Below are 144,179 nucleotides of genomic sequence, written 5' to 3' on the forward strand. Positions count from 1 at the left end.
CAGCGCCAGGGATTGGAGTGTGGGCAGACACAGAGGGGTTGGGGTGGGGGGAAGAGGAGCAGATCGCGCCCTCTCTACTCTTCCATCTGTGTGTTTGGGGGGGTTGTTAGTGCTGGTTTTGGACAGTGTGAAAGAGTGTAACAGACACTCTCAGCTTAGACAACTGCAGCCAGCGACCCTGCTGGGAAGCCATCGTCCAGTCTGAATAATGTGTCCGGGTTTCAGGCAGTTTGAAACCCGGACTCATGATTCCAAACCCAAACTGTCCGGGTGAATCCTGGACAGAGGGGAGTGATGTCACGCGACTCCAGCCAGTCACAGAGCCGGAGTCCACGGCCCCGGAAGGAAGAGGCGTGAAGAATGACGCGGCCACCAGCGGGGACATCGCAGGCTTCTTTGGAATGCGATGCATAGTAGCCCATTATGCTTTTACTTTGCAAGGGAAAAAACAGGAAGTAAAACCCATCAAGGTTTACTTTCTCTTTAACCACTTAAATACTGGGCACTTTCTGGGCACTTTCCCTTCCTTCCTTCCTTCCTTCCTTCCCTCCTTCCTTCCTTCCTTCCAGCGTTCTTGCAATTTTAATAAGAATTGCACGGTCATGCAACACTGTACCCAAATGAAATTTTTACCATTTTGTTCACACAAATAGAGCTTTCTTTTGGTGGTATTTTTTCACAAATCAATGTTTTATTTTTTGCGATATAAGTGAAAAAAAAGCGGAAATTTTGAAAAAAAAAATCTTTTCTATTTTCTGTTTTAAAAGAAATCCAATAAAATCTAATTTTGTCATAAATTTAAGCCAAAATGTATTCTGCTACATGTCTTTGGTAAAAAAAAAAAATCCTGTTAAGTGTATAATAATTTGTTTGATCACGGACATATGTACGCAGATGATCATGTACAGATGTACGCAGATGATCATGTACAGATGTGCGCAGATGATCATGTACAGATGTGCGCAGATGATCACTGACAGACGTACGCAGATGATCACGGACAGATGTGCGCAGATGATCACGGACATATGTGTGCAGATGATCATTGGGACATATGATTTTAGTGTTACATATGTGGGGGACAGGTGTTTTTCCTGTGTGGAGACAGTGTTTTGGGGACACTATTTTGGGGACATTGTGTGTTTACATGTGTGGGGACACTGTGCCGGTGATCACTGTGTAAAAAGTGGTAAAAAACAGCTCATACTCACTGATCACCAGCTGGCTGCAGCGATCTGCTCTCCTCTCCTCACTTACAACTTCCGTGTGAGGAGAGGAGAGCCGATCGCCTAGCAACCAGCTCTCTGTTTACATCACATGACGGCTCTGATTGGACACAGTCGTCATGTGATCAGGAGGGCCAATCACAGAGCCCTCCTGCTGATCGGAGATGCGGCGTGTCCGGGTGACACGAGCACATCGGGATCGCGCCGCTGCATGCGCGATCCCCCTCCTCCTGAGGGACGTTCCTGAACTCCTTTTTAGTGGTATTTGAGCACCTCTGGGCTTTTTATTTTTTGTGCTGTAAATGAAAAATACTGAATATTTTTGGAAAGAAAAAAAACAATATTTTTTACTCTCTGCTAAAAAGCATATCCAATAAAAAAAATCTAATTTCTTCATAAATTTAGACCTATGTATTCTGCTACACAGTGGATGTTATAGTGCCTAGAAATTATGGTATATATACTGGAGTTTTTTTTTTACTAGTAATGGCGACTTATAGCGTGACTATGGCGGGCAGTCTGACACTGCCCTGTTTCCCCGAAAATAAGACCTAGCGTGATTGTCGGTGATGGCTGCAATATAAGCCCTACCCCCCAAATAAGCCCTAGTTAAAGTCCTTGTAGGTCTTATTTTCAGGTTAGGGCTTACTTTTGGGGAAACAGGGTAGGGCTTATTTGGGGGGTAGGACTTATATTGCAGCCATCACCAACAATCACGCTAGGTCCTATTTTCGGGGAAACAGGGTAGCTGACACTTTGTGGGAACCAGTGACACTGATACAGTGATCAGTGCTAATAATATACACTGTCACTGTACTAATGACACTGGCAGGAAAGGGGTCAACATCAGGGGGCGATCAAAGGGTTGAAATGTGTGCCTAACCAGTGTTTATGCATGTGTGTACTCTGAGCTGCTTTTACTAAGGGATGTGCTGGTTTTTATTCTCTGCTTAGCAGGGACACAAAAATCGGCACTTCCCCGCTGTATTGTTTACATTCACAGAGCTCTGTCCTGCCTTCCTGCTGGCGAGTGCCGGCGCTCATCCATTGGCTGGCACCCACTGATCGGCTTGTGCTGTGACTAATCACAGCACAGCTGGCGCACCCCCTACCCGAAAAAACAGAATCATGTGTGTATATATAGGTGATTCTGCACAGCCAGCCCGCACTATAGCAGTAGAGCTACAGTGCACGATCAGCAAGTGGATAAGCAGCAGTACAGTGCCCAGGTGGGAATCTCTTATTGAATATTGTTGCAGTTCGTGAAACACGTGGCAAATCGTTGAGGTGTGAATTGGGGGTAAAATTTCCCTTTGGGGCTAATTTAGACTAGTGTTAGCCTTCTGCAGAGCAATCCACAGTGGGTTGTTCTTCAGAGGGTGTCTGACAGACCCCATTTACAGTGTGTCCTGTGTGTGTCCTGTGTGTGTGCTGTGTGTGTGCTGTGTGTTCTGTGTGTGTGTTGTGTGTTCTGTGTGTGTGCTGTGTGTGCTGTGTGTGCTGTGTGTGCTGTGTGTGTGCTGTGTGTGTGCTGTGTGTCCTGTGTGTGTCCTGTGTGTGTGTGTCCTGTGTGTGCCCTGTGTGTGTGTGTTCTGTGTGTGTGCTGTGTGTCCTGTGTGTCCTGTGTGTGTGTGTTCTGTGTGTGTGCTGTGTGTCCTGTGTGTGTCCTGTGTGTCCTGTGTGTGTGTGTTCTGTGTGTGTGCTATGTGTGTGTGTTCTGTGTGTGTGTCCTGTGTGTGTTCTGTGTGTGTGCTATGTGTGTGTGTTCTGTGTGTGTGTCCTGTGTGTGTCCTGTGTGTGCTGTGTGTTCTGTGTGTGTGCTATGTGTCCTGTGTGTGTTCTGTGTGTGTGTTGTGTGTGCTGTGTGTGTCCTGTGTGTGTTCTGTGTGTGTGCTGTGTGTCCTGTGTGTGTGCCCTGTGTGTGTGCTGTGTGTTCTGTGTGTGTGTTGTGTATGCTGTGTGTGTCCTGTGTGTGTGCTATGTGTCCTGTGTGTGTGCCCTGTGTGTGTGCTATGTGTTCTGTGTGTGTGCTGTGTGTCCTGTGTGTGTGTTGTGTATGCTGTGTGTGTCCTGTGTGTGTGCTGTGTGTCCTGTGTGTGTTCTGTGTGCGCCTACAATATCACATACATGGACCGATGTACAGGTACGTCGGTTTGCGCAGCCGAGCCACCTTGTTGCAGTATATATACGGAAGGCGGTCGGCAAGTGGTTAATACCGGATCGCACCCTTCCCCCCCCTATGTGAGTGAGTATGGAGTACATAATATTCACCAAAAAAAGTGTAGTGTAAAAAAAGACAGTAGGCAGTTTTGACAAGTCCTTTATTTAACAAACGCCCACTTATAGGTGTGCACACAGGGTGTGCCAGATGTGCCCGGGCACATCCTAATCACTCTGTGCAGCACAGATTCCCTTTCTCTGTCCTCAGTCCCTCCCTTTCTCTGTCTCAAAAATCAGACATAAGGAGTCTGTTTAGACCCAACAGGGCTTCTAAAAAAATAAAAAATAAAATATTTTAAAAAATTGTAAAAAATAAAATAAAAATAAAAAACTAGTGATACCGCCCACTGCTGTACTGAGGCCCTCCACTGCTCTACTGACATGTCCATGCTTTAATACATTTTAAAATATTTATTATATTTATTTAGAAGTGTGTGAATGTATGTACATTATATATATATATATATATATATATACACACACACACATGTGTTGAGTTTTGAAGCACACACCCTAATGCTTTAGGCTGCACACACCTATGTCTCCACTGGTAACTAAAATGTAACTTTTGGGTGGAATGACACTTTAATAAAGCTACAATTCGCCACGACCCCGTAATATTTTTTTGGCACTTTTAGTAATGCAATCTTCTCATTTTTTTTATTATTGGATGAAAGCAGAGCCCAAAATCCTTCATGAATGGAATATATAAACACACCCTGAGCTATTATAATAATAAAACATCAAAGCAGGCAGAGTGATGAAATCAAAGCGGAAGGACGAACGATGTCGCTGCATTGTATGCCGGGACCTGAGCACAGATACTGATGAAACACCAACATGAAATTTCATGAGACCAGTCCAGGCTGGCTGCAAGTTGGAAATCTGTCACCTCTCCTCTCATTGGCTGGTGTCTCAAAGGGAATTCCATTCACCCCGCCTACCTTAGTTACTGTTACTACGGAAGGAAGCTTTGTGGGTTCTGCAGAAGAACACGGCTTCCTGATTGGTCACCTGTACAGAACATGATCCCTGAATTCTGCTCACACTGTAACAATGTAATCATTGGTTTGGTTATTTTTTTATCTGTCTAAATATTGTTAATAAAAATAATTTAAAGAAAAGAAACATAATAACAGTTGCTCTTCCAGGAATTATAAATGTATCTAAATTGTATTCTGTGCTCCTTTATTTTAGAAATATTTGCAAAGTTCTTCCTGGTGAGTGTCAGTTCATTTCAAGGAACATATTCTATTCCAGTTTGTATTCTTAAAGTGTTACTAAACCCAGGACTCTGCATTCACTATATCAGATCTCCCACAGTACACAGAACATGGAAATGTAATTATTTTAGAAAATATAAACTGCTAAATACTTTTTCTCACCAGCAGTGTATAGCAGTCTTGTGACTTCTATCAGTGTCTGGTTAAAGCTTATAGGAGAAGTTTTCATTCTCCCCTGACTGTCCTATGATTCTGCAGAACCCCTGACCCTCTGTCTGGACAGTGCTGATTGGCCCTGTGCTGATCACATGCACTCTCCCAAGAAAAAAAAAAACTCTCCAGCAATACACACCAAACTGAGCATGTGCAGAGTGACTTCAACGGTTCTGTATATCACGAGATGGATTGAGGACTGTGGGAGAAGGGGAGGATCAGAGAAGCCAGGATTAAACAGCCTTTTTACACAATGCAGAGGATTAACCCCTTAGGTTCCACAGTGAGTATAACAAGCATGCTTTACTGCAACTAGAGACTGATTTTACTGTTGTGGGTTTAGTAACATTTTAAAGGAGTTGTAAAGGTAGAAGTTTTTTCTGTAATCTTAATGTAATCTATGCATTAAGATAAAAACTTTTTGTGTGTAGCAGCCCCCCCAGCACCCCCCTAATTACATACCTGAGCCCCATCTTTCTCCAGCGATGTCCACAAATGTCTAAGTCATCCAGGACACTCCTCCTGATTGGCTGAGACACAGCAGTGGAGCCATTGGCTCCCACGGCTGTCAATCAAAGTCAGTCAGCCAATCAGGGGAGAGAGGGGTCGGGGCTCCGTGTCTGAATCGACACACGGCGCTGTGACTCGGCTCCAGTGCCCCCATAAGAAGTTGCTTGCTGTGGGGGAACTTGATAGGAGGGAGGGGCCAGGAGCAGCAAAGAGGGACCCTAGAAGAGGAGGATCCGGGCTGCTCTGTGCAAAACCACTGCACAGAGCAGGTAAGTACAACATGCTTATTTTATTTTATTTTTTAAACAAGACTTTACAATCACTTTAAGGTTAGGTTCACACCTATGCGTTTTGCAGTCCATTTGCAGATTTGCAGAAATGCACTACAGTCCATTTAACATTAGTTTCTATGGCTCATGTTCATATCTATGCAGTTTCCACCAATGCATTTTTTGGAAAGGTGCAGGGACTTTTGTAAACGCAGCAGGTGTGTTTTTGACTCCAATGCAATTGCATCAAAAACGCTTAAAAAACACATATACATGCATTTTTGGTGCGTTTTCCTGCATGACAACAGATACCTCCTACTAACAACCATGTTTATTTCACATAAATGGGCTACCTCATCACATACGTAGCCCATTTTTGGGAAAGCATTTTTACTTGTACTGCCGCATGCAGATTTTTTATACTTTTTGCCCACTTTACACTTATTTTTGTGTTGAATATATTGCAAGTGTTGCAACACTTGCTATTATGTTTTTAATAAATACATTTTATGGAATTCACTATGGGCATACATCTTTTATCTCCTAACATATCCTTTATGCTGATGGAGCAATCCTGATTGGAGACGTGCCTGGTGCCTGGATCACCCTGCTCAAAAGGATTTAACAAGCGCTGCTGACCATTTATTGTAAAGCCTCAAGGTTTTATGCATTCTGTGCTGCAGCTCCCCTGAGCCCCCCTTTTTCTTACCTGCTGAGCCCCATCCGATCCAGTGATGTGCACGAGCCCAGCGGCTCCTGCCGCTGTCCCTCTCCTCATTGGACAGATTGATAGCTACAGGAGTCATTGGCTCCCACTGCTGTCAATCAAATCCACTGCATGGGTGCCCCCCAGGGAAAGCGTCTTTACGTGGGGGGCACCCGATGAAGAGGAGGGGCCTGGTGCACCGGTGGGGGGACCCCAGAAGAAGAGGATCGGGCCTGCTCTGTGCAAAACCATTGCACAGAGCAGGTAAGTATCACAAGGGTTTACAACCCCTTTAATGGTCCATTGGATCTGGTAAGAGGCTCATTGATGTGGTGTCACTCGGTGGCGGATGCACAGAAATTTGAAGTGTGGGGGACACCTATATGATATACAGATTGTGGATCCATTTTATTGGACTTTGCTATTTAAAACACTTTTTTGGTGCCTTTGCGAATTGGCCTTAATGGACTGAATCATTTTTTCTATTTCACATAGTTTATTATTTTTTTCACTTTATTTTTTGGACTTTGCACTTGTATTTATTTAATTATTTAGTCACTTGTTTGTTTTTGATTCTGAGCCATTTTTTTTGGAATTCTCATTTTTTGCTGTTAGTCTAACAATTGCTTAAAGTGGTAAACCCTTTTGTGTGACATCTACCTATAGGTAAGCCTAGGATAAGGCTTACCTATAGGTAGTGGAAATATCTCCTAAACGTGTGCCGTTTAGGAGATATTTCACTTGTAGTGCGCCGATGTCGTCATCGGCGATTTGCGCTGGACCACCATGCCGTTTCTTCCCCCAGCGTGTGCCGTGGCTGACGCGGGAGTGACGTCATGCTGCTCCGGCCAGTCACAGAGCCGGAGTCCGCGGCCCCCGGAAGGAAGAGGGGCGAAGATGGACGCGGCCTGCACAGGGGCCAGCGCGGGCTTCATTTGCAGGCAAGTGTCATATAATGGGCTAGTATGCAATGCACACTAGCCCATTATGCTTTTAATTTGCAGGCCTTGCGGGGAGCAAAAGAGGAAGTAAATCCCATTGGGGTTTACTTCCTCTTTAAGTGAATGCTTTATCATTTATTAGGTTTACACGCTTAAACACTTTTTTTTTAATATTTGATATAAATAGGATACGACCGAGGTAAGAAAAGACAATATGGTATAGCGCTTGCAATTCCTCTACACAACGAAGTAGATACATTTATTATTAGATTATTAACTTTTTATTACATTATTTAAATATTTAGTTTATTGTATAGAGGAACTGCAAGCGCCACACCATATTGTCTTTTCTTATCTCTGCTGTATCCCATATATAGGATATAAGCATGGTGGGGGGAGCTGCACTTGGTAATAGACACATAGTGATGAGTATTGAATGGATTGATTTACAGATGTGAATCTAGCCTAAGGGCCAGTTCACACCAGATGCAGTCCAGTGCATTTTTTTTCTGCATCAAAAACGCATGGACTGTAGGTTATTTGGGTTCCAAAGGCTTAGTTCACACCAGTGCAGTGCATCTCAGTGCAGTCAAAAAAAATTAGAACGTTCTGCACTGAACTGCACTGGAATGTGGCAAATTGCATAAATAATGCACCAGAATGCATTTATATGCACAAAAAACACAAATGTATAACAGAAAAAAAAGAAAAAAGGGAAACCTTGGAGGAAAAAAAAAGAGGGGAAAAAGAAACACTGGAACGCATTGAAAATGCAGCAAAAACGCGCATGCAGGAAGGCATCCAGTTTTTGTGGTGTGCACTGTAAGCCAAACCGCATCTGGAACACATCTGGAGTGTGTTTTTGTGGTGTGAACCGGCCCTTAGGCTGGGTTTACACTGTTGCTGGATGCGGCTCACAGCAGGGGGTCCAGTTCGTCCCTGTTCTCTGTTTTAGGGACAAATCAGGGCCAAGTTTTTCCCTAAATTCAGCCTTGAAACGGAGCCAAAGATGCCCAGGACTCCTGTGCAAGCCGCTCCGCAGCCGCCATGGAGATTCGTGAACCGGCTCCATACAGAGCCAGTCACAATCGCCTGTCATGCGAATTGGATGCGAAGAAAAAACACATCCAGTTCGCACTAGTGTGACCCCAGCCTAACACAGAAAAGTCCCTTCTATTGCTGCTCTTAGCCTCCTCCTATTTTTTTATTTTTTTGCTGCTGTGATTGATTTAACCTCCTGTTAGAGGGAGGCTATGCTTGTTCTCCATGATACCGCTGTATGTAGGAAAGTAATCATCCTCTCTACCTCACTCCTGAGATGGACTATGAACTATGGAATGAGTAGTGTGCATGGAGCCGTGTATGTGAGCGCTAATGTACACGGCTCCTTCCAAATGAAATGAGGGAGAAAATTCGAGGTTCAGGAGCTCAAGGAGGCAGAAAAACACAGTAAGAAATGTATTTCAAGCCCATTAGGTATTGGATGAATATGGATTATTTTTGAAGAATAAATATAATATTTAGTGTCTTTTTAACGCTACTGCTTCCACAATAATCCCTCCAAGTGAATACTCCTCTTATTTACACCTAGTGAAGTGGGAACCGACATGTTTTTGTACAGCATGCATATGGTGGCCCATTTTCCCTGATGTTTTCTATGTAGCTGTCAGATGGAAACGGACCGTCTGTCCGTTTCCACCCGAGATCCGACTGTTATCTGCAGGGCCGCCATCAGGGGGGTACAGCCATCACAACTGTAAGGGACCCGCCCGGGCCAAAAGAAGGCAGGACGGGTGAAGGGGAGCCATGCTGTGCATTACAGAAACGATCTCACAGTGTGTGCTCTCTGTGTCATTGAGCTCAGACATCGAGCTCTTTACTGCCACCTCTGGCTACTATGTGTATGTGCACCCCTCATGTGATCTGTACTCTCAGCAACATGTCAGCTTTGTGAAAACGAGCTGGGACTTGGTAAGAAGACTTTCTTTAGACCCCTTTCACACTTGGGCGGAGGCGGCATCGGTGGTAAAACGCCGCTATTTTTAGCGGCGCTTTACTGCCAATTTCACGGCGCTAATCGGCCGTTAGCGGGGCGCTTCCCCCCCCCCCGCTAGCGGTCAAGAAAAGATTAAAACCACCACAAAGCACTGCTGCAGCAGCGCTATTCCGGCGGTATAGCCGCGCTGCCCCATTGATTTAGCGCCCTGCCAGCGCACCGCTCGGTGCTTTCACATTGGAGACACAGCATCGGCTCTTTCAAGGCGCTTTGCAGGCGCTATTTTTAGTGTTGTAGCACCTGCAAAGCGCCCCAGTGTGAAAGGGGTCTTACAAGTATGGGCTGTGAAGGAAAGGGAGGGGGGCTGTTTGTGTACAGGGAGGGGGCAGAGCCTTGTGTGTTAACAGATTTGTGTATGTGAGGGGCTGGCATATGTACAGATGTACAGGTGTGTGTGTGGGGGGACTGGCATATATACAGGTGTGAGGGGGCTGATATATACAGGTGTGTGAGGGGGCTGATATATACTGATGTGTGGGGGGGGCGCTGACATATATACAGGTGTGTGTGGGGGAGCTGACATATATACAGGTGTGTGTGGGGGAGCTGACATATATACAGGTGTGTGTGTGGGGGGGCTGACATATATACAGGTGTGTGAGGGGGGCTGACATATATACAGGTGTGTAAAGGGGGCGCTGACATATATACAGGTGTGTGAGGGGGCGCTGACATATATACAGGTGTGTGAGGGGGCGCTGACATATATACAGGTGTGTGAGGGGGCGCTGACATATATACAGGTGTGTGAGGGGGCGCTGACATATATACAGGTGTGTGGGGGGGGGGCGCTGACATATATACATGTGTGAGGGGGCGCTGATATATTTACAGGTGTGTGTGGGGGGGCTGACATATATACGGGTGTAAAATTTGAAACAAATGAATCAATGAACAAAAGATGAAAAAAGTGAAAAAAAAAATCATGAAAAAGAAAATAAATGATTAATGAAAGAATAAATACATGAATAAAAAAAGTAAAGAACTGAAAAAGCAAGTACCATTGTGCATATATATACAAATGCATATTAAAAACATGAGTTTATGGAAATAAAATAAAATAAAACACATGGAAACAGATGGTCTTTTGTTTTTTCTGTGTTTGTTCTATATAGCATAGAGTAACCGGAAAGAAAAGAAATGAAATATAATCAATATATATATATATATATTTATCAAAAATATTGTAATGCAAATATATCGTGGGATGGTATTTTTACCGAGAACACTTACAATTACGCAGATAGGAATATAATATTCATCGGTGAACAAGTATTAAGGCATACGGCATCGACCATCAGTTATCAAGATAGTGTTTAGGGTGATAACTAGTTATATTAATACGCAGTAAACATGAATAACGGATAACCTGCAGGAAATAATTTAACATTTAGACCAGGTTCACACCAGTCTGGTGCAAATTCCAGCTACATTTTCTCTGCGAAGAGAAAAAGCAGCTGTTCAGCGGTGCCTCTCTGTTCTATCTGCGGATCAGCTGAGCAGGGAGATGGGGGGAGGTGTAGTGAGGAGGGGGAGAGAATGCTTGTTCACAACGGAAAGCATCTGCGAATCAGATGCCTTCCCATAGAAGATAACGTGCTTGTAAATCGCACCGCAATGCCCAGAAAATGCACATGTTTTTTGGGCATTGCGGAGTGCAAATGCACTTTTGCGACTAATTGTCATCACATGATCCTAGGTGTTTATTTTATTGTTCAGTCACAATCATTATCAGATGCTGTTTTTTTTTCAAATTTAGTTTCTGTATCTGTCTTAATGGTATATTTTGCTTTATTCTATGTCAATTTAAGTGGATTTATTCACCTTCATTTTGGATTTAAATTTTGTTAGTTCATTTATTATCACATTTTCTTACAACATTTTCTTTTTAGCTGTGAGTGCACCTGTTCAATATTTAGTAGCAATAACTCTCGATGGAGCTTCTGGTTTAAAGCAGGCTGTTACCTTCACTCTCCTTCCCTCTGTTTCACCGGCACCGGGTCTAGGGTTCCGTTGAGTTTACCTCCGGACGATACAAGCACCAACACTTGAGTACGTTTTCAATGCTTTATTGAACAATTAACAAAGGAAGTAGCAGGAGAGAGGCAGAAGGGAAACTGCAGGGAAAGCTCAAATACCTTTCTGTAGGATTCTTGACAAATGTCCTTTAGAGTTGAATATTACAATAGAATGCGCTCCCCTCCTGGGACACAATCTTTGCTCGCCTGGATAGGCCTCTCTCACTTGCCTAGCAGCCAGTACGTAGCACGAACAAAGTCTCTGCCACAGACTTGCTTGGGATGAACCCGTACGATCCTCTGCCACAGGATGTATTGGTTTTGTGGTGAATGTCAGTCACAGTGCTTGAACCTTTAAGCCAAACCCGGCGACACTATGCTGTGAAGTTATTTTAGGATACGTCCTCCAACCGAGTCACCAGTCCCCTCTCCAGACCAGCACGCTGCGTGATCCTTCCATGACGGGTCCTCCCCTGGGATCTTCTCGGTTGTCCAGTTTCTTCCCTTCTGGATAGACAGTTCAGGACCATTCCTCAGCTGCTGTGGTAGGCCCCAGACAAGCTTCTGGGCCCACCCATGTGCTGCAGCGACGCGGGCCCCCGGAACGGAGGACCACCAGGTAGCACTCTAAAGCATACCTGTCGGCCAGGAGGGCCGGCAGGTGGCTGTAAAACGACCCAAAATATGGCGTCTGTCCCATAAATACCCTCTCCCAGAATGCAACTCGGAGGACCACCTCCACCGAGTTGTCTCCGGGAAAGAGGAGCACCCATATGCTTTAACACGTTGCCTCTCCAACACTAGCCAGTGGTAACAGCGACACCCACAGCTCAGTATGGAAACACACATAACGTCAGCCAAGCTGGAACAGAGGCAAATCTAACTTCCCTAACGAACAAATTACTGAATTTACCTATCAGATGGTAGATCGCAAATCTACCAGCGCTACATACTCCCCCCACTACAGTAGACGTTGTCCCCAACTTCTGTCCAAAAACAATGACAGTAACTCCCAAGCCTGGGAGTAGGTATTTGAGCTTTTAAATAACTGGGATAGTCAGAGAAGAAAGAAAGACAGTGGAAAGACATCATAAGACTTACATCGTCAAAACATTATGTTCACGTCCGTAAACAAAACCATCCTATGACTGTACATAACCTCACTATCTATCTAGCTGAAAAGCCTCCCAGCCTTATAGGAGATCCAATAGTTCCTGAAAAGGAAAACTTATTAAACACACACATATACTGTACAATTTTAGGAGCAAAGCCTCACTTTTTTTTTTTTTTTTTTTTAAATGAGCCTCTCTTCCCATCATCTAGTATCAAAAAGAATCTTAACGAGTCCACGAGACCTGTATAAAAATGTTTTTTTTCAAATGAAAGAAATCCGGCTAGCAAAAAAGAAGTCCTTGGATTTGAAACACTGAACAGAATATGCAGATCTTGACCACGAAGATCTCTTTATACTGACACTAACTAACTATCTAACTTCAAAGTTCTTTTGTCCATAGTTACCAAAAAAACCGGGGATCTGGCAAGGTCAGTGTCTTTCCTGTTTTATCCACTGTGGTAATAAAAAAGACAACGTCATCTTTTCCGGGCCTGCAGATGACCACTTTGTCAGCATAGATGTGCCGACCAAAGTTCCAGTGCATGAAACAACCACTAAAACGTTCATCCATTTTAACAGAACATCCAGTCTTTCGGAAAGGCTTAGGCACAGAGAAGTAGTCCCAAACAGTTTCACTGTACCAAAGTTCCCGGTTAAGTTCAATGTCCTGGGGCACATAGGGAAACTCCAAGCCATACTCCGCAGCCACACGCTTGTTTAACATTCTCTGCAAACGTGCAAGTTTGGGCAAAGATCTGTCCTTCCTTATACCAGGAGGCACACATGAATCCAATGATTTTCTCACCATAGACCCAGCCGGCGTCAGTCTGAGGTCCAGAGCGTTCTGGAGAAGGTTTTCATCAAGGATGTCTCTGTACATTGCTGCATTCCTCTTACCCTCAATCCTGACTAGTCTCCCAGTTCCTGCTGCTGCAAAACATCCCCACAACATGATGCTGCCACCACCATGCTTCACTGTAGGGATGGTATTGGTCAGGTAATGAGCGGTGCCTCCAGAAATGATGCTTGCCATTCAGGCCAAAGAATTCAATCTTTGTTTCATCAGACCAGAGAATTTTGTTTCTCATGGTCTGAGAGTCCTTCAGGTGCCGTTTGGCAAACTCCGGGTGGGCTGTCATGTGCCTTTTACTGAGGAGTGGCTTCCATCTGGCCCCCCAACATACAGGCCTGATTGGTGGAGTGCTGCAGAGATGGTTGTTCTTCAGGAAAGTTCTCCTCTCCACAGAGAAATGCTGGAGCTCTTTCAAAGTGACCATCGGGTTCTTGGTCACCTCTCTGACTAAGGCCCTTCTCCCCCCCGATCGCTCAGTTTGGCCAGACGGCATAGGACACACCTCCTGCCATGCCCCCTTGAAGGAAAATTATTTTTAAAAAAAAGATTATTTCAAACCACAAGTTTTTTTTATTTTTTAACACTACTATTCCTTTATATTGGCTTTCGAAATGTACAAATGCAGCAATTTGGAAATTGGATGAAAGGTTTAGCGCTGGGAAACCCTTTCTGATCGATAAGTAGTGCATATATACATCAGAGTAAAATATGGGACAAATGAAGAGGGACAGAGGGACTTCACTCAGGGAAAGTCCCTCCAAATCTGGGAGCTATGCAAAGACCTGTGAAGAACCAACCCAGTAGAGTACAGTGCTGGATCCCTGGACAGGTAAGTGTCCTTTTATTAAAAGTCGGCAGCTTTTTTTTTTTACTTGAACAAAAAAGAGCTGCATGGTTGAGCTGCCAGTAGGAAGCCTTTACTGTACCAGTGCCACAAAAAAGCCAATGAGGCATGTCAAGGTGTTGTTGGACATATTGTAACCGGGCTTTTTTGTGGAACTTGTACAGTAAAGGCTTCTTTCTGGCAACTTGACCACACAGCTCTTTTTTGTTCAAGTATCATCGTATTGTGCTCCTGAAAAACAACCACACAATCTTTTTCCAGAGCAGCCTGTATTTCTCCTGAGGTTACCTGTGGGGTTTTTCTTTGTATCCCGAACAGTTCCTGTGGCAGTTGTGGCTGAAATCTTTCTTGATCTACCTGACCTTGGCTTGGTATCAAGAGATCCCCAAATGTTCCACTTCTTATTAAGTGATTAAACAGTACTGACTGGCATATTCAAGGCTTTAGATATATTTTTATATCCTTTTCCATCTTTGTAAAGTTTTATTACCTTGTTACACAGGTCTTTTGATTGTTCTTTTCTACCTCCTCGTGGCTTAGTGTCTAGCCTGCTTAGTGCAGCCATGTGAGAGCTAACAAACTCATTGACTATTTATACACAGACACTAATTGTGATTTAAAAAGCCACAAATGTGGGAAATTAACCTTTAATTGCCATTTTAACCTGTGTGTGACACCTTCTGTGTCTGTACCAAGGCCAAACATTCCAGGGTATGTAAACTTTTTATCAGGGCCATTTGGGTGATTTCTGTTATCGTTATGATTTAAAAAGGATCCAAAAAACGATGTGATAATAAATGGCTTCGTGTGATTGCTATCCTTACATAAAAGACTTTTTTTTGGCATGATCAGTCATATTTTCAATATAATGCCAAAATTTCACAATTTCTGCCAGGGTATGCAAACTTTTGAGCACAACTGTATTCAATGAAAATTGAAAAGGTATGTAATATAACTTACCCGTATAACACAAAAATGATCGTGAAGTTGCCAATACCTTGTTGGATGCATAACACAAAGGATTACTTTATTCTGTATGATAATATATACTGTTATATGAGTGTGTCACATTATGAATAGATACGTTTTTGGTTAAGTGTAATATGTTTTGTATTTTTTTCTTATGAATTGTTTATTGTTTAACCTAGATTGATGCATATACTCCTGAAGAAGCTGTATAAAAAACTTGGCGAAACATGTCGAGATGGATGCATCAATTTTTAACATGAAACATGTAAAATGTGTCTGTTAAATTTATCAGTTTTACTAAATTAATATTATTGATCTAAAATAAATAATAATTTTTAAATATATCTGTGTCGATGTGCACCTTTAGGCTGAGCGTAATGTCTTTGAGTGTTTTTCCGGCGTTTTTTTCGCGTGTTTCTATGCACGACTTTGCACGTTTGTATGTAGTGTTTTAGGGCTTTGGCATTTTTTTATTAGCCAATAGAGAAAACTGTTATCTGTTGCATCATTTTTTTCTAGGTATTTCAGATTTTTTAGCTTTTCTATTAGCTTTTATTTCTTCTTTTATTATTATTCATTTATTATAATGTTTTTTTTTATTAGGGTAAGGGGTAGGAGTTCAGTTTAGGTTAGAGTTAGGATTAGGATTTGGGGTTAGGGTTATTTATTATTATTTTATTTATTTTTTATTTTATTTTATTTATTGTTATACAAATAATAATAAAGGAATAAATAAATGTAAAATAAATACACAAATAAATAAAAATCATAAATAATAATAATAAATTCAATAAATGAATGATAAGTAACAACAAATAAAAAATTAACCCTTAACTTTAACCCTTTCCCCTTAAAAAAATAAAATTCTACACCCATCCTCTGATGGGCTTGCCATTATTCTTTAATCTTCCCCTGGACCTTTTGTATTATACTCGATAGTTATAAGTAATTATAAGGTTGATACTGACATCTTTATTACTTTCGCACATGCGGTTTTTGATAAGGTCATGCTTTTCAGTTAAATCCACATTGTCTAGCTCGCATCTAATGGTAGGCGAAACATTGGATTAGATGCTAGTCCTTTAATTAGTCAGTGTTATCGTATTGCCGCATGAATGTTCCCTAATATTTTGCATAACACATTTACAATTTTCTGCATCTATAATCCTTGAGTACAGTCTGTATTTTATTTCGCTATGATTTGTTTTGTTTTTTTTCATCAGCATTGCTGTACTATGGAAAACCTGAATAAAATTTCAGGAAAATAAATAAATAAATAAATAAATAAATAACTAAACACCCTAACCCTAACACAAAATAAATTGTTATTATTATTATTTTTATTATTAATAATGTATTTGTTTGTTCGAGCCTGGGTGTTTATTATTAATAATATTATTAATAATAATAATAATAATGTATTTCATATTTTATAAGGTTAGAGATTAATTAATATTTATGAATGTATTATTACATTATATTCATTTATTTTACTTATTTATGATGATTTTTAGTTATTTGTGTATTTATTTTACATTTATTTATTCATATATTATTCCTATTTCATTTTTTACCCGAGTCTGGGTGTTTATTATTATTATTATTATTAATAATAATGAAAATGTATTTCATATTTTATAAGGTTAGAGGTTAATTCTTATTTATTAATGTATTATTACATTATATGCATTTATTTTACTTATTTATGATGATTTTTAGTTATTTGTGTATTTATTTTACATTTATTTATTCATATATTATTACTATTTCATTTTTTACCCGAGTCTGGGTGTTTATTATTATTATTAATAAAAATGTATTTCACATTTTTAAGGTTAGAGGTTAATTTTTCTTTGTTAATGTATTATTACATTATATTCATTTATTTTACTTATTTATGATGATTTTTAGTTATTTGTGTATTTATTTTACATTTATTTATTCATATGTTATTACTATTTCATTTTTTACTTTTTTTACATTTAAGCAGAAAATTGCGAGCTTCAAGCTACAAAACGCTCAGGTGTGAATGCCGCCCTTAAAGTCCCCATTTCTCTTGTGTTTTCTGTATCTAAATCTTGTGGGATGCGGTGCTAAAATATTTCTGATCCCTTTTCTCTCAGTAGTAGTAGTAATGACATAAGACAGTTGGATGGGTGCCGAGCTCAGGGAACACTGAGCACTCATGCAGAGAAGTGAAAGTCTCTAAACAAAAAGCCAGTAAGGACGGGAGATTCCTGCGTCCAATCAGCAGCTTTGTCAGCCACTCAATGGGAGAGACGCTTACAATGCTCAGCCAGAATATTTGCATAGCGTACCCCGCAGGCTCTCTGGGTGCCAGTCCTGACGGCAACGTGCAGCTGCCTGGTCGCCGGTAAAGACAACACAGTCCTGGTAATCCAACAATCCTATTGTATATTTTAAAATTTTTTTAAATTTGCTTTTCTGATGTATTTGCTCACTCTGTAGTATTGTACATTGCCTGTCATTGTGTGCTGCTGGGATTTAGACAGAAGTAACATATGTCAGTGATTGCGAAACCGTCTCCAATGCTAGATGTTGCCCGCCGCATACCAAACCCGTAATTGTAGTTCCGCAACTGGAGCGTTAACCTGGCTATACACTATACAATCTGATTGTACAATCTCCATTAGATTCACCAAAATGATGTAACAGGAGGACAGACCTGAACAACTCAATCAATTTGTATCATATCAGGAAGGCCCTTGCTCTACATAGTTCACAGTAGATCTAAAGGACATTGTACAATCAGATTGTATAGTGTATGGTCACCTTTACAGGTTACTGGGAGGTAGATCACGCTGTTTGTAGAGCATTATTTAAGATGACTGCTGGAAGACACGTTTTTTTTTTTTGTTTTTTTTTTAGAATTTGACAAATCTGGAAAATAACTGCAAAGACTTAACTGCCTCCTGTATAGACAAATGACGGCGGACGGGATCCCCTCTAGTTCTGGCCTGACATCATATGGCGTCGCCCAGTCTCACTGCGATCGCGTGGGGCGCGCTGTGCGGCGATCGCAGGGACACGCCGCGGCCCCGATCTCGGTAAAGAGCCGATGATGCGACTCATTACGCATGGGTTTGGCTGTGTCCAATCACAGCCGGTCACATGTAAACATGGAAGTGCCGGTAATCGGCTCTCCTCGCCTCACACTGACAGAGTGTGAGGAGAGGAGAGCCGATCAGCGGCATTTCTTCACAAGGGAGAGCTGTACAGATTATCAGTGCAGCCCCAACAGTGATGCCAGTCTGTGCCCATCAGTGATGCAAGTCAGTGCTGCCTGTCAGTGCCCATCAGTGCCTGCTCATCAGCGCCCATTGGTGCCGTCTATCCATGTAACCTATCGTTGCCCATAAGTGCTGCCTATCAGTGCCCATCAGTGCCACCTATTAGTGCTCATCAGTGCATACCTCCCATCTTTTTGAGATGGGAATGAGGGACACCTATTAGCAAAAGTATGTAGAAGTAGGACACACCCCCTGCCACACCCCTTAAAGGTGAATTATACAAAAAAAATATTAGTTAAACCCACAAGTGCTTTTTTTTACCACTACAGTAAAACCTTGGTTTGAGAGTAACTTGGTTTGAGAGCGTTTTGCAAGACAAACAAAATGTTTTAATAAATTTTGCCTTGATATACAAGCGATGTCTTGATGTCTTGAGTGTAGCGTCATGTCACAACTGAGTATAAATGAGAAGACAGGAGCCTCTAAGAGTCGGTTCACACAGGGGCGGCACGACTTGACATCCACGGCGACTTGCAAAACGACTTCTGTATAGAAGTCTATGCAAGTCGCCTCAAGTCGCCCCAAAAGAAGTACAGGAACTTTTTTCTAAGTCGCTCCTATTAGAACGGTTCCATTGTACAGAACGGGAGGCGACTTGTCAGGCGACTAGGTTGCCTGACAAGTCGCCCCTGTGTGAACCGGTGTCTTGCCGAGAATGTTCCCTCGGCGGATAAGTTCCCCCTGTACTGCGCAGCGCCTGCGCAGTACGGACTACTGTCAGCCGCCGGATATAGCCGAAGCTCAAACGCTTCAATCAGCTGTACACGGCGCCTGCGCTCTGGGTCCAGGTTCCTTCCCCACCATCCAAGTGGACCTAGAGGGGGAATCTAAAAGAGCCGAGCGAAGCGAGGGGCCCGACTGCAGGCGCCGTGTACAGCTGATTTTCACCTTCGGCTATTTCCGCTGGATCCGCCTGCGCAGTAGAGGGGGGAACTTAGCCGCCGAGCGGAACTTTCTCGGCAGAACACCGGCACTAAGTGTAGCAATATGGTTACATTTAATGAAGGTACAACATTTAGCAACATATTGCTACACTTAGAGGTGCCTCTCTTCTCTTTTAGCCTCGGTTCACACTGGGACGACTTGTCAGGCGACCTAGGTCGCCTGACAAGTAGCGTCCCGTTCAGTACAATGGAACCGTTCTAATCGGAGCGACGCAAGTCGCTCCGACTTAGAAAAAGGTTCCTGTACGACTTTGGGGGCGACTTGGGGCGACGTGCATAGACTTCTATACAGAAGTCGTTTTGCAAGTTGCCCCGGCAGTCGTGTGCAGGTCGCCTCGGTGAGGCGACCTGCAAGTCGTGCCGCCTCTGGTGTGAACCGAGGCTTATACCCTGTAAAAAAAAATGCTTTGATATACAAGTGCTTTGGATTACAAGCATGTCTCTGGAATGAATTATGCTCGCAATCCAAGGTTTTACTGTACTATTCTTTTATCCTGACTTTTAACATTGGCAAATGCAGCAATTTAGAAATCAGATGAAAGGTTTAGCGCTGGAAAACACTTTTTGAAAGATAAAAAGTGCATTTTATATACAACTATATAGATCAGACCAAAATGAGGGACAAATGAGGAGGAATGAGGGACAGAGGGACATTGCTCCAAATGAGGGACAGTCCCTCGAAATCAGGGACAGTTGGGAGCTATGTCAGTGCCACCTATCAGTGCTCATCAGTGTTGCATATCAGGGCCGCATATTAGTGCCACCTCATCAGTGCTGCCTTATCAGTGCACATTAGTGCCGCCTCATCAACGCACATCAGTGAAGGAGAAAAATGACTTATTTACAAATTTCAAGGAGAGTGGATTGAGTGACTCTACAATATTATACACCACATCCCGGGTATTGAAAATAAATGGGAATAGGAGGATGGGATTATAGAGGCGCTCAAATAATCAAATGTACAAATACATGTATAAATACCACGAAAAGCAAGCTTTATTTGTGTGAAAAAATGCTAAAAATGTCATATGTGTACAGTGTTGTATGACTGCACAATTGTCATTCAAAGTGTGAGAACGCTGAAAGCTGAAAATTGTCCTGGGCAGGAAGGGGGTGAAAGTGCCCGGTAGGCAAGCGGTTAAAGTGGTTCTAAAAGCAGAAGGTTTTTTTTACCCTAATGTATTCCTTGCATTACAGTCAAAAAAGTTTAGGTGTTGGCATCACCCTCACCCCCCCCCCCCCTTTTTTTTACTTACCTGAGCCCCTCATTTGATCCATCGCCGTGCATGTCTGCAGCAGGGCCATCTTAATAGCATCATAGGCCCCTGGGCAATGTAATGCTCTGGGGCCCCTACAATGGAGACAGGGCAGGTAAACAGACATCAAGTAGGTAGGGGCAGACAAGCGGAGTTTCCCCTTTTGGGTGGAGCTCCACATTAACTACATGAACAATCATTCTGTACAGCAAAGAAACAGTGGAAACATACTACATACATAAAGTAACAAAGCTGTCCTGTGCATATAATATATCTGCTAGGCACTATCCAGCCTGACAGCCCCCCCCCCCCCCACACACACACCAGGTTTCCCCCTACCATTGTTATCCTGTTACCACCTCCACACCCCTGGATTCTCAACCCCAATTAAATAACTCCCCAGCACTGGGACCCCTTTACACCCAATATATCCCCCCAGCACTCTGACCCCTCTACACCCCAGATATCCCCCCAGCACTCTGACCTCTCTACACCCCAGATATCCCCCCAGCACTGTGACTCCTCTACACCCCAGATATCCCCCCAGCACTCTGACCCCTCTACATCCCAGATATCCCCCCAGCACTGTGACTCCTCTACACCCCAGATATCCCCCCAGCACTCTGATCCCTCTACATCCCAGATATCCCCCCCAGCACTGTGACCTCTCTACACCCCAGATATCCCCCCAGCACTCTGACCTCTCTACACCCCAGATATCCCCCCAGCACTGTGACCCCTCTACACCCCAGATATCCCCCCAGCACTCTGACCTCTCTACACCCAGATATCTCCCCAGCACTGTGACCCCTCTACACCCCAGATATCCCCCCAGCACTCTGACCTCTCTACACCCAGATATCCCCCCAGCACTCTGACCCCTCTACATCCCAGATATCCCCCCCAGCACTGTGACCCCTCTACACCCCAGATATCCCCCCAGCACTCTTACCCCTCTACACCCCAGATATCCCCCCAGCACTCTGACCTCTCTACACCCAGATATCCCCCCAGCACTCTGACCTCTCTACACCCCAGATATCCCCCCCAGCACTGTGACCCCTCTACACCCCAGATATCCCCCCAGCACTCTTACCCCTCTACACCCAGATATCCCCCCAGCACTGTGACCCCTCTACACCCCAGATATCCCCCCCAGCACTGTGACCCCTCTACATCCCAGATATCCCCCCAGCACTCTGACCCCTCTACATCCAGATACCCCCCCAGCACTGTGACCTCTCTACACCCAGATATCCCCCAGCACTCTTACCCCTCTACACCCAGATATCCCCCCAGCACTGTGACCCCTCTACACCCCAGATATCCCCCCCCAGCACTGTGACCCCTCTACATCCCAGATATCCCCCCAGCACTCTGACCCCTCTACATCCAGATACCTCCCCAGCACTGTGACCCCTCTACACTCAGATATCCCCGAAGCACTGTGACCCCTCTATATATCCCTGGGAATTACAGACCAGTTAGCCTAACATCAATAGTATGCAAGCTCTTGGAGGGGATGATAAGGGACTATATACAAGATTTTAGTAATGAAAACGGTATCATGAGCAGTAATCAGCATGGATTCATGCAGAATCGTTCTTGCCAAACCAATCTACTAACCTTCTATGAGGAGGTGAGTTGCCATCTAGATAAAGGAAGGCCCGTAGATGTGGTGTATCTGGATTTTGCAAAAGCATTTGACACAGTTCCCCATAAATTTTTACTGTACAAAGTAAGGTCCGTTGGCATGGACCATAGGGTGAGTGCATGGATTGAAAACTGGCTACAAGGGCGAGTTCAGAGGGTGGTGATAAATGGGGAGTACTCGGAATGGTCAGGGGTGGATAGTGGGGTCCCCCAGGGTTCTGTGCTGGGACCAATCCTATTTACAGTAATTTGTTCATAAATTACCTGGAGGATGGGGTAAGCAGTTCAATCTCTGTATTTGCGGATGATACTAAGCTAAGCCAGGCAATAACTTCTCCGCAGGATGTGGAAAGCTAGCAAGAAGATCTGAACAAATTAATGGAGTGGGCAACTACTTGGCAAATGAGGTTCAATGTGGAAAAATGTAAAATAATGCATTTGGGTGACAAAAATATGAATGCAATTTGTACACTGGGGGGAGAACCTCTGGGGGAATCTAGGATGGAAAAGGACCTGGGGGTCCTAGTAGCTGATAGGCTCAGCAATGGCATGCAATGCCAAGCTGCTGCTGCTAATAAAGCAAACAGAATATTGGCATGCATTAAAAAGGGGATCAACTCCAGAGATAAAATGATAATTCTCCCGCTCTACAAGACTCTGGTCCAGCTGCACCTAGAGTATGCTTTCCAGTTCTGGGCACCAGTCCTTAGGAAGGATGTGCTGGAAATGGAGCGAGTACAGAGAAGGGCAACTAGGCTAATAAAGGGTCTGGAGGATATTAGTTATGAGGAAAGGTTGCGAGCACTGAACTTATTCTCTGTGGAGAAGAGACGCTTGAGAGGGGATATGATTTCAATATACAAATACTGTACTGGTGACCTCACAATAGGGATAAAACTTTTTTGCAGAAGGGAGTTTAACAAGACTCGTGGCCACTCATTAAAATTAGAAGAAAAGAGGTTTAACCTTAAACTACATAGAGGGTTCTTTATTGTAAGAGCGGCAAGGATGTGGAATTCCCTTCCACATGCGGTGGTCTCAGCGGGGGCATTCATAGTTTCAAAAAACTATTAGAGAAGCACCTGAACGACCACAACATACAGAGATATACAATGTAATACTGACATATATTCACACACATAGGTTGGACTTGTGTCTTATTTCAACCTCACCTACTATGTAACTATGTCTGTTGGAAATTGCTCCCATTCAGCCAAAAAGGCATTTGTGTTTTCAGGTACTGATGTTGGAAAAGACGATCTGGCTGGCAACCAGCATTCCAATTCCAATTCAAGCCAATGATGTAGAGCCTACCAATGTTTGTCAATGGATATTGCGCGGCCATGTACTTGATTTTCTGCACTTGTTAACATTAAGTGTGAATGAAACAACAGAACTCAGTCATGTGAAGGGCTGTCCATATGCATTTGGCCATACACCATACTATAAACGTAGTGATTTTTTATGTCTTATGTAACTGGATTAGATTAGAATTCAGCTTTAAATTCAATTACTTCTGTACTACTGGCTGCTCATTGTCTGCTTCACATCGCTGCCAATCGTCTGCGTCCTGCCAAGTGCTCCCAGACATCGAGTGAAATGACAAAATAAACTTGGGCAACACCAACTAAGCCACATCTGACCTGGCAGATTTGTTCATTTTTAGGTTTGGAGCAATGAGGCAGTTTGCAGAGCTTATTTTTATATTATACCATTTTCTTTAACATGCCAAGTTGTTCAGCAAACGCTGCAACCACCTTATAACTGATTTAACGCAGATCTCTCTTCAGAGGGTGACACGTCTAACTCCCATGAGGACTCCTGACAAGAACCCCCTTGAGGTCATCTTCCCATGAGGACCCCCTTTAATCCCCCTTCCCCTGAGGACCCCCTTAATGCCACCTTCCCACAAGGACCCCCTTGAGGCCCCCTTCCCCTGAGGACCCCCTTAATGCCTTCTTCCCACAAGGACCCCCTTGAAGCCCCCCTCCCATGAGGCCTCCCTTGAACCCTCCATCCCCTGAGGACCTCCTTAATGCCTTCTTCCCACAAGGACCCCCCTGAAGCCCCCTTCTAATGAGGACCCCCTTGAATCCCCCATCCTCTGAGGACCCCCTAATGTCCTCTTCCCACATGGACCCCCTTGAAGCCCCCTTCCCATGTGGACCCCCTTGAATCCTCCTTCCCCTGAGGACCCCTTTAATGCCTTCTTCCAAAAAGGACCCCCTTGAAGCCCCGTTCCCATGAGGACACTCTTAAATCCCCCTTCCCCTGAGGACCCCCTTAATGCCTTCTTCCCACAAGGACCCCCTTGAGGCCCCCTTCCCCTGAGGACCTCCTTGAGGCCCCCTTCCCCCTGAGGACCTGCTTGAGGCCCCCTTCCCCCGAGGACCTCCTTGAGGCCCCCTTCCCACGAGGACCCCCTTGAATCCACCATCCCCTGAGGACTCTCTTAATGCCCCCTTCCCACAAGGACCCCCTTAAGGCCCCCTTCCCAAGGACCATGTTGAGGGCCCCCCCAATCAAAATCCCCTTACAGCCCCCTTCCCCTGAGGATCACCTTGATGCCCCCTTCTCACATGGACCCTCTCGGTGCCCCCTTTCCCTCAAAGACCCCCTTGAGGTCCCCTCCCCATGAGGCCCCACTTTGAGGCCCCCCTTGATGCCCCCTTCCTACAAGGACCCCTTGAAACCTTCTTCCCCCAAAGCCCCTGTTGAGGCCACCTTCCTCCAAGGTCACCATTGAAGCTATCTTCCTCCAAGGACCCCCTTCAGCCGTCCTTCCCTTGAGGACCCCTTGAGGCTCTCTTCAACAGTATGATATCCTTTTTATTTTTTAACTTACCTTTTTCTGATGTCATCTGGTGATGGTCAAGCTAAGTTCAGGGTTTCTCTTCCTTTTCAGTCTTCTCCCTGCGGTGGGTGACTTTCAATGATGCAAAGAGCAGCACTGAGCTTATGATGGAGCACGGCTCTCTGCATCAGTACATTGTGGGTGGGACCATGACACCCTGCACTTCCCCCAGTCTTCCAGGTTAAAGTGGTTGTAAACCTCTACATATATCCAGTGAAGTGACTGGCCACAGGTGATACACAGAGATGAAACACATCCTTCTACATAAGTTGTACCTGTTTATCTGCAGTCTTCTCTTCTCTACAGATGTTCAAAGTTCATAAGGTATAACACTTGTCTGAGCTTTCAGAAAGCAGGGGGCGGAGAGCTGAAGTTTACACTCTGCAGCTATCAGTCAGGAAAGCTCTGAAAGCTGATTGGAGGTAAGGGACACACCCCTTTTAAACAGCACACATGAACAGAGCAGAGGCTGTCAAACACAGGCTGTGTGCTGGAGCTCTCTCCCCTGTCACCTTTTTTCTCTTGGTGTCAGGAAAACCTGTCAGAAGTTATTCATGCTGATAGCAGAGGAAGGAGGCAGGAGGCAGAAATAACACTATAGAAGGATATGCTTTGTTCATATTTTATGTCTGAGGTTTACAACCACTTTAAAGTGGGAGTAAACTCCCTTGTATGATTTTAACCTATAGGTGAGTAAATAAGGCTTACCTATAGGTACAGTAAATATCTCCTAAACATGCACCGTTTAGGGGATAATTACTTTAGATGCAGCCGGTGACGTCAATGGCGCATGCGCCCTGAAGGAACGGCATACCGATGCCATTCCTTTAGAGCTGTGCTGTAAACAGTGACTCCCGCACGCTGGCTTGGCCATTCATAACTCCGAAAGCTCGCTAACTTAGAAGGAAGACCGGGTGAAGCGCCTTCAGCTGTGACAGCGCACCGTTGGAGGGCTTCGTTCTCAGGTAAGTCTGCCATAATGTGCTAGTATATGATGCATACTAGCGCATTTTGACTTAAACTGCCCGGTGCCTATATATATATTTTTTTAAAGGTTTGCTTGACTTTAGGTGACACTGGGGCGGGGGGGGGGGGGATATTTACTAAAACTGGAGTATTTAGAATCTGGTACAGCTGTACATGGTAGCCAGTCAGCTTCTAACTTCAGCTTGTTCAATTAAGCTTTGACAAAAAAAACTGGAAGCTGATTGTTTACTATTCAGAGCTTCTCCAGATTTTACACTCTCCAGTTTTAGTAAATCTCCCACGTTGTGTCTTTCAATCAAGAGGACTCAGGACATCTGGTGGCGAAGAAGAGGTATTGCAGCAGACAGCTTCATATTGAAGGTGAGTATTGCTGCCATAGGTGCCTTGTTTTTTTATACACCCGGGAGTGATCGTGGGGGGCAACAATTAAAAAAAAAATAGCTTGGAGTTAGGCTTTGAAAGCAAGTCTACAATGGCAGCTCACAAATGTCAGGCTACCTCAAAATAAGCTTTTCACAACTTCACGCCCGTCCGATAGCAAAATGATGGCTGGGTGGTGGCTCTCCCATTCTGACTGGATGTCATATGACGTCCAGCAGAACCAACCACTTGTGCGTGCCGCCCCAGGGGCGTGCAGCATGGCGATCGGTATCAGTGCTCATAAATGCCACCTACCAGTGCCGCCTATCAGTGCCCTTCAGTGCCGCCTCGTCAGTGCAGCCTCATCAGTGCCCATCAGTAAAGGAGAAAACTTACTTATTTACAAAATTTTATAACAGAAACGAAGAAAAAAACTTTTTTTTTTTTTAACTTTCAGTTTTTCTTTATTTAGCAAAAAAAAAAAAAAAAAAACCCCAGTGGTGATGAAATACCACCAAAAGAAATCTCCATTTGCGAGAAAAAGAAAATGATAAAAATGTCATTTGGGTACAGTGTTCCATGACTGCGCAATTGCCATTCAAAGTATGACAGCGCTAAAAGCTGAAAATTCGCCTGGACAAGAAGGGGGTTAAAGTGCCCGGTATTGAAGGGGTTAAAAAAAAAAAATCTGACCCTCTTCTGAAAGTGAAGACAGGGCATACTGTAAATCCATTGTGTTCTGCTTTATGGTACTCAGGATCTGTTCATATTGTGAAGATGGAGACACAAGTACTGGTAATGCTCTGCAGACAAAGTTAATAATAGATTATCGTTATATCATCTTTTATATATCAGCTGGATTGAATGGCAGAGCACAGTGGGATAGATGGCATTGGCCTTCATATGACAATATGGTGCAAAGGCCAGGAAGGTACCGATGTCTCCAATAAGTGATCCCATTCGGTCTCTTTGAGAAGCGGGTAAAATGTATCACTGAGTGCCATTGGCTGAGTAACATGGCAGGTGGCACATTTCAGAAGGACGGGTAGATGTCTGCCCTCCATCTACACTCTTATCATCCCATCCATGGATTGGTAATATGGATATCTGTCTCTGATAGCAGAGGTGCCTGAACCGACCATGACCCATCACTGATGGTGACCGTAGGGTATGTGTGTTCCTGGTAGCCCAGAGCTCACTGATTGAGGTGCTCATTATCAATGGAGGAGCAATGACCCAATAATTGCAAAAAAACGCTTGAAATCAATATCATTGCTTGCTTTTAATGAGCCGATTCTAGCCAGAATAAAGTGGTTGTAAACCTCAGACATGAAATATGAAAAAGGCACATCCCTCTGTAGTGTGTCTCCATCCAGAGCACTATAGGCATAGCTCCCAACTGTCCCTGATTTCGAGGGACTGTCCCTGATTTGGAGCAATGTCCCTCTGTCCCTCTTTCCTCCTCATTTGTCCCTCATTTTGGTCTGATCTATATAGTTGTATATAAAATGCACTTTTTATCTTTCAAAAAGTGTTTCCCAGTGCTAAACCTTTCATCCAATTTCTAAATTGCTGAATTTGTAAATTTTAAAGGGGTTGTAAAGGTATACATTTTTTCACCTTAATGCATTCTATGCATTAAGGTGAAAAAACTTTTGATAATACCGCCGCCCCCAGCCCCCCCGTTTTACTTACCTGACACCTCAAAAACTCGCCTGCGCGTTCCCGACCTCCATTCAGCCGATCAGCCTGGTCGCTGATTGGCTATAGTGGATGGATTGAAAGCAGCGCAGCCATTGGCTCGCGCTGCTGTCAATCACATCCAATGACGCGGCGCGCCGGGGGGCGGGGCCGAGTGATACAGCGAGCGGCTATAGCCGCCGGCTGTATCACGGGAGCGCGCCCGCAATAACTATCCACCATGCGAGGGAGCTCGCATTAAGGTGGCTAGTTATTGCGGGGAGGAGCCGAGACAGCCGCCGAGGGACCCCAGAAAAGTAGGTTCGGGGCCACTCTGTGCAGAACGAGCTGCACAGTGAAGGTAAGTATAACAAGTTTGTTATTTTTAAAGAAAAAAAAAATACCTTTACAACCCCTTTAAAGCCAATATAATGGAATAGTAGTGGTAAAAAAAAAAAAAAAAAAAAGCCCCTGTGGATTTAATTTAACCTTTTTTGGTTAATTCTCCTTTAAGGGGGCGTGGCAGGGGGCGTGTCCCATGGCTACATACATTTCCTAGTAGGTGTCCCTCATTCCCAGCTCAAAATGTTGGCAGGTATGCTATAGGGTTGATTTACTAAAGGCAAATAGACTGTGCACTTTGCCAAGGGCAGTTGCTCCAGAGCTTAGTAAATGAGATGACGGTTCACTTTGCAAAGAATACCCAATCACGTAAAATAAAAGTTAAAAAAAAAAATGCATTTTTGCTTGGACGTGATTGGATGATGGAAGTCAGCAGAGCTTCTGTTCATTAAGGCCCCTTTCACACTGGGGCGGTGGGGGCGTCGGCGGTACAACAGCGCTATTTTTAGCGCTGCTGTACCGTCGTTCTTGTAGCTGTATTCGGCCGCTAGCGGTGCGGTTTTAACCCCCGCTGGCGGCCGAAAAAGGGTTAAAATCCCTCGTACAGCGCGGCTATAGCCGCGGTATTGCCGCGGTATAGCCGCGCTGTCCCATTGATTTCAATGGGCAGGAGCGGTGAAGGAGCGGTGAATACACCGCTCCTTCACCGCTCCAAAAAAGCGGTTTGCAGGACTTTTTCCACCGCCCTGCCTGCGCACCGCTTCAGTGTGAAAGCCCTCGGGCTTTCACACTGAACAAACAGCGGAGGCTGTTTAGGGGCGGTTTGCAGGCGGTATTTTTAGCGCAATACCGCCTGCAAACCGCCCCAGTGTGAAAGGGATCTAACCGCTTCCCGACCGCCTCACGCAAATATACTGCGGCAGAAGGGCATGTACAGGCAGAATCACGTACCTGTACGTTGCCCATCAAGAGGCGGCTTGCGGGCGCGCACGCACCGCTGGTGGCGCGCACGCCGGGAGCTCCGTGAGTGTGACTCGATGTCCGCAGGGATACCCGCGATCCTCTCACGGAGAGGAAGAACGGGGAGATGCTAATGTAAACAAGCATTTCCCCGTTCTGCCACTGACGCTGATCTCTGCTCCCTGTAATCGGGAGCGGTGATCAGTGACGTGTCACACACAGCCCCTCCCCCCCACAGTTAGAATCACTCCCTAGGACACACTTAACCCCTACAGCGCCACCTAGTGGTTAACCCCTTCACTGCCAGTCACATTTACACAGTAATCAATGCATTTTTAATTGCACTGATCGCTGTATAAATGTGAATGGTCTCAAAATTGTGCCTAAAGTGTCCGATGTGTCCGCCATAATGTCGCAGTCACGATAAAAATCATTGATCACCGCCATTAGTAATAAAAAAAACATTATTAATAAAAATGCCATAAAACTATCCCCTATTTTGTAAACGCTATAACTTTTGCGCAAACCAATCAATAAACGCTTATTGCATTTTTTTTAACCAAAAATATGTAGAAGAATACATATCGGCCTAAACTGAGGAAAAAAAAAGTTTTTTTATATATTTTTGGGGGATATTTATTATAGCAAAAAGTAAAAAATAATGCGTTTTTTTCAAAATTGTCGCTATTTTTATGTTTATAGCGCAAAAAATAAAAAATGCAGAGGTGATCAAATACCACCAAAAGAAAGCTCTATTTGTGGGGGGAAAAAGGACATCAATTTTGTTTGGGAGCCACGTCACACGACCGCGCAATTGTCAGTTAAAGCGATGTAGTGCCGTATCGAAAAAAGTGCTCTGGTCTTTGGCCAGCCAAACGGTCCTGGGCTGAAGTGGTTAAAGAGGGACTGCGGTCTTCTCACATCATTAGTAATAAAAACATCTTTGCCATTCTGAAGCTTCCCTCCAGCCACTTTGCATATTTTTTTATATATACTGTGATTCTGTACTTGCCAAATATACTGCAGAAATCTCCCTCCCTCCCTCTGGCTGCAGCCATTTTAACTGTGGGCAGCTGAAGCTGCTACCTGTTCACTTCCTGGATTTACACAGAGGCACACCTTCAGCTCTGCAGCTCTCATTGGCCCTCCAATGACTCACCCTCCTCCCTTCCTGGCAAACTCTCAGCAGAGTGAGAGAGAGAGCTGTGCATGATGTCATAAGCCTAGGCTTTTTACCAGACAAGAAACAGGAAGTATAAGGAAGCTGTATAAGGAATTTAATGGCAGAAAAAAAATGTTCTACTGTCCAAAGTTAAAACAACAACAAGGGCAGAAGATTTAATAGCTGGAAAAATGATCGAAGTTCCACTTTAACTAAGCTCTGGTGCAAGTGCACAGGCTATTTGCATAGTTGCCAACTGTCCCGGATTTCCTGGGACTTGGACGCCATTCCCGAATTTCCGGTGTCCCGGGAAATGTCCAGAGAAATCCGGTTCTTAACGATTCACCGCCGCCGCCGCTAGAGGTCAGCGGCCGGCGAAGACAGTGTCTCCGCCGGCTGCCATTTTGATGTAGTTCAGGAAGACGGCTGGGGGGGGCTAGACGGAGCTCCTGCGTCGCCGAAGGGCGTGGAGTCTGTGGAGGCGTATTCTGGGATGGTGACCGCTCTGGGTGAGGAAAGTCACATAGGGGGCTTTACTGGGCTCACTGCATGGAGAAGGAGCTACTAATGGCGTCTACTGCCTCCTTACTAAGGCGGTGTTGGGGTGTCACAGAGGACAGGCTGTATGTGTTCTCTTATAGTATAAGATCCTGATGTGACACCTGATGTGAGGGGGGGCTCCGCTGGGGACTCCTGGTGTGAGTGGGGGCTCCGCTGGGGACATCTGATGTAAGGGGGGGGGCTCCGCTGGGGGCACCTGATGCAAGGACGGACTCTGCTGGGGGCACCTGATGCAAGGACGGATGGCTGGTGGCAGGCGACGTGGCTGGTGACACGCTCAGGGATCCCAATGATTCTGCATTATGGTGAGTTGAATTATTTCATTTTATATTACAATGTAATAATAGAAATAATGCACTTCAATCATCCTGACACCATAACAACCATGGTGTCGGGATGATTGAAGTGCTAACACCAGGTGTTTGGAGTATCTTTATCTGCTGATTGTTAAACTTTCTAGAATACACATATTTTTATCGTGTAGGATCTGGGACTGCTGTCCCGTCATTTCCCTCTCCCCCTCTCTCCCTCTAATCCCTCTCCCCCTCTAATCCCTCTCCCCCTCTAATCCCTCTCCCCCTCTCCCCCTCTAATCCCTCTCCCCCTCTCTCCCTCTCCATCCCTCATTCATCTCAGACTCTAACCACACCCTCTTGAGCCATGCCCATTGAAGCCACGCCCACCATGTCACATAAACCACGCCCATTTTTGCTGCGACGCGCTTCGCATGCCACACTTGTATATTTTTCTAAGCCACGCCTACAAACAAATGCCCCGCCCCCTAATTATTGTACGGCTCCGCCTACAGCCACAAAAGTGTCCCACATTTTTTTTTTTTTTACAATGTTGGCAACTATGCTATTTGCCTTTAGTAAATCAACCCCAGAGTGTCATCTCTATCTGCTGCCTCCTTCCTCTGCTATCTGTATGAGTCACTTCTGACACCAAGAGAAAAAAGGTGACAGGGGAGGGAGCTCCAGCACAAAGCCTGTGATTGACAGCCTTAGCTCTGTTCCTGTGCGCTGTGTAAAGGAGGGGGTGCCCCCTTTCCTCCAATCAGCTCTCTCACTGAGCTCTGCAGTGTGTACCTTCAGCCCCCTGTTTTCTGACAGCTCACACAAGCTGTATAAATTCTGCACTTTGAATTGCTGAAGAGATGAGATTATTACAGGTGAACCGGTACAATCTTTGTAGGAGGATTTGTTTCATCTCTGTATATCACTTGAAGCCAGCCCCTTCACTGGGTATCTGTAAGGGATAACAACCACTCTGAAGTTGATCCTTCGGTAACTTTACAACGCTGCCTTAATAAATACAATGATTGTCACACAATATCCGACGACCGTATCATTTTTCAAAAAGCTGGAAGCTCCAGTCCGGCAACATTCTCTAAGCTAAGATGATGTCTTCAACCTGCTGGAGGCACATGAAAGCATTTCCACAGTCTCACTTCCCCGGAGTTTAGTCTGCAACATTGTAACTGTGTACCGAGTCGCAAGATGAGAAGCTGCAGCAAGGGGCTGATCTGTGTCAAACAATTGTAAACACAGGCAAGAACTGAAGGGGCAGTTATATGCCACGATTACACATTACGTGCATGTACTTAAATAATATATCTGATGCTAGATCCACTTTTGACTTGCCAAAGATGAATTTCCTTGGCAGCTGGAAAGCTATCTGCTGTTGTCTGAATGAGTGCAGAACTGGTCGTGAGCTTAGCTTAAAGGATAGCCATACTCACATAGATTTCCTGCGGGCTGAATTAGTGAAATCAATTTATTAATTTCCACGTTGTATTACAATTATTTCTAACCTACTCCTATTAATCTGAACAATCTTGAAGTTTGTAAACTTACTTTATGAAGATCCCTGCAGATTTACTTCCCTGAATTCTGTGACAGATAGGGGCTGATTTACTAAAACTGGAGAGTGCAAAATCTGGTGCAGGTCTGCATTGTAACTTCTCATTCAGCTTCTAATTCCAGCTTGTTCAGTTAACCTCCCTGACGGTATTCCCGAGTGTTGCTCGGGGTTAAATTTCAGTCCCATTAGCGGTAACCCCGAGCCACACTTGGGATTACATCGCAGGATCCTGTTAAGGCGTTACTTACCTTGTCCCCAGGATCCTGCGATGTCCCCCGCAGTGTCTCCTCCGAAGCCTCTCCGTGCCAGGCTCTGTTCCCTGCGAGCGGCGCGACGCACGGGGGCGGAGCCTGGCGGCAAATTCAAAAAAATGTACAAATCATAACACATACATTACTGTATGAAATTATTTCACATCCCTTTTGTCTCCAGTGCTTTGTCCAGTGCCCTGCATGCAGTTTTATATTACCGTATTTATCGGCGTATAACACGCACTTTTTTCCCCTTAAAACCAGGGGAAAATCGCAGGTGCGTGTTATACGCTGATCCCCTGCGATCCCGACCTGTCACATTTTCAAAATCGCCGACCGCGATTTGAAAATGGCGCCGCCGGCGCCGAAATACACAGAGCCGGTCCTCGGCTCTTTCCGGCGGCTCTCGTTCATTTTCGGCTCCACTCGTAGTCCCGAGCAGAGCTATCCGAACCTACTCGGCTAGGTTCGGATAGCCCCGCTCGGGACTACGAGTGGAGCCGAAAGTGAACGACAGCCGCCGGAAAGAGCCGAGGACCGGCTCTGTGTATTTCGGCGCCGGCGGCGCCATTTTCAAATCGTGGTCGGCGATTTTGAAGCCCAGAATGGCTGGGATCACTGGGGAAGGCTGCACTGGGGAAGTCTGCACTGGGGAAGTCTGCACTGGGGAAAGCTGCACTGGGGAAGGCTGCACTGACAAGGCTGCACTGGGGAAGGCTGCACTGACAAGGCTGCACTGGGGAAGTCTGCACTGACAAGGCTGCACTGGGGAAGTCTGCACCGGGGAAGTCTGCACTGACAAGGCTGCACTGGGGAAGGCTGCACTGACAAGGCTGCACTGGGGAAGTCTGCACCGGGGAAGTCTGCACTGGGGAAGTCTGCACTGACAAGGCTGCACTGGGGAAGGCTGCACTGGGGAAGGCTGCACTGACATGGCTGCACTGACATGGCTGCACTGACAAGGCTGCACTGACAAGGCTGCACTGGGGAAGTCTGCACTGACAAGGCTGCACTGGGGAAGTCTGCACTGGGGAAGGCTGCACTGGGGAAGGCTGCACTGACATGGCTGCACTGACAAGGCTGCACTGACAAGGCTGCACTGACATGGCTGCACTGATAAGGCTGCACTGGGGAAGTCTGCACTGACAAGGCTGCACTGGGGAAGTCTGCACTGACAAGGCTGCACTGGGGAAGGCTGCACTGGGGAAGGCTGCACTGACATGGCTGCACTGACATGGCTGCACTGACAAGGCTGCACTGACAAGGCTGCACTGGAGAAGTCTGCACTGACAAGGCTGCACTGGGGAAGTCTGCACTGACAAGGCTGCACTGGGGAAGTCTGCACTGGGGAAGGCTGCACTGGGGAAGGCTGCACTGACATGGCTGCACTGACAAGGCTGCACTGACAAGGCTGCACTGACATGGCTGCACTGAGAAGGCTGCAATGATGGGCGTTTAAATGTAAGTTTTTTTTCCCTTCAACTTCCCTCCTAAAAGTTTTTTTTTCCTTAAAATTCCCTCCTAAATTGGGGTGCGTGTTATACGCCGGTGCATGTTATATGCCGATAAATACGGTATATATACTGTTCTTTCTGCCTGGAAACTGGAGATTGTCCATAGCAACCAAAAAGTGTCCCTTTATGTCAAAAGTGGCTTTAGACCAGCTAGAAAACAGCGATAGTAAATTAGAACACTTGCAGAATTGAGCGATAGTGAATCGTGGGGAAATGTATTTTATTATTATATTATTATTTTTTTTAATTATTTATATTTATTTATTAAATTTTAATTTATGATTTTGTGTTTCAAGCTTCATCATACCCGGGATGTCTACTAGACTCTTGGTGGACAGATATAAGTGTGTTATTGCTGAGAATTACAGGCCTACAATATAAAACGCCAAATTTCCATGCAAAATAATTGTACCGCTTTCAGCACCTAAAATCCGAAATAATCATACCGCCAGGGAGGTTAAGGTTGGGCGAAAATAAACCTGGAAGCTGATTGGTTTCTCTGCAGAGCTGCACCAGATTTTGCATCTTCCAGTTTCAGTAAATCACCCCCAATAATCACTATGCCCTGTGAGTAGGAACCGCTGTGTCACATTTCACAGAGCCTGCCTACTGATCTACAGAGGTGCTGAGAGGAGGAGTCTCAGGAGGTGGAGCCAGTACAGGAATCACTGACAAACTTGCCACCCACCCCCCCACACACGCACGCGCGCGCGACGGATGGCGGTAATCAGTGGCCTTACCTTAGGAGGCCAATGCTCCAGCTTCCAGTTGCAGGCTCCAGGGAAGAGGCTGATCCTGCTCCTTACAGGTTGCAGGCTCCAGGGTAGAGGCCGATGTGGCTCCTTGCAGGCTCCAGGGAAGAGGCCAATGTTGCTCCTTACAGGTTTCAGGCTCCAGGGGAGAGGCCGATGTGGCTCCTTGCAGGCTCCAGGGAAGAGGCCAATGTTGCTCCTTGCAGGTTTCAGGCTCCAGGGGAGAGGCCGATGTTGCTCCTTGCAGGTTTCAGGCTCCAGGGAAGGGGCCGATGTTGCTCCTTGCAGGTTTCAGGCTCCAGGGGAGAGGCCGATGCTGCTCCTTGCAGGTTTCAGGCTCCAGGGGAGAGGCCGATGCTGCTCCTTGCAGGTTTCAGGCTCCAGGGAAGAGGCCGATGTTGCTCCTTGCAGGTTGCAGGCTCCAGGGGAGAGGCCGAAGTTGCTCCTTGCAGGTTGCAGGCTCCAGGGAAGAGGCCAATGCGGCTCCTTGCAGGCTCCAGGGGAGAGGCCGATGTTGCTCCTTACAGGTTGCAGGCTCCAGGGAAGAGGCCGATTGCTGCTCCTTTCAGGTTGCAGGCTCCAGGGAAGAGGCCGATGCTGCTCCTTTCAGGTTGCAGGCTCCAGGGAAGAGGCCGATGCTGCTCCTTTCAGGTTGCAGGCTCCAGAGAATAGGCCGATGTTGCTCCTTGCAGGTTGCAGGCTCCAGGGTAGAGGCCAATGTTGCTCCTTGCAGGTTGCAGGCTCCAGGGAAGAGGCCGATGTTGCTCCTTGCAGGTTTCAGGCTCCAGGGAAGACGACAATGCTGCTCTTTACAGGTTGCAGGCTTCAGGGAAGAGGCCGATGCTACTCCATACAGGTTGCAGGCTCCAGGGAAGAGGCTGATGTGGCTCCTTGCAATCTCCATGGGACAGGGTGATGCTGCTTCTTACAGGTTGCAGGCTCCAGGGAAGAGGCCGATGCGGCTCCTTACAGGTTGCAAGCTCCAGGGGAGAGGCCGATGTTGCTCCTTACAGGTTGCAGGCTCCAGGGAAGAGGCTGATGCGGCTCTTTACAGGTTGCAGGCTCCAGGGAAGAGCCTGATGCTGCTCCTTATAGGTTGCAAGCTCCAGGGAAGAGGCCGATGTTGCTCCTTACAGGTTGCAGGCTCCAGGGAAGAGGATGATGTTGTTCCAGGCTCCAGGGAAAAGGCAGGCTGTTGCTCTTGCTCCTGGCCAAACAGGAAATGGCTCCTAAGACTCCCTGGCCAATCAGGTCTCAGGATCAGCTTCCTGATTGGCCGGGAGGTCAATCAGTAAGATAATAGTGAATATTCGCTATTGTCACACAACTGGGTGGGCTCAGGGCGCAGTGCTCTGCACAACGAGCCCACCCTTTTTTTGAAGCCAATTAGAGCCTCTGGCTCTAATCACATGCTTTAAAAAAAAAAAAACCCTTTGAAATCCATGTGTCCGGCACCCTGCATGTAGATTAGGGGGCTGGACGCATGGATTATGGGGGCGGCGCCCGTGCTTCCCTAGTGGGCGGGCTGCCACTGATATGTAATTCTTAGAAATTAAGGGGAAGCTGTGAAGCATGCAGGGAATCCAGGAAGTTGTGGAAAGAGGGGACCAGCAGACAGGCAGCACTCCCAACAGAAGCATTTAATCTACTAATCTTATATCAGATTGTCAAAAAAAATATGGTTTGTATTGTTATTACAATGCTGATTTAAAAAAAAAATGAAAGTGTATGCTGTGGTTGAAGATTTCTTTTAATTATATAGGGTCCATTCTTCTCTATGTGTTTTAATGCATGTCAGCACATGTACACAGGATACCCTTTCTAAATTTTGCTAGTTCAATGCATTGATGTGCGTGTAAGCGGGGGAATTAGCGTGGCTCTATTATAGAGGGAAACACACTGCGTGGCATTGTAAATGAAGTAACTTTAATTGCCAGGTAAGCAACAGTGAAAAATGATATTTACAAAAATGGAGTAAACAGTTCTCTTGTTAGCATATAAGGCACAGATTCACAGTCTATTCACCAAAGATACAGAATGCAGCTCGGTAAACTGGCATGTAGTTATTATTCCTCTCTTCAGGCACATCAGTGGTATACAAGGCACATTTTGATTACTTGTCATAGGCTGCTGTCCATAAGCAGGTTTCACAGATGCAGCAGAGATGATTTAACAGGAAAAAACACCATCTTAGATGAGCTTCTATCACAAGCACAGCTGCAACGCTGATAGGCAGGACTCCTGAGGATCCCTGTACTGTCCCTACAGGCTGGAACATTCTCCCTGAGTAAGGCCTAGCTTTCCCTCACAGGCAGTGTACCTTTCCCTCACTCATTCCACACACATATCTCCTCAAAATGGTGGCTGGGCCCTCTTTTTTATATGGAAGCTAACAGAAAATGGTGGACAAAATCTCGAGATAACTTGGTACCAAGAACATGAGGCTTCTCCAAGATGGCTGCTAGAGACAAATTCAGAGAAGTTGCAGCCTCAACAGGATTTCCCAAAACAGCAGGTGTTCTGTCAGATTAGGCGACCCATCAGAATTGGTAACGGAAGTGACCACCTTCCGTCGCCGCCATCTTGCTACACCCCGCACTCCTCCACAGTAACGATACACCGAGAAGGGGGCAAGCGGACATCTTGTTACACCCACCGGAATTTTGCATTTCACAGTTATTTTTAACAGTAAACAGAGCATATATGTTGAAAGTATTTGGAAATCCATCGGACTATTTACACATACCTCCCAACTTTTTGAGATGGGAATGAGGGACGCCTATCGGCAAAAGTATGCAGGCATAGGACACACCCCCTGCCACGCCCACTTAAAGGAGAATTGTACAAAAAAAACAAGATTTGTTAAAACCACAAGTGCTTTTTTTACCACAACTATTACTTTGTACTGCCTTTTGGAATTTACAAATGCAGTAATTTAGAAATCAGATGAAAGCTTTAGCACTGGGAAACACTATTTGAAAACATGCATGGAAAGGTGTGAATCCGGCCTTAGTGCTCGCCGTAAACATGCCACATTTCCTTTTGTCACCCGCTGACAGACGCTCACATCCTCTGGCCTTCATCCAGTGCTGATTTATTTTCAGAGAACTTGTCTTTCAAACATTTACCCTCCAGGTTCGATTAAAGTTGGCAATGCAATGATGCCTGGCAGGAACATATCTTGAGATTGTCGCTTCCTAGTACAAGTTTTGCTATACCTAGATCAGGGGGTGAGACAAAAACACCCAAGCTGAAGATGCCAAAGTGCCCTGCCCAGGGTGGGACAAATCCTTCTGCCATTCAAGGTGAAGATGCCAAAGTGTTCCCCCCATAAGCTCTTTAAATAACACAAATTGAAAATATTTAAATACAAACCGTAAAAAAAAAAAAAAAAAAAAAAAAAAAGGGACGTGAGTGAAGGAGTTATAAAATAATTAGGGTTAAAGCCAAAAACAGTATTAACCGAAAAGCAGGCATTTATTATATCGCAGTTTATCAATTCTTAGATCTGATTGCTGCATTAATTCCCATTTTTTTTAGGTTTTCTTTCTTCTATTTTCTTCTGGTGATCCTCGCTAGCAAGCCTGTTGTTTTTCAAAAGCTCAAGCTCTCCAGCAGAATGCATCAGTTTACATGGATAAGACAAACCATTTACTGAGTACTTAAAATGATGAGCTTTTATTTCTTTATAAAAAAGCTTTATCCCAAAAGGAACAAAAAAAACAAAAACAAATCAGTTTGCTGTAACTGATTATAAAGTGTTATGGAGTGCCAGAGTTTGGCTTCAATTTATTGGGGTGGCACAGTGGTGTAGTGGATAGCACTTTCACCTGGCAGTAAGAAGGGTTGCTGGTTTGAATCCCATCCACAACACTACCTGCCTGGAGTTTGCATGTTCTCCCTGTGCCTGCGTGGGTTTCCTCCGGGTACTCCGGTTTCCTCCCACACTCCAAAAACATGCTGGTAGGTTCATTGGATCCTGTCTAAATTGTCCCTAGTATGTGTGATTGTGTGTTAGGGACCTTAGATTGTAAGCTCCTTGAGGGTAGGGACTGATGTGAATGTACAATATATATGTAAAGCGCTGTGTAAATTGACAGCGCTATATAAGTACCCAAAATAAAATAAATAAATGCTGTATTTAAATTTTCTAGTACAAAAGGAAAAAGAGTGCACAAACACTTCACATTCATATCACCTCCATGGTCCACCCTGCCCCCAGAGAAGAGGTATATGTCTATTTTATATATATATTGGTTTTTACCATATCTTAATAAATTGCATACACATACTGAAAAATACATCATAGAAACACAACTTGTTGGGAGGCACAGGCATCATTTTTAGCACAGGCTTCACTAGGGAGTAGTAAGGAGCGAAACAGAGTATTGGTTCCTCCCAAAATTTTGGCAAAAATTTGAGAAACGCATTGGAGTGAATAGTGAAATTAAAGTGTATCCATAGCCAAAACTTCTTTTGTATGCTTTAAGGTGGTTTTTATTGGCTTTAAATGGCACTTTTTTATAGAAAGAAAACAGATAGTGAAAAAACAAGAATCAAAAAAGAACAAAAAAAAAGACACAATGATAAATAAAACCTCAGACATGAAACAGGTTTTCTACTTAATGTTTTTTTTTGCTCCCTATTTCTCCGTCCACATATGCCTTACGGTCTTCCATGCTGGTCATATATATGAACACATCATGCTGACTTTTGACAGCCTTTAAACTGTCAGGAAATAAAAATGATGAGAATGACGTTCATCATTGGTATGTTGATGGGTAGGCTATGACAACATATTTTATTCTGTCTAAACTTCTGTTTTTTGGTGTGTTTGTGATTTATCAGCAGAAGTGAAGAATCCAGGATGTGTGGGATTTGGGCTCTATTTGGCAGTGATGAGTGCCTGTCTGTACAGTGCCTTAGTGCCATGAAAATTGCACACAGGGGACCAGACGCGTTTCGTTTTGAAAATGTGAACGGTTTCACCAACTGCTGTTTTGGCTTCCACCGACTGGCTATCGTGGATCAGCTGTATGGCATGCAGCCTCTCCGTGTGAAGAAGTTTCCTTATCTGTGGCTCTGTTACAATGGGGAGATATACAACTACAAAGAGGTATGGCTTTTATGTGGATGGTAAGAAACTAAGGCTAAAATGGCCGGATACCAACTACAGCAGATGAGTCCAACCAAATATATATTTAGCTTAGCTTGATATACAAATGGTGGGTTAAACTTACCCATGTGCCTCCAAACCCTGAGTGTTGTCTATCTATCTATCTATCTATCTATCTATCTATCTATCTATCTATCTATCTATCGGTCCCCAACCCTCGGGCCATGGACCGGTACCAGTCTACGGCCTGTTAAAAGGCTGGGCCACGCAGTGGGAGATAAGTGGTGACCGCGGTCCCAAAAAGGACAGACCACAGCTTCTGCTCATCTCCTGCTGTACGGCTGTGTCACTGAGCCCGTGTGTTCTCTCCCAGGGTGGGAGGAGCTGGAGATTCGCTCTGGAGAGCGGGAGTCTTTCATATTAACAAGCGGTTAACATGATACGTTTTGGCAGCTCCCGCCCTCCCTCCCGATCTGCAGCTCCTCCCGCCCCCCTGCCCTGCTTACAGGTTGATATCGGTGGCGGGGGGTGACCCAGCAGAAGACACACGGCTGAAAACTTCCTCTACCCTGCCACAGGCAGGACTGTGCTGGGAAGGCAGAGACTGAAATCGGGCACTGTGATGGGGCAGTGAGAGAGGAAAGGGGGGCATGACTGCAAGGGGCACTTTTACAGGGGGGCTGTGATTGCAAGGAACACTGTGATATGAAGTGGACTGCACTGCAATCAATACAGTGCCCCTTTAAAGTGCAGACCCCTTTATATCACAGTACCATCTTTACGGTTCAGTCCCCCTTTACATCACAGTGCCCCTTTACAGTGCAGCCCCGTTACATCAACATGCCCCTTTCCAGTGTAGCCCCCGTTACATCACCATGCTCCTTTACAGCGCAGCCCCTGTTACATTAATGAAAAGGGGACTGAACTGTAAAGGGGCACTGTAATGTAAAGGGGGGCTGTGATGTGAAAGGGAATGGAGGACACTGTGGGACTGCTTAAAAAGGGGAAACTGTGATGTAAAAGGGGACTGGGAACACTGTAAAGGGGGGTTGTGGTGTGAAGGGGGGCTAAGGACAGACTCTGTGAATATCCAGTCCACCCCCCCCCAGTCCCTGGAAAAGTTGTCTGCCACAAAACTGGTCCCAAAAAGGTTGGGGAGATATCTATATATATCTCTCTCTCTCTCTCTCTCTATCTCTCTATCTCTCTATCTCTCTATCTCTCTATCTATCTTTATCCAAGCCATGTTTTCTGTTTTTGCAAGTGTCTGGAACATACCCCAACATTTATATTCACACAAGAAACCATACGATCACCTTCAGTCTCCATGGAATGTGTCAAGATAGATATAGATTGTCCAAGAATAGGATGGGAGGTGAGAATGTTGTGGAACCAACCTGTTCTTGTTGCATAATTCCATCCATTGGTTTACATGGCTGAAGTTTTAAACGAATGACAAATTGCCAGGAGCTAAAATGGCATTATACAGTATGTGGAAGACAGATGGGGGTTGATTTACTAAAACTGTATAGTTACTTCACTTGTGTTGTGTTGGGTCTTTTGAATGTATAAGCTTCTGTCTCATTGTATTGATGGGTTTGAAGGACACAAGGATGTGATGTTTGTTAAAAACCCTTTTTTTTCTGGCACTCCAGATACATTTGAGATGAATATATTTGGTATGTTTTGATTTTCCCCATTGTTTGATGTTCTAATACAGGGGTCTCCAAACTTTTCAAACAAAGGGCCAGTCTACTATCCCTACACTGGGGTAGGAAATGTCCTGGGCTCAGCATCAGTGAGCATAAATATGGCCTCAGGGTTGGTGGTCAGTAGGAGGAGTAGTGCCTCATTATTGGTATTAGTATGAGTTAGTGCCCCATTAATGGTATCAGTCAGAGTTAGTGCCCCATTATTGGTATTAGTAGGAGTAGTGCCCCATTATCGGTATCAGTGGAAGAAATAGTGCCCCATTGCTGGAGTCAGTGGGAGGAATAGTTCCTCATATCATTGGGGGGAATAGAGCCCCAAGGGCCAGATAAAGGCTAGCAAAGAGCCACATCTGGCCCTCGGGCCGCAGTTTGGAGACCCCTGGTCAAATACAATGGTCTCCAAACTGCGGCCTAGTGGCCGGATGTGGCCCTTTGCTTCCCCTTATCTGGCTCCTGAGACACTATTCCACCACCAACTGACACTATCAATGGGGCACTATTCACCTCACTGATAACAATGGGGCACTTTTCCTCAGATTAAAACCAATGATGGGGCACTGATGTTGGAGCATGTTCTACTCCCACTGGCCACAGTCTGGTCCCCCTAAATCCTGATGGACAGTAAACTACCTTTTGTTTGGAAAGTTTGGAGACCCCTGATCTATTATTATATACCTTGTCTATCAGAGTGCTGGTCTAGCTTAAAAGGTTATAACTTTGTCAACCTTTGTCCATTGGTGGTATCCAAATTTTTCATGTCTCACAAAATGTCAAGGATACAGCCCTGAGGGGAAAATGCTAGCCCTCCAAGCTACCGAAGGGTCCACTGCCTTCAGAGTGTAAGGGGAGGGGGACGCTAGCTCACGCTTCAGTTGTTATTGCTGGTCCCTAGAAGTGGCGTAGCGTGGGGGTGCAGGGGGTGCCGTGGCCCCGGGCGCGACATTTAGGGGGGTGCCAGTATGTGTCACTGGCTGCCTTCTCCTAATTTCTAATTCCTGTGTCCCCCGTGCTCCGGCCACCATGTTAAGTGTCCGGCGCCCTGTGATTGGGCGTATGGGGGTCATGTGAGGCGTAGGGCTGGCCTGTCCTTGATCGCTCTTGAAGTCCCGCCTCCGCACATGACCCCCCATACGCCCAATCACAGGGCGCTGGACACTGAACATGAAAGCAAGCAGAGCGCAGGGGAGAGAAGAATGTGAGCCGCCGCTGTCTTCTCCTCCGGATTGATGCAGCCAGGATAAGAAGGTGAGTAAGAGTCTTGTTACTGGCCGGGGGGGGGGCGAGAGAGAGACTGTAGGCAGGACAGTGTAGTGTAGTATAGTGGTCAGTATAGTGGTTAGTATAGTGTAGTTTAGTATGGAGGTCAGTGTAGTGTAGTGGTCAGTATGGGGGGAAGTGTAGTGGACAGTATAGTGGACAGTGTAGTATGGTGGTCAGTATAGTGGACAGTATAGTGGTTAGTGTAGTATAGTATAGTGGTTAGCATAGTGGTCAGTATAGTGTAGTTTAGTATTGAGGTCAGTGTAGTGTAGTATAGTGGTTAGTATGGTGGTTAGTGTAGTGGTCAGTATAGTGTAGTGGACAGTGTAGTATAGTGTGGAGGTCAGTGTAGTGTAGTATAGTGGTCAGTATAGTGTAGTTTAGTATGGAGGTCAGTGTAGTGTAGTATAGTGGACAGTGTAGTATAGTGGTCAGTATTGTGTAGTATAGTGGTCAGTATAGTGGTCAGTGTAGTATAGTGGACAGTGTAATGTAGTATAGTGGTCAGTGTAGTATAGTGGACAGTGTAGTATGGTGGTCAGTATAATGTAGTATGGTGGACAGTGTAGTGTAGTGGACTATGTAGTATAACAGACAGTGTAGTATAGTGGTTAGTGCAGTATAGTATAGTGGTTAGTATAGTGTAGTTTAGTATGGAGGTCAGTGTAGTATAGTGGTCAGTGTAGTGTAGTGTAGTATGGTGGACAGTGTAGTATAGTGGTCAGTGTAGTGTAGTGTAGTATGGTGGACAGTGTAGTATAGTGGTCAATGTAGTATTGTGGTCAGTATAGTGTAGTATAGTGGACAGTGTAGTATGGTGGTCAGTATAGTGTAGTATAGTGGACAGTGTAGTGTAGTATAGTGGACAGTGTAGTATAGTGGTCAATGTAGTATTGTGGTCAGTATAGTGTAGTATAGTGGACAGTGTAGTATGGTGGTCAGTATAGTGTAGTATAGTGGTCAGTATAGTGTAGTATAGTGGACAGTGTAGTGTAGTATAGTGGACAGTGTAGTATGGTGGTCAGTATAGTGTAGTATAGTGGACAGTGTAGTGTAGTATAGTGGACAGTGTAGTGTAGTATAGTGGACAGTGTAGTGTAGTATAGTGGACAGTGTAGTGTAGTATAGTGGACAGTGTAGTGTAGTATAGTGGACAGTATAGTGTAATATAGTGGACAGTGTAGTGGACAGTATAGTGGTCAGTGTAGTGGACAGTGTAGTTCTCAGTGTAGTGGTCAGTATAGGAATCAGGTAGGTCAGTACTATTGTATTTGAAGGGACTCAGGGATAACTAAAAGTCTGCAGGTTAGGGGGCGCAAATTACTTGCCTTGCCCCAGGTGCTGACAACCCACCCTACGCCACTGGTCCCTAGTACCAAGATGACAGACTTTTTGATCTATCCTTTTCTTACCCTTATGCCGCGTACACACGATCGGAATTTCGGCCCGCAAAAGACCGATGAGAGCTTTTCATCGGAAAATGTGACCGTGTGTACGCTCCATCGGACTTTTGTTGGCCGAATTCCAGCCAGCAAAAGATTGAGAGCATATTCTTAATTTTTTGGTCTGGAAAAGTTCCTATCCGAAAATGCGATCGTCTGTGGCAATTCCGACGCGCAAAATTCCTACGCATGCTCGGAAACAATTCGACGCATGCTCGGAAGCATTGAACTTCATTTTCTCGGCTCGTCGTAGTGTTGCACGTCACCGCGTTCTTGGCGGTCATAATTTCAGCGAACTTTTGCGTGACCGTGTGTATGCAAGGCAAACTTGAGCGGAATCCCGTCTGAAAAGCCATCATACCTTTTTCCGACGAGAAGTCCGATCGTGTGTACGCGGCATTAGTGTTTTGGGCTAGCTGAGCTTGTTCTAAAAATTCAACAGCTCTTTTCAGACTCTCAGCAGGTAGTTTTGACACCAAATTCTATTTAATTAGTGGGACTGCTTTAGCAGTCCCACTATTGTTATTCGATTTTATTTCTTTTTCTTTTTCTTCTTATTATTCCGTACGTTTTTTGGTTCTGCGTAACTTCTGCATACTTTCAGCTATTAAAACCATTCAACTATTAAAATGTTTGTCTCTTTTAGCTGATGTGTGCTCTTTTTAAATTTTTTTTCTACCATTTATACTTTTTAAAATATTAAGCTTTTTAACACTTTTTTTTTAACATTAAAGTCAATGGGAGCATGCTTGAAATCCTTAAATTCTTCTTACGCTCCCAAAAGTTTCAGCTCCTTCATACTTTCACCTAGAGACACCAAACAAACTTTAAAATGTTCACAAAATATTCAGCTATCTGGCTATATCTTTTCAGTTTGATATCTTTTACAGTTTTTGAGAAAAAGCTTTTTGTTTAGAGGTCATTTCAGGAAATTTTAGCCATTAATCAGAGTGTACTGTGTTTGTTTTGTTGCCATGGTTACCAAAGCTTCTGTTATACACAGGGGGGGAGGTGGCTGGAGCATCTCAGCTCTGATTACAGAGCCCGGGGGGAGGGGACAGACACACCATGTACTGATTTATAATAGAGGAATATGATGGGGCAGTTTTGATGGGGTAATTATGATGGGGCAGTTTTGATGGTGGCAATATGATGGGGCAGTTTTGATGGGGCAATTCTGATGGGGCAGTTTTGATGGTGGCAATATGATGGGGCAGTTTTGATGGGGACAATTTTTATGGAGCAGTTTTAAAGGTGGCAATATGATGGGGCGGTTTTGATGGGGGCAGTTTTGATGGTGGCAATATGATGGGGGCAGTTGTGATGGGGCAATTCTGATGGGGCAGTTTTGATGGTGGCAATATGACGGGGCAGTTTTGATGGGGCAATTCTGATGGGGCAGTTTTGATGGGGCAGTTTTGATGGTGGCAATATGATGGGGCAGTTTTGATGGGGCAATTCTGATGGTGGCAATATGATGGGACAATTTTGATGGAGCAATTCTGATGGGGCAATATGGGGACAATTTTGATGGGGCAATTCTGATGGGGCAGTTTTGATGGCAGTATGATGGGGCAGTTTTGATGGCGGCCATTTTAGCAATTTAGTTATTCAGCATTCCCACGCATTTTCCCCAGGAAATGCATTTTCTAGTTCCAGCTGCTTTCTGTCTGAAATCATCAATGGTGGAGTGAGTCTGTCTCACCCGCTCATTTAACAGTTATTTTTGAGTCATTGAGTCAAATCATATCGGCCCTATGACCTTTCACTGTGGAACTCAAACACAAGCTGCTGGGGTAAGTCTATGATATCAACCTCGGAAGTTAACACCACTTAAGGACCGGAAGGATTTGCCTCCTTAATGACCAGGCCATTATTGCAATATGGCACTGTGTCGCTTTAACTGACAATTGCGCGGTCGTGTGATGTTGTACCCAAACAAAATGTATGTCCTTTTTTTCCCTACAAATAGAGCTTTCTTTTGGTGGTATTTGTGATCACCTCCTTTTTTTTTTTTTGCGCTATAAACAAAAAAAGGCCAACAATTTTGAAAAGAAAAACATTATTACAATATTTTTTACTTTTTGCTATAAAAAATTTCCACAAAAAAAGTTAAAAAAAAAATTCTTCATCAGTTTAGGCCGATATGTATTCTTCTACATATTTTTGGTAAAAAAAATGGCAATAAGTGTATATTGATGGGCTAGCGCAAACAATATAGCGTCTTCAAAATAGTGGATAGATTTATGGCATTTTTATTATAATTTTTCTTTTCTTACTAGTATGTGACAGTGCAGCGGACAAATCGGACACTTTTGACACTTTTTGGGACCACTGACATTTATACAGCAATCAGAGCTAAAAGTAGCCACTGATTACTGTATAAATGTCACTGGCAGGAAAGGAGTTAACACTAGGGGGCGATCAAGGGGTTAAGTGTTCCCTTAGGGAGCTGTTTCTAACTGGGGGGGAGTGTACTGACAGGGAGTAGAGAGAGATCGCTGTTCCTAATTACTAGGAACAGACGATCTGTCTATCCTCCCCTGACAGAACAGGGATCTTTCTGTTTACATTGACAGATGCTTTTTGTCTCTCTCAGGAGCGATCGTGGGTGGCAGGCAGATATCACGGCCGCCGGGCACACACATTGGCTCCGGCGTCGCGCCACGGGCCCCCTGGTGGTCTTAAAGCGGCCAAAGTACCATGATGGCGATTCGCCCAGGAGAGCCAACCTGCGGCAGCTGGTCTTTAAGTGGTTAAAGTGGAGTTCCACCCAAAAGTGGAACTTCTGCTCATTTGTCTCCTCCTCCCCTCCGGAGCCACATTTGGCACCTTTCGGGGGGTGGGGTGAGAACGGATACCTCCCCTTCTGGGAAACCGGCCTGCGGAATTCCGTCAGCAGCTCGGCTCCCTCCTCCTCCCTCCACCTTCCCCCTCTGCTGGGCCAGTAGGAGAGCACATCGGTGCCTCGTGCAAGCGCAGTAGGGACCTGGCGCAAAGCTGTAATGCTTTACTGCCTGGTTCCCTTACTGGCAATGACGGCGGCAGCACCCAACAGCTGATGGAAACATGAGCTGCGGTGCCGACATCCCTGGACTCCAGGACAGGTAAGTGTCCTATTATTAAAAGTAGCTGCTGGCTTTTAATTTTTGCAGGGGTGGGCAGACCTCCGCTTTAAAGTAGGACTTTAAAGTGGTGTTCCGGACGAAATTATACTTTTTAAATAAAAATACCCCTATAATACACAAGCTTAATGTATTCTAGTAAAGTTAGTCTGAAAACTAAGGTCTGTTTTGTTAGTTTATAGCAGTAGTTTGTTATTTTATAAACTTACAGCAGGCCGTGGCCATCTTAAGTGTGGGCATCTGAAGCCAGACTGTATTTCTTCCTGGATCTCATCCTTGCAGATCTCGCACATGCTCAGTGCAGCACAAGCAGTGTAATAGGTTTCAGGTCAGGTTTCCATAGCAACGGCAGTTTCAGAGGAAGTTGCTGCCCCTTCCCAGAAGGCATTGCAAACAGGAAATGATGCGATGGGCCGCGGCCAGGGCGGAGGAAGTGAAAAATGAATACACCAGATATACAGTAGGTGCTAGAAAAAAAAAATATCCAATTAGTTTACAGTGCACAGTTTAGTGAGGGATGCTGAAGAGTTGTAAAAGTGGGTGGAACTCCACTTTAAGTAAAAAAAAAAAAGGCAAACAGACAGGATTTTGAATGCAGAAGAGGCATACTATGTCTGTGCAGCTCAGTGTACATTTTCAGCAATGCCGGGATGAATCGTCATCTCGGCCTGGCCATTGAAAATGGGTGAAGATCGGTACCTGAAAGCCAACTGGCCAAAGATGTCAGTGGCTGACTGGTTCCTGGACTCCGCAAGTTTTCTTGCTGTTTTCTTATATTCCCACTTCAGTGTCATGGTAAGACAATTGCCAATATTTCTCTGAATTTTTCCATTCATCCAGGTCATAGTAGAGTTAGTAGTAGTTGGTCACATTGAACCGGACATTTTCCTGTAATGTTGTAGATGTTCTACAGTGTATCCAAGCCACTTCTTCAGTTCCATTGAGTGCCAGGAACATACCTCAACATTTATATTCACACAGGTAGCCGGCCTCGATCCAATAACCATGGAATGTGTTACGGCAGTGCAATGTAATACGTAAAAGCAAGTACTGATTTCTATTTCTTCCCAGGCTCCTGTATACTCTATATTTTCAAACTTAGCCATACCGTCTTATGAACAATCCCGTTTCCGTTCACCCCTGACGGGACCTTCGCAGGCCTGTACTGGCCATAGGGACTACCGGGAGATTCCCGGAGGGCTGATGTCTCAGTGGGCCAGTCAGGTGCAGTCCTGGAGCTGCTCCTCTGACAGTGAGTGATCGCAATTACACTCCTGTCAGGAGGAGAAGCTTCCTTACATTAGGCGTTATGCTCCCTCCAGCCTGCAGGGGGAGATAGACCAACGGCAGACTTTCCTTCCTCTCTCCCCTATCACTTGTTATCACATGACTGGAGAGAGGAACGAGAAGCTGCCTTCAAAACGGTGAGTACATGTGGGAGGGGGAGGAGAGGGAAGGGCTGCTGATGGGGGCTCTCTGATGGAGGCTCTCTGATGGGGACTGTGATGTGAAGTGGGCTGCTGGTGGAGACTCTGATGTGAAGTGGGCTGCTGGTGGGGACTCTGATGTGAAGTGGGCTGCTGGTGGGGACTCTGATGTGAAGTGGGCTGCTGGTGGGGATTCTCTGTGAAGGGAGCTGCTGATTGGGACACTCTGATGTAAGGGGGACTCTGTTGGGGACACACTGATGTAAGGGGGGCGCTGTTGGGGACACTCTGATGTAAGGGGGGCGCTGTTGGGGACACTCTGATGTAAGGGGGGCGCTGTTGGGGACACTCTGATGTAAGGGGGACTCTGTTGGGGACACTCTGATGTAAGGGGGACTCTGTTGGGGACACTCTGATGTAAGGGGGACGCTGTTGGGGACACTCTGATGTAAGGGGGACGCTGTTGGGGACACTCTGATGTAAGGGGGACTCTGTTGGGGACACACTGATGTAAGGGGGACTCTGTTGGGGACACACTGATGTAAGGGGGACGCTGTTGGGGACACTCTGATGTAAGGGGGACTCTGTTGGGGACACACTGATGTAAGGGGGACTCTGTTGGGGACACACTGATGTAAGGGGGACGCTGTTGGGGACACTCTGATGTAAGGGGGACTCTGTTGGGGACACACTGATGTAAGGGGGGCGCTGTTGGGGACACTCTGATGTAAGGGGGGCGCTGTTGGGGACACTCTGATGGAAGGGGGACGCTGTTGGGGACACTCTGATGGAAGGGGGACGCTGTTGGGGACACTCTGATGGAAGGGGGACGCTGTTGGGGACACACTGATGAAGGGGGACGCTGTTGGGGACACTCTGATGTAAGGAGGGTGCTGTTGGGGACACTCTGATGTAAGGGGGATGCTGTTGGGGACACTCAAAATTAAAGTGGGCCAGTCATGAGGAAGTCCAGGGCCAAATTTTTGTCCCGGTCCAGCCCTGGACCTTCGCTGTGAACGAAAAGGGGATACAGGACAAGGCGGAGGTTGTAGGTGGATATAACGGCATGGCGACTTAAGGTTTATATTTTCAAACTTTTTTTTTTCACACCCTTATAAGAATACTCAGATAAACCTACAAATTAAAAATGAAGTAGAAGATACTACGATCATTGCTACCAGGGGCGGCGCCAGGTGGGTGCTTGGGTGTGCTAAAACACCCTCAAAAATTGTTTAAGCACCCCCAAAATCTACACTTGAATTTCCAATATATGTCACGGAATTCTTTTAAATAAATTTTTACCTGTGTGCTCTGTGTGAGAAAAAAAGTCTGGGGACTCTTTCATATAGAGGAGGGATACTGCAGCTCTGGCCGCATAAGCCGCTAATCTTCAGTGAGTCCCGGCATCATTAGTGGCGGATTGATCATAGTACTGTACAATGACGCCTGGTTTTGAAAGCGCTGGGACATGTGGCGCCTCTGTACTTGCCAGCCACACTACGGAAAGGAAGGGGAAGCTCTCAGCCGAGCCGTGGAGGAAGGAATTAGTCTCTCTCTCTCTCTCTCTCTCTCTCTCTCTCTCTCTCTCTCTCTCTCTCTCTCTCTCTCTCTCTCTCTCTCTCTCTCTCTCTCTCTCTCTCTCTCTCTCTCTCTCCATGGAAGCCACGCCCACCCCTCCTCCTCGTCACCACCAGGCACACTGGAGCTGCTGTGGGCTGAGCCAAGATCAGGACAAGAGGGAAGGTTCCTATCCCAGCCCCAGAGGAAGGAGGAATTCTTCTTGAAATGTAAGTAGAGTGCTCCCGCCCCCTCACCATCACATTATCACCTGTCTGGCCCTGATCCTTATTATGGAGCTACTGAGCTGGGAGGGGATAAGGACAGGCAGTGTTACTCTAGTCCTAATCAATGGAGGAAGGATTAGGATTGTTTTTCTGTCAGTAAGCTGTGCCAACCCTCCCCACACCAGGCAGTGCCAGCCCCTCCCCACACCAGGCAGTGCCAGCCCCTCCCCACACCAGGCAGTGCCTGTTCCTTATGGAGCACCTGAGCTGAGACAAGGGAGGTCTGGGGGGGGGGGGGGGACTATTAATCTCCTCTATGGTGGTGGCAGGCACTGATCTAGGGGCATACCCAGGGGTCAAGTCCTGGGGAAAAAAGTGTGGGAACTCTTTTCACCGACCTCGATTTCACCTCCCCACCTCAAAAATAAATATATCCGCATCTCTTTCCACAATGTATCCCCATCCCTGCCCAACATCATCCATCCCTCTCTACAATGCATCCCCATCCCCGCCAGAATCCTGGAGAGGGATGGATGATGTTGGGCAGGGATGGGGATACATTGTAGGGAGAGATGGAGGGGGTCACTCTCCTGCTCTGGGCATTCTGAGGGGGTCACTCTCTTGCTCTGGGTACATTTAGGGGGTCACTCTCCTGCTCTGGGTACTTTGATGGGGTCACTCTCTTGCTCTGGGTACACTTAGGGGGTCACTCTCCTGCTCTGGGTACACTTAGAGGGTCACTCTCCTGCTCTGGGTACACTTAGGGGGTCACTCTCCTGCTCAGGGTACTTTGATGGGGTCACTCTCCTGCTCTGGGTACACTTAGGGGGTCACTCTCCTGCTCTGGGTACACTTAGGGGGTCACTCTCCTGCTCTGGGTACACTTAGGGGGTCACTCTCCTGCTCTGGGTACACTTAGAGGGTCACTCTCCTGCTCTGGGTACACTTAGGGGGTCACTCTCCTGCTCAGGGTACTTTGATGGGGTCACTCTCCTGCTCTGGGTACACTTAGGGGGTCACTCTCCTGCTCTGGGTACACTTAGGGGGTCACTCTCCTGCTCTGGGTACACTTAGGGGGTCACTCTCCTGCTCTGGGTACATTTAGGGGGTCATTCTCCTGCTCTGGGTACATTTAGGGGGTCACTCTCCTGCTCTGGGTACATTTAGGGGATCACTCTCCTGCTCTGGGTACTCTGAGGGGGTCACTCTCCTGCTCTGGGCACTCTGAGGGGGTCACTCTCCTGCTCTGGGCACTCTGAGGGGGTCACTCTCCTGCTCTGGGCACTCTGAGGGGGTCACTCTCCTGCTCTGGGCACTCTGAGGGGGTCACTCTCCTGCTCTGGGCACTCTGAGGGGGTCACTCTCCTGCTCTGGGCACACTGAGGGGGTCACTCTCCTGCTCTGGGCACACTTAGGGGGTCACTCCCCTGCTCTGGGCACACTTAGGGGGTCAGTCCCCTGCTCTGGGCACACTTAGGGGGTCACTTTCCTGCTCTAGGCACTCAGGGGGGTCACTCTCCTGCTCTGGGCACACTTATGGGGTCACTCTCCTGGTCTGGGTACACTTAGGGCAGGGGTGTCCAAACTTTTTTCAAAGAGGGCCAGATTTGATGAAGTGAACATGTGTGAGGGCTGACCATTTTGCCTGACATTCTTTGAACCATTAAAATTCGGTCTAAGTGTGTTTGTTCGAGCACCAATACACTGCCCAACAAGAATTCTTTTGCCTTTGTCGCGCTCGTTCCCGACACACAGGCGAATGCTCTGCTCTTTAGGGGTACCGTTAATTCTCAGTGCAATTCAAAAAAAAAAAAGGTCGGGGACTTCTTTACCTGCATTTTTGTGGGTAGGGAAGCCCATTGAAATGAATGGGCTGCCCTACAGGTAGCACGCAGCCACACAGATGTGAACCAAGGGCTTGTTCACATGTCAGGTTGGAGGGGCAGTAAAACCACATGATTAAGCTGTTTTTACCACCCCCAACTTCTCCCCCTTTAGCTGCAGAGGGAGCAGCTGGGGGTGTACACATGCTGTGGCTGCAGCTGGAGGTATACCCAGGCTGAATGGGGCTGCACTGCAACTATCCCGCAACTGTGTGCATTGCACGGTTGCGGTATAGTGATGCTGCATTTACAGGTGGTGAGGAGGCAACATAATGCCCCTTTACCGCCTGTCATATGCCTCTGAAAAGCGATCTGTGCATGGATTGCTTTTCAGAGGAGCAGCAGTCCTGGCTGCTATCACAAACAAGCCCTACAAAAGCAGTTCTGATGGTACAGGAAATGGGGGGGGGGGAGGATTAAAAGTAACATACACGCATACATGCAGACACATACACACACATACAGACACATGCATACACATACATACAGACACATGCACATGCATATACATTCATACAGACGCACATGCACACGCACACACACATACAGACACATGCACATACATACAGACACATGCACACACACACACATACAGACACATGCACACACACACACACACACACATACAGACACATGCACACACACACACACACACATACAGACACATGCACACACACAGACACATGCACACACACACACACACACACACATACAGACACATGCACACACACACACACACACACATACAGACACATGCACACACACAGACACATGCACACACACACACACACACATACAGACACATGCACACACACACACACACATACAGACACATGCACACACACAGACACATGCACACACACACAGACACATGCACACACATACAGACACATGCACACACACACATACAGACACATGCACACACACACACACATACAGACACATGCACACACACACACATACAGACACATGCACACACACACATACAGACACATGCACACACACACACATACAGACACATGCACACACACACATACAGACACATACACACACACACACATACAGACACATGCACACACACACATACAGACACATGCACACACACACACATACAGACACATGCACACACACATACAGAGACATGCACACACATACAGACACATGCACACACACATACAGACACATGCACACACACACACACACACATACAGACACATGCACACACACACATACAGACACATGCACACACACACATACAGACACATGCACACACACACATACAGACACATGCGCACACACACACACATACAGACACATACGGACACATGCACACACACACATACAGACACATGCACACACACACATACAGACACATGCGCACACACACACACATACAGACACATGCGCACACACACACACACACATACAGAGACATGCACACACACAGACATACATACAGACACATGCGCACACACACACACACACACATACAGACACATGCACACACACACACACACACACACATACAGACACATGCACACACACACATACAGAGACATGCACACACACAGACATACATACAGACACATGCACACACACACACACATACAGACACACATGCACAGACACATGAATAAAGCCCTTTTAAAACGAATCTAGCTTCAATCACAGTACTGTACCTTTCCAAATTCCTCATTCAGTCGGGTACTGCGCTGTAGGGGGAAGCAGAGAGCACAGCACACTCCTCTGCACTTTACTTTCACTTTTGAGGCTGACGGATCTTCTCACAGTGCCGATGTACAATTTGGCAGAGGATCGGGCTCATCTGACAGCCCTGACCCCGCGGCACACTGGCTATGAAAGGCTGGTTTAGATAACCAGGCGGGCCGTTCAAAACTGGACGGCCCGCGAGCCAGACTTTGGACATGCCTGACTTAGGGGGTCACTCTCCTGCTCTGGGCATTCTGAGGGGGTCACTCTCCTGCTGTATGCACTCTGAGGGGGTCACTCTCCTGCTCTGGGTACACTTAGGGGGTCACTCTCTTGCTCTGGGTACACTTAGGGGGTCACTCTCTTGCTCTGGGTACACTTAGGGGGTCACTCTCCTGCTCTGGGCATTCTGAGGGGGTCACTCTCCGGCTCTGGGTACACTTAAGGGATCATTCTCCTGCACTGGGTACTTTGATGGGGTCACTCTCTTGCTCTGGGTACACTTAGGGGGTCACTCTCCTGCTCTGGGAACACTTAGGGGGTCACTCTCCTGCTCTGGGTACACTTAGGGGGTCACTCTCCTGCTCTGGGTACACTTAGGGGGTCACTCTCCTGCTCTGGGTACACTTAGGGGGTCACTCTCCTGCTCTGGGTATGCTTAGGGGGTCACTCTCCTGCTCTGGGTACGCTTAGGGGGTCACTCTCCTGCTCTGGGTACATTTAGGGGGTCACTCTCCTGCTCTGGGTACATTTAGGGGGTCACTCTCCTGCTCTGGGTACATTTAGGGGGTCACTCTCCTGCTATGGGTACATTTAGGAGGTCACTCTCCTGCTCTGGGTACATTTAGGGGGTCACTCTCCTGCTCTGGGTACATTTAGGGGGTCACTCTCCTGCTCTGGGTACATTTAGGGGGTCACTCTCCTGCTATGGGTACATTTAGGAGGTCACTCTCCTGCTCTGGGTACATTTAGGGGGTCACTCTCCTGCTATGGGTACATTTAGGGGGTCACTCTCCTGCTCTGTACATTTAGGGGGTCACTCTCCTGCTCTGGGCACTCTGAGGGGGTCACTCTCCTACTCTGGGTAAACTTAGGGGGTCACTCTCCTGCTCTGGGTACTTTGATGGGGTCACTCTCCTGCTCTGGGCACTGTGAGGGGGTCACTCTCCTGCTCTGGGCACACTTAGGGGGTCACTCTCCTGCTCTGGGTACACTTAGGGGGTCACTCTCTTGCTCTGGGCATTCTGAGGGGGTCACTCTCCTGCTGTATGCACTCTGAGGGGGTCACTCTCCTGCTCTGGGCACTCTTAGGGGGTCACTCTCCTGCTCTGGGCACTCTGAGGGGGTCACTCTCCTGCTCTGGGTACACTTAGGGGGCCACTCTCCTGCTCTGGGCACTCTGAGGAGGTCAATCTCCTGCTCTGGGTACACTTAGGGTGTCACTCTCCTGCTCTGTGTACGCTTAGGGGGTCACTCGCCTGCTCTGGGTACTTTGATGGGGACACTCTCCTGCTCTGGGTACACTTAGGGGGTCACTCTCCTGCTCTGGGCATTCTGAGGAGGTCACACTCCTGCTCTGGGTACACTTAGGGGGTCACTCTCCTGCTCTGGGTACTTTGATGGGGTCACTCTCCTGCTCTGTGTACACTTAGGGGGTCACTCTCCTGCTCTGGGCACTGTGAGGGTGTCACTCTCCTGCTCTGGGCACTGTGAGGGGGTCACTCTCCTGCTCTGGGCACACTTATGGGGTCACTCTCTTGCTCTGGGCACTCTGAGGGGGTCACTCTCCTGCTCTGGGTACATTTAGGGGATCACTCACCTGCTCTGGGTACTTTGATGGGTCACTCTCCTGCTCTGGGTACACTTAGGGGGTCACTCTCTTGCTCTGGGTACACTTAGGGGGTCACTCTCTTGCTCTGGGTACACTTAGGGGGTCACTCTCCTGCTCTGGGCACTCTGAGGGGGTCACTCTCCTGCTCTGGGCACTCTGAGGAGGTTACTCTCCTGCTCTGGGCACACTTAGGGGGTCACTCTCTTGCTCTGGGTACACTTAGGGGGTCACTCTCTTGCTCTGGGTACACTTAGGGGGTCACTCTCTTGCTCTGGGTACACTTAGGGGGTCACTCTCTTGCTCTGGGTACACTTAGGGGGTCACTCTCTTGCTCTGGGTACACTTATGGGGTCACTCTCCTGCTCTGGGTACATTTAGGGGGTCACTCTCATGCTCTGGGTACTTTTATGGGGTCACTGTCCTGCACTGGGTACACTTAGGGGGTCACTCTCCTGCTCTAGGCACTCTGAGGGGGTCACTCTCTTGCTCTGGGTACACTTAGGGGTTCACTATCTTGCTCTGGGTACACTTAGGGGGTCACTCTCCTGCTCTGGGTACGCTTAGGGGGTCACTCTCCTGCTCTGAGCACTCTGAGGGGGTCACTCTCCTGCTCTGGGTACGCTTAGGGGGTCACTCTCCTGCTCTGGGTACGCTTAGGGGGTCACTCTCCTGCTCTGGGTACGCTTAGGGGGTCACTCTCCTGCTCTGGGTACGCTTAGGGGGTCACTCTCCTGCTCTGGGTACATTTAGGGGGTCACTCTCCTGCTCTGTGTACTTTGATGGGGTCACTGTCCTGCTCTGGGTACACTTAGGGAGTCACTCCCCTGCTCTAGTCACTCTGAGGGGGTCACTCTCCTGCTCTGGGCACACTTAGGGGGTCACTCTCTTGCTCTGGGCACACTTAGGGGGTCACTCTCTTGCTCTGGGCACACTTAGGGGGTCACTCTCCTACTCTGGGCACACTTAGGGGGTCACTCTCCTGCTCTGGGCACACTTAGTGGGTCACTCCCCTGCTCTAGGCACTCTGAGGGAGTCACTCTCTTGCTCTGGGTACACTTAGGGGGTCACTCTCTTGCTCTGGGCACACTTAGGGGGTCACTCTCCTGCTCTGGGCACACTTAGGGGGTCACTCTCCTGCTCTGGGCACACTTAGTGGGTCACTCCCCTGCTCTAGGCATTCTGAGGGGGTCACTCTCTTGCTCTGGGTACACTTAGGGGGTCACTCTGCTGCTCTGGGCATTCTGAGGGGGTCACTCTCCTGCTGTAGGCATTCTGAGGGGGTCACTCTCCTGCTGTAGGCACACTTAGGGGGTCACTCTCCTGCTCTGAGCACTCTGAGGGGGTCACTCTCCTGCTCTGGGTACGCTTAGGGGGTCACTCTCCTGCTCTGGGTACGCTTAGGGGGTCACTCTCCTGCTCTGGGTACGCTTAGGGGGTCACTCTCCTGCTCTGGGTATGCTTAGGGGGTCACTCTCCTGCTCTGGGTATGCTTAGGGGGTCACTCTCCTGCTCTGGGTACGCTTAGGGGGTCACTCTCCTGCTCTGGGTACATTTAGGGGGTCACTCTCCTGCTCTGGGTACATTTAGGGGGTCACTCTCTTGCTCTGGGTACATTTAGGGGGTCACTCTCCTGCTCTGGGTACATTTAGGGGGTCACTCTCCTGCTCTGGGTACATTTAGGGGGTCATTCTCCTGCTCTGGGTACATTTAGGGGGTCACTCTCCTGCTCTGGGTACATTTAGGGGGTCATTCTCCTGCTCTGGGCACTCTGAGGGGGTCACTCTCCTGCTCTAGGCACTCTGAGGGGGTCACTCTCTTGCTCTGGGCACTCTGAGGTGGTCACTCTCTTGCTCTGGGCACTCTGAGGGGGTCACTCTCTTGCTCTGGGCACTCTGAGGGGGTCACTCTCTTGCTTTGGGTACACTTCGGGGGGCCATTCTCCTGCTCTGGATACACTTCGGGGGGCCATTCTCCTGCTCTGGGTACTTTGATGGGGTCACTCTCCTGCTGTGGGCACTCTGAGGGGGTCACTCTCCTGCTCTGGGCACACTTAGGGGGTTACTCTCCTGCTCTGGGTACATTTAGGGGGTCAACCTTTATGCTCTGGGTACTGTTATGGGGTCACTCTCCTGCTCTGGGTACACTTAGGGGGTCACTCTCCTGCTCTGGGCACTCTGAGGGGGTCACTCTCCTGCTCTGGGTACACTTAGGGGGTCATTCTCCTGCTCTGGGTACTTTGATGGGGTCACTCTCCTGCTCTAAGCACTCTGAGGGGGTTACTCTCTTGCTCTGGGCACACTTAAGGGGTCACTCTCCTGCTCTGGGCACACTTAAGGGGTCACTCTCCTGCTCTGGGCACACTTAGGGGGTCACTCTCCTGCTCTGGGTACACTTAGGGGGTCACTCCCCTGCTCTAGTCACTCTGAGGGGGTCACTCTCCTGCTCTGGGCACACTTAGGGGGTCACTCTCATGCTCTGGGCATTCTGAGCGGGTCACTCTCCTGCTGTAGGCACACTTAGGGAGTCACTCTCCTGCTCTGAGCACTCTGAGGGGGTCACTCTCCTGCTCTGGGTACGCTTAGGGTGTCACTCTCCTGCTCTGGGTACGCTTAGGGGGTCACTCTCCTGCTCTGGGTACATTTAGGGGGTCACGCTCCTGCTGTATGCACTCTAAAGGGGGTCACTCTCCTGCTCTGGGCAAACTTAGGGGGTCACTCTCCTGCTCTGGGCACTCTGAGGGGGTCACTCTCCTGCTCTGGGCACACTTAGGGGGTCACTCTCCTGCTCTGGGCACTCTGAGGGGGTCACTCTCCTGCTCTGGGCACACTTAGGGGGTCACTCTCCTGCTCTGGGCACTCTGAGGGGGTCACTCTCCTGCTCTGGGCACACTTAGTGGGTCACTCTCCTGCTCTGGGTACACTTAGGGTGTCACTCTCCTGCTCTGGGTACCTTTAGGGGGTCACTCTCCTGCTCTGGGTACATTTAGGGGGTCACGCTCCTGCTGTATGCACTCTAAAGGGGGTCACTCTCCTGCTCTGGGCAAACTTAGGGGGTCACTCTCCTGCTCTGGGCACTCTGAGGGGGTCACTCTCCTGCTCTGGGCACACTTAGTGGGTCACTCTCCTGCTCTGGGTACACTTAGGGTGTCACTCTCCTGCTCTGGGTACACTTAGGGTGTCACTCTCCTGCTCTGGGTACATTTAGGGGGTCACTCTCCTGCTCTAGGCACTCTGAGGGGGTCACTCTCTTGCTCTGGGTACATTTAGGGGGTCACTCTCCTGCTCTGGGTACATTTAGGGGGTCACTCTCCTGCTCTGGGTACATTTAGGGGGTCACTCACCTGCTCTAGGCACTCTGAGTGGGTCACTCTCTTGCTCTGGGTACACTTTGGGGGTTACTCTCCTGCTCTGGGCACTCTGAGGGGGTCACTCTCCTGCTCTGGGTACACTTAGGGGGTCATTCTCCTGCTCTGGGTACTTTGATGGGGTCACTCTCCTGCTGTGGGTACACTTAGGGTGTCACTCTCCTGCTCTGGGTACGCTTAGGGGGTCACTCTCCTGCTCTGGGCACACTTAGGGGGTCACTCTCCTGCTCTAGGCACTCAGGGGGGTCACTCTCTTGCTCTGGGTACACTTAGGGGGTCACTCTCCTGCTCTGGGTACACTTAGGGGGTCACTCTCCTGCTCTGGGTACACTTAGGGGGTCACTCTCCTGCTCTGGGTACACTTAGGGGGTCACTCTCCTGCTCTGGGTACACTTAGGGGGTCACTCTCCTGCTCTGCGCACACTTAAGGGGTCACTCTCATGCTCTGGGTACATTTAGGGGGTCACTCTCCTGCTCTGGGTACACTTAAGGGGTCACTCTCCTGCTCTGGGTACACTTAGGGGGTCACTCTCTTGCTCTGGGTACACTTAGGGGGTCACTCTCCTGCTCTGGGTACACTTAGGGGGTCACTATCCTGCTCTGGGCACTCTGAGGGGGTCACTCTCCTGCTCTGGGTACACTTAGGGGGTCATTCTCCTGCTCTGGGCACACTTAGGGGGCCACTCTCCTGCTCTAGGCACTCAGGGGGGTCACTCTCTTGCTCTGGGTACACTTAGGGGGTCACTCTCCTGCTCTGGGCACTCTGCGGGGGTCACTCTCCTGCTCTGCGCACACTTAGGGGGTCACTCTCTTGCTCTGGGTACATTTAGGGGGTCACTCTCCTGCTCTGGGTACATTTAGGGGGTCACTCTCCTGCTCTGGGTACATTTAGGGGGTCACTCTCCTGCTCTGGGTACACTTAAGGGGTCACTCTCCTGCTCTGGGTACATTTAGGGGGTCACTCTCCTGCTCTGGGTACACTTGGGGGGTCACTCTCCTGCTCTGGGTACACTTGGGGGGTCACTCTCCTGCTCTGGGTACACTTAGGGGGTCACTCTCCTGCTCTGCGCACTCTGAGGGGGTCACTCTCCTGCTGTTGACACACTTAGGGGGTCACTCTCCTGCTCTAGGCACTGTGAGGGGGTCACTCTCCTTCTCTGGGAACACTTAGGGGGTCACTCTCTTGCTCTGGGTACACTTAGGAGGTCACTCTCTTGCTCTGGGTACACTTAGGGGGTCACTCTCTTGACTGGGTACACTTAGGGGGTCACTCTCCTGCTCTGGGTACACTTATGGTGTCAGTCTCCTGCTCTGGGTAAATTTAGGGGGTCACTCTCCTGCTCTGGGTACACTTAGGGGGTCACTCTTCTGCTCTGGGCACTCTGAGGGGGTCACTCTCCTGCTCTGGGCATTCTGAGGGGGTCACTCTCCTGCTCTGGGCACACTTAAGGGGTCACTTTCCTGTTCTAGGCACTCTGAGGAGGTGACTCTCCTGCTCTGTGCACTCTGAGGGTGTCACTCTCCTGCTCTGGACACACTTAGGGGGTCACTCTCCTGCTCTGGGGTCACTCTCCTGCTCTGGGTACTTTGATGGGGTCACTCTCCTGCTCTGGGCACTCTGAGGGGGTCACTCTCCTGCTCTGGGCACTCTGAGGGGGTCACTCTCCTGCTGTATGCACTCTGAGGGGGTCACTCTCTTGCTCTGGGCACATTTAGGGGGTCACTCTCCTGCTCTGGGTAATTTGATGGGGTCACTCTCCTGCTCTGGGTACACTTAGGGGGTCACTCTCTTGCTCTGGGTACACTTAGGGGGTCACTCTCCTGCTCTGGGTACACTTATGGGGTCACTCTCCTGCTCTGGGTACACTTAGGGGGTCACTCTCCTGCTCTGGGTACATTTAGGGGGTCACCCTCCTGCTCTGGGCACACTTAGGGGGTCACTCTCCTGCTCTGGGTACATTTAGGGGGTCACTCTCCTGCTCTGGGTACTTTGATGGGGTCACTCTCCTGCTCTGGGTACACTTAGGGGGTCACTCTCCTGCTCTGGGCACTCTGAGGGGATCACTTTCCTGCTCTGGGCACTCTGAGAGGGTCACTCTCCTGCTCTGGGCACTCTGAGGGGGTCACTCTCCTGCTCTGGGCACTCTGAGGGGGTCACTCTCCTGCTGTATGCACTCTGAGGGGGTCTCTCTCCTGCTGTATGCACTCTGAGGGGGTCACTCTCCTGCTCTGGGCACATTTAGGGGGTCACTCTCCTGCTCTGTGTAATTTGATGGGGTCACTCTCCTGCTCTGGGTACACTTAGGGGGTCACTCTCCTGCTCTGGGTACACTTAGGGGGTCACTCTCCTGCTCTGGGTACACTTATGGGGTCACTCTCCTGCTCTGGGTACATTTAGGGGGTCACCCTCCTGCTCTGGGTACACTTAGGGGGTCACTCTCCTGCTCTGGGTACACTGAGGGGGTCACTCTCCTGCTCTGGGTACACTTAGGGGGTCACTCTCCTGCTCTGGGTACACTTAGGGGGTCACTCTCCTGCTCTGGGTACACTTAGGGGGTCACTCTCCTGCTCTGGGTACACTTACAGGGTCACTCTCCTACACTGGACACTCTGATTGGGTCACTCTCCTGCTCTGGGCACTCTGAGGGGGTCACTCTCTTGCTCTGGGTACACTTAGTGGGTCACTCTCCTGCTCTGGGAACTCTGAGGGGGTCACTCCTGCTCTGGGCACTCTAATCTTGACAGTCTATGGGGAAAGCTCTAAAGGGGCACTCCTAATTGTGGCACTTTTAAGAGGGAAGCATGGTCTACATGGGCACTGATCTAAGGGGTCACTCCTGCTCTAGGAACTCTGATGGGATACTTTTGCTCTGGGCATTTGAAGAGGACATTCTGCTGCTCTGGGTACTCTGAGGGGCACTCCTCTTCTGGGCATTCTAAGGAGCAAGCCTGATCTATATGGGCACTGTGATCTTAGGGGTCATTCCTGCTCTGGGCATCCTAGGGTGTCGCTCCTAATCTGGGCACTTATGGTGACCACATATAGTGCTGACCTCTTCACTTTATATTCTTTGTTGTAAGTTTTACAATAAAGAGGGCTCACTGACTGCTATTATCCTGGAGGTTAATTATTGTACAGTGGGGGGGGGGGGTTAATTGTGTAGTTCTGGTAGTTATTAATGCATATTCCGAGGGGGTTTATTGCTGTGCTACATTATTGTGCCATGCTGGGATTTAATTGTTCTGCCATGCTAAGGGGCTAATTATTGTGCAATATTGGAGGTTTATTGTGCCATGCTTGTGGTTCATTTTTTTTCTGTGCCGGGGGTTAGTAATTATGTTTTGCTGGTTGTTAATGGCTGGCCCTGACATGTACTGGAGATTATCTGGCCATTATACTTACTGGGGAGCTATTGCTGACCTTGACACTTGCTGGGGGTTATCATTGTTATTCCCATTTGGGCTTGTTTTACTCCAACAATCAATTCTGTGTGGCCAAAGGCACTATTTTGTCCATATAAAGGGAAAGGGCTGTGAAGAAACACCCAATTTTTAGTCATGCCTACCTTTGGCCACACCCACTTCTGGCCACACCCACAAGACTGTGATGCACTGCGTGCTCTGCATTAGCTCCACCACTTTTTCTCACAGCACCCCCCAAAAAAATTGTCTGGAGCCACCCCTGATTGCTACTACTAATTCTGCATTATGTAGTATCATTGATGGAGAATGCACTCTACAAATAACTTTTATGCTAATCTTTTTATACTAATCTCACTGGGTTTCTTCCGGCAGGTGGGAAAACATTTTGGATTCGAGTATCAGACCCTGGTGGACGGAGAGGTAATCCTCCATCTTTACAATAAACACGGAATCGAGCAAACTGCAGCCTTATTGGATGGAGTCTTTGCGTTTATTCTGCTGGATACAGCCAATAGAAAGGTCTATCTGGGTCGGGACTCCTATGGTGTTAGACCGCTCTTCAAACTTCTCACCGATGATGGATTTCTGGGAGTTTGCTCTGAAGCTAAAGGTAATCATAAAAAGATGTTGAGACCTGAATCCAAGAGGAAGTGTTTTTTTTTTTATGTTTTGTTTAATGCAGGGAGTTATAATTGTGAAATATTTTTTCTGATTGTGACTCCATTGGGGAGATTTACTCTCACTTCCTGATCCTGTGATCAAAAAAAAAAGTGTGGTTGTCATGGGGCAGGTGGACATGGACACGGACTTATTTAAATATGTGTGCAATCTGTGCTTGACCTAAATTGGTGCTCGACATCTTTTTTTTTTTTTAGCAAAAGCTTATAAGTTTTCATATTTACAAAGGTTATTATAAACTATGTAAATAAAAATTTGTGCGCTAGCAATAATATAATTGGGAAAATGCCTAGGAGACACAATTTATATATGAATCCCAGCAAAAATAATAATAACAGGTGCATGAAATCCTCTCTCAAAGATCCGAGAAAATATTTGAATATTCTGAAAATAAAATATAAATAATCACACATCCAAAAAACACCTATAATCAGTCCATGAATAGGTTAAGCAAAATAAAGTAGAAAGAAAGAAAAAAGTCCGTTTGGTGTATTTCATCACAAAATCAGGAAAATAGTAAGCTGTAAAGAATATTTCCGAATACACATTGATTGCAGAAAAGGAGTAATGGATGTACCCTTACCCCAATCGTTGGACCTCCTCTATGGCAAGGTCGTATGGGCTTGCAGATATAACCCTCTGCGGGGACAGATGGAATGTTGATGTCCGGGTCCTGTCAGCGTGCACCACCGACTCCAATCTGATCCGGCCGATCCAACTGCTCCAACATCAGAGGGAAGACTCAGGAGTGGGAGAGTCCAAACGCTCAGTCAAACCCACCTAGAGGAGGTCCAACGATTGGGGTAAGGGTACATCCATTACTCCTTTTCTGCAATCAATGTGTATTCGGAAATATTCTTTACAGCTTACTATTTTCCTGATTTTGTGATGAGATAGACCAAACGGACTTTTTTCTTTCTTTCTACTTTATTTTGCTTAACCTATTCATGGACTGATTATAGGTGTTTTTTGGATGTGTGATTATTTATATTTTATTTTCAGAATATTCAAATATTTTCTCGGATCTTTGAGAGAGGATTTCATGCACCTGTTATTATTATTTTTGCTGGGATTCATATATAAATTGTGTCTCCTAGGCATTTTCCCAATTATATTATTGCTAGCGCACAAATTTTTATTTATATGCTTATTACTTCATGGATATTTGGAGTTTTTTTTGCAGCTGCATCTTTGTGAATTTATTTTTTATCACGTTTTGCTCATTAGCGCAAGTTTTTCTCACCATTTCTTATTATAAACTATGTGCTGTTGTTTTCCCCAAAATTTGAATATATAACACATTTTCTTCATCTTAGGTCTTATTAACTTGAAGCACTCTATGACCTCATGCCCAAAAGTAGACCCATTCCCTCCTGGTCACTGTGAAGTCTTTGATTTAAAACCCAGCGGGAAGGTTGCCTCAGTTGAATTGATAAAGTTCCGCAATTTCAAGGACGAACCTCAGCATGCAGCCTACGATTCACTGGGGAAACTACAAGCAGGTATTGTCATGTGTAATTACATACTGTAGCTATACCTTGCCTTGGATTTCTGGGGCAGGTGCTGTTTTTTAAGATTTGTCTCTGGAAATTTCCCTCTGGCCTAAAATTGCATGCAAACCCAATTTGTGTTATTACAAATGTTCCCTAGGACTTTCCAAGGGAAGCTATGTCTTTGGTCAATTTTATTTTACTTTTTTTAAATTTTTATATTAGTTTTATTTGGTTTTAAGGGAAGCAGGGGCAAAAATTTTTTAATCTTAAAAACAAAGGCGTTACTTGCTTACTTACAATTAGTTCCTCCTGCTAAATTGGGCTCATTGAGCTATAAGTGCTCTCCATTAAATTCTGTCATCTGTGGTAGATTCAGTTTTATCCCATGGGACCTCCATGGGATAGATTTGATGGTAGACCCACAGGTTATGGACAGTCCTCCTTGTTTCCACTTTCTTTTTGGTGGTGGTGTCCAGTGCATTGCAATTTTGGGTATGTGATCAGGTGGGTGCCCGATTTATGTCCAGCCAGTCCTAGCCTCCAAATGGTGACAATATCTTCTAGCATCTGCATTTCATATGTAGCGCTGGTAGATTTTTAATCTACTGCTGATAGGTAAATTTAGTGGGTTATCTGTTAATACATAGTCAGATTTGCCTCTGTTCCAGCTCGGCTGAGTTGCATGTAATTTCAAACTGTGCCTGTGGGTGTCGTTGTTACTATGGGCCTGTGTTGGAAAGGCAACACGTTGAAGTGTATGAGTGCTCCTCTGTCCCGGAGATAACTCGGTGGAGGTGGTCCTCCGAGTTGCATTCTGGGAGAGGGTATTTATGGGACAGACACCATGTTTCAGGGGTTTTTTTTCCGTCCACCTGTTGGCCCTCCTGGCCGACAGCTATGCGCTAAGAGTACTACCTCGTGGTCCTCCAAACGGGAGGCCCACGGCACTGCGGCGTGTGGGTGGGCCCAGAGGCTTGTCTGGGGCCTACTACAGCGGCAGAGGAATGGTCCTGAGCTGTCTATCCTGTGTGAAGAAGCTGGACAACTGAGAAGATCCCAGGGGAGGACCCGTCATGGAAGGATCATGCAGAGTGCTGGTCTGGAGAGGGGCCTGGTGACTCAGTTGGAGGACGTATCCTAAAGTAATCTTACCGCATAGCACTGCCGGGTTGTCTTAAAGGTCCTGGTGCTGTGTTCGTTGTTCATCGAGAACCAATACATCCTGTGGCAGAGGATCGTCCGGGTTTTGTTTCAAACAAGTCTGTGGCAGAGACTTTTGTTAGTGCTACGTACTGGCTGCTAGGTTAGTGAGAGAAACCTATCCAGGCGGGCAAAGATTCAACTCTACAGAGAGAGTATATTCAGCTACAAGTTTCAATCCCTAATGCTACACTAAGAACATTAAGAAAAGGTATTTGAGCTTCCCTGCAACTTTCCTTCTACCTCTTTCCTGCTACTTCCTTCAATTTACGTTTATTTAAGCATTGGAAAAGATACTCAAGTGTCCGATGCCTACAGTGTATATGGTAAACTCAACGGGACCCTAGACCCGGTTCCGCTGAAATAGTTGTAAAGAAGGTGACGGTAACAGCCCGCTTAAACCAGCAGCTCCACCGTGAGTTATTGCTACACATAATTTTCTTTGTTTATAACATAATCTCTGTATGAGATGCCCAGTATTTTCTGTAGGCGTCTTTAGTGAAATTGGTTCAGTTTTGAGCAATTTTAATGTGTGACCTTCCAAGTGGTGTATATAGTAGTGAAAACAGAGATTGTAGCATGAGCATCTTCTGAATTTAGATTTGCTTCACCAGTTCCTATGTAAAGAAATAGAAAAAATGTAATTACTTGCACCCAGAAGCTACAGCTAGCTACACCTGAAACAACTTAGTGTTGACAGCTAAGGAACAGCCAACATAAACATTAAGCTAATTAAACATCTAGTCACCTAGGTGACTCCGTGGCCCACCCAGACTGTTCTACACCAAGCCTTACCCTGCATAGAAAGTACTTTACACATTATCATAAGCATAAACATCCTACAATAGTTCAATAACAAGGTACAGTGGTCACAATAATCATATCTCCAAGATATGATCAGACAGACAGAAACACTAGGTGACTCAATTAACAATGGGAATGCACACATAGGAGGCACACAATGGGGGAGACATACTTAACAGAAAGACGAGACCCCAGTTTTAGGTTGCTTTGAGCTGATAATATTAACATCTGCTCTTAGTCTCACAGTCTAAAGCAGTCATTGCTGGTTTGGGCATAGAGGCCCCAAATATGCATCTGGGTCCTCCAGTTCGCATAGTCTGTGTGTTTTGGATGTTAGAGACCTTGTGTTCTCCAACTTCCATTTAAGGATACCCTACAGATGCTCAATAGGGTTTAGGTCTGAAGACATGCTTGGCCAGTCCATCAATTTTACCCTGAGCTTCTTTAGCAAGGCAGTGGTCGTCTTGGAGGTGTATTTGGGGTGATTATCATGTTGGAATACTGCCCTGCAGCCCAGTCTCTGAAGGGAGGGGATCATGCTCTGCTTCAGTATGTCAAAGTACATGTTGGCATTCATGGTTCCCTCAATGATCTGTAGCTCCCCAGTGCCGGCAGCACTCCTGCAGCCCCAGACCATGACACTCCCACCACCATGCTTGACTGTAGGCATGACACATTTGTCTTTGTACTCCTCACCTGGTTGCCGCCACACACGCTTGACACCATTTGAAACAAATACGTTTATCTTGGTCTCATCAGATCACAGGACATGGTTCCAGTAATCCATGTCCTTAGTCTGCTTGTCCTCAGCAAACTGTTTGCGTTCTTTCTTGTACATCATCTTTAGAAGAGGCTTTCTTCTGGGACGACAGCCATACAGACCAATTTGATGCAGTGTGTAGTGTATGGTCTGAGCCAGGGCTGTGTTTTGGCCTAGGCCGACAAGGCCTAGGGCGGCACTTTGCGGAGGACGGCAAAAAAAGCCACCCCCCCCGCATGAGAGAAAGTCCCACCCACCCGATTCCCGGCTCCCACGGCCGCCCTCCACACACATGCGGCCCACGGCGGCCGCCTTGCTGTAGCGGCGCTGCTGTGTATGGGCGTGCTTGGCAGAGGGTGGAGGGGCATGTGTATGGGCGTGCTTAGCAGAGCACACGCCACTCCACCCTCTGCCAAGCACGCTTATACACAGCAGCGCTGGCCGCTACAGCAAGGCGGCCGCCGTGGGCTGCATGTGTGCGGGGGGCGGGCGCGGGAGCCGGGAATTGGAAAGACGGGTGGGTGGACTTTCAAGCGGGTGGCGGCATGTGACTCCCACCCCCATAAGCAGCCAGTGACTGGCAGAGGTGGAGCCTTATGCTCCGCCTACCCTCCTCCGTACTGCTTGACTCTTCTCCTCGGCACTGGGGCGGGGTCTGGCAGTGACGTCAGGAGGAGAGAGAGAGAGGCACAAGGGTACCCCCGAGGACAGCAGGTAAAGTTATTTAATAAATTATATCAGTGTTATGGGAACAGTGTTGGCATTTGATGGGCACAGTGACAGCGTTTGAGGGCACAGTGGCTGCAATTGATAGGGCACAGTGACTGCGTTTGGTGGGCACAATGGCTGCTTTTGGTGGGCACAGTGGCTGCGTTTGATGGGGCACAATGGCTGCGTTTAATGGCACAGTGGCTGCAATTGATGGGCACAGTGGCTGCGTTTGGGCACAGTGGCTGCGTTTGGGCACAGTGTCTGCGTTTGATGGGCACAGTGTCTGCGTTTGATGGGCACAGTGTCTGCGTTTGGGCACAGTGTCTGCGTTTGGGCACAGTGTCTGCGTTTGATGGGCACAGTGTCTGCGTTTGATGGGCACAGTGGCTGCGTTTGGTGGGCACAGTGGCTGCGTTTGGTGGGCACAGTGGCTGCGTTTGATGGAGCACAATGGCTGCGTTTGATGGGGCACAGTGGCTGCGTTTGATGGGGCACAGTGTCTGCGTTTGGTGGGCACAGTGGCTGCGTTTGATGGCCCAGTGGCTGCAATTGATGGGCACAGTAGCTGCGTTTGATGGCACAGTGGCTGCGTTTGGTGGGCACAGAGGCTGCGTTTGGTGGGCACAGTGGCTGCGTTTGGTGGGCACAGTGGCTGCGTTTGGTGGGCACAGTGGCTGCGTTTGATGGGGCACAGTGAGGCTGCAATTGATGTCTTTTTTTTCTGAATTTTTTAGTTTGTTTGCACCCCCCCCCAAAAATTATGAGCACCAGCCGCCACTGGCATGTGCAAAGTGCTCCATGCATGCTAAAATCAATGCAAACCTTTTAAACAGTCCACATTTAGTGAAAGTGCATTAATATGCAGATCGTGATATTGCAATAAAGTGCTCCATCAATGCTGAAATCAATGCAAATCATTAAAGAGTCCCACCCCCACCCCGTGAAAACATTAAAACTCAGAAGCTACAAATACTGTAGCTACTGACTTTTAATATTAGGACACTTACCTGTCCAGGGATCCCGCAATGTCGACACCTCAGCCGATTTTTGGATTGGCTCTTGGGTTTTGCCACCATCATTCATGGTAAGGGAAACTGGACGGTTCACTACTGCACGTGTGCAAAGCGCCTTGCACTTTCTGAATGCCCCAGTGGAGGAAGGAGGAGGGGGCCCGAACTTCAGAGGGGGCAGCGCAGTCTCCAGGGAGTGAGGAAGGGTACCTGTCAAAAACAGGTACCTGTTCCCCCCTCCCCCCTGAAAGGTGCCAAATGAGCCTAAAGAGGAAGGGGTGTGGTTTACAGATGATAGGGTGGGTCTTAAACGGGAAGGGGTGTGGCCTCGGCAGCAAGGGGTGGGTCGTATTTAAATTAGGGGGGTGCATGAGTTAGGCCTAGGGCAGCACAAAACCTAAATACACCACTGGTCTGAGCACTAACAGGCTGGCCCCCCACCCCTTCAACCTCTGCAGCAATGCTGGCAGCACTCATACGTCTATTTCCCAAAGACAACCTCTGGATATGACGCTGAGCACGTGCACTCAACTTCTTTGGTCGACCATGGTGAGGCCTGTTCTGAGTGGAACCTGTCCTGTTAAACCTCTGTATGGTCTTGGCCACCGTGCCGCAGCTCAGTTTCAGGGTCTTGGCAATCTTCTTATAGCCTAGGCCATCTTCATGTAGAGCAACAATTCTTTTTTTCCGATCCTCAGAGAGTTCTTTGCCATGAGGTGCCATGTAGAACTTCCAGTGACCAGTATGAGAGAGTGAGAGCGATAACACCAAATTTAACACACCTGCTCTCCATTCACACCTGAGACCTTGTAACACTAACGAGTCACATGACACCGGGGAGGGAAAATGGCTAATTGGGCCCAGTTTGGACATTTTCACTTAGGGGTGTACTCACTTTTGTTGCCAGCGGATTAGACATTAATGGCTGTGTGTTGAGTTATTTTGAGGGGACAGAAAATTGACACTGTTATACAAGCTGTACACTCACTACTTTACATTGTAGCAAAGTGTCATTTCTTCAGTGTTGTCACATGAAAAGATATAATAAAATATTTACAAAAATGTGAGGGGTGTACTTACTTTTGTGAGATATTGTATGAGTTTTTATTCCTTTATATTCTTGTCTTATAGACTGTAATCGCTATATATCAATGTTCCACGGCAGGACAATTTTAACAGTACAGTGTTCAGCTATAAACATTTAATTAGGACATTTCTTTCAGGACCAGCTTCATGGTCTATAAAATTTAATTGAGAAAAGTATTTTCTTTAACTTGTCCTTTAGCTTGGATTTGACGAGATTCCTTGTACTTGTTAAAAGAGCTCCATATTTTTCCTGGAGGGATGGACTTTACATTTAGCTATTTAGGCCTTAAAGCGGAACTAAACTGTATCTAAGCTCCGCAAACTAAAAATGCTATTTAATTCATTTTACATATTTAAAGCAAACTCCCCCATCCATCCATCAATCCATTCATCCATGTCTCCATGCTTTGTTTTGTTGAGAAATCACTTTGAACCCCCCCCCCCCCAGCATTTTTATCTGTGGCCCTCTTAAGTAAGGGGAGATGATTCGTGTGGCATTCCCTTCCTGGAATCCACCTGCCCTTAGCTCAGGAATGCAGGCAGGAAGGTGTGCCTAGCCGAGAAAGTCCCCTGAGATGTATGACACCATTTTGGTCAGAAACCCGAAAGTAACTGAAGAAATGTGAAGAAAAGTTTAAAACAAGTAAATATATTATGCCTTTCTATCTATTAACTTATGCTAGCAGCATAAGGATTGAAATAGTTAAAGTGGTTGTAAAACCTCACATATACCCAGTGAAGAGACAGGCCCCAGGTGATACACAGAGATTAAACAAATCCTCCTTCATAAGTTGTACCTCTTTATCTGCAGTCTTCTCTACATCCATCCAAAGTGCAGAATTTATAAAGCTTGTCTGAGTTCAGAAAAAAGGGGGCGTACAGCTGAAGTTTCACTCTGCAGAGCTCAGTGAGGAAAGCTCTGAGAGCTGATTGGAAGGAAGGAAGCAACAACCCCCCCCCCCCTCCCTTTTCAGAGCTGAGGCTGTCAATCAGCTGGAGCTCCCTCCTCCTGTCACATTTTTTCTCTTGGTGTCAGGAAAATTTGTCAGAAGTGATTCTGATAGCAGAGGAATGAAGCAGCAGATAGAAATGACACTAATGCCGTGTACACACGATCATTTTTCTCGTCGGAAAAAGATATGATGGCTTTTCCGAAGGGATTCCGCTCAAGTTTGCCTTGCATACACACGGGTCACGCAAAAGTTTGCAGAACTTTCAACCATCAAGAACGCGGTGACGTACAACACTATGACGAGAAAATGAAGTTCAATGCTTCCGAGCATGCGTTGAATTGTTTCCGAGCATGCGTAGGGATTTTACACGTCGGAATTGCCACAGACGATCGCATTTTCGGATAGGAACTTTTTCCCAACCGAAAAACTGAGAACCTGCTCTCAATCTTTTGCTGGCTGGAATTCCGCCAGCAAAAGACCGATGGAGCATATACACGGTCGCATTTTCTGACGAAAAACTCTCATCGGTCTTTTGCTGGCAGCATTTCCGATCGTGTGTACGCGGCACAAGGCTCGGTTCACACTACTGCGACCTGAAAGCCGTGTGACTTATGGTGCGACTTCCTGACAATTTTGTGCGACTTGAGTACTACTTTGATGCAACTTTGGAGGGAGGGGCCACACAGCAGGGAATGCCCGGGTAATCTTCCTGTAATGTCAGATCCAAATCACATCAATATAGATGAGGATCCGACTTGGAGGAGACTTCTATTAAAGTCTATGGGCACAAGTGGGATAGAAGTCGCCTTGAAGTAGTGAAGGAACCTTTTCTAAAGTCGGAGCGACTTTAGTAGTGCTAATTAAGACAGCTCTCATTGACTAACATGGGATTTCACATGTCATGCGACTTGGGGGTCTCCAAAGCCGGATCCCAAGTTGCTGCAGTGTGAACCGAGCCTTAGTGCTCTGGACTGAGACAAGTACACACTATACAGTAGAGGGATGTGCTTTGCTCTTATTTCATGTCTGAGGTTTACAACCACTTTAAAGTAGAACTAAAGTCATGTTATCACTCAGTTCTCAGGCTTAGCGCCTGCGGGGTCAGCTGATGCTGCAGCAGGGACGTGAGTATAGATGTTTGTTCGTTTTTTTTAATTCCCACAAGTGTAATTTTTTCTGAAAATTTGCATTTGATAATCGGCGACATTAAAAATGCAACAGTCACTCATTTATTCTCCAGGGCCTCTGCTTTCACAAAGTATATACTGTTTGTCATTTTTTTTACCCCCCCCCCCCCCCAAAAAAAAAATCCAGATTTTAATATGTATGTAAAAAAATGTTTAGATGGCAAGTGGTTAAAGTGCTACTAAACCCACAACAGTAAAATCAGTCTGTACTGTATATGCAGTAAAGCATGCTTGTTATACTCACTGTGGAACCTAAGGGGTTAATCCTGCGCATTGTGTAAAAAGGCTGTTTGAGCCTGTCTTCTCTGATCGTCCCCTTCTTCCACTGTCCCCAATCCATCTCCAGATAACACAGAGCCCTGGGGACACTCTGCACATGCTCAGTTTGGTGTGTATTGGCTAGAGTTTTTTTTCTTGGGAGAGTGCATGTGATGGACACAGGGCCAATCAGCATTGTCCACACAGAGGGTCAGGGGTCCTGCGGCCTCATAGGACAATCAGAGCAGAATGAAAACTCCTCCTATAAGCTTTAACCAGACATTATTAGAAGTCACAAGACTGCTATATACTGCGGATGAGAAAGTATTTCGTCGTTTATAGTTACTAAAAAGAATTGCATTTCCATGTTCTGTGTACTGTGGGAGATCAGATATAGTGAATGCAGGGTCCGGGGTTTAGTAACACTTTAAATTACAATGAAAGAGGTACAATTAATAATTAATAAATAAGAAATTCCCTAGAACACATCAAATGTTCACTTTCTGAGTTCAGGTTCATTTTAAGGAGGGGTTAGGAAGTCAGAAATCTACTTTAAAACTACTTTAAACAGTATCTCCAAAACAACTCTGTAAACTTTGTAATGAAAAATGAAATGAAAAATGAAAACAGAAAGGTATTATTTGAAAATGTCATTAGCATGTTGATAAGGGGGGAGGAGGAACCTTTTGCTGCATAAATTGATTACATGGCAACTGATCTTGGTCTCCAGTAGAACTCCAGTAGGGGGACGATCAATGAACAGGGGATGATGGGTGGTGAACAGTGGCGACCCGTCCATACGGGGCGCAAGGGCACCGCCCACCTAATCCATGCGCCTGGCCCCTAATCTACATGCAAGGGCGCTGGACACATGGATTTCTAAGTTTTTTGTTTTTTTTAAGCACATGATTAGAGCCTGGGCCTTCAAAAAAAGGTGGGCTCGGTGCTCAGAGCACTGCTCCCTGAGCCCACCCAGTTGTGTGACCATAGCAAATTAAAGCGGAGTTCCGCTGATTTTTTTCTTTTTAAAAGTCAGCAGCTACAAATACTGCAGCTGCTGACTTTTAAAATATGGGTACTTACCTGTCTAGGGCGCCCGCGATGTCGGCACCCGAAGCCGATCTGTCCCTCGGCTCTCGGGTGGAGACGCCGCCATCTTCGGTATGGAAATCAGGAAGTGAAGCCTTGCGGCTTCACAGCCTGATTCCCTACTGCGCATGCGCGAGTCACGCTGCACGATCCCACTGGTCCCTGCTCTCTTCTGGGACCTGTGTGTCTCCCAGAAGACAGCGGGGGGGGGGGGAGGAGGGGCTAGACATGGCGCAGATATCCACGGATACTGCAGCTATCTATGTCCGGAAGTGGGAGCAAATACCTGGATTAGACAGGTATCTGCTCCTCCCTCCCCCCTGAAGGTGAAGGTTTAATATTCGATATTGAGACCCGATTGACCAAGAGGAGAAGCGATTGTATTGACCACCGAGGAGGAGGAGACTCAGGGGAAGCTGCCGAGGAGCAGGCGCGGAGCAGGAGACACCGAGGAGGAGACGCGGAGCAGGAGACACCGAGGAGGAGACGCGGAGCAGGAGACACCGAGGAGGAGACGCGGAGCAGGAGACACCGAGGAGGAGACGCGGAGCAGGAGACACCGAGGAGGAGACGCTGAGCAGGAGACACCGAGGAGGAGATGCTGAGCAGGAGACACCGAGGAGGAGACGCGGAGCAGCAGACACCGAGGAGGAGACGCGGAGCAGGAGACACCGAGGAGGAGACGTGGAGCAGGAGACACCGAGGAGGAGATGCTGAGCAGGAGACACCGAGGAGGAGACGCGGAGCAGCAGACACCGAGGAGGAGACGCGGAGCAGGAGACATCGAGGAGGAGACGCGGAGCAGGAGACACCGAGGAGGAGACACGGAGCAGGAGACACCGAGGAGGAGACGCGGAGCAGGAGACACCGAGGAGGAGACGCGGAGCAGGAGACACCGAGGAGGAGACGCGGAGCAGGAGACACCGAGGAGGAGACGCGGAGCAGGAGACACCGAGGAGGAGACGCGGAGCAGGAGGCACCGAGGAGGAGACGCGGAGCAGGAGACACCGAGGAGGAGACGCGGAGCAGGAGACACCGAGGAGGAGACGCGGAGCAGGAGACACCGAGGAGGAGACGCGGAGCAGGAGACACCGAGGAGGAGACGCGGAGCAGGAGACACCGAGGAGGAGACGCAGGCCAGCGACCTAGATGGGGTAAGGTAAGTGCAGGGTTTGGCGATAAACCGACCGAATGGGGGGGTGGCGAGTAGTTTGTTTGCCGCCCCCAAAATGGAGCACCAGCCGCCACTGGTGGTGAAGCTTAAAGCAGTATTAAACCCAAAACCAAAAATGTATTATATTGTAGCTTACCAATACTAAAATGTGGTTTTCTTTTTTTAAGCTTCATGTTCCCTCTGTTTTCATCTGGTGATCTGACCAGTAACACACCTCCTGTATTACAGTGCCCCCACTCTGGATGAAGGAGCACAGGGAGCACCTTTTGGATGGAAGTTTAGTCTGGGGGGAGGGTAGTGGTAAATTTATTAGCAGATTTAGATGCACTAACAAATTGAAGTCAAACTCCAGCTCACACTTTATAAGCAGTTACAGCAAACTGCTGTTTTCCTTTTGGGATAAAGCATTTACATGAATAAATAAATGCTGATCGTTGTAAGCACCCCTTTTTGTGTTTAATGGTTTGTTTCCTCTCTGTAACTGATACATTCTGCTGGAGAGCTTGTTCTTTTGAAAAACAACATAGTTAATGGCTGGATCACCAGATGAAAATAGAAGAAAGACTAAAAAAGAAAACAAATACAGCCATCACATCTAAGAATTGGTAAGATGCAATATCATAAATGTTTGCTTTTGTGTTTAACGCCACTTTAAATCAGAGAGTTGCATATGTAGCAATAACTCTCGGTGGAGCTGCTGGTTTAAGTGGGTTGTTACCGTCACCTTCGTTACCTCTATTTCACCAAAACCGGGTCTAGGGTCCCGTTGAGTTTATCACCATACGATGTAGGCACCGGACAGCTCAAATACATTTTCTTAGTGTAGCATTAGGAATTGAAAGCTTGTAGATGAATATATTCTCTCTGTAGAGTTGAATCTTTGCCCGCCTGGATAGGTTTCTCTCACTAACCTAGCAGCCAGTACGTAGCACGAACAAAAGTCTCTGCCACAGACTTGATTGGAACGAAACCCGTACGATCCTCTGCCACAGGATGTAATGGTTTACGATGAACAGCAAATACAGCACTAGAACCTTTAAGCCGACCCGGCAGTACTATACAGTAAGATTACTTTAGGATACATCCTCCAACCGAGTCACCAGGCCCCTCTCCAGACCAGCACTCTGCATGATCCTTCCATGACGGGTCCTCCCCTGGGATCTTCTCAGTTGTCCAGCTTCTTCTCTCAGGATAGACAGCCCAGGACCATTCCTCTGCCGCTGTGGTAGGTCCCAGACAGGCTTCTGGGCCCACCCACACGCTGCAGCGATGTGGGCCTCCCGATCGGAGGACCACGAGGTAGTACTCTTAGTGCATAGCTGTCAGCCACCAGGGCCAGCAGGTGGGACGGAAACGAACCCCTAGAACATGTCGTCTGTCCCATAAATACCCTCTCCCAGAATGCAACTCGGAGGACCACCTCCACCGAGTTATCTCCGGGACAAAGGAGCATCTATACACTTCAATGTGTTGCCTTTCCAACACTGGCCCATAGTAACAACGACACCCACAGGCACAGTTTGAAATTACATGCAACTCAGCCGAGCTGGAACAGAGGCAATCTGACTATGTATGACCAAGATAACCCACTACATTTACCTATCAGCAGTAGATTAAAAATCTACCAGCGCTACACATAGAAGAAGCTTTTTTGGGTAATAAAAATTGTAAATGGAGTACAGGTTCACACCCATGCAGGTTGCAGTTTGCATATTCCAGGTGCATTTTGTGTTTTTCAATACACGTTTTTGATACATTGAAGTCTATGGAACCAGAAAAAAAAGTCCCTGACCCTTTCTATAAAATGTACAGATGTGAACGTGACCCATAGGAGACCATGTTAAATGGACTGTAATGTGTTTCTGCAAAACTGAAAAAGCACTAAAAAAAATGCATAGGTGTGAACCAGGCCTAACAATTAATGTTAATAAACTTACAAAAACACATTTTTGTTTTAGGAATGGACCGAGAAACAGTGAAGAGGAACATCTGTCTTTTGTTTGAAAATGCGGTCAGGAAGCGTTTAATGGCGCACAGAAGAATCGGATGCCTTTTGTCAGGTACATTTTTTTTAGATGAAGCTCATAAATTTTCCTCTATTTTTAGGCTGCTCACTTAGTTTGTTTTCCTGGAAAATGTCATTAATGCATCTTAGACATTTATCTTGTGAAGTTGGAGTTATCATCGGAGATTAGGGGTCGTTTATAATACTCCCACAATGTTTCAGATTTTGGATGAAACCATTTTTCATATTCTTTTAATAATTCATCTCCCAGTCTGGACTGAACTGATTCTTATTGGATAGAATGGGACACTTTTGCGCTTGTAGAAAAAAAAAAAGTAGCAGAAAGATTTTCCAACGTTTTTTAAAACTTTGGCCCATCCAAAACTGAATTTTTTAAAATTATAGATGGGCCAGCTATTGGTGGGTTAAATTATCTTGTGGCATCTCATACCTCTTGGCCATGGCAGTGAGTTCCAGGCCAAGGATCTTCCATGGTCATCATCATCATGGTGGACTAATATCCCTTTGTGGAATTAAACATGGGAGCTCAGTTGAGTGGGTGGAGTTGGGAACACCCACCAGCATTACCTTGTTCAAGCACTTGTCTGTGTCTTTCCCAGGCGGTCTGGACTCCAGTTTGGTTGCAGCCACTCTGCTCAAATTAATGAAGGAACGCAATCTGCCTTATTCTCTGCAAACCTTTGCCATCGGCATGGAGGATAGCCCTGACCTAAAGGCTGCCAGGAAGGTAAGGTGCTATTCCTGTAATACAATTACACACTAAAACCGCAAACTTTAGATTCATGACCCTGTCACCACTTCACACTCTTTTTAGTTTGAATATTTTTTTATTTCATCGTGACTAATAGATATTTGTGCGGTTCCAATTATGTACACTTGTAGATCCCTTTTTAATCTAGAGCATCCTCGCAAGACCTGCTGGTGAACTTAGCCCTATTCCCCCAGTTAGGGCACACAGCCAGGCGCACACCATTTTCTTCACTCTTCTGCTTGCTCAAATGATCAGTCTAGGGGTGCTTTTTTTTTTTTTTTTAGGGTTTTATTGGAACATAGATCTTGGATGGGGTAAGGTAGCATGGGATACCCTAGAACTTAAAGTGATTCTAAAGCCTTAAAGTGATTGTAAAGTCTCATTTAAAAAAAAAACAAAAAAAACAAACATGTTATACGTACCTGCTCTCTGCAGTTGGTTTTGCACAGAGCAGCCCAGATCCTCCTCTTCTCGGGTCCCTCTTCTGCTCTCCTGGCCCCTCCCTCCTGGTGAGTGCCCCCAAAGCAAGCAGCTTGCTATGGGGGCACCCCAGCCGAGTCACAGCTCCCTGTGTCCATTCAGACATGGCGCCGCGACCTGGCCCGCCCCCTTTCTCTCCTCATTGGCTGATTGACTTTGACAGCATCGGTATCCAATGGCGCCGCTGCTGTGTCTCAGGCAATCAGGAGGGAGAGTCCCGAGACGGGTGAGGGACTCGTGGATATCGTTGGATAGAGATGGGGCTCAGGTAAGTATTAGGGGGGCTGCTACACACAGAAGGCTTTTTATCTTAATGCATAGAATGCATTAAGATAGAAAGCCTTCTGACTTTACAACCACTTTAAGGTTTTTCACCTTCATTCGTTCTATGCCTTAAAGTGAAAAAACCTTCTGTGCTGCAGCTTCCCCCCAGCCCCCCCCCTTTTTCCTACCTGAGCCCGATCCGAATCAGAGATGTGCACAAGAGCAGCGGCTCCTGCCACTGTCTCCTTCCTCATTGGGTAAATTGATAACAGGAGGAGCCATTGGCTCCCGCTTCTGTCAATCAAATGCTGTAACATAGGGGCGGGGGGCAGAGCCGAGTCGAGTCACGCTGTCTGTGCCAATGGACGCAGCAGCAGGGCTCAGGAGCGAGCATGCATGGGTGCCCCCCATGGAAAGTGGCGCCGACGGGGGACCACAGAAGAAGAGGATCAGGGCTGCTCTGTGCAAAAGCATTGCACAGAGCAGGTAAGTATAACATGTTTGTTATTTTCATTAAAAAAAACCCATAAGGTTTAATATCACTTTAAGAACTTAACGCTTGAGGACTCTTCTGTAGCTTGCTGAGCTAGGCAAAAATGTCCCACAGAGTCTCTAATGTTGACAGGTGACTAGGACTTCCCAAAGGACCAAAAAAAGTGCACACAGTCACTAACTTTTTCAGCAAGGGGTCATTTACTCACATGGCCACAGGATCGTCAGTTGCCTCCTTCCAATATCCCCTGGGTACTCTCCAGCGAGGAAGATGTAGACTCACACTACCATAGGACAGTTGGACACCTTTCCCCCAACTTCCCCCTCGTACTCTCCAGTGAGCTTCTCCAGACCCAAACAATCTCCAGATCTAAACATTAGCGAATAGGCCCCCCAGCTGAAGCCTCAGTTGGGACCTTGATGTTTTCTAGATGACACCTGTCAGCAAATCCTGTCTCAGGGACAGAGCCCTTGCACACGGGTCTCCTCCAGCAGGACTGGACCCAGGAAATCTGCACCTCCTGCCTCAGGCCCCCAGACTATTTATGAGCACTTCCTCCACCTTCTGGGCACACCTTCCCAGGGATTGGCTGGAGTCTCATAAATATTCAGGCTGCTTACTCTGTTCTTCCTCCCACTATAATTGTAGAATTCTCTAGAATACAGGAGGAAGTAATCAAAGCAGCAGCCTGTGAGACATTTAGCAGGCCTTAATAATGAACCTCTGCTTCACTAATTACAGAGGAGTTAACTAAATCTACCTAACAGCCTACACTACTCTAGGAGGTTGCTACATTAACCGTTTTCCGATCAGCTGCCGTCATTATACTGCAGCAGGTCGGCACGATCCTGCGAGCCGTTGTAGCTATACGTCGGCTCCTTTAAGCGGGATAGCAGGCACGCGCGTGCCCGCTGCACTGAGGGGGTGCCAATGCTCGTGGCCAGCGGTCATCACGACCATGTGTAGCAATATAGTTACATTTAATGAAGGTACAACATTTAGCAAGTCACATGGTTGTTGATTAAAACGGGCACATCTAAATATGCAGGAATCTGAGGTAAAGCTGTCCACAGAGCATCCTCTGCACCTCCATCAACATTATCCCTTCCACTGTTCAAGCCTCGCTTTCAGATCGCTCTACTGCAGGATAGTCTTCCGGGTCACGGTTGCAGACTGACAGCGGTGAGAGCCGGCGGTGCGGAGGATGGTCTATGTGGATGTGCCTGTTTAAACATCAACCATGTGAGTCGCTAAATGTTGAACCTTCATTAAATGTAACCATATTGCTACACTTAGAGGCTCCTCTCTTCTCTTTTATACTCTGGAGCTCCTGCTGGATTTTGCTTCTAATCCCCTTGTGGAGGCTTCCATTTGTGGATGGACATTTTATGGTTACACAACCTGATTACACTGCTATAATCTTTTTATATGGACTACAAACGGAAGGACTTATGAATAAATGGTTGTGGAACGGATTGTGTAATGTATCATTGGAGTTTTCATTATTACTTTTGGGGAAATTCGCTTTGATATACAAGTGCTTTGGATTACAAGCATGTTTCCGGAACGAATTATGCTCCCAATCCAGGATTTTACTGTACCTGAAATTAAAAAAAAAGTTTTAAAAATGCTGTGCTGCATGTTACCACAAGGTGGCAGAACTCACCCTGGCAACTGGTTACATATTGTACATGCTGCAGATGGATCTTCCAGAATAAAAAAATAGTAAACTGGATACTTCCTGAATGTTTCTTCATACATCAAGGAACGATTTTCAAAAACTTGAACTGTATTTTAAAGTGAACCTGAACCTATTCTTCAAGTGACTCGGTCTAAAGGCTCATGGTGTTTTACCTTCATGCATTCTATGCACGAAGATACTGTAAAAAACCTCCACTGTGCAGCAGCCCCCCCCCAATACTTAGTTGAGCCCCATCTAAATCCAGTGATGAGCACAAGAGCCTTGGCTCTCTCGGAACTCTCCCTTCTCATTGGCAGAGACAGCAGCAGGAGCCAATGAGGAAAGAGAGGGGGCTGGGCTGAGCTGTAGCTGTGTGTGTGAATGGACGCACATAGCAGTGGCTCAGGAATGAGCCAGCTTGGGTGCCCCCCTGCAGGAGGGCTGGGCCAAGAGCACTGGCGAGGGACCCGAGAAGAAGAGGATTGGGGCAAAACAACTGCACAGAGCAGGTACGTATATGTTTTTTATTATAAAAAAAAAAAAAGCCTTTAATATCACTTTAGGTAGTTGCAATTTTTTTTTATATATAATACAATATTAGCACAAAAGTTTATAAAACCCTTATTTGCAGTAAAAATATCCTAAAGTTAACTTTAGGGCACACAAGCACAATATGTCACCAGGCTGTTGGTAAAATGTAAAAGATGGGGTTGCGATGAGTAGTTAACAAACATGTAAAATCTTAAACTTTTGTGTGCTTGTGCAATGGTGACAAAGTTCTGTTGGTAACAAATTTTCCATAAAAGCCTTTACAGGTCATCAGTTTGGAGTTGACAATGAATGATGGCCCTACAATCATTGCCCTCACTGTAGCGTGTGCGGTAAAACCTAATATGCGTAGTTCAATCCAGTGGTGACTGGTGGTTTTTTGTTTGGGGGGGTGAAAACAACCACCCCCCTGCGACACCTCAAAGCCCCCCTCTTCCTTTGCTGTCTGCCAGTCCACCGACATCACAACTAGGCAGCGGGCACATCGGGCAGTGGCAGGGATCGGGGCATCGGCGAACATCAGGCTGCGGTGTGCATCGGCTTCTCCTCCTTGCTTCCGCTGTGCGTCTCCTCCCCTCCTCCTAGGCATCCAATAGGATCGCCTGTCTTTTCAGCCAATCGGGTGACGGGTATCAGACCTGCTTCCCAATTGCCTGGTAGGAGGATCAGTGTTGCAACAGCGAATACTCATTCGCTGTTGTAACAAGTGGGTGGGCTCATGGCGCAATGCTCTGCGCTATGAGCCATCCCTGTTTTGAAGCCTATTAGAGCCTATGTCTTTAATCAGGTGCTTCAAACAGCCCCCCCCCCCCGCCGCTGTAATTCATGCACCTGGCGTACTGAAAGGGGCCAGACGCATGAATAGGGGGTAGCGGCCGTGGTTCATAGAGCATCAATTAGGATGTGGCGGCCGTGGATAAAGAGGGTGGCGCCCCTAATGGACAAGCCGCCACTGGTGCAATCACTGTTTTCCTAAGGCACACCCCGGAGGTGCACATTTACGTGCATTTGTGAGGGTGGGGCTTTAAATAATTTTACTTTCACTTTTTTCATTTTTTTGGTGGGAGCATGCCTTTATTCTGGTGCACCCGGAATGTGTTTAGCTAATTTAAGCAGAGAGATCAGTTGGGCATCGAATACAAAGTAAATGAGCTGTGTGTGGTCCATTCTTTAGCATTATTTGTCAGGTCTATTTTCTTGTTGTTGGATATTTTGTGTTGATAAGTAATTTGTATGGAATTTGTAATATCAAGAAAAACAGTATGGTAGATATCCAGCAGCAACAGACCCCCCCCCCCCCAGCAACAATTGATTCCCCTAGAAACAATAGACCCTTCCTAGCAGCAATAGATTCCCCCAGCAACAATAGACCCTTCCCAGCAACAATAGACCCTTCCCAGCAACAATAGACCCTTCCCAGCAACAATAGACCCTTCCCAGCAGCAATAGATTCACCTAGCAACAATAGACCCTTTCTAGCAACAATAGACCCTTTCTAGCAACAATAGACCCTTCCCAGCTACAATAGACCCTTCCCAGCGACAATAGACCCTTCCCAGCGACAATAGATTCACCTAGCAACAATAGACCCTTTCTAGCAACAATAGACCCTTTCTAGCAATAATAGATTCCCCCAGCTACAATAGACCCTTCCCAGCGACAATAGACCCTTCCCAGCGACAATAGACCCTTCCCAGCGACAATGGATTCCCCCAGCAACAATGGATCCCCCCAGCAACAATGGATTCCCCCCAGCAACAATGGATTCCCCCCAGCAACAATGGATTCCCCCCAGCAACAATGGATTCCCCCCAGCAACAATGGATTCCCCCCAGCAACAATGGATTCCCCCCAGCAACAATGGATTCCCCCCAGCAACAATGGATTCCCCCAGCAACAATGGATTCCCCCAGCAACAATAGACCCTTCCCAGCAATTATAGGTTCCCCCAGCAACAGTAGACTCCAGTAACAATAAATCTCCAGTAGTCGGCAACAATAGACCACTCCCTCAACAGTAGATCCCTTCCATCAATAATTGATCCCCCAGCAACATAAGCCCAACCAACGAAAATAGTTTCCCCCACCAACAACAATAAACCTCCTCTGCAACCATAGACTGCCACGTAAAAATTGATTCCATCCACCAATAGATCCCCAAACAGCCAGCAACAATAGACCCCTCCCACAACAGTAGATCCCCTTCAGCAACAACTGACCCCACTAGCAACATAAGCCCCCCCTCCCCCAACAACAATACTAGACCTCCCCCATTAAAAAAAGATCCCCTCCAGGAACAATAGATCCCCCACCAGCCAGCATCAATAGACTCTCCAGCACACCCCAGCACCCCTTGCCATTACATATATTCAGTGGTGGAGGTGCTGCGTTCCCACTGAAAAAAAAGCCCTGTGCCCGTGTCTCCCTTATGCCCATGTTCACCCCTTATATACTTTTCAGGTGGCCAATCACATAGGAAGCGAGCACCACGAGGTCATGTTTGATGCAGAAGAGGGGATCCAAGCAGTTGATGAGGTCATCTTCTCTCTGGAGACCTATGACATCACAACAGTACGAGCCTCCGTTGGTAAGATCCGGATCTTCGCAGGTCTTTGAAATCCTCAAGGTTTACAGATTGCCTTTTATTCAATTAGATGTGTCTTTCCTGGATCGGGCTGCTCTGACCCAGGAGGATAAATGGAGCAATCCGGCCCTCTGTAATTCCCAGCATTGTCTGAGATAATGACATTCTTTCTCATTTGGGCAGTAATGTGCGTACTTCTTTGAAGAGGGGAATCTTTTGATTCTTCATTGTGCCGAGGCTCCGACATGGCACAAGCTGCTTTTTAGATTTCACTTTTAGCCTTTTTTTTTTACTATTGAAGGAATATAAAATATTTGACAAGGAACAGACAACATTCACATAATTATGTTTTATTATGGCTCCAAAATACTACAAAGACCAAAGTGTCCGCTAAATGAAAGGAATAAATCGATTGTATGTTACTGGAAAATATTAAGATTAGACAGAACGTTGTTTGCACGACATTTTCTGGAAGGAAGGGCGTTTTATAGTTAGATTGAAACTATTATGGTTTGGGGGGTCTATTGTATTTTAACCACTTCAGCCCCAGAAGATTTGGCTGCTGAATGACCAGGCCATTTTTTGCGACTGCGCCGCTTTAACTGACAATTGTGCGGTCGTGCGACGCTGCACCCAGACAAAATTGACGTCCTTTTTTTCACACAAACAGAGCTTTCTTTTGGTGGTATTTGGTCGCCTCTGCGGTTTTTATTTTTTGCGCTATAAACAAAAAAGGGCAACAGTTTTGAAAAAAAAACCCACAATATTTTGTACTTTTTGCTATAATAAATATACCCATTTTTTTTTTTTTTTAAAAAAGAAATTTTTTTCTCAGTTTAGGCAGATATGTATTCTTCTATATATTTTTGGTAAAAAAAAAAATCACAATAAGCATATATTGATTGGTTTACGCAAAAGTTATACCGTCTACAAAATAGGGGATATATTTATAGCATATTTATTATTATTATTTTTTTACTAGTAATGGCGGCGATCTGCAATTTTTATCGGGACTGCGACATTATGACGGACACATGGGACACTTTTGACACATTTTTGGGACCATTGGCATTTATACAGTGATCAGTGCTATAAAAATGCATTGATTACTGTAAAAATGTCACTGGCAGGGAAGGGGTTAACACTAGGGGGCAATCAAGGGGTTATCTGTGTTCCCTATGTATGTTTCTAACTGTAGGGGGAGGGGACTGACCCAGAGAAAATGACAGATCGTGATTCCTAGCTATTAGGAACTTGCGATCTGTCTCTCCTCACAGAACAGGGATGTGTGTGTTTATACACACACATCCCTGTTCTGCCTCTCGTGCCCGCGATCGCTCGTGGCTGGCGGTCATCGCGACCATCGGCCACGAGCATCGGCACTCCCGCAGTGTAGCGGGCGCGTGCCTGCTATCCGATCCCGCGAGCCGACGTATAGCTACAATGGCTCGCGGGATCGTGCCGACCTGCACCAGTATAATGACGGCGGCTGGTCGGCAAGCGGTTAAAAAAATAAAACAAAAAAACACTGGGACGTAAAGTGATTGTAAACTCTCACCTTGTAAAACAACCCATTCAGTTTAAAAGAGAAATGAAAGGTAAAACATTTGGGTATAGATATAAAAAAAACATTTTAAATACCTTTTCTCCCCTTTTTTTTATAAGTGATCACATTCCCACTGTTCTCAGTTGCATAAGAGCTGGGGGAGGAGAAACAGCAGCACACTGATCTTCCCAGCAAAAGGCTGTGCAGGGGGAGGGGTGTCAGGACAAGTCTGATCTAACTCAGGCTTGTGGCTGCCCCAGCATACCTGCAGAGGGCAAATCCATCTATGGCAAAGTCCATAGTTGGCATTATCAAGAGGTACTACAAGCCCCAGTGATCCTCCTGAGCAGTGGGAACTGGATTTCAAGACTCCGGTAGAACGGCAGTACGATAAACCCTAGGTTTTTCCTATGTTCGCCCCCGGGCTTCAACCCCTTGTTCCTTTTTATATCACACAAAACCAGTGGGTTGGACACATTGAAGCCCACCAAAAGAAAACCTGGGAACACAATTAACTCTCGACTTTGCGGCTGGGGCAACTTTAACTACTTAAGGACCGGAAGATTTTCCCCCTTAATGACCAGGCCATTTTTTGCGATATGGCACTGCGTCGCTTTAAGTGACAATTGCGCGGTCGTGCGACGACGTACCCAAACAAAATTGATGTCCTTTTTCTCCCGCAAATAGATCTTACTTTTGGTGGTATTCGATCACCTCTGCGGTTTTTATTTTTTGCGCTATAAACAAGAAATAGCGACAATTTTGAAAAAAAAAAACAAAAAAAAAAAAGTCTTCATTAGTTTAGACCGATATGTATTCTTCTATGTATTTTTGGTAAAAAAAATTGCAATAAGTGTATATTGATTGGTTTGCACAAAAGTTATAGCATCTACAAAATAGAGAATAGATTTATGGCATTTTTACCATTTTTTTTTTTTTCTACTAGGAATGGAGGTGATCAGTAATTTTTTAGCGGGACTGTGACATTGCGGCGGACAGATCAGACACCTAACTGACATTTTAGACACTTTTTTTGGGAACAAGTGACGTTATGAAAGTAATCAGTGGTAAAAAGAAGCACTGTTATTGTACTAATGACACTGGCAGGGAAGGGATTAACACTAGGGGTGATCAAGGGGTTAAATGTGTTCCCTCACTGTGTGTTTACTAACTGTATGGGGGACTGCGTGACTCGGGAAACACACAGATCCGTCTTCTTGCATAGCAGAAAGACAGGATCTGTGTGATCTTCCCTGTCAGAACGGAGGCAGATCCCCGTTCTGTCACTGTGGGGAACAATCTCGGACATCGAGTCCACCCCACCCGCAGCTTGGCTCCCCCGTTGGCCACTGGGCGTGTGTGCACTCCCACAAATCACCATGTACGAGCCGACGTACAATGATGGCGATTCGCGGGAACCAGCCACATTGCCACAGTACAACTGCAGTGGCTGGTCCTTAACTGCTTGCCCACCAGCCGCCGTCATTTTACGTAGCTATACGTCGGCTCGCGGGATCAGGATAGCAGGCACGTGCCCGCTGCACCACGGGGGTGCCAATGCTCGTGGCCCATGGTTGTGATGACTGCCGGCCACGAGCAATCGCGAGCATGAGGGATAGAACACAGAAGTGTGTGTGTGTAAACACACAAATCCTTGGTCTGTTCTGAGAGGAGTGACAGATCGTGTGTTCCTATTAGCTAGGAACCACGATCCGTCACTTCCTCTAGTCAGTCCCCTCCCCCTTCAGTTAGAATCACCTCCCAGGGAACACAATTAACCCCTTGATTGCCCCCTAGTGTTAACCCCTTCACTGTCAGTGACATTTTTACAGTAATCAATGCATTTTTATAGCACTGATCGCTGTATAAATGTCAATGGTCCCAAAAATGCGTCAAAATTGTCCGATGTGTCCGCCATAATGTCGCAGTCATGATCGCCGACATTACTAGTAAAAAAATAAATTATAAAAATGCTATAAATATATCAATACAAATATATCCCCTATTTTGTACACACTATAACTTTTGCGCAAACCAATCAATAAACGCTTATTGCAATTTTTCTTTTTTTTTTTTTTTTTTTACCAAAAATATGTAGAAGAATACATATCGGCCTAAACTGAGAAAAAATTGTTCTTTTAAAAAAAAAAAAAATGGATATTTATTATAGCAAAAAGGACAAAATATTGTGTTTTTTTCAAAATAGTCTCTCTTTCTTTGTTTATTGCGCAAAAAAACAAAAAACAAAACGCACAATACCACCAAACTCTATTTGTGAGAAAAAAAGAACGTTAACTTTGTTTGAGTTCAGCATCGCACGACCGCGCAATTGTCAGTTAGCGATGCAGTGCCGAATCGCAAAAAATGGCCCGGCCATTCAGCAGCCAAATCTTCAGAGGCAGAATTGGTAAAGAGGTTAACTAGTACCTTCCCACAAACTCACCATGAGAAATGCCATGCAGCCTTCGTTGTAGTGCTTATAGACAGCAAGTTGCTGCAAAAAAAAGTAGCAGGAGACCAGCAGAACTGATATAAAACAAAAGAAGAAAACAGCTATTTTATTAAAAGCAATGCAATTGTTCACGGCACAAAGTGCTTTAGCAAACTAAATATCATTCAGTTAGGGCTTATAATACACCATCTGAGAATAACGTAACACACATTATTTGTATTTGTTGCAGGAATGTATCTGGTTTCCAAGTATATTCGGAAGAAAACGGACAGCGTGGTTATATTCTCTGGCGAAGGCTCTGATGAGCTCACCCAGGGCTACATCTACTTCCACAAGGTTAATAAGTTTCATTATTTCTCATCTGAATTCTGAGTCTTTGTGGGAAGATGATGGATGCATTTATGGAATTTCTGTAATTGTTCCTGAGCAGAATATGGAGGAATATGGCGTGGCCCAGAGACACGCCATTGATGCTCTTGTTCCGTGTGAGGGTCACGGACCAGCTCATTCCAACGAGGGAAAACAAAATCCAGATGGCAAAACTTTAATCAGCTTTGTGTATGTACAATGTGCATTTTAAGCAGCAGAAACATTGAAGGTCGATTCGATTCAGATGTAAAATATGAAATTGTAATATCAGCTGCAAAATCCAATTACTTCTATACTACATCACAAGGAGAATACAACAACTCAATTATAAAAACTTTGTAAGGATAAAAAAAAAAGAGGAAAATGAAAATACATTTTAGAGTAAATACTGAAATGAACAAACATTACGGTGATTCATCACTTTTTTTTTTTGTTCTTAAACCTTTCCTTATGCCGCGTACACACGAGCGGACTTTACGGCAGACTTTGCCCAGCGGACGGGATTTCGTCTGACAATTCGATCGTGTGTGGGCTCCAGCGGACTTTGTTTTCTCAAAAGTTGGACGGACTTAGATTTGAAACATGTTTTAAATCTATCCGTCAAACTCGAGTCCGGTCAAAAAGTCCGCTCGTCTGTATGCTAGTCCGACGGACAAAAAGCCACGTTAGGGCAGCTATTGGCTACTGGCTATGATCTTCCTTGTTTTAGTCCGGTCGTACGTCATCACGTACGAATTCGACGGACTTTGGTGGATTGTGTGTAGGCAAGTCCGTTCATTCGGAAAGTCCGTCATAAAGTCCGTCGAAAAGTCCGCCGGGCAAAGTCTGCCGTAAAGTCCACTCGTGTGTGCGCGGCATTAGAATTTGCTTTTTCATGAGCAAATGCCCTTTGGCTTACATCCTCCTGTTGCTTGCCTGCCAATGAATGTAGCTTTTAAAGGATATCTGTCTTGATGAAATATAGAGGCTTCTATTGCTAATTTCTCCATCTAAAAAATGCTGTTCATCTGGTTGTCATGCTGCTCCAGTGTCTTCAGCATTTTATGAGTCCCTGTCCCATAGCAAGTATGCAGATCAGGAATTCTAACTTCATTCTGAATTTATTCTTGAGTTGTAGGTGAGCTGAGAGTAGACTGGAAGTCTGGCTGCTTGGAAGTCTTGCTGGATAAACTGGAAGCCTGGCTGTTAGGAGCTCCTAAGAAGTTGTAGTTGGCACTCAGATTAGACAGGACACCATACTCTTTATCGGTTACGAATTTCTGAGATTGACATGAAGCTCAGACAGGGCTATTGGTTTTTTCGTACAAGTGCTAGGATTTCCTGAAATTTAAGGGTCGGTTAACACTAGGACGACTTGTCAGGCGACCTAACCGCCTGACAAGTAGCGTCCCGTTCTGTACAATGAAACCGTTCTAATCGGAGCGATGCAAGTTCCTGTACTACTTTGGGGGCGACTTGAGGCAACTTGCATAGACTTCTTCCCATACAGCTAATAGGACTTCCTGCCCAGGATCTCACACCTGGATGGCTGTCATGTACTTGATGGTTTTGAGCCTGAATTGCAGAGGTAAGCCTCCCTTACGACTCCCACTTACGTCCCCCTGGTAAGGTAACAGAAGGCACAGGTGTGAGGAGGGGCACGGATGCCTGGCAGGATCAGTAGACTGGATCAGGTTAGCAGACTGGATCAGGTTAGCAGACTGGTTCAGGAACAGCTCAGTAGACTGGAACGGCTTAGCAGACTGGATCAGCTTAGCAGACTGGATTAGGTTCAGCTCAGCAGACTGGAACAGATTAGCAGACTGGTTCAGATTTAGCAGGCTGGATCAGGACCAGGAATAGATAGTCAACACAAGGATAGTCAGACAGGCCGGGTCGGGTATCAGGCGGGCAGCAAAGGTACAGAGGTGCAGACAGAAGAGTAGTCACAAACAAGCCGAGATCAGGTGCAGGCAGATAACTGGGTGGTCACAGGTAAGCCGGGTCCTTCGCAGGTAATAGTCACAGATCAGGTTAAAGGCACACAACGCTGTAGAGCAGACAGCAGAGACTGTATGCGACAGGCAGGTTTAAATAGCCCGCCTGGCGCCAACAGAGGTGCGTGCGCGTGTGAAAGCGTGCGCGCACGCATGCGCAATGGCACCCGCAATGGTGAACCAGGGAACCTGGAGCGCCTGTTACTGTCAGGATCTTCATGACAATGGCAGTCTTCCAATACAACTAGTAGATCTTCCTAAGGTTTAGATGGAGCTCATGGTGGGATGTGGTCTTTACATACAGCTGGTAGCTCATCCTGAGTTTTAGATATAGCTTACTGTCACAATCAGGAGTCAGGCTGGAAGACTATAGCAGTGGGAAGCTCACACAGAACCCAGCAGGATAGGTACACAGGCAGGTCACCATGGCAGATGACGCATGCTCACCTGAGATGCGGAGTCTAAGTACTAACTGGTGTTCACCAGAACTCCCAATGGTGGAGATGGATTTTGCTGCATGTTAGCACCAGGTTTGCGGTCCTCAAGATCGCCTCACCAGGTAAGATCGCCACATCATCCCTTTAATCCAGGACACACATTAATTACACAGGTTCTGTGGCCGATTAAGGTGGTAATTAAACTCACTTGGTGCCTTATCTGCATTAAATCAGCCTCAGAACCTGTGTAATTCATACGTGTCCTGAATTAAAGGGATGATGTGGTAACCCTATCACCAGGAGGTGAGCAAGCTGGGGACCAGTAGCTGATTAAGCAGGTAAGGATCAAACAAGCATAGTTGAGGAACAAGCCAAAAGGTCAGTAACAAGTAGTTGTAGGTTGGGATCAGGCGGGAGCGTAGTTGAGGAACAAGCCAAGGTTGGATAACAAGTGGTAGCAAAATATGGACAGCCGCAGGGAAGACAAGAGTGAGATACTGGCAAACAGGAAGTACAGAGACACGGCTTAAATCAGGAAGTTCATGGGAGGAGCAAAGAGTTCAAGGTTCAGCAGAAGTCAAGGCACAAGGCAGGGTTTTCCAATGGATCAGACAGGGTGCTGTCCAGCATCTCAGGTAGCTCAGTAAGAAACATTACTACCAGACACAGCAGAGGTCCTGGGTTCAAGTCCAGGCCCTGACACTTACACTGGGTGGTGGCCATCCAATACAGCTGGTAGTTCTTCCTGAGATTAGATGGAGGTCCAACCAGGTTGGTGGTCTGTTTGGCTGAATAGACTGGAAGCCCGGCTGTTGGGAGCCCCTAAGAAGTTGTGGATGGCACTCACATTAGACTGTAAACCCTCTTCCCATACAGCTGCCAGTTATTTCTGAGATTTAGGTGGAGCTCACACCTAGATGGCAATTTTTCCAAAACAGCTAGTAGGTCTTCCTGAGATTTAGATGAAGCTCCCATACAGTTGGTAGGACTTCCTGAGATTTAGATGGAGCTCATGCTAGGATGTGGCCTTCGCATACAGCCATTATGTCTCTGAGTTTTAGGCTCGGTTCACACCTAATGCCGATACGGCTCCCAGCAGGGGTCCTGTGCTTTTCCAGTCCGATTTCAGAGTTTTGGGCTGAATTCGGACCTGAAATGGACCAAAAGACGCATAGGGCTCCTGTGCAAATTTGCACCAGAGCCTCAGCGGAGATATGTGAACTGGCACCATAGAGCCGGTTCACAATCTCCTGCTATTGCGAATTGGATGCACAGATCCAGCATCCAATTCGCAATAGTGTGAACCCGGCCTCAGATGAAGCTCACTCTGGGTGGTGATCATCCAATACAGCTGGTAGGCTTTCCTGAGATTAGATGAGGCTGGTGGTCTTCCTCTGCAGCTGTTTTCCTTGGATTTTTATGGAACGCATATTGGGCTAGTTGTTTTTACATGTAGCTGGCTGGCATTTAAATATGCAATTATGTACAACATAAATTCTCCCACAGGCACCATCTTCAGAAGAGGCAGCAGAGGACAGTGAGCGCCTACTACGAGAACTCTATATGTTCGACGTGCTTCGTGCTGACCGGACAACAGCTGCACATGGGTAAGTAAGTTATCAAAGTCATGTAAGGCCAGCTAAATAGGTGGAATACAAGATTGGTATTATGGTTGTAGAAAGGAAACAAGCATGGCACAAACTAGGCTATGACACAACACTGTTCCATTTTGCTCCCCAGCCTAGAACTTAGAGTGCCCTTCCTGGATCATCGTTTTACAGCCTACTATCTGTCTCTGCCTCCCGAGCTACGAATTCCAAAGGTAACCGATTACATTAACACAAACATTTTGATTAAATTACCCAATTATATCATGTTGTGGCCAGACCCGATCTGCCTACACAAGCATAAAAATTCTTCCAGCTTTTGTAATTAAAGTGGAGTTCCACCTACTTTTACAACTCTGCAGCATCCCTCATTAAACTGTGCACTGTAAAGGAATTGGATATTTTTTCATTTTTTTTCTCAGCACCTACTGTATATCTGCTGTATTCATTTTTCATTTCCTCCTCCCTGGCCGTGGCCCATCGCATCATTTCCGTGGCCATCTTAAGTGTGGGCATCTGAAGCCAGATTGTATTTCTTCCTGGATCTCATCCTTGCAGATCTCACACATGCTCAGTGCAGCACAAGCAGTGTAATAGGTTTCAGGTCAGGTTTCCATAGCAACGGCAGTGTCAGAGGAAGTTGCCGCCCCTTCCCAGAAGGCATTGCAAACAGGAAATGATGCGATGGGCCACGGCCAGGGAGGAGGAAGTGAAAAATGAATACAGCAGATATACAGTAGGTGCTGAGAAAAAAAAATGTAAAAATATCCAATTCGTTTACAGTGCACAGTTTAGTGAGGGATGCTAAAGAGTTGTAAAAGTGGGCGGAACTCCACTTTAAACAAGTAAAAAATATTTCTGTGTCTTCACAGAATGGAGTAGAAAAATACCTCCTGAGGGAAGCCTTCGAGAGCTCCGATCTCATCCCTAAAGACATTCTGTGGCGACCAAAAGAAGCATTCAGCGACGGACTAACGTCCATCAAGAAGTCATGGTTTAATATCCTGCAGGACCACATAGAACATCAGGTACTACTATCACAGTCCTTGTTTTTAGAAATTATGTAAAAATTCACAGGTCCACTATTGTGAAAAAATGTTAAATCTGATAACTGTATGCGAATAATACTGGTAATGACAGCAGTTTACCAAATTCCTCTTTTTATCCCACAGGTCTTTTTTAAACTCCTTGTTGACTTTTAATGTAAGATTTATGCCCAAAAAAACCTTACATGAAATACACTGGGCATATGCCATACATATGTCCTGTCCCTGAAAAATCAAAAGTGCTAATTTTAAAGGCTTATATGCAAGTTATTGTCATGAAAAGTGTTTGGGGACCCGGGTCCTGCCCCAGGGGACATGGATCAATGCAAAAAAAAGTTTTAAAGACAGAAGTTTTTTCGGGAGCAGTGATTTTAATAATGCTTAAAGTGAAACAATAAAAATGAAATACTCCTTTAAATATTGTACCTGGGGGGTGTCTATAGTATGCCTGTAAAGTGGCGCATTTTTCCCGTGTTTAGAACAATACCACAGCAAAATGACATTTCTAAAGGGAAAAAAGTAATTTAAAACTGCTTGCGGCAGTAATGAATTGTCGGATCCCGGCAATATAGATAAAAATCATTGGAAAAAAATGGCATGGGTTCCCCACCAAGTCCATTACCAGGCCCATTGGGTCTGGTATGAATATTAAGGGGAAACCCGCACCAATTAAAAAAAAAAAAATGCGTGGTGGTCCCCCAAATTTCATACCAGGCCCTTCAGACATTTTTCTTTTTCATTGCATTTAAGTGTAAATGGGCAGAACAGTGGTGTAGTGGATAGCACTTTCGCCTAGCAGTAAAAAGAATCGCTGGTTCGAATCCCAACCACGACACTCCCTGCCTGTAGTTTGCATGCTCTCCCTGTGCCTGCGTGGGTTTCCTCCGGGTACTCCAATTTCCTCCCACATTCCAAAGACATGCTGGTAGGTTAATTGGATCCTGTCTAAATTGTCCCTAGTATGTATGAATGTGAGTTCGGGACCTTAGATTGTAAGCTCCTTGAGGGTAGGGACTGATGTGAATGTACAATGTATATGTAAAGTGCTGCGTAAATTGACAGCACTATATAAGTACCTAAAATAAATAAATAAATAAATGTGAAATCTGAGGTCTTTTTGACCCCAAATCTCACATTAAAGAGGTCCTGTCATGCATTTTTTTTTCTGTTACAAGGGATATTTACATTCCTTGTAATAGGAATAAAAGTGATTAAAAAAAAAACATTTTTGGAAGAGACAGTTTAAAAATAAAAAATAAAAATAAAAATAAATAAGAAAAAAATAAATGAAATTTACAGCTCCCTGTCCCGCCGTGCTCACGTGCAGAAGCGAACGCATACATAAGTCGTGCCCCCATATGTAAACGGTGTTCAAACCACACAAGTGAGGTATTGCTGTGATCGTTAGAGCGAGAGAAATAATTCTAGCAAAAGAACTCCTCTGTAACTCAAAACTGGTAACCCGTAGAAATTTTTAACCACTTGCCGACCGCCCACCATCATTATACGTCGGCTGTTTAAGGAGGAATATCGTTGTTATGGCAGCAGCTAACTGCCAAAACCCCGGTATCCACTTCTTCAGCGTGCAATCGGATTTCAGATAAAAGTGGTCTCTGCGGTGGATTCGCAGCAAGATCACTTTTATCGGTGGTGGGAGAGGGACCCCCCCCTCCCGCCGCGCTCCAGTGCCCTGTGCTGCTTACCGGTGCCCTCCGCCGCTTACCAGAGCCGTCGGTAGCGGCAGAGGCGATCGGATCCTTCCCCTTGTGTGGTATGGAGAAGAGTGAGGGAAAGTTGGCCCCCGCTCGGCTCCATACCCTTGCAGGGCGGAAGCAATGTCAAAACTTCACTTCCGCCCATAGCTCTTAAAGGGACATTTTTTTTTTAAAAAATTAAAATTGACATTTTTTTTTTTATTGCATTTTAGTGTAGATATGAGATCTGAGGTCTTTTTGACTCCAGATCTCATATTTAAGAGATCCTGTCATGCTTTTTTTTCTATTACAAGGGATCTTTACATTCCTTGTAATAGGAATAAAAGTGATACTATAAGTGTAAAAATAAAAAATAAAAAGTAATATAAATAAGAAAAAATAAAATACATTTTTAACGCGCCACGTCCCGCCAAGCTGGCGTGCAGAAGCGAACGCATATGTGAGCAGCGCCCGCATATGAAAATGGTGTTCAAACCGCACATGTGAGGTATCACCGCGATCGCTAGAGCGAGAGCAATAATTCTAGCACTAGACCTCCTCTGTAACTCAAAACATGCAACCTGTAGAATTTTTTTAAACATCGCCTATGGAGATTTTTAAGGGTAAAAGTTTGTCGCCATTCCACGAGCGGGAGCAATTTTTGAAGCGTGACATGTTGGGTATCAATTTACTCGGTGTAACATTATCTTTTACTATATAAAAAAAATTGGGCTAACTTTACTGTTTTCTTATTTTTTCATTCAAAAAAGTGTATTTTTACTAAATAAATTGCGTTTGTAAGACCACTGCGCAAATATGGTGTGACATAAAGTATTGAAACAACCGCTATTTTATTCATCTAGGGCAGGGATATGCAATTAGTGGACCTCCAGCTGTTGCAGAACTACAAGGACCATGAGGCATAATTGCATATCCCTGATCTAGGGTGTCTGAAAAAAAAAAAAATATAAATATATATAAATATATATAATATATATATACATATATATATGTGTGTGTGTGTATATATATATATATATATATATATATATATATATATATATATATATATATATATATATATAAATGTATGTTATAAGTAATTTTTGATAAAAAAAAAAACATGATTTGAACTTGTAAACAACAAGTTTAAAAAATAGGCCTGGTCCTTAAGTGGTTAAAACACTTACAAACCTTGTCAAATGTTTCAAGACACACAAAACAATAGACAGAGATTACATCAGCAACTCATGAAGTTGTCATATGCTAGTTACTATATATGATAGTAATCGGGTCCTGAAAATGAACATCAATGGTTGCACCTCTCTGCACCACAAGGGGGAGATGTTGCATTGCTTTTAATGCTTGTTTTAGTAGGGCAATCTCAGCAGTAAATATACATCCTGGCGGTTGCAGTAGTTTGTAGGCAGACTATGATCCATACATTGACTCAGAGCTGTGTCTCAGTCACTGTAAAGTGCCCCAAAATTAAGCCCTTACATTTTTTTTTTAAAGTTTGCCCAATGGTGTCTTTTCTGATGATTGTGATCTATTACATAGAAGGATGACAATTTCACATTCTGCTACTTTGTCATATCATCCACTTGGCTGGAAAACTCTGTCAGTTTATCATTATTGTGCGGAGTCCAGCCTAGCTATGTCCCCAGATTTTTGTTGTCATCATGAGCGATGTCTCTCCTGCAGCAATCAATCTCTTCTAATCTAGGATTGTGAAGGGGGGGGGGACCAGCGAGATCCATCAGCCCTGGGTGAACAACAAGCCACAGCATGCCAGTTCCTGCCTCCCAAGATATACTCAGTATCGGACCCTAATTGTAAAGATTCATCAATAGACCCCTGATATCTCAATAAAGGGAACCTGTCACAAGTTTTATGTGATCACATAGGAAGCACATAAGGGTCGTTAGTCCTCCTATGTGATACCAATAAAATTATGACCTCAAACTAACAAGAGGTAAAAAGTTCAAAACTAATCTTAGAAAGTATTATTTTACTGAAAGGGTAGTTGATGCTTGGAATAGACTTCCAGCAGAGGTAGTGAGTCAGTCAACAGTAAGTGGCTTTAACCACTCGCTTACTGGGCACTTATACCCCCCTCCTGCCCAGGCCAATTTCCAGCTCTCAGCGCTGTCACTCTTTGAATGACAATTGCGCGGTCATGCAGCACTGTACCCAAATGAAATATTTATGGGGTTTTTTTTCTCCCCACACAAATAGAGCTTTCTTTTGGTGGTATTTAATCACCACTGGTTTTTTTTGTTTTTTTTGTTTTTTTTTTTGCTAAACAAACAAACAAACAAAGACCAAACATTTTGAAAAACAAAAAACAAAACGTTGTTATAAAATTTTTCAAACGGGTAATTTTTCTCCTTCACTGAAGGCCACTGATGATGCGGCACTAATGGGCACTGATAGGATGAACTAATGAGCACTGATAGGTGGCACTGATGGGCACTGATAAGGCGGCACTGGTGGGCACTGAAAAGGAGGCATTGAGGAGGCTGCACTGATGGGTGGCATAGAGAGGTGGCACTGATGGGCACTGATAGGTGGCAATGATGATGAGACACTGATTGGCAGCACAGATGGGCACTGATAGGTGGCACTGGTGGGCCCTGATCAGGAGGCAATGATGATGAGACACTGATTGGCAGCACAGATGGGCACTGATAGGTGGCACTGGTGGGCCCTGATCAGGAGGCAATGATGATGAGACACTGATTGGCAGCACAGATGGGCACTGATAGGTGGCACTGGTGGGCCCTGATCAGGAGGCAATGATGATGAGACACTGATTGGCAGCACAGATGGGCACTGATAGGTGGCACTGGTGGGCCCTGATCAGGAGGCAATGATGATGAGGCACTGATGGACACTGATTGGCAGCACAGATAGGCACGGATAGGTGGCACTGGTGGGCCAATGTCCCTCTAACAGAAGCCGGTGACTGACTTCTGTTTACTTCTGTTTACTTCCATGATCAGCTGTCATTGGCTGACAGCTGATCATGTGGTAAAGGGCTCGCTGTGATTGTCCCTTTACCCTGCTCTGTGATCAGCAGAGTCCAAAAGACTCGGCGCTCACAGAGCGAGCTGGGACGTGTGGGCTGCACTAGAACGGCATTCGAGGTCCGCGCTGTAGCCATCTTTCGGCTATAACGCGGACGTCAAGTGGTTAAACATGCTTGGGCCAAACCTAGATCTAAAAAGGTTAACATAAAAATAATACAAAATTAAAAAAACAAAACAAAATAAAAAAAAATAATAATACAAAAACATCTTCTAATTTAAAAACAAAACAAAAACAGGCATACTTAATGGACCACTTGGTATTTTCTGCCGTCACTTTTCTATGTTTCGATGTTAAAAAAAGTGACATAAAAATGAAATTAATTCAAGCCCTCTCTCCCGCCCCCATGTACATGCATATACAGCAGGTAAAATAAGTGTTGAACACGTCACCATTTTTCCAGGTAAATATATTTCTAAAGGTTCTATTGACATGAAATTGTCACCACATGTCGGTAACAACCCATACAATCCATACATACAAAGACACCAAAACAAATAAGTTCAGAAATGAAGTTCTGTGTAATAAAATGGAATGACACAGGGAAAGCCCACTGGAATGTATTTAATACTTGGTACAAAATCCTTTGTTAGTACAGCTTCAAGACACCTCCTGTACCAAGGTTCCGTGGGCCTCTTCTATGAACTCTGATCTTTAGTTCTTGCCATAGATTTTCTATTGGATTCAAGTCCGGTGATTGGCTGGGCCATTCTAGTAGATTTATTTTCTTTCTTTGAAACCAATTGAGAGTTTCTTTGGCTTGGTGTTTGGGATCATTGTCTTCCTGAAATGTCCTCCCTCATTTCATCTTCATCATCCTGGTAGACGGCAGCAGATTTTTATCAAGAATGTCTTGGTATGTCTTTCCATTCATTCTTCCTTTAATGACAAGAAGTTTTCCAGTACCGTATGCTGAAAAACATCCCCGCCCCCACCATGATGTTCCCCCAAACTTCACTGTTGGTATGGGGGGTGTTTTTGGGGTGATTTGCCATTTGACCTCCAAACATGGTGTGTATGATGGCATCCAAAGAGTTCAATTTTGGTCTCATCTGACCAGACTATATTCTTCCAGTATTTCACAGGCTTGTCTAAATGTTGTGCAGCAAACTTTAAACGAGCTTCAACATGCTTTTTCTTCAGCAATGGAGTGTTGTGTGGTGAGTGTGCATACAGGCCATGGCGGGTGAGGGCATTACTTATTGTTTTCTTTGAAACAATTGTACCGGCTAATTCCAGGTCTTTCTGAAGCTCTCCACAAGTGGTTCTTGGCTCTTGGACATTTCTTCTGATAATTCTTTTCACTCCTCTGTCAGAAATAATGTGAGGAGCACCTGGTCATGGTCGGTTTATGGTGAAATTGTGTTCTTTCCACTTCCGGATTATGGCCCCAACAGTGCTCACTGGAACATTCAGAAGTTTAGAAATCCTTCTGTAACCAATGCCATCAGTATGTTTTGCAACAATAAGGTTGCAAAGGTCTTGAGAGAGCTCTTTGCTTTTAAACATCATGAAATAAGTTTGTGTGACACCTTGGTAATGAGACATCTTTTTATAGGCCATCAGTTGAGACTGAACCAGCTGATATTAATTTGCACTGACAAGGGGCAGGATTGCTTTCTAATTACTGATAGATTTCTGTTGGTGTCTTGGCTTTCCATACTTTTTTGCACCTCCCTTTCTTGACGTGTTCAAAACTTTTTTCCCTGAGTCATTCCATTTTTATTACACATGACTTGTACACATTACACGATCATGTCAATAGCACCATTAGAAATACATTTACCTAGAAAAATGGTGACGTGTTCAATACTTATTTTACCCGCTGTATATACATACAAAGATAAATGCATAGGATGTGGCTACGTAAAAAAAAAATAATGATTGTGTTACTCATGTTATATATTGTTGTGCACACCACAGTGAGAGCAATAATTCTAGTCCTATTATTCACAATTAACTCTAAACTGATGACCTGTGAGGACTTTAAAAGCGTTGCCTATGGATAATGTTGGATACCGGAAATTGAGGCTTTTTCATGAATGCATGCAATTTTACGGCTTGACATGTTGGTTATCTATTTATTCGGTGCAATCTCATCTTTTATATTTTACTGCTGGTTAATATATTCTGTTTGTGTTCACTAAAATAAACTTTAGTGTATATTTGTACTGAAAATGTAATAAACAGTGAAAGGGCCTTTACACTGCTCGTCAGCAGTGCTTCCCCTAACCACTTCAGCCCCGGAAGATTTTACCCCCTTCCTGACCAGGCCACTTTTTGTGATTCGGCACTGCGTCACTTTAACTGACAATTACGCGGTCGTGCGATTTTGCACCTAAACAAAATTTGACATCCTTTTTTCCCCCACAAATAGAGCTTTCTTTTGGTGGTATTTGATCATCTCGTTTTTATTTTTTGCGCTATAGACAAAAAAAAGCGTCAATTTTGAAAAAAAAGCAATATTTTTTACTTTTTGCTATAATAAATATCCCCAAAAAATATATTAAAAAAAAATGTTTTTCCTCAGTTTAGGCCGATATGTATTCTTCTACATATTTTTGTTAAAAAAAAATCGCAATAAGCGTATATTGATTGGTTTGCGCAAAAGTTATAGCGTCTACAAAATAGGGGATAGATTTATAGCACTTTTGTATTATTATTTTTATTATTAGTAATGGCGGCAATCTGCGATTTTTATCGTGACTGTCACATTATGGCGGACACATCGGACACTTTTGACACCATTTTGGGACCATTGTCATTTATACAGCGATCAGTGCTATAAAAATGCACTGATTACTGTGTAAATGACACTGGCAGGGAAGGGGTTAAACACTAGGGGGTGATCAAGGGGTTAAGTGTGTCCTAGGGAATGATTCTAACTGGGTGGGGGGGATGGGCTTCCACCGACATGACAGCGATCACTGCTCCTGATGACAGGGAGCAGTGATCTCTGTCATGTCACTAGGCAGAACGGGGCAATGCCTTGCTTACAAAGGCATCTCCCCGTTCTTCTGCTCCGTGACGTGATCGCGGGCACCTGGTGGACATCGAGTCCGCGGGACCTGCGGTCAAGGAGCACGTGGCAGGTGCGTGCGCACCCACAATGCCGCGATTTAACGGGGACGTACCTGTACGGCCATTTGCGCACTGGTCGGCTAGTGGTTAATAAAAAAAAAAAAGGTACCTTTTTGGTTTTAGGGGGTATTATTTGGGGGGTTAATTTATTTTGTCTATCCCCTATAGTAGCCTAGAGAAGAGAATTAAGTTAATTGTATGTAAATCCTAACAATTACTGTTTTATACAGGATTTATATAGCGCCAACAGATTGCACAGCGCTTTATGACAAAAAGAGGGACAAGACAATTACAATACAGTTCAATACAAAAGGAACAGGCGAGTCCTGTTCATGGAACTTACAATCTAAAGAGAGGGGGGTGCTAACAATGAACTATTCTTATTTGTTTCTTTTTGGTCTGGTAAATATACCATTGAAAGCATTTTATTTGATAAGTGCGGAGAAAAAAAAAAAAATGTTGATCCTGGCAGAAACCTTGTGAGCTGAGAGCTTCTTGTGCGCTCTTCTGTTATCAGTTACATTGTTCCCAGTTTTCTCTGTGGACTACATAACACCTCCCCCTATAGATACAGTAGCAAAATAATGATTTGATCCCCTGCAGATTTTGTAAGTTTGCCCACTTACAAAGAAATGAAGGGTCTATCATTTTTATCATAGGTGTATTTTAAATGATAGAGACAGAATATCAACCAAAAATCCAGAAAAAGACACAATACAAATGTTATTTGAGCTTCAGTTCAGAGAGTATTTGATCCGCCACCAACCAACAATAATTCCGTCTGGCTACAGTAGGTTCTCATGTGGTACACAGATGTAATGTAAGAAGGTTCTCCTAACAACAACTCATTATGTGTATAAAAGACACCGGTCCACGGAATTGCTTTCTTCCATTCAAACCTCAACATCACGGGCAATACCAAAGAGCTGTCATAGGACATCAGGGACAAGATTGTAGACCTGCACAAGTCTGGAATGGGCTACAAGACCATCAGCAAGAAGCTTGGTAGGGAGGAGAAAACTGTTGGGGCGATTATTGGCAAATGGAAGAAATACAAAATAACCATCAATCGCCCTCAGTCTGGAGCTCCGTGTAAGATTTTATCTCATGGGGTAAGGATGATCATGAGAAAAGTGAGGGATCAGCCCAGAACTACATGAGAGGAGCTTGTGAATGATCTCAAGGCAGTTGGGACCACAGTCACCAAACAAACCATTGGTTATACAATACGCTGCCGTGGATTAAAAACCTGCAGCACCTGCAAGGTCCCCGTTCTCAATGCACATGTACAGTCCCATCTGAAGTTTGCCAATGAACATCTAAATGATTCACAGAGGTACTGTGGTCAGATGAGACCAAAATTGAGCTCTTTGGCATTAACTTGACTCGCTGTTTTTGAAGGAAAATGTTGACTATGGCCCTAAGAACACCATCCCTACAATCAACCACAGAGGTGGAAACATTATGCTTTGGGGCTGTTTCTCTGCTAAAGGTACAGCCTGACTTTGCCGCATTGAGGGGCCAATGGACGGGGGCCATGTATTGTAAAATCTTGTACGAGAACCTTCTACCCTCAGCCATAACACTGAAGATGGGTCGTGGATGGGTCTTCCAGAATGACAATGACCCAAAACATACGGCCAAGGCAACAACGGCTCAAGAAGAAGCACATTAACAAGTAGTATACCACTCCAGGTGGCAGTCCTAAGGCTTCACCTCCCCTGCACAGAGAGGGTGCTGGCTCTGCATGCAAGAGACGTGCAAACGAAAGGATCTGGACAGCCGCACTTCAATATAATCACTTTTATTGAATAAAAAGACAGTCCATACAGTAAATGGAGGTGGAGGAATCGGATGTAGCTAATGCGTTTCACACTCTTACTGGTGCTTAGTCATAGCTAAAATAGCCTGTCTCCAAACATTAATCCTATAGAAAACTGTAGAGGGAGTTAAAACTTTGAGTTGCCAAGCGACAGTTAAGAAACCTTAAAGGAGAAGTCCAGCCTGAGCTCATTCAGCTGTGCTTCTCCTAAGGGTCACAGGAGTGCAGTTCGTTTTGCACTCCTGTGACCCGTTTTCGTCCCGACTTCCGAAGTTTGGATCCGCCAGGTGCCTGGGCTGATAGGCGTCTCAGCCACTCGGCGAGCCGATGAGAGCCTGAGACGGCTGCTCCCCGCCCCTCCACAGCTCAGCGCTTCAATGAGCGTGGAGGAGCAGAGCAGGAGAGCTGCTGACTGACAGGCAGCAGCTCTCCCCTCAGGGAGCCGAGAGAACCGAGCCATCGGCGATGTTCAATCACTTGGTTCTCAGTGAAGAGGCGACGGGGGACAGATGCAGCATTGGTCCGATATATAGTAGGTATGATTGGGGGAAAAAAAAACCCAAACCCATATTTCTCTTTTAAGGATTTAGAGAAGATCTGAAAAGAAGAGTGGACCAAAATCCCTCCTGAGATGTGTGCAAACCTGGTCACCAACTACAAGAAACGTCTGACCTCTGTGCTTACCAACAAGGGTTTCTCCACCAAGTACTAAGTCATGTTTTGCTTGGGGATCAAATACTTATTTTACTCACTGAACTGCACTGAACTAATTTTATAGCATTTGTATCATGTGTTTTCTGCATTTGTGGTTGACATTCTGTCTCTATCATTTAAAATACACCTATGATAAAAATTATAGACCCTTCATTTTTTTGTAAGTGGGAAAACCTTCAAAATCTGAAGGGATCAAATAATTATTTTCCCCACGGTATGTGTTTCTTTAATCCTAACCTACATCCTGTCCTAGGGTGACAACGCTGACCCTCCTTAGATACGGTACAGTAAATGGATGTTGTCATGTCAGGACAGGATGTATGTTACTGGCAGGATCTTTTTCTGAAAGTAAGGCAAAAAATAATGGGAAAAAGAAAATGAATGCAGCCACGATCACTAAGGACTGGTAAGTTGTACTATATTATTCTTTTTTTCTTAGTTCAGATACACTAAATTAGGTGAATTTATTTAATGACTTGTAAGGTTACTTTAACCACTTCAGCCCCGGAATATTTTGGCTGCTCAATGACCAGAGCACTTTTTGCGATGCGGCACTGCGTCGCTTTAACTGACAATTGCGCGGTCGTGCGACGCTGTACCCAAACAAAATTGACGTCCTTTTTTTCCACACAAATAGAGCTTTCTTTTGGCGGTATTTGATCATCTCTGCGGTTTTTATCTTTTGCGCTATAAACAAAAAAAGATTTTTATCGTTACTGCAACCTTATGGCGGACACATCGGACACTTTTGACACATTTTTTTGACGATTGACAATTATACAGCGAAGAGTGCTATAAAAATGCACTGATTACTGTATAAATGTCACTGGCAGTGAAAGGGTTAACACTAGGGCGGCGATCAAAGGGTTAAATGTGTTCCCTAGGTGTGTTCTAACTGTAGGGGGAGGGGACTGACTATAGGAGATGACAGATCTTGGTTCCTAGCTATTAGGAACTCATGATCTGCATCTCCTCTCAGAACAGGGATTTGTGTGTTTACACACACACGCGTCCCTGTTCTGCCTCTTGTGCCCGCGATTGCTCATGGCCAGCGGTCATCGCGACCGCCTGTCACTAGCATCAGCACCCCTGCAGTGCAGCAGGCACGCGCCTGCTTTCCCGCTTAAAGAAGCCCTCATATAGCTATGACGGCTCGCGGGATCGTGCCGACCTGCCGCAGTATGATGACGGCTGCTGGTCGGCAAATGGTTAAAGGGGTTGTAAAGGTAAAAATTTTTTCACCTTAATGCAACCTATGCATTAAGGTGAAAAAACTTTTGACAGTACCGCCGCCCCCAGGCCCCCCGTTTTACTTACCTGACGCCTCGAATCTTCACTCCTCGTCCTCGTCAGCTTCATTGCAGCTCAGCCTGGTCGCTGATTGGCTGCAGTGGATGGATTGAAAGCAGCGCAGCCATTGGCTCGCGCTGCTGTCAATCACATCCGATGACGCGGCGCGCCGGGGGGCGGGGCCGAGTGATACAGCGAGCGGCTATAGCCGCCGGCTGTATCACGGGAGCGCGCCCGCAAGCACTCACCACCGTGCGAGGGAGCTCGCATGAAGGTGGTAAATGCTTGCGGGGAGGAGCTGAAACAGCCGCCGAGGGACCCCAGAAGACCAGGTTCGGGGCCACTCTGTGCAGAACGAGCTGCACAGTGAAGGTAAGTATAACATGTTTGTTATTTTAAAAAAAAAAAAAAATAATAACTTTACAACCCCTTTAACTGATGTTGCAGGAAGATCAAATGTCATCCCTCTGATCTATACACGGAGGAAAGAGAGGAAATACAATGTAACCATATTGTTGTTGCATTGTATTTCTCCTAGATTGTAAGCTCTAAGGAGCAGGGCCCTCTGATGCCTCCTATATTGAATTGTATTGTAACTGTACTGTCTCTGCCTTCATGTTGTAAAGCGCTGTGCAAACTGTTGGCGCTATATAAATCCTCTATAATAATAAACAGAATAATTTCTCAGTGAAACTTCCTAACACCATTGTGAAGATTTGTTTTAGGCCTGTTTACATGTGCTAGGATCTCCAAAGAGTGATCCGCTTTTGGATTGCTTTTCTGAGAGCATTTGACAGGTGATGAGGAGGTGTTGTAATATCTCCTCACCACCTGCTTTACCCCCTTGAACTAGGGTTGCCACCTCATCCCTTTAAACCCCAACACATATTAATTACACAGGTTCTGTGGCTGATAAAGGTGGTAATTAAACTCATTCGGTGCCTTATCTGCATTAAATTAGCCACAGAACCTGTGTAATTCATATGTGTTCAGGTTTAAAGGGATGAGGTGGCAACCCTACCTTGAACCCTGCACTAGTGCATTGCACACAGTTGCAGAGGGCTTGCAGAGCGGCCCCATTCACTTAAATAGGTAATGCTCCATGGCGCTAATCGTCAGGGAGCATCATTTCTGGCACAGCTGCAAAGCATTGGGGCCATGGCACGTGTTCACCCCCTGGCCGCTACTTCTGCAGCTAAAGGGGGTGCGGTTGGGGGTGGTAAAAGTAGGACACAACTAGGGGTGCAACGGATCGTCACCGATCTGTGATCCGAATGGTTCAGCCTGTTCGGATCGGCACACATGCACTCCGCGGAGCGCGCCGCGGCTTTGGCCTAGCTCCAGAGCGGCGGCCATCTTGGTACACCTGGCGGCCGTTTACCACGTGATCGCTCCGTCAAATGATGGGGCGATCACTTGTAAACAAACCGGCGTCCTGTCATGACGCCGGTTCCTCTCTCCCCTCTGTGTACTGATCTGTACAGTGAGGGGAAAGATCGGATGGCAGCAGTGGCAATACCCTGCCATACCCTGCCAATACTCTGCCAATACTCTGCCAATACTCTGCCATACTCTGACAATACTCTGACAATACCCTGCAATACTCTGCAATACCCTGCAGTACTCTGCTAATATATTATTACAGTGGGGGAGATTGTGGATATTACAGTGGGGTAGATTTTTTTTTTGTTGTTCCGAAAATGATCCGAACCGTAACTCCTGATCCGAGGAACGATCCGAACCGTGAGTTTTTTGATCCGTTGCACCCCTAGACACAACTGCAGGGTTTTACAACCTGTAATGTGAAAGAGCCCTTAAACAACACTGGCTGCAGCTGTAGATATAGAGGAAGTCCTGGCTGACATTTTGACAGCCAGGATTTGCTGGAATAGTAGCCTGGGATTGGTGGCTTGGGAAGAGGAGCATGCCCTACAACCTAGGAAATTTATTTTGAGGGCATATCCTGAGGGCAGGAAATGGTTACAAAAACATTAAATATGGTTTAAAAGATTGCTAAGATAACTGTATAAGTTCTCCTAATGATAACTGACACAACTTATCATTACTGTGAGCCTACCCTTTCCCACTAAAACATCTTTTATTTCCACATTTAAAACTCTCTAGGGGAAAACAATGCGTACCCAATTAGATTAAATACTCGCAAATGAAATTGTCTAAAAATGGGAATTCATTTCAAACAGATGAGATATTCAAATGTTGAAATGAAATGTTATATTTTAGTGTGATAAATGATAAAGTGTGTCAATCATCATTACAAAAGAAAGGACAAAATGATTCGTTCATATAACGGCCCGAACTCTATCTACAGAGTCACTTGTAATTGTTGTAAACCAATCACAACCATCACATGTAGTATTTATAAAAATTCAGGGTACCTTCAGAACAATGTGGGAAAAAAAAAAAGAGGACTTTAAATGTGACCACGTTGTAACCCCAGGTAAAAAAAAGTGCGTACACTGAATATTAGTATAAAATTACAAAAGTTTATTCATAGTACAATATCCTAAAATGGTATAAAAACCGTTACTATATACATATATGGTCTCAAGCATCGAAAGAAGTTCTGGACAGCCGCACTCCAAAAAAGTTTTTTGCCTTTTATTCAAAAAATTTCACCTAAAATACAGGTCACAGCAGAGCAGAAAAAACGTACGCGTTTCACACTACAAATAATGCTTAGTCATAGCTTAGTCCCCAGCTATGACTAAGCAATGTTTGTTGTGTGAAACGCGTAAGATTTTTTCTGCTCTGCTGTGACCTGTATTTTAGATGACATTTTTTTAATAAAAGGCAAAAAACTTTTTTGGAGTGCGTCTGACCAGAACTTCTTTCGATGCTTGATTGCTATATGCATTGCCAGCACCTGAGCTTCTAAATTGGAGGAGAGGCTTTTTACTCTTGTCTGATCCACCTGGAGCGGTGATACTCTCTCCCTATCTTGATTTCTGGATTTAGCATATATGGTCTCTTGATAGCCTGTCACAACCCAGCCTATATACATCATAATTGATAAAATACGCAAAGATAAAAATCGAAAATAATCATCCCAGCACTAACAGCGCTAGCAGAATAACTAGAAGTATTCAGTGCAAACAGTGGCAATTAAAAACCACCTAAATAGTCAATGGGTATGCGGAAAAACAAATCCATATAAAGTTTTTATAGTATATGTAATGCTCCGTATCCCCTCAAAGAAAAAACTCCTCGTCTGAATACCATCACCAGAAGATACCTTGGGCATGGATAATCCCCATTGGTAATACACTCACCACAGATAAACGATAAAGAAGCCTTGTATCACCATACACTGTTGGATGACCTCCTGTCCTTAGGTTCCTCCAGGAACGGTGCAATGTCGAAAGCACTAGAGCCCGTTATCTCCTTATACTGGGGAGGACTCCTGTCCCTGGATTATATTGGTTCGTTCATAGGGCAGTTCATAAAGTGCATCATGCAAAAGAAAAAGGGAACTAGCAAAGCATAATACTGTTTATTTGGGAAATCACCCGCACACACAATAATATACGCTTACAAGAAACACAGCATGTGAATAAAACGTCTGTACGGCCCAGCACATGTCACTCTCACCGCCTCCTAGATGGTATTGGCTGAGACCCGGGATGACACACACTAAGACTGACTGACATAAGAGTTCCGTGGTCATGCCCTAACGCGTTTTGTTATCACGTCTTCTTCAGAAGGGGGGTTTAAAAAACATAAATACATGTAAAGTGAGATAAATGTAACTGCAGTAAACATGTGTTAACCCGGCTGGTGTGCAGGAAATGTAAATCTTGGTCTCTGATCGCTACGCGTTTCAACAATCATTGGCTTCTTCAGGAGTCATACAAAATATCGGAAGTGCCGAGTGCTTAGTCTCAATGGTCAGATCCAGGTCCACCCAGTACCCAGGGGCAACACATCAAGGGCAATACAGCTGCTGGAGAGGCCCCAAGAGGGGGGCAATCCATTTGCTTGTATAAATGGAGTTGGAATATATGTAGTTGATCCAACAAGGATTACACAGAAAAGATAATTCCAATCCGTATGATGACAGGTGTATGATAAGACAGAGCTTAGTGGATCACAACGTGTTTGTCTGACCAATCCAGGTGTGAGTCCAGCAGCACTATTTTTTGGGGGGGGGCAGATGGACTCACACGTGGACCGGTCTGACTGGACCTGGTGTGGGGGAGGGGTTAAAGTCCCACTGGCCACCAGTGATTATGGGATTGTTTTTTAAGGTAAAGGGTAGGTCAACCCACATTTTTGGTATTTTTCCTTTTTTATAAATAAAATTTCAAAAATCGCAGGTTATTAAATACAACCAGAAGAAAGCTATATACAGTACCTAAAAAAAAAATCCAAACTTAATTTGGGTACATTGTTGCATGATGGAGTAATTGTCTGTCAAACGAACCCAGCACTGAAAATTGAAGAATGGTCTGGTAATGAAGGGGTATATACAGGCTGGTACTCGGGTGGTTAAAGTGGTTGTAAACCTCAGATATGAAATATGAGCAACGCATATCTCTCTATAGTGTGTACTTATCTCAATCCAGAGCACTAAATGTCATTTCTGTCTGCTGCTTTGTTCCTCTGCTATCAGCATGATCCGTTTTCCTGACAACAAGAGAAAAGGTGACAGGGGCGGGATCTCCAGCACACAGCCTGTGATTGACAGCTCTGTTCATGTGTGCTGTGTGAAGGGGTGCGTGTTCCTCCAATCAGTCCTCAGAGCTCTGCAGTGTGCAACTTCAACTCCCCGCCCCCTGTTTTCTGACAGCTCAGACAAGCGTTGTAAATGATGGACTTTGAATAGGTGTAGAGATGAGAAAACTGCAGATAAACAGGTCCAATGTATGTAGAAGAAGGATCTGTTTCATCCCTGTGTATCGCCTGAGGCCAGCCACTTCACTGGTTATAGGTAAGGGTTTACAAGCCTTTTAAATAGAAGGCTGTGGCAACTTTCCAAAGAAAACTTACTGTAAGACTTTGCACACCTTCTGTTTTAATGCACCTAGAATGCATTCAGCTGATTTAAAGTTATTGTAAAGGATAACCTTGTAAAATAACCAATTCACTTTAAAATTGAAATAAAAGGCAAAACACTTGTGTATAGATATTAAAAAAGAAAAACGTTATAAATACCCTTTTTTCCCTTTTTTTTTTATAAGTGATTACATTTCCCCTGTTTTGCATAACAGCCGAGGGGAGGAGAAGCAACAGCACACTGATCCTACTAGTGAAAGGCTGTGCAGGGGAGGTGCATCAGGATAAGTCTGATCATTAGAGGAGAGCAGGCTGAGTTCCCAGCACAGCTTCGAAACTGACCACGCTGAGCTTTCCTGCCTAGTGGGGTCAATTTTTATTAGAAAAGCAGAGGGACTGGCAGGAACACCAGGGATTTCACACAAGGGAAGCAATACAAAGAGAACAGGATACTTTCTAATACAAGTACATGGTACAGCAGGCACATATCAGGAATTTGAAATGCTGGGGTAACAAAAACGTTAAACTAAAAGTTGAGTTGAGCTTTAAAGTCAATAAAAAACCCAAGATGGGCGTTACCTGTTTGTAAATATGCACTGATAATCCAATAGAGCCAGGAGGAGAGGCGGTGGCACCGATCATCTAGAACTGTAAGCTCTAATAATTGTTGTCATCCTCCTTTTTGCTACATAGCACAGCAGGTATGAATTCATGACAATACACCTCGATCTCCCTTTTCCCAAAGAACATTCGATTTCCCAGTAAATTTTCTCCTTCATTTTAGTTGTTAACCATACCAATTAAAAATCAAATCTCACATTTCCTGCTTTAACCACTTCCGGACCGCCGCACGCCGATATACGCTCTAACTTTTAAGAGGAATATCATTGTTATGGCAGCAGCTAGCTGCCATAATCCTGGTATCCTCTTCTTCGGCCAGCGGTACGGTTTCCAATAATACTGGTCTCTGTGGCGGATTCACCGCAAGACCTCTTTTATCGGCGGTGGGAGAGGGGCCTCCCGCCATGCTCTGGTGCCCTCCGCCGCTTTCGGGAGCGGCGGAGGCGATTGGATCCTCTTCCTTGCTGGGTATGGAGACGAGTGAGAGGAAGATGGCCTCCACCCTTATCCATACCATTGCAGGGCGGAAGCGACGTCAAAACGGCACTTCCGCCCATAGCTCTTAAAGGCCTGTTTTTTTTGTTACATTTTTTTAAATGATAAAATGTATTGCATTTTAGTGTAAATATGAGATATGAGGTCTTTTTGACCACAGATCTCATATTTAAGAGGTCCTGTCATGCTTTTTTTTTTTTTTTAGGGTGTTTACATTCCTTGTAATAGGAATAAAAGTGACACTTTTTTTAAAAAAAAGAACAGAGTAAAATAAAAAGTAAAAGGTAAAATAAATAAGAAAAAAGTAAAAACATTTTTTTAAAACGCACCCCGTCCCACCGAGCTCGCGTGCGGAAGCAAATGCATACGTGAGTAGCGCTCGCATATGAAAACTGTGTTCAAACCACACATGTGAGGTATCGCTGTGATCGGTAGAGCAAGAGCAATAATTCTAGTCCTAGACCTCCTCTGTAACTCAAAACATGCAACCTGTAGAATTTTTTAAACGTCGCCTATGGAGATTTTTAAGGGTAAAAGATTGTCTCCATTCCATGAGCGGGCGCAATTTTTAAGCGTGACATTTCATCAATTTACTCGGCGTAACATTATCTTTCACTATATAAAAAAAAATTGGGCTAACTTTACTGTTAATTCAAAAAAGTGTATTTTTTCCCCAAAAAAAGTGCGCTTGTAAGACCACTGCGCAAATACGGTGTGACAGAAAGTATTGCAACGACCGCCATTTTATTCTTTAGGGTGTTAGAAATTTTTTTATAAAATGTTTGGGGGTTCTAAGTAATTTTCTAGCAAAAAAAAATGTTTTTAACTTGTAAACAACAAATCTCAAAAAGAGGCTCGGTCCTTAAGTGGTTAAGAAGTCTAGCCGTATTTTTTTTTTTTTTCTTTTTGTTCAAAAAGCCAATTTATTCTATTTTGGCCCAAGGGTTCTACTTGAAGGATAGGCCCATCATCATTAACACAAGTGCATTTTGGGGAAAAAAAACCTATTGTCTAGTCTTAAATATTTGCCAGACCAAAAGCAATGTTTGCCATTTCATTACCATTGTTTGTTTAATTCTTTATCTACAGGTCGATGACATTATGCTGGAAAAGGCTGCAGAAAAATATCCTTTTAATCCACCCAAGACAAAGGAGGGCTACTTCTACCGGCAGACCTTTGAGAAGTACTACCCGGAGCGTGCCAACTGGATGACCCACTACTGGATGCCTCGTTGGACTCACGCCACGGATCCCTCCGCCCGCACTCTCACGCATTACAAGTCGGCTATCAATGCCTAAACTCTATTCTTCCTCTGAGATAAAGAAATAATTAGCTTAGTTGCTTTAAAGTACAGCGAGTGCCGATGGTGGCTTACCGACCGGTGGAAAGAGCAGATGGACCTAATGCCCTGCTTGTATTTTCACTCTGAAATGACATCCAATTTTAGTCTGACTTTCAATAAATTGATGTTTACCTCCAGAATACCTGAGTGACAGATTTTATTATTGGAGAAAATTTTGCTGCTTCTCTCTAGGGGGCTTTTGTGAAGCACAAAAGTTACAAGGTTTCCAGAATTGTAAATGGGAACTGCAGTGTTTTCAAAGTTTTTTTTTTATTTTTATATATACATGTGAAACAGAGCTGAACTCCAGGCAGATATAAAAGATACACATGGTATCTAGCTCTGTATTGATTAATAAAATATTAAAGAAGAATCCCAAGAAAAGATATTGATACATTTTTTAACCAAAAAGTAACGGCGCTAGTGGAGTGATATACATTTAAACATGAAGCAGCTAGCACTCTATGAGATACATTTTTTATTACTAACACAATATTGATATGCCTGCTGCGCTACATAAACAGATATAGTAAAACCTTGGTTTGAGAGTAACTTGGTTTGAGAGCATTTTGCAAGACAGGCAACATTTTTAAATAAATTTTGACTTGATATTGACATGGAAATTTATAGAGAGGCAACTCCTATCCTCCTATTGATTAGTGATTTCAAATTAATAACTACTGCAGTAGGGAACAGACACAAAAGATACACTCCGCATCTTTCCAAATAAGTGTTCTGCTTTATTATGAAGCAATTGAAGGTTTTTATACACATGATTACGTAGGTATAACATTAATATTACAATTGTACGTTTATGGTAACAAGGGGCGTAACATAGGCAGACTAATTCTAATCAGAACTCGAAAGAATGCAAACATGTACTGAAAACATTATTAGTGCCGTGAGGGCAGTGTGCAATACATACAAAATAGAATACAATTATTTACAGAACGTACAAATTTCCATTACAGTCTACAAGCGTCACCTCACAACTGAGTATAAAAGAGAAGAGAGGCGCCTCTAAGTGTAGCAATATGGTTACATTTAATAAAGGTACAACATTTAGCGACTCACATGGTTGATGATTAACCACTTCAGCCCTGGAAGGATTTACCCCCTTCCTGACCAGAGCATTTTTTGCGATTCGGCACGGCGTCACTTTAACTGACAATTGCGCGGTCGAGCGACGTTGTATCCAAACAAAATTGACATCCTTTTTTTCCCACAAATAGAGCTTTCTTTTGGTGGTATTTGATCACCTCCGTGGTTTTTATTTTTTGTGCTATAAACAAAAAAAATAGCGACAATTTTGAAAAAATAGCAATATTTTTTACTTTTTGCTATAATGTATAGCCCCAAAAAATATATAAAAAAACTATTTTTTTCCTCAGTTTAGGCCGATATGTATTCTACATATTTTTGGTAAAAAAAAAATCACAATAACCGTATATTTTTATTTTATTTTATTTTATTTTTATTTATTAGTAATGGTGGCGATCTGTGATTTTTAGATAATCAACAGTATATAAACAATAATAAACTGTGAATAAAGTTTATAGACACATATGCTGAATGACATCACATGTGAATAAAGTGCAATTGTGCAAACAAAAAGTTCATATAAAGCTGGAAGAAGAGGGTGTTAGGAAATGACGATCATAGAAGGCGTGACACCCATCACCATAACAAAAATGGAGGCTTACCGGAAAGCCAACGACCCCTCTTACTCAGAGCGGTCACACAGCGCTTGGTTGGATCTCTGATCCACTGAAAAAGAAGTCCTCTCCTGTGGATGGTATACACCGGGAGGTTCACAGCAACTCAGGAGGCAAGATGCAGTGTGGGAAGCCTTGATATAAGAAAGTTTAGGAAACAAAAGGACTCCACATAGTGTTATACTGTCTCAACATCCTGTTTATTAAGCAGTACAAGTCCAAGCTATGATCATGCCACAATCAGCAGATTAAACAGATAAAATCCTTGTGAGTTTCAAGCAGCGATCGCGCAAGTGCAGCAGCATGTCTACGTAGCTATCCCGACGATCGTTTCATCATAAATGACATCATCAGGGGTATGTGCCCCTGATGATGTCATTTATGATGAAATGATCGCTGGGCAGAAGAGGCCCAAAGGGTGGCGCTCAAGAGCTGAAATTCCCTGTAGTACGTCACTACGTTCGTGTTTGTGGCACGACAATTGTGTACCGTTAGTATGCAAGACAAGATCCTGGCACACGCCCTCAAGACAAAAATCAGATGCTCGGTTGGCCGACAATCGTACCATGTGTATGAGGCTTAAGCCTCCATTTCTAGTATTCACTCACATGTACATTCACATGTTAAAACAGGAGAGTCCATGCGCTCCACATAGTGTAAAACTGTATATTTTTATTGTTAAAAGCAGTCAAATATAAAACAGGTAAAAGCGCACACATCCAGTAACACTATTCAAACTGATTGGAGCCCACTTCCGGGGACACTTCCTGGAGTACGATGATATCACAGCAGCACTACAATTTAGCACTACGTATTATCACATATTTGGACTTTTGTGAACGTTAATTACATTTTTTGACAATTTAGTGTATTTCTATTTATGTGGTGCAACACAGTATTTACTGTATGTATATATATATACACACACACAGTTACATTGGTCCAATGTAACTATGCATATACCATACCTGTAGGATCCCTCTAGAACAAGGGTCTACAAAGCAAAGGGCCAGTGTACTGTCCTTCAGACTTTAGCCAGCGGGAGTAGAAAATGGATCAGACTTCATGGTCAGTGGCGGTAAAAAAGTTGCATAATGCCTGAGGGTAGTAGGAGGAGGAATAAAGCCCTATCATTGGTGGGAAGAATAATCCCCATAATCCCCATTGTTGGTATCAAGTGGGAGGAATAGTGCCCCATTTTTGGTATCAGTGGAAGGAATAATGCCCCATCAGTGGGAGCAATAGTGCCTGATCATTGGTACAAGAGGGATACATAATCACCATGATGGACATTACTGGGCAGAGTAGTGCCCCATCATTGGTATTAATGGGAGGAATAGTGTCCCATCTTGTATCAGTGGAAGGAATAGTGACCCATCATTGGTATCAGTGGGGGGGATAGTGTCCCATAGTTGATATCAGTGGAAGGAATAGTACCCCATCATTGGTATCAGGTTGGGGGGGGATAGTGTCCCATAGTTGATATCAGTGAAAGGAATAATGACTGGTATCAGTGGGGGGAATAATGCTCTAGGGCCAGGTAAAGGCAAGCGAAGAGCCGCATCAGGCTGGTGGGCTACAGTCTGGAGACCACTGCTCTAGAAGCTGGGAATTACTGTAGTAGATATCACGGCTACTCCAGTGATCTCAACTAGCTCCCGGGTCCCATGCTGAGTGGCTGTCCTGCTGCATTCTGAAAAAAGAAGTCAGCAGCTGGGCATGGGTGCCATTCATAGAACGCTTTGCATATTCTCAATGCATGCAAAGCATTCTTTGAATGGACGAGGTGGAGAGCATCACCACTACGCCTCTCCACCTCATCATCATTGAGAGAAAGCAAAGAGATCTCTGACTGGCCTCCGTGCTGAGCGACTGAGTTCAGAATGCAGCAGGTCAGCTGCTTGACACAGGACCCAGAAGCGGATTGGAGATCACTGGAGTAGTGGTGTCTACTGAAGTGATTGCCAGATTTTATTTAATTGCTTTAAATAAAAGCCTAGCTTCCTTTAAATTAGGACTCCATGTCTACTCCTCCTGCTGGAAGAATCTTGTGGCTAGATCCCGTATGTCCTCTGGCGTCTAAGTATTGTAACTACTCTGATCAATTGGCCATACTGCCCAACCAGTGGCATGATTCAGTTTCTGTTGGTTGAAAGAACATTTTCTGTTGTCTATCTTAGTAATGCATTTTAGTTTGCTGTACTAGTGGGCCAGGACACCATGATACCATTCCAGTATACAAAGAATTGCCTCTCTCCTAAGGAAATTTCTGCTTGCCTCACAGAATGAACCGTTGTCTCATGAAATGCCCCTTGACTCACAGAATAGACTTTTCCTAAACCATAGAATGGCTCTTAGCTTTAAAAAAAGACCCCTTACCCCACGTATCGGCCTTCATAGAAGAAACCTTGCATCACGGAATGGCCCATTGCCTTACGGAATATCGCTCTGCTTCATATAATTGCCCCTTTCCATAAAGAATAGACTCAACTCATAGAAATGGCTCTTCTTTGCCTCAAAAAGCCCCAGTGACTCAAGTAATGGTCTTTTTCCTCACATACAGTATGACCCTTTGCCCCACAGATTGTCCACTTGCCTCATGGAAGCAGGGCTGGTGTCCTATCGAATTTTGTCCCCCATCGGATAGTGTCCGCCCTCTACTGCGCAAGTGCAGCTGGCCCATTGGATACTGTCCGCTCTCTACTGCGCAAGCGCAGCGGGACACTCCGTAAATATCCGAAAATGAACAGCTGAGCTGGGTGCATGCGCACTTGATAACTTCATTTCATGTCACATGCCCCCCGCACGCTCCCGAGGCTCTTGCAACTTTCTAAGGGGCGGTGAGAAGGGCAGATACTTTTGTACTTTGTAAGGGATACTATGCCTACTTGTTTGTGTCACTTGCTTAAACACGCCCATAAATATTGCTAAACCCACCCTTCGCCTTACTAAACAAGCCCCCCAAAACATCCACGCATTTTATAAATCCGCCCCCCTCGAGCATCAGGAGTGTGCGGGAGCCTGTGACAGAATATTACATCTATTGCGCAGGCGCCGTTTATACTTCTTCGTCAGCTGTTCTTCTTCGTAGACTTTCGGCGTCTCCTTTGTCCTCCTTACTGCACAAGCGCCGGCGCCTGCGCAGTACGGAGCGGACACTATCCGATGGGGGGACACTTTTCGTCAGAACACCGTTGCACCCACTAGGCGAATTAGGCAGCCGCCTAGGGGCGCATCTGACCCTTGCCTCCCCCCCCCAAGCTCCCGGCAGAGCCGCTGATAGTGGACCCAGACAGCAAGGAGTTCGGTGCAGCAGGCGTGCGGGTGGTAGCCTTGCAGTGCGGCGTGCAGCTTCTCCCCTCTCCCTCCCATCGGCTTTCACACATGCTGGAGGGAGAGGGACGTCTTTGTAACAGGGCAGGCAGCCAATAGCGCTGCTCTTCTGAGTAGGAGGGCGTGACTGCTAAGTTACTCCACCTCCCACTACCTCCTTAGCCAATCAGATTGCCCAGCCCGCCACATTTGACTAGAAGATGCTAGTGGCCAGAGCAGGGCGGGATGGAGAATCCCGACATACCTGAGTATGATGAAGAAGGTATGAGATCAAACATGAGATCACAATGCATTGCTGGCTGCAGAAATGGATCAGTGTGTTCTCCTTCTCCCGTCCTGTGTGTAGAATATGCGGTGATCACACTGATCTCCCCTCCTCTTCTCACACTGCTTCTTATCTGTGTTTTTATTTACACTGAACACAGGACAGGAGAATGATGATAAGACTCTGCAACTTCAGCTCTTTCTATAGCTATATATTCCATCCAGGGTTTGTTTGACCTTTTATTTGTTATCTTTGAAGGCATTATCTGGTCAGGCTGGGAGGAGCTTCTCAGACCTGTTAACCATTTACTGTCCTCCTGTGCTTGAGAAATGACTTTTGTTTTTTTGGCACATTGTTATATCTTGTAAACTCCTGTTTACACAGTGCAGTGATCAATGTATTTCCACACTGGTCACTGCTAGCCTAGGACACACTTGTACCATGTCTGCAGTCTCTGATCATCTCCTGTACCATGTCCGCAGTCTCTGATCATCTCCTGTACTATGTCTGCAGTCTCTGATCATCTCCTGTACTATGTCTGCAGTCTCTGATCATCTCCTGTACCATGTCCGCAGTCTCTGATCATCTCCTGTACTATGTCTGCAGTCTCTGATCATCTCCTGTACCATGTCTGCAGTCTCTGATCATCTCCTGTAGGATGTCTGCAGTCTCTGATCATCTCCTGTACCATGTCTGCAGTCTCTGATCATCTCCTGTACTGTGTCTGCAGTCTCTGATCATCTCCTGTACTGTGTCTGCAGTCTCTGATCATCTCCTGTACTGTGTCTGCAGTCTCTGATCATCTCCTGTACTATGTCTGCAGTCTCTGATCATCTCCTGTATCATATCCGCAGTCTCTGATCATCTCCTGTAGTATGTCTACAGTCTCTGATCATCTCCTGTACTATGTCTGCAGTCTCTGATCATCTCCTGTACCATGTCCGCAGTCTCTGATCATCTCCTGTACCATGTCTGCAGTCTCTGACCATCTCCTGTACCATCTCTGCAGTCTCTGATCATCTCCTGTACCATCTCTGCAGTCTCTGACCATCTCCTGTACCATGTCTGCAGTCTCTGATCATCTCCTGTACTGTGTCTGCAGTCTCTGATCATCTCCTGTACTGTGTCTGCAGTCTCTGATCATCTCCTGTACTATGTCTGCATTCTCTGATCATCTCCTGTACTATGTCTGCAGTCTCTGATCATCTCCTGTACTGTGTCTGCAGTCTCTGATCATCTCCTGTACTATGTCTGCAGTCTCTGATCATCTCCTGTACTATGTCTGCAGTCTCTGATCATCTCCTGTACTATGTCTGCAGTCTCTGATCATCTCCTGTACTATGTCTGCAGTCTCTGATCATCTCCTGTACTATGTCTGCAGTCTCTGATCATCTCCTGTATCATATCCGCAGTCTCTGATCATCTCCTGTAGTATGTCTGCAGTCTCTGATCATCTCCTGTACTATGTCTGCAGTCTCTGATCATCTCCTGTATCATATCCGCAGTCTCTGATCATCTCCTGTAGTATGTCTGCAGTCTCTGATCATCTCCTGTACTATGTCTGCAGTCTCTGATCATCTCCTGTACCATCTCTGCAGTCTCTGATCATCTCCTGTACCATCTCTGCAGTCTCTGATCATCTCCTGTACCATGTCTGCAGTCTCTGACCATCTCCTGTACTATGTCTGCAGTCTCTGATCATCTCCTGTACTATGTCTGCAGTCTCTGATCATCTCCTGTACCATCTCTGCAGTCTCTGATCATCTCCTGTACCATGTCTGCAGTCTCTGACCATCTCCTGTACCATCTCTGCAGTCTCTGATCATCTCCTGTACCATGTCTGCAGTCTCTGACCATCTCCTGTACCATGTCTGCAGTCTCTGATCATCTCCTGTACCATGTCTGCAGTCTCTGACCATCTCCTGTACCATCTCTGCAGTCTCTGATCATCTCCTGTACTATGTCCGCAGTCTCTGATCATCTCCTGTACCATGTCTGCAGTCTCTGACCATCTCCTGTACTATGTCTGCAGTCACTGATCATCTCCTGTACTATGTCTGTAGTCTCTGATCATCTCCTGTACTGTGTCTGCAGTCTCTGATCATCTCCTGTACTGTGTCTGCAGTCTCTGATCATCTCCTGTACTATGTCTGCAGTCTCTGATCATCTCCTGTACTATGTCTGCAGTCTCTGATCATCTCCTGTACTATGTCTGCAGTCTCTGATCATCTCCTGTACTATGTCTGCAGTCTCTGATCATCTCCTGTACTATGTCTGCAGTCTCTGATCATCTCCTGTACTGTGTCTGCAGTCTCTGATCATCTCCTGTACTATGTCTGCAGTCTCTGATCATCTCCTGTACTATGTCTGCAGTCTCTGATCATCTCCTGTATCATATCCGCAGTCTCCGATCATCTCCTGTAGTATGTCTGCAGTCTCTGATCATCTCCTGTACTATGTCTGCAGTCTCTGATCATCTCCTGTACCATGTCTGCAGTCTCTGACCATCTCCTGTACCATGTCTGCAGTCTCTGATCATCTCCTGTACCATGTCTGCAGTCTCTGACCATCTCCTGTACCATCTCTGCAGTCTCTGATCATCTCCTGTACTATGTCTGCAGTCTCTGACCATCTCCTGTACCATGTCTGCAGTCTCTGATCATCTCCTGTATCATGTCCGCAGTCTCTGATCATCTCCTGTACTATGTCTGCAGTCTCTGACCATCTCCTGTAGTATTTCTGCAATAAAGGAGGGCTACAGGCATGGTAGGTGGTGAGGGAAGAGGGCTGTGGGTGCAGTGGGTGGTAAGGCAAGGGAGGCTGCAGGCACAGTAGATGATGAGGAAAGGGGTCCCAGGTGCAATGGGTGGTGATGGAAAGAATGACTAGGCACAAGTGATGATTATGGCGGGGCTGTAGAGAAAATTTTAATGTATCATACAGGGCAAGGGGCTTCATGATCCAGAGCCCACCAAAATCCTCAGCACCAGGCCCATGATGCTCTTAATCCAGGCCAAACAGCCAGGGTTGAACTTGCAATCAGGCCCTGGTGTTCACAGTGAAATATTTAGAAAGTGCACTGTCATATTGCAACACAATACACACTGGGATCTGTGATCAAAGAGTGTGTTGTGCTTTTATTTAATGACACTGCACAAAGCCATTCAGTGTGTTTTTTTTTTGTTGTTGTTTTTTTTTTGGGGGGGGGGGGCGCAAGTTGCTGGTCTTGCCTAGGGTGCAAAATAGTCTAGCACCGGCCCTGCATGGAAGGCCCCCATCCTCCAAGGCTAGCCCCTTGCCTTACACAGTGTCTCGCCTGTGGTTAATGACCACTTTCTGAAAGCACAGGTTGGTGTTTACGTCAGTCAGGAAATCATTTAGAAAAGAAAATGTAACTCCCCATTATCTTGTCACATCATGTCATCCATTTAGACCTTGGGGAGAAATATTCCCTTGTGGTATTTCTACATTGACCTTGAATATATTTAGAAAGAGTCACCCCTGCAAACTAATGAGTGTATTCTAGGATTGCAAACAACGCTTGCACTGAGGTCCCGGTAACAATTTATGAGCTTAGGAAATATATCCATTTTCTCAAATGAGTGTTTCTGGATGTCCTATCTTCACTGTGAACCCAGAAATAGAATCGGTACATGGTCCTATCAATTATGCTTAAAAATTTAGCATAGTGGGTGACATTTGAAGTCTTGAAGTGGAGATCCCGTCTCTTAGGAGTGGTGAGGTGATAAGGTGAAAAATACTGCTGATCACCTACTACAATCTTTGTGATGATATCTGAGACGGAGGTTACCAGTTATTTCCTTCTCCAAAATGGTGAAACCATATATACCCTCATTCATGAAACTACTGGGATTTCCAAACCCAGACTTCCATTACACAGGCCTACCATAAACAGTAACACAAATAAAAATCCTTATGTCAGTACCACTCCTCAGGGGTGGTCCTACTGGAAGTAGACTTAAATTTAACCCCCTACAAAGCACCCACCTATTTTATTTTTATACTTGTGCCCTGACAACTGAAGAAAGGTGAACCTTTTCTTTAAAAAAAAAAGGAAGGCGCACCGACCTAGTGCATTACCACTGGTAAAGCTTTATTAAAGCATAAAACAGCAAAGTGTATACTCACAAACGAGCATGGATAACAGGCATTAGCAATGTTACAGGTTCGCAGTTCTGAACATCAACAGGTCAGGACCTGACGTCAAGTAGATAGAGCGATGGCTGACGCGTTTCAGGGGAGAACCCCTTTCCTCAGAGCCTAAGCGGGTCCTGACCTGTTGATGTTCAGAACTGCGAACCTGTAACATTGCTACTGCCTGTTATCCATGCTCGTTTGTGAATATACACTTTGCTGTTTTAGACCCCTTTCACACTGGGGCGGTAGGGGGCGTCGGCGGTAAAACAGCGCTATTTTTAGCGCTGTTTCACCGCGGTATTCGGCCGCTAGCGGTGCGGTTTTAACCCCCCGCTGGCGGCCGAAAAAGGGTTAAAACCCCTCGTATAGCGCGGCTATAGCCGCGGTATCACCGCGGTATAGCCGCGCTGCCCCATTGATTTCAATGGGCAGGAGCGGTTTAGGAGCGGTGAATACACCGCTCCTTCACCGCTCCAAAGATGCGGCTTGCAGGAGATTTTTTCTTCTCCTGCCAGCGCACCGATTCAGTGTGAAAGCCCTCGGGCTTTCACACTGAACAAACAGCGGAGGCTGTTTAGGGGCGGTTTGCAGGCACTATTTTTAGCGCAATAACGCCTGCAAACCGCCCCAGTGTGAAAGGGGCCTTATGCTTTAATAAAGCTTTACCAGCGGTAATGCACTAGGTCGGTGCGCCTTCCTTTTTTCTTTTTTTTTCTTTAGCCTGTGAATACCCATTATTCTGAGGAGGGCTGCAAGACCGCAGATACTACTGTATGAAGTAGTACTGAGGAACTAGACACCTGAGCGCAGGAGAGGTTTCTATTGTGAACCTCTTCTTTAAACATCATTGTATAGGAGGGAGACACATCAATTTATATATGGCCTATAAAGTTCAGGGGCTACCATGTCTGGTGGACCTGAACTTGTTTGGGGAAATATGATACAGTCTTGCAGAGCACGTCCATTAAAAGCCGACACCCTTATCAACAGTAATGGGGCAAATTCTTTTTTTTAACATCTTTTTTTTTTTTTAATCATCTTTAACATGTCATGGCCTTCCTCGGATTATTTAGCGTTAGGCATTAGGTAAAGGCTAGGGTTAGGGTCATTTTTTATGGTTGGGTTGAAGGTTTAAGCTGAACTTTGAGTACGATTTATATTACATAGTTACATTGTTCCAGCTTGGCGCAATGTAAGTATGCATTTCTTATACCTGATGGGCCGCTGGGGCAATGATTTTAGTAGTTGGCACTACTACAGTGATAGCTGTTATCGCCAATTCAGGACCCAGGAGGGCAGCTTCCCCCACTGCACACTGACCACAGGGGATCCATCTCTTTGGCACTCATAGAACACCTTGTACTAGGTCATCTCTGTTTGGACGAGGTAAAGAGGAGGGGCAGTGATGTCATGATTTCCACCTCAACCAGTCAGAGAATGCTCTGTATTCATTGAAAAAAATACAAAGATGAATGAGAGTGGTGCCAAAGTGAGTGACCCCCCCTGATTGGCTGACGTAGAGAGGCAATGTCAAGATTTCCACCTTGGCCAATCAGAGGAAGCCTTGTATTCATTGTTAAAAATACAAGGATTCTCCTAAATGGAGAAGCACTCACCTCAAATCTTTTAATTCTCATTACAGTTTAGAAGTCACTCATACTGCTGACTGAGCTCTGTTTACTGTATGTAGTTAATACTACTACAGTATATTTTAGTGCACACAGCAGCATCATCATTAAATCATGGAAATAGTTTGTTTGGGCCAAGTTATTTAAAGTGATAGGAAAGCTGGAATTCTACTTCAAGGAGTGCATATTGCAGGCTGACAATGCTGCTGTTATTTGTGAGGTGAGTAAGAATAAGGGGTGTGTGTAAACTAAGTTTACACAGCAATTTTTCCATTGAAAGATCATATACATTAGGCTATTTACTGCATGGATCGACTGTTTTTCACTGATTTAAAACCAAAAATACCTCCATAGGCTGCTAGATGGCACTAAGCATCATTACTTATGATACTTAGGCCATCTAGTGGCCAAATGCAGTATTTTGCATTTTAAGTTAATGACAGAACTAGCGCAGAAAATAGCTTAACCACTTCAATACCGGGCACTTTCACCACCTTCCTGCCCAGGCCAATTTTCAGCTTTCAGCGCTGTCACACTTTCAATGACAATTGTGCGGTCATGCAACACTGTACCCAAACAAATTTTGAAACATTTTCTTCACACAAATAGAGTTTTCTTTTACTGCTGGGTTTTTTTATTTTTTACTTTAAAAAAGAAGATAGACCGAAAATTTTGAAAAAAATAAAGTTTTTCTTAGTTTCTGTCAGTAAATTTTGTAAAGAAGTAATTTTTCTTCTTCACTGATGTGTGCTGATGAGGCGGCACTGATGGGCACTGCTGAGGAGGCACTGATGAGGAGGCACTAATATTAATATGCCGCACTGATGGGCATTGATAGGTGACACTGATAAGTGGCACTGGTGGGCACTGATGGGCAGACTGCTGGGCACTGATAGACGGTATGGATAGGCAGCACTGATGGGTGGTGCTAATGGGCGACACTGATGGCTGGCACTGATGAGCAGGCACTGAAAGGCTGCACTGACCGGCATCACTAATGGGCACTGATTGGTCTCACTGATGGGCACTGATGGTTGACACTGATGAGCAGGCACTGATGGGCACTGAAAGGCTGCACTGACTGGCATCACTAATGGGCACTGATTGGTGGCACTGATGGGCGGCGCTGATGGGTGGCACTGATTGGCGCTGATGAGCGGCACTGATGGGCATTGATGGACAACACTGACTGGCATCACTAATGGGCACTGATTGGTGTCACGGATGGGCACTGATCGGTGGCACTAATGGGCACTGCTGCGGCTTTCCTGTAATCAGGGCACTGATGATCAGTGCCCTGATTACCTGCCCTGATCTCCTCGCCACACACTCTGTCAGTGTGAGGCGAGGAGAGCTGATTAACTTAGGGTTGCCGCCTGTCCGGGAGTCACCCGGACAGTACAGGTTTTAATTCCTGAAACCTGGACACAATATTCAGACAGGAATGTGGCTCGGAGGGTGCGGACAGGAGGGTGAGGGGGCACTATGCGCGCCGCATTACCATTCTCTTTGAAACCCCCAAAGGTGTCCCAGGTCTGTTACAATCCTATTACAATTAAAAATGGCTGTGAGATGTAAAAGTGTTAGGGTTTGACTTGAAGAAAAAGTGGCAACCCTAGATTAACGGCACTTCCGCATTTACATGTGACCGGCTGTGATTGGACACAGCCAATCACATGGTTAAAGAGCCGCGTTATCGGCTCTTTACAGAGATCAGGGTCCCGCCATGTCTTAGGAACACGGCATGGCCATGATTGCCACGTGCCCCTGCGGGCGGCTGTTCTGGGGCACCATCATATGACGTCACCCCAGAACGAGAGCCGCACTGCTCCTCTGTCATTTGATGGTGGGCAGGCGGCAAGTGGTTAAGGTGGTACTAAACAGAGAAGTGTTGAACGCCATAATTCACTCACATAAATTATTTATATCAGGCCACTGTATTTTTTTAAATCCTCTAAGTACTTTATTCCTTCAGCCCTGTTGTGTGGTCACATGATCTCTCCCTGTTCTTTGGCATTTGCTGGGAAAGATCCTTGGGAGGGGCTTCTATTACTCTGCTGATGTATACTCTGTACAGTGTGAGTCTGTGTCTGGTCAGAAGAGATAGTCAAATTAAATTATAATCATAAAAAAACTGTTTTACAGCTTCCAATAAATTCTTATTGGGCATCAAATGTGTTTTTTTTTTGGTGCTTTAATATGGTGTAGGCAGAGGCGAAGGTATTTGGCGCTAGCTTTCATTTTGTTCAGACGCCACCTACCTCCAAGGCTCTTTTTTTACTTTACAGGTATTAGCAATTACATTTGATCTATTTATTACCCGTTTATATTAAAACTAAGCTTTTTTTGTGAGTCTCTTAGTGAATGTAACCAATCGGCATACTATATCTCACCCCCACAGTTTTTAGCAATAGGAGGACATGGAGGAAGAGGGAGAGAGGGGAGTGTCATTCAGCACTGTGTATACACTCACATGTGTAACTGTATAGTCATGTTGGCTGCACAGAAGAAAAAGGAAGAAATAAAGAGCTTAGAAGGGAACTGAAACTGGAGCAGGCTCAGTAGATGACAACAGCTGATCTACACATCAGGCTGCAGTGGGGTAACAGAGCAGATGGGAGGGACAGCTGAAGGCAGGATCAACCAGGTTTATTTCACTCTACAAAAAAACGAATGCTTTAGTAGCTCTGTTAGTATTAACACTCTGTTACATAGAATGTAATGAGAGTTTATTTCATAGTCTGAGTTTAACCAGTTGCTTACCAGGCACTTTCACCCCCTTCCTGCCCAGGCCAATTTTCAGCTTTTAGCGCTGTCACACTTTGAATGACAATTGCCTGGTCTTGCAACACTGTACCAAAATGAAATTTTTATAATTTTTTTGAGACAGTTATAGCATTCTTTTGGTGCAATTGAATCATCACTGGGCTTTTTTAGTTTTTGCTAAGCAAATGAAAAAAAGACCGAAAATTTTGAAAAAAAAAAAAAATTTTTCTAAAGTTTCTGTTATAAAATTTTGCAACTAAGTCAATATTCTCCTTCACTGATGTGTGCTGATGAGGCTGCACTGATATGCTGCACTGATAGGCACTGATAGGTGGCACTGATAGGAGGCACCGAAGGGGAAGTGATAGGTGGCACTGATGGGCAGTGATAGGTGGCACTGATAGACAGCACTGATAGGTGGCACTGATGGGAAGTGATAAGGCAGCACTGATGGGTAGTGATAAGGCGGCACTGAAAGGAGGCACTGATGGGCAGTGATGAGGCAGCACTGATAGGAGGCACTGATGGACAGTGCTAAGGCGGCACTGATGGGCAGTGATAAGGTGGCACTGATAGGAGGCACTGATGGGCAGAGATAGGTGGCACTGATGCCAGTGATAGGCGACACTGATAGGTGGCACTGATGGGCAGTGATAAGGCAGCACTGATAGGAGGCAGTGATAGGTTGCACTGATGGGCAGTGCTAAGGCAGCATTGATGGGACAGTGATAAGATTGCACTGATTGGTGGCACTGATGGGCACTGATAGGTGGCACTGATGGGCATTGATAGGTGGCACTGATAGGAGGCACTGATGGGCACTGATAGGTGGCACTGATGGGCATTGATAGATGGCACTGATGAGCAGTGATAAGGCGGCATTGATGGGCACTGGTGAGGCGGCACTGATGAGGAGGCACTGATGAGGCTGCACTGATATGCAGCACTGATGGATACTGCTAGGCGGCACTGATAAGCACTGATAGGTGACACTAATAGGCATCACTGATTGGCATAGACAGGCATCACTGATGGGCACTGATTGACAGCACTGGTGGGAACAGATTAACAGCACTGGTGGGCACTGTTGGGGCTGCACTGATCATCAGGACACTGATTGTCAGTGCAGATGTCCCCTGTGTGGATTTGCCGGTTTTCGGCTCTCCTCTCCTCACGCCCTGTCAGCGAGAGGGGAGGATTGCCGATAACCGTCAAATCCTGTTTACATTGTGATCAGCTGTGATTGGACACAGCTGATCATGTGGTAAAGAGCCGTCGTGATTGTCTCTTTTCCTAGATGTGTGATCAGCTGCGTCCGAGGGATGCAGCGATTACAGATCACTGCTGATGTGCGCGGCAGGGGCCATGCAGGCAACGCGAGCTCGGGAGGACATCATTCGGCTATGGCGCGGTCGTGAAGGTCTTAATAACACTTTGATAACAACCTTTTCTTGTTTTTTTTTTTGCCCCATTTGCACAGAACAAGTGTGCATGCGCTTTCACTGGGCGAATTGCTATGCAGATTATAAATACACCTCTCAGCTTTGGAGTACTGAAAAATGATTTATCTGTCAAATAATAGTTACCAATTATTGCAGGTGAACGTTTAAGAATTTCAAAACGTAATGCAATATTTATGTCCATTAACTGACAACTTGATGAGAAACGATAATGTTGGTACAAATATGAAAAAAACTCTCTTACCCATCTTGGTGAACCATGCTGTGCTGCCTACCTACAGCTGGCCAAGCTTTGAACCTAGAAGAACACATTTGGGCTACGTTCTTGGTATTGCAATTTGGAAAAGCAAGGCAGCAATCTGCAGAAAGTCAATGCTAGAGACCCCCGTCAGATAAACCGTGTAATCTGAGCGGCTTTTAATGTAACATCTTCATCTGTGACTGACGTGTACTTTTTAATTACTCTCAGAGTACTTGAAATTGCATTCCTCTGCCAGCAACTTCATAATACCTGGAAAGGCCACAATACAAAGAAAGTGGATTAAATCATCTGATGGAATGAGAGAGAAAGAGAAGATTCATTTATCGGAGATTGAAGAGAAACCTTTCCAGATCTACGGGAACAAAGTGACACGGTAACAAAGACACCCAATCTGCTCTTAATGATCGCTACTTATCTGACGTGGGGGCAATTTACCATCAAATTGTACTGTGCGTGCTCAGTTAATGATGCGAGTGACAGGTCGGAGGATTCATTGGCATGCTTGATGGTGCGTTTAGTAAGAGCTGGTTAAGTAGAACGGATCTAAGAGTAATGGAAGACAATTTTTCTCCCAAGCTGTTTTCTTTTTTAGTATTTTTAGATTGTAAGCTCTTTGGGGGTATTTACGCTTTTCACCACTTCAGCCCCAGAACATTTTACCCCCTTCCTGACCAGAGCACTTTTTGCGATACGGCGCTGCGTCGCTTTAACAAAAAGAGCGACAATTTAAAAAAAAAATTGCAATATTTTATACTTTTTGCTATAATAAATATCCCCAAAAAATATATATAAAAAAATTTCTTTCTCAGCTTAGGCCGATATGTATTCTTCTACATTTTTTTCTATATTTTTGGTAAAAAAAAAAAATCGCAATAAGCGTATATTTGTTGGTTTTGCACAAAAGTTATACCGTCTACAAAAAAGGGGATAGATTTATGGCATTTTTATTATTCATTTTTTTAAATTAGTAATGGTGGCGATCTGCGGTGTTTATCGTGATTGCGACACTATGGTGGACAGATCGGACACTTTTGACACTATTTTGGGACCATTGTCATTTATACAGCGATCAGTGCTATAAAAACACTGGCAGGGAAGGGATTAACATCAGGGGTGTTCAAAGGGTTAAATGTTCCAGTCCCCCGGGCCCCCAGGCAAGCTCCTGCGGCGTTCAAGGGGGGCGATGAAGGGGTTAAGTGGGTCCTAGGGAGTCATTCTAACTGTGGGGGGGATTGTCTCACTAGAACATGACAGAGATCACTGCTTCTGATGACAGGGAGCAGTTGATCTCTGTCATGTTGCTAGGCAGAACAGGGAAATGCCTTGTGTACATCTCCCCATTCTGCCGCTCCGTGACACGATCGCGGGCCCCCGGTGGACATTTTGTCCGCGGGACCTGTGGGCACGCTCATGGAGTACGCAGTGGGAAATTCTTATGTCAAGCTTTGAAGCAATTTTAAGAAAGCACTTAAAATTGCTCAGGTGTGAAAAGAGTCTTACAGCATCTTAGAGAGATAATGTCAGAGGCGTAACTAGAACCTTCAGAGCCCCCCTTCAGTGCAAGAAATCATAAAGAGCCCCCTGGCTCCCGACCAGGGCCCCTACCACTGATTCTGGGGCCTTTTACTCCCATTGTGGGACCCTTTATTACGGTGCCGCAGCGTGCCACCTTCCTGCCATCTTGGATTCCCCCACGGTGGTGGAACGCCAGAGCCCAGTCGCAAGTGTGACCCTGGTAGTTACGCCACTGGTGTCTGTAGTTTTTTAAAATTTTGTTTAATTTTTTAACATTTAATTTATTTTAATTAATTTTTTTACAATTTTATTTTTTATTATTATTTTTTTCCTTTTTTTTTTTAGGATCCCCGTGGGGGGGGGGGGGCTTTGGTGAAGTTTCAGGGGTCTAAACAGACCCCTAATGTCTCACTTTTGAGACAGAGAAAGGGACTGAGGACAGATTGATCAGTCCCTTTCTCTGCAGCCTCAGCTGCACAGAATGAATGAACAGGAATAGCTCTGTATAGAGCTTCCAGTTCATTCATAAACTAAGGCATAGTAAACACAGTTTACTATGCCCCAGGTATGAATGAATTAAAAAAAAAAAGAAATGTGTGTGCTCCTCCCCCGCTCTCTATCCAGACAGTATCCCCCGCACCAGCCGGTGGGAGATAGGAGGGTGAAACCTGGCAGCTTAGTGGGGAGGGGGGGGGGGGGGGCAGGGAAGGACACAGGAGCCTCGGGGAAGAAGGGCAGGCATAGGGAGGCGGCGGGAGTGAAATGTAGAGAAGCCTCTATTTACCTCCTGCAGCTGCTGAATGTCTGCAGAAGGCAGAAAAGGAGAAGCGGGCATTCAGAGGCTGCATGGAGGGATTGGTTTCTCTACATGCCGCCCTCCTACCCAGACAAACAGGGGGCCGCGCGGGCCCCCTGGAGCTTAGGTCGGGTCACAATGGTGACCCCTTGTACGTACAGCCCTGGATGATGTCATTAGTCTCCTTCCCCCAGTGATCAGACTGTACATTGTAATGCCCCGTACACACGGTCGGACATTGATCGGACATTCCGACAACAAAATCCTAGGATTTTCTCCGATGAATGTTGGCTCAAACTTGTCTTGCATACACACGGTCACACAAAGTTGTCGGAAAATCCGATCGTTCTGAACGCGGTGACGTAAAACACGTACGTCGGGACTATAAACGGGGCAGTAGCCAATAGCTTTCATCTCTTTATTTATTCTGAGCATGCGTGGCACTTTGTGCGTCGGATTTGTGTACACACGATCAGAATTTCTGACAACGGATTTTGTTGTCGGAAAATTTTATAGCCTGCTCTCAAACTTTGTGTGTCGGAAATTGCGATGGAAAATGTGTGATGGAGCCTACACACGGTCGGAATTTCCAACAACAAGGTCCTATCACACATTTTCCGTCGGAAAATCCGACCGTGTGTACGGGGCATAACTGTGTATCAAGTCACAAGGTAAAAGGCTGTAGCTGAACACAGCCAAGTACTGCACAGGCACCAGGGTTTCCATGATTGTGACATCTCTGAGCTGGCATCTCAGTCTAGGAAGTAGATATTGACCCTGGATAATTCCTGAACAAAGGTGGCCCCTTCGTACTGAGGGAAAGACAAAAAAAGGCATTGTCAGGGGAAGTGCTATGATCTCTGTGAAATATAATAAATTATCCTAAGTGGCATACTTACATAGCACTTAGCATGCAGGCACTTAAGACAGAAAATTATATCTGATACCAGGTCTGCTTTAAGACAGAATTCTCATTCTTAGTGCATTTGTGCATGTTTAATGTTCTTACAACCACATTTGATAATAAGTGTAAGTGATGGCACAAGACCTTCAGGAGATGAGGAATTGTATTTAGTCCATTATTAAGTAAATTGAACAATTTGTAAACAGTAATAGGCCACAACAAGGTACAGTAGTATTAAGCAATGCAGAAATGTCAACGCAGGCAGTAGCTCATAATGGTACAGTGCTAGTCAGTCATCATGCAGCCTGCTGAACCACAGATGTCCTTGCTCTGGTGGCTGTGACAGCCCTTTTCGTTATACTTTTTCCAGGGGATCCTCAGGGGTGTGGTCTGTGGCCTTTTTAATATACGTTTTCTGGGGGATCCTCAATGGGTGGCCTGTGGCCTTTTAATTATATTTTTATGGGGGTTTCTTAAGGGTGTGGCCTTTGGCCTTTTCACTATACTTTTTCTGGGGGATCCTCGGGGGTGTGACTTTGGCATTTTCACTATACTTTTTCTGGGGGATCCTCAGTGGTGTGGCCTGTGGCCTTTTCGCTATACTTTTTTCTGGAGGCTCCTCAGTAGTGTGGCCTGTGGCCTTTTCACTATACTTTTTCTGGAGGGTCCTCAGAAGTGTGGCCTGTGGCCTTTTCACTATAATTTTTTTCTGGAGGGTCCTCAGAAGTGTGGCCTATGGCCTTTTCACTATACTTTTTCTGGAGGGTCCTCATAAGTGTGGCCTGTGGTCTTTTCACTAAACTTTTCTGGAGGGTCCTCAGAAGTGTGGTCTGTGGCTTTTTCACTATACTTTTTTTTTCTGAAGAACAAGGAGAAGAAAAATAAATAGAAGAAGAAGGATAATGCGATATAGGAGAAGAAGAAGGGGAAGGAAAAAAAAAGGAATAGGAGAAAGAGAAGGAGAATAAGGAGACAGAAAAGGTCAAGAAGGAGGAGACAGAGAAGAAAAAGGAGAAAAGGACGATAACGAGAACAAGGAGAAGAAGGAAAGGAGAAGAAAAAGGAGAAGGGGAAGGAAAAAGAGAAGGAGAAGGAGGAGAAGAAGGAGAAGGAAAAGAAGGAGTAGGTGAAAGAGATGAAGGAGAAGGAGAAGGAGAAGGAGAAGAAGGAGAAGGAGGAGATAAAGGAGAAGGAGAAGAAGGAGAAGGAATAGGAGAAGGAGAAGAATGCATGCCTACAGACTATGAAAGTTGTCATACACAGATAGATGAGATGTAAGTGATTGTCCGGATCAAAGCAATATACTCTACAATGAAAGTGAATTGCTCAGGGGTCCCTTTACCAGTTCACAGAGCAGATGGAATCAGCAGTCCATAGGAAATCTCCACCTGCCGAGGACGGATCTGCGGTAAATCACAGTTTGCGGACAATGACTGGCTCATCGCTAGTAATAAACAGCTCTAGCCCAGTAACAGGTACTGCCAGTCTTCAATATGCTACATGTTTCACCCGCTCTCATTACTTGTTTATCATCCCAAACCTCCAGACAGCTTGTCAGGAAGCAGTGTTGACAGGCAGCTTATTATTTAAAGTTGCAGAGGAGTCAAAATAAAAATAGCTGGTGTAAAAATAAGAGTAGAGAGAGAGCAGCACATACAATCCAATTCTCTGAGCTGCTAATAAATATTTACTGCTTAGGGTTTTCTGTAGAAGGATTGGGAACATTGTGCCTATATCAGATATTTCTGTAAAGCCAATTCATAAGATCTTATATAAGATACAACATGTTATTGTTGTTTCAAACGTAATTTTTCAACAATTTTAAATCTTCAGCTATCGATAAAGCTTAAAGTGATTGTAAAGTCTCGTTTTTTTTTTTCCTATAAAAATAACAAACATGTTATAATTACCTGCTCTGTGCAGTGGATTTGCACAGAGCAGCCTGGATCCTCCTCTTCCCTTTCTGTGCTCCTGGCCCCTCCCTCTTGTTGGGTGCCCCCACAGCAAGCAGCTTGCTATGGGGGCACCCGTGCCAAGTCACAGCTCTCTGTATTCATTCAGACACAGAGCCCTGACCCAGCCCCTCCCCCTCTCTCCCCTGATTGGCTAGCTGACCTTGATTGACAGCAGCGGCAGCCAATGGCCAATCAGGAGGGGGAATCTCGGAAGGTTGAGACACTCGTGTACATCACAGGACAGATAGGGACCTCAGGTAAGTGCCTTCTGCACACAAAAAGGCTTTTAATCTTAATGCATAAAATGCATTAAGATAAAAAACCTTCTGACTTTACAATGCCTTTAAAGTGACACCAAAGTACATATTCTTGACTCAAAGAAGTTCCTCCTCCAAATCTTTTTTCTTTTTTTTCTTTTTTTTTTTTTTGCTGCTGTGATCCAACTTCCTGGCTACGTTCATTCTCAATGATCCCACTGTAGGAATGTAGCCACCCTCTCTTGCTCATCCATGAATGGACTATGAGCTATGGACTATGGGATATGTAGTGTGCCTAGAGCAGTGTACATGACCGCAACTAAAGTGCATTGCTCATTCCATACAAACGGATTTAAGAGGGGAAAAGGAGAGGCGCAGAGCATGTTACAAGGAGGCAGAAGTAAGAAGCGATTTTATGAAAAATTAATTACAGGGCCATTAAATAGTGGATGTGTATGGGTCATAATTGGAGAATAAGGATATTATTTAGTGCCACTTTAATTTCGGGCACAATAAGCTTAATAGTGTTAAGCTGACCATACACCAGCAGAATTTTGTTGGAAATGTTTTTTTTTTCAAAACATTTGTACAATTTTATAATGGTTAGTGGGGTCAAATCAATATCTGATTCCTAAAAGAGCAACTTCATAGCATGCACCCTCCCCAGGCCACAGTTAAGGGGAAAGAGAGCATGTGTTAGCTCACCCCAAATATTTATACCCCTACCCAGCATGCACCACTGGAACAGGAAAGTCCTATTGGTTGGCTGGGAGAGTTAAAAATATTTATAATGCAGACTCAGGATGAATCCTCCTACTAGTGTCAGAGGTACCAGGAACACCTAGTGGCATAAGGGAGAACTGGCAGCCAGGCTTCCCTAAGGGGTAACTGAGCAAAACAAAACTACAAATTAGCACTGGCTGCCTACAGCCATGCAGACTAAATTTAAGTGGTGTTCCGGCCGAAATTATACTTTTTAAATAAAAATACCCCTATAATACACAAGCTTAATGTATTCTAATAAAGTTAGTCTGTAAACTAAGGTCTGTTTTGTTCGTTTATAGGAGTAGTTTGTTATTTTATAAACTTACAGCAGGCCGTGGCCATCTTAGGTCTGGGCATCTGAAGCCAGACTGTATTTCTTCCTGGATCTCATCCTTGCAGATCTCGCACATGCTCAGTGCAGCACAAGCAGTGTAATAGGTTTCAGGTCAGGTTTCCATAGCAACGACAGTTTCAGAGGAAGTTGCCGCCCCTTCCCAGAAGGCATTGCAAACAGGAAATGCCGCGGCCAGGGAGGAGGAAGTGAAAAATGAATACAGCAGATCTACAGTAAGTGCTGAGAAAAAAAATTTAAAAATATCCAATTCGTTTACAGTGCACAGTTTAGTGAGGGATGCTGAAGAGTTGTAAAAGTGGGTGGAACTCCACTTTAGGAGGCATTCCTGCATATGGCAGGGTGGCTACATGTTCATCACAGGAGGTCGCTTCTGAGGCAACAGAGTCCTCAACCCCTTTATCACCAGCGAGCTTACTGTGCCCGGGGGTGGGATTTAAAATAATACCCAGCATATACAGTATTCATTAGGATCACATAAAAACAAGAGAACAGGTATAATAGTGATCATGATGCAATATGGGTGCAAGCTTCTCATAGTTACATAGTTAGTCAGGTTGAGAAAGTCCATCTAGTTTAACCAATAAAAAAAAAATCATACAATCCCATATACAAAATCCTATACCCACAGTTGATCCAGAGGAAGGCGAAAAACCCCAGCAAATCATGATCCAATTTTCTCCAGCAGGGGAAAAAAATTCCTTCCTGATCCCCCAAGAGGCAATCAGATATTCCCTGGATCAACTTTACCTATAAATGTCAGTACCCAGTTATACTATGTACATTTAGGAAAGAATCCAAGCCTTTTTTAACCGCTTGCCGACTGCCCGCCGTCGATTGACAGCGGTAGAATGGCACTCCTGCGCGAATCACCGTAGCTGTACAGCGGGCGGTTTAAGGAGTATAGGGGGCGCCCGTCACGTCCCTAAGGAGTCGATGCAGGTGCCTTGCGATGTCCGCCGGGCACCGCGATCACTCCTGACAGAACGAGAACTGGGATTTGTGTGTGTAAACACACAAATCCCCGTTCTGTCAGGGGAGAGGAGGCAGATCGTGTGTTTCTAGTATATAGGAGTAACGATCGGTCTCCTCCCCAAGTCAGTCCCTTCCCCCCACAGTTAGAACACACAGTGAGGGAACACATTTAACCCCTTGATTGCCCCCTAGTGTCAACCCCTTCCCTGCCAGTGACATTTATACAGTAAGCAGTGCATTTTTATAGCTCTGATCGCTGTATGAATGTCAATGGTTCCAAAATGTGTCAAAAGTGTCCGATGTGTCCGCCGCAATATCGCAGTCCCGATAAAATTCGCAGATCATCGCCATAAAATAAAAACTAAAATAGTCATAAATCTATCCCCTATTTTGTAGATGTTATAACTTTTGCGCAATCACTGTACGCTTATTGTGATTTTTTTTTCACCAAAAATATGTAGAAGAATATATATCGGCCTAAACTGATGAAAAAATTGTATTTTTATTTTGGGATATTTATTATAGCAAAAAGGTAAAAATATTGTGGGTTTTTTTTCAAAATTGTCGCTCTTCTTTTGTTTATAGCACAAAAAGTAAAAAACGCAGAGATGATCAAATACCACCAAAAGAAAGCTCTATTTGGGAAAAAAGGACATAAATTTTGTTTGAGTACAACATCGCACGACCGCTCAATTGTCAGTTAGTGACGCAAAAAAAGGCCTGGTCAGGAAGGGGGTAACTCTTTTCGGGGCTGAAGTGGTTAAAGTGGTGTTCCGGCCGAAATTGTACTTTTTAAATAAAAATACCCCTATAATACATAAGCTTAATGTATTCTAGTAAAGTTAGTCTGTAAACTAAGGTCTGTTTTTTTAGTTTATAGCAGTAGTTTGTTATTTTATAAACTTACAGCAGGCCGTGGTCATCTTAAGTGTGGGCATCTGAAGCCAGACTGTATTTCTTCCTGGATCTCATCCTTGCAAATCTCGCACATGCTCAGTGCAGCACAAGCAGTGTAATAGGTTTCAGGTCAGGTTTCCATAGCAACGGCAGTGTCAGAGGAAGTTGCTGCCCCTTCCCAGAAGGCATTGCAAACAGGAAATGATGCGAAGGGCCACAGCCAGGGAGGAGGAAGTGAAAAATGAATACAGCAGATATACAGTAGGTGCTGGGAAAAAAAAAATATCCAATTTGTTTACAGTGCACAGTTTAGTGAGGGATGCTGAAGAGTTGTAAAAGTGGGTGGAACTCCACTTTAAAGCAATCCACTGAGCTAGCCAGAACCACCTCTGGAGGGAGTCTATTTCACATTTTTTACAGCTTTTACTGTGAAGAAACCTGGAGATGAAATCTATTTTCCTCCAGATGTAAAGCGTGCCCCCTTGTCCTCTGTGATGACCTTAAAGCGGGGTTCCACCCAAATTTTGAACAATATCTGTATGTATTCTCTTCCTTGCCTAGATGCTGACATGCCGTTTAAATAAATTTAAATCGCCGTAATTACCTTTTATTTTTCTATTCTTTGCACTTCCTGGTTCTCCTCCCGTGGGAGTAGGCGTGTTTCTAGCCTCTCCCAGACTCCTGGGAGCTAGTCTCAGGCTTCCCAGGATGCCACTGAGCATGTGCGGGAACGAGCGGTGAATGCTGGGAGCACAGCATTCACCACATCCAGGAAATAAATGCTTGTGGGCTTCAAATGCCCACAATGAAGATGGAAACCGCATGCAGTGAATAATATAAGTTATTCTTTCCGACGAAATCTGACACAGGCGGACATATTACACACAATATGTGAGTATGTAATGCTGAGAAGAAAAGTTTGTGAATGAACTAAAAAAAAAAAAAACGATAGATAGGTGGACCCCTGCTTTAAAGTGAATAACTCAACACCAACTTCACTATTCGGACCACTTATGTATTTATACATATTGATCCCTTAATCTTCTCTTCTCAAGAGAGAATGAATTCAGTTCCTCTAATCTTTTCTCATAGCTGAGCTCCTCCATGCCTCTTATCAGTTTGGTTGCCCTTCTCTGCACTTTCTCCAGTTCCCCGATTATCCTTTTGTAAACTGGTGCCCAAAACTGAACTGCATATTCCAGATGAGGTCTAATGATTTGTACAGGGGCAAAATGATATATCTCTATCTGCAGTCTTGTATTATTGAGCTTATGATCTATCAGAACACCCAGATCCTTCTCTACCATTGATTCCCCCAGTTGTACTCCCCCTATTATGTATGATGCATATTCTTAGCCCCCAAGTACATAACTTTACATTTAACAACATTAAACCTCATCTGCAAATCACGTACAGGTATGTCATCTCATGCGTGATTGGACACAGCGGGAGCCAATCAGTGCGTCTGGTGGATCCGATGTCCTCCAGGACCCGCCGATCGTTCCAGAGTTAGGAAGAACAGCGATCTGTGACAAGGAAAGGTAAAGACCCCATGTTTCTGCTAAGCAGGAACACAGATCTCTGTCTTCCCACAGTTAAAGCACCTCCCCCACACACACAGTTAGAAAGCACCCCCTAGGGACACATTTACCCTTTGATAGTCCCTTCCCTGGCAGTGTCATTAGTACAGTGACAGTGTATATTTTTTTTAGCACTGATCACTATATCAGTGTCACTGGTCCCAAAAAAAGTGCCAAAAGTGTCACTTATTGTCTGATTTGTCCGCCGAAATATCGCAGTCCCGCTATAAGTCGCTGATCGCTGCCGTTTCTAGTAAAAAAAATAAAAATATAAAAATCCCATTAAAAAATTGGATTTTTTATTCATACTTACCTGTAAAATCAATTTCTTTGAGTACATCACAGGACGCAGAGCAGCCATATACATTACTACTTGGTTATGCCTCACCTATAGGTGAAAGGACACTGGTAAAGTAACCAAAAACAGGAATTGATTCCCTTTATCCCCTCACATACAGGAAGTACTCCAGTTTTGTAGCAAGCAACAAACTCCCTAAAAGAGAGGAGCGGGACCTCTGTGAACTCAAAGAAATGGATTTTACAGGTAAGTATGAAGAAAAAATCCAATTTTCTTTCTCGTACATCACGGGACACAGAGCAGCCATATACATTACTACCTGGGACGTCCCAGAGCAATAGCCTTGAGGGGAGGGAGACACATTGTATGAAAACAATATACAATATATATTGTTTTCATAATATAACAATATACAATACAGCAGCCCGCAAGACTGCCTTAAAATCTACCTGATAAAATCTTGTCAATGTATGTACCGAAGACCAAGTAGCGGCCTTGCAAATCTGCGCCACTGACGCCTGATGGCGAAAAGCTCAGGAGGTTCCAACCCTGGTAGAATGAGCTCTAACCCAAAAGGGAGTAGCTTTACCTTTCAGACCATAGGCCTAAGTGATTAACTGGCGAATCCAAAGTGAAATGGACGCCTTAGAAGCCACTTAACCCTTCTTGGGGTCTTCCGGTAAAACTAAAAACGCATTAGAACTTCTGATGCTTGCAGACCTTTCCAGGTAGACTCTGACTGCCCACACCACATCTAAAAGGTGCAACTGCTTCTCTTATGATAAGGCTGAGAGAAAAAAGAAGGTAGAACAATGTCCTGATTTAAATGAAATTTAGAAACTATCTTAGGCAAAAAAGGACGGAACAGGACGTAGCACCACTTTATCATGGTGCAAAATCAAATACGGCTCCTTACAGGAAAGGGCCGCCGATTTGGGGAACCTTCTAGCCGAAGTAATTGCAAAAAGAAAAGCCAACTTCCGTGTCAAAAGAACTAACGTAACTTTGTTGATTGGTTCAAAAGGCTGCTCCTGTAGCACCGATAAAACCAAATTCAAAGAGGTGATTTAACGGGAGGCAATAAGTGAGTCACTTTCTGAAGAAAAGTCAGTATCAGGGCATGTGAAGCCAAAGGCTTCTGGAAGTACACTGATAAGGCTGAAACCTGCCCTTTAATTGTTGTCAAGGCTAATCTTTTATCTAAGCCTGACTGAAGAAAAGAGAGAATTCTCTCTACCAAATATATGCGAGGATGCCAACTTCTGGCCTCACACCACGCAATGTAAGCCTTCCAAACCCTGTGATAAACCTTCCAGGTGACCGCCTTTCTGGCATTCACCAATGTAGTTACCACTGGTCCTGAGATACCACGATCTCCTAGCACCCTGGCTTCAATAGCCACGCTGTCAAATTCAGCGAGCGTAAATTTGGGTGGAATATAGGCCCCTGTGACAGTAGATTGAGCCGGAGCGGAAATGTCCAAGGCTTGCCTACTGCTAATCTCACTACCTCCGGGTTCCATGGGAGTCCGCATAGCTAAACATGTAAACAATATCAAAAGGGGATTAATTACACATAACGTGTCTAAACATTTTAGAATTTTTTATGGCAGGAATCCTAGATGTTTACAATTTTGGGGTGTAGAAAGAGTGAACCCACATTGGAGGGGGGGGAAATTTGATCAGGCAGCTGAGCCAGCGTGAATCCATGTGGATTCATGAGACTCAGGTTGCGATCCTGAAGGAGTTAAATGTAGAATTTGACCTCAACTGTTTTATATCCGATAGGTAGTTTTCTTTTTATTATTCGCTCTTTATTTTTTATTTCAATGTCGTCTTACAGTATAGTTAGGTTTATCTGCATTTGTATTTTTTATGGTATTTATTATCTTTTACAGAGATGGCAGCGGGATAATAGTTCCATTTTTATTTTTTTAACCAACTGGCCTCATGTATTTACCCACAATGGGATATATAATGCTCTTATTTTATATTTCATAGCACTTGCCGGTCCGTAGGTGGAAATAGGAGGTGTCCCCGTTCAATTAGGGGGACATGGAGGTCCATTTGTCTTTTGGTTCTGCCGCTGTGCGTGCGGACATTCCTTACATTTAGATACCAATAGGAGATGTTTCCGCATGATCTGGTTGCCATGGAAGTTCCTCTGACTTCAGTTTTTGCCGTAACCTGAGCTGACACTCTCGCGCCCGTTTAAAAGCGGCTGGGTGACTGTCAGGCTCCACCCCTCGCTGACGAAGTCCAGCTAGGACGTAACGCCGTGTACGGGGGGAGGAGCTTACACACGGACGTCACCCGCTGCCATACTCTGTCTGATGTGCATCTCATATGTGATCGCGTCTCTGCCCATTTAGTTTTTATGGTTTGCGCCTATAAGCGCTTCATTTCTACTTTGCACAGTGACTTTTTAAAATAAATTTATGGAGTGCACTTAGATTGTGTCCTCATTTTTTATACATGTATTGGAGCGGTCTTCATCCCTCCCACATCCATCTTTGCTGACCTGGACGCTCACATCCCTGGCATCTCCCTGCTGGACGGCTGAATCATCAGGCTCCATTGAGGACTCTGGAGACGACACCAGGAATTACCACCATCCCTTCGGGGACACATGTGAGTTTGACCTTCTGTTTACAGAGGTCCATGGAGCTACCAGAATGACTGATGTCATCTCTTCTTGGATCCTGCGCAAAAGATGTGGCAGAAGAGGAATCTGGGGGAATGCATAAATCAAAGAGAACTGAGTCCAGGGAACTACCAGAGCATCTATCCCGATCGCAAGTGGATCTCTTGCAGTTGAACCTGGATGCCAGCAGGTCTACATCTGGTGTACCCCACCGCTAGCAAATCTACATAAACACCTGTGGGTGCAGAGACCATTCTCCTGGATGTATCTGTTGGTGGCTGAGATAGTCTGCTTTCCAGTTCTCTACCCCCAGAATGTGGACGGCAGACAGCACTGGCACATGCATTTCTGCCCAAGACAGTACATGTTTGACCTCCGTGTAAGCCAGATGACTCCTGGTGCCACCCTGGTGGTTGACATAGGCCACAGCTGTGGCAATGTCGGTTTGCATCCTTACCGGGTGATCCTGTAACTTTGACGAAAAATAATTCAGCGCAAGGCGTATTACCCGTAGCTCTAGCACATTGATGGGCAATCCCTATTCCTTCAGAGTCCATTTCCCCTTGACTGTAGAACTTTCTATGACTGCGCCCCAGCCAGAAAGACTGGCATATGTGGTCACTATCCTCCACGATAGTGGAAGAAAAGACCTTCCCTGTGCCAGATTCTGGTCTACTAACCACCAGGCGAGACTTCCTCGAGCCTTGGGGGTTATGATCACACAGGAATCCAAAGCCTGCATCTTCCTGCTCCATGCAGACAGAATGTTTTCCTGCAATGCCCTGGAATGGAACTGGGCATACGGAATTGCCTTGAATGAGGAAACCATCCTTCCCAGAAGACTCATACAGAGTCAGACAGACGGGCATCTCTTTCGGCTTACCTGCTGAACCTAATCCTTTAGGGCCTCGACCCTTCTTGGAGGCAAGAACACTCTTGCCTGGACTGTGTCCATAACAAGGCCTAAGTATTCCAGACTTTGAACCAGTTTTAGGACCGATTTCTCTGAATTTATGATCCATCTGAGATGTTCCAGGAATTGGACCGTAAGAGTCATGTTCCTTATCAAAACCTGCAGCGATTGATCCCTGAGTAGGAGATCATCTAAGTAGCCTGCAATCAAGATCCCTTTAGATCTTAGAAGACCCAGTATGGGTGCTAAGATCTTTGTGAAGACCCGGGGTGCGGTTGCGAGCCCAAAGGGCAGAGCTGCAAACTTAAAATGTTGTTCCTCTATGACAAAGCGCAAAAGCCTTTGATGAAGTTGAAAAATTGGAACGTGCAGGTATGCGTCCCTGATATCTATGGATGCCAGGAAATCTCCTACTTGGAGAGAGGTCATGGCAGAGCGGGCTGTTTCCATTCGAAAGGGCCACACTGAGAGATAACGGTTCAGTGCTCTTAGATCCAGAATTGGTCTAATGTCGCCATTTGGCTTTGGAACCGTGAACAGATTAGAATAAAACCCTGTTCCCCTTTTGGGAACTGGGACCTCCATGATCACCCCCTGCCATATTAAATGGTCTAGTGCTTGGAGTAATAAGCCCTTTCTTGAAAGGTCCGTGGGAACGCTGGACCTCAGAAATCTTTGAGGAGGGTAACAGTGTAATTCCAGCCTGTACCCCTGAGACACTGTGGAGATGACACACCTGTCCTTAATTAGCATTCCCCACAGTCCCGCAAACTGCAGCAACCTTCCCCCCACCCGCAGGGGCGTCCCTTCGCAAGGGAGGTTTGGTGCCAGTACTAGCAGACTTTTGGACCCACGGCTTCTTTTGGCCCTGGCCCTGCTGTTTACCTTTGGTAGCAGATCCGATCAGAACTGCCTAGGGCTTGAAAAATCCTGAACAGAATCCTCCGGTCTATTGGGCCGTCTAGCCTGATCCTTCAAGGCTTGGCAGACCCCAATTGCTGCTACTGTGGGCTGAATAGCGGAACCTGCCAGGGCAAAGGATGCCTTTTAACAAGGCTTCCAGCTTCTTCTCTTCAGGATCCTTAAAGACCTGTGTATTATCCACTGGACAAGTTAGGATCTTATTCAGGGAGGAAACCTGCTGCATCCACAACCGGTATGCTCCACTTCTTACTAAAGTTTTCCTCCATAGGATATAACAGAGAAAATCTCCTTGGAGACACAAAT

The 144,179-nt window shown here is 45.5% G+C and overlaps 1 protein-coding gene across 3 annotated transcripts; it reads left to right on the plus strand.

Moving 5' to 3' along the window:
• The first annotated feature begins 8,634 nt into the window (after positions 1 to 8,634).
• On the plus strand, positions 8,635 to 113,655 carry ASNS (asparagine synthetase (glutamine-hydrolyzing)). 3 transcript variants are annotated; one of them, XM_073629555.1, is made up of 12 exons: positions 8,635 to 8,757; positions 40,461 to 40,728; positions 64,062 to 64,299; positions 65,684 to 65,869; positions 78,051 to 78,152; positions 78,718 to 78,845; positions 84,796 to 84,922; positions 89,147 to 89,253; positions 93,206 to 93,306; positions 93,440 to 93,521; positions 94,179 to 94,334; positions 113,262 to 113,655. In XM_073629555.1, exons 1-12 carry the CDS (start codon positions 8,708 to 8,710, stop codon positions 113,469 to 113,471), a joined length of 1,755 nt encoding a protein of 584 aa, XP_073485656.1. In that variant the 5' UTR covers positions 8,635 to 8,707; the 3' UTR covers positions 113,472 to 113,655. The 3 variants fall into 3 exon arrangements, with proteins under 3 accessions (XP_073485656.1, XP_073485657.1, XP_073485658.1); XM_073629556.1 differs by lacking the exon at positions 8,635 to 8,757 and adding an exon at positions 17,403 to 17,556; XM_073629557.1 differs by lacking the exon at positions 8,635 to 8,757 and adding an exon at positions 17,411 to 17,556 and having other exon boundaries at positions 40,464 to 40,728.
• Positions 113,656 to 144,179: the final 30,524 nt, after the last annotated feature.

Source organism: Aquarana catesbeiana, linkage group LG05 (genome assembly GCF_042186555.1).
Source record: "Aquarana catesbeiana isolate 2022-GZ linkage group LG05, ASM4218655v1, whole genome shotgun sequence".
Classification (NCBI taxonomy): domain Eukaryota; kingdom Metazoa; phylum Chordata; class Amphibia; order Anura; family Ranidae; genus Aquarana; species Aquarana catesbeiana.

What these genes read in the sequence shown, in the direction of transcription:
- ASNS (XM_073629555.1), top strand. Translation starts at nt 8,708, where the DNA reads ATGAGGGAGAAAATTCGAGGTTCAGGAGCTCAAGGAGGCAGAAAAACA. An exon ending in ACCTAAAGGCTGCCAGGAAG is followed by an intron (nt 78,846 to 84,795) that starts GTAAGGTGCTAT and finishes TATACTTTTCAG; the next exon opens with GTGGCCAATCACATAGGAAG. An exon ending in CCGAGCTACGAATTCCAAAG is followed by an intron (nt 93,522 to 94,178) that starts GTAACCGATTAC and finishes GTGTCTTCACAG; the next exon opens with AATGGAGTAGAAAAATACCT.